Below are 143,448 nucleotides of genomic sequence, written 5' to 3' on the forward strand. Positions count from 1 at the left end.
TTAAGTCATTCTGATAAGGAGTGAAAGGCTAACAAAGTCTCTGCTGTGTCCCCTCAGGTGTCGGCATATACACAACAGGCCTCTCTCTTGGGTAGATATTAGGAGTGTGCATTGGATCTGTGCGTACCTCAAACTACAAGGCAAACAGTGCTCTGGATAGTTTTCTCGTGTTCCTGAGTTGTATCGTGCCTCAAACAAGCTCCTTTTGCTTTTGAATTGCGCTTGCGGGGTTGAGTGGCCAAAAATTGCAAGAAATGAACAAGTGGGGCCCTGCTCTACCACAGAACGCAGTAGTGGAGGCATTCCACCTCATACATCTGCAGAGTTCTTGGACTGGGAGATGCAGATTCTCGGTGGAACATGCGTATGCAAGAGGTACCGTATTTCTCGCTATATAAGACGCACTTTTCCCTCCTAAAAAGTAAGGGGAAATGTGTGTGCGTCTTATGGAGCGAATGCAGGCTGCCCAGCTATCCCAGAAGCCAGAACAGCGAAAGGGATTGCTGTGCGGCACTCCCTCTCGCTGTTCTAGCTTCTGGCTTAGCCGGGTGCAGCCTCTTCAGGCCAGTGGGGAGCCTTTATCCTGCTGCCCTGAAGAGGCTGTGCAGCTATCCCAGAAGCCAGAACAGCGAGAGGGATCGCTGCGCTCCCTCTCACTGTTCTAGCTTCTGGCTTAGTTGCACTCTGTCCCTTCCCTCACCTCCCGGAAAAGACCCCAAGAGCCGCGCGGACCATGTGTGACGGGCTGCCCTTCTCCCTCCTCGTGGAAAAGCCTGCAAGCGCCTCACACACACTCCACGCGGCTCGTGAAAGGGAGCTCTGAGCAGAGCCTGGGATGCATACAGGCTCTGGTCAGCGCTCCCTTTAAAGGTTTTTTTTTCTTGCATTCCCCCTCTAAAAACTAGGTGCGTCTTATGGTCAGGTGCGTCTTATGGAGTGAAAAATACGGTAAAACCAGGAGTGGCTCACCTGGCGGGGCAGAGACAGAACAAGGACCTCCCAGCAAGATCTCTGCTGGGCGCAAGCAGCATCTCTGTCAGGCACAAGAAGTGGTGCCGCCTAAATCTTCCACTTCCCTGTATGCAGCAGCAATGCCACTGCTGGCTTGTGATTCTTGCTGGTCTGCCCCACTGAGCAAGATGTTGGAAAGAGCCCAGGCTGGCTGAGAAAAATTGCTGCTCTTTTCTGAAACGCTCACACATTATACATGCGCTGCTGGAGTCACAAACAAAATCACTTTGCTGCTCGAGGTGTTTGCTGCATTCCGCTTAGTCCAATGATCTGGGGCTGCGGTTGCATTAAGTACATTAAGTACTCGAGCCCTGAAAGATCCTAAGGACAACATTACCTTTGCCACATTGGCAAGCATGCTATCTTACGAAGGCAAACTGTTTGGGTCTGAGTGGTCATGTACTGTTCTCACATTTCCTAGTATGGTGAGGTCATTTTGTGATTAAAGTGGCTTTGGTCACTCCATTCGTTTGTCCTGCTTCCCAGTGAAATAAAAGTCAAGCCACACTCTGAACCATTCAGAAAACAAGACCAAATGAAACTTACAAAACGGGTCTTGAGAAACGGATGTGTGTGGGTAGACGGCAAGGGATTAATAGGACATTAATAGGCTCTTTCTTAGTTCTTAGGTTCTGAAAATTTGATTACACAATTGGGAAACAATGCAGTCCAGTGAAAGAAATAAAGAATGATGACAGCCCAGCCAAGTCACAATCCCAATTTTACTCATTGAGTGGAGTAGAAACAGACGGATCTGTTAATTTCTTACTTTCCAGACTGAAGTTCAATTCTCCACATTTCAGCATCAGTTTTTAATTAGTTTATTTATTTATTACATTCATATCCACTCTTTTCTCCAAGGAGCGCAAGGTGGTGTAGATGATTCTCCCCCTCCTCATTTAATCCTCACAACAACCCGGTGAGATAGGTTAGGCAGAGAGACAGTAACTGGCCCCAAGGCTACCTGCAGAGCGTCATGGCCAAGTGGTTCCTGAGAGGGCATCCCAGGGGCAACGGGATATGATGGATCTCCCTCTTGTGGGTGGAGAAAGAGATCCATGGGAAAGCAGGAAATCTACCCATGGAGGCATCCTCTTGCCAGCTGCATGTCTGTGGTCACTGATCCTCCACAGCCAGTGCTCCGATGGAAAGGGCAGAGGCGGGCATTTTGGTGTGGGTTGGAGAAAGACTGGGGAAGACTTTTGATCTGCTGGATAACCCGTGGGATCAATGGGAGGGGAAATTGCAATACAGAACTGATGGTTAAAAAAGGGAATAATGTGCCTTCCCAAATGTCCATCCTGCTAGCACAAGCTCACCAGGACTTTAGATGATGATGATAATAATAATAATAATAATAATAATAATAATAATAATAATAAATTTTATTTATATCCCGCCCTCCCCAGCCGAAGCTGGGCTCAGGGCGGCTAACAACAATCGAAATACATTCATTATAAAATTAATTAAATCAAATGAAAATCAAATTAATGGCAACCATCAAGCAAAATTCTGAGCAGAATGCCGATTGCCAGAGGAGGGGGTCAGGCTGCACCCTGACCAAAGGCCTGGTGGAACAGCTCTGTCTTGCAGGCCCTGCGGAAGGATGTCAGGTCCTGCAGGGCCCTAGTCTCTTGTGACAGAGCGTTCCACCAGATTGGAGCCGCGGCCGAGAAGGCCCTGGCTCTAGTTGAGGCCAGCCTAACCTCTCTATGGCCTGGGATCTTCAATATGTTTTTATTTGCAGACCGTAAATTTCTCTGTGGGACATACCAGGAGAGGCGGTCCCGTAGGTACGAGGGTCCTAGGCCGTATAGGGCTTTAAAGGTTAAAACCAGCACCTTAAACCTGATCCTGTACTCCACCGGGAGCCAGTGCAGCTGGTATAGCACCGGATGGATATGATCTCGCAGCGAAGACCCCATAAGGAGTCTCGCCGCGGCACTCTGCACCCGCTGGAGTTTCTGGGTCAGTCTCAAGGGCAGCCCCACGTAGAGCGAGTTACAATAATCCAGTCTGGAGGTGACCGTCGCGTGGATCACAGTGGCTAGGTCAGGGCGAGAGAGATAAGGAGCCAACTGCTTAGCTTGGCGGAGATGAAAAAATGCCGCCTTTGTTATAGCTGTAATCTGCGCCTCCATAGAGAGGGAGGTATCGAAGATTACACCCAAACTCTTAACGGACGATGCTGGCACTAATTGCACCCCCGCAAGAGATGGGAGTTGCCCCCTCAATCCCATAGCGCTCCGTCCCAGCCAGAGGACCTCTGTCTTCGAAGGGTTTAATTTCAACCGGCTCCCACGTAACCATCCAGCCACAGCTTCCAGACATCTGGTCAGTGTATCTGGGGCCGAGTCAGGATGGCCGTCCATCAACAGATAGAGTTGGGTGTCATCGGCATACTGATGGCAGCCCAGCCCAAAACTCCGGACAAGCTGGGCGAGGGGGCGCATAAAGATGTTAAAAAGCATCGGGGAGAGAATCGCACCCTGAGGCACTCCACACACCAAGGAGTGGCGCGATGACAATTCCACCCCAAGCGCCACCCTCTGTCCCCGACCAGAGAGAAACGAGCGCAGCCATTGAAGGACTGTGCCCTGGATCCCCACGTCGGCATATACAACCCTTCATCATAAAATCTCAGGGCGGTTCACAGAATAAACTTAAGCAGGTTGTCTGCTTTCAATTCTTCCTCTCCCACCCTCTCCTTAGATTGATTTGCCCAATGCCTGAGAAGGTGTCCCCAGGTAACAGTGGTACCTCGGGTTAAGTACTTAATTTGTTCCAGAGGTCCGTACTTAACCTGAAACTGTTCTTAACCTGAAGCACCACTTTAGCTAATGGGGCCTCCTCCTGCTGCTGCTGCCGTGCTGCCGGAGCACGATTTCTGTTCTCATCCTGAAGCAAAGTTCTTAACCTGAGGTACTATTTCTGGGTTAGCGGAGTCTGTAACCTGAAGCATATGTAACCTGAAGCGTATGTAACTCGAGGTACCACTGCATTTTTTAAAAAGAGAAATTGTTTTAATGCAAACAAGTCTAAAATCTACAGATGAAAGTAGCTTCTTGCAAGAGGCATACTCCCTAATCCCTGACACAAAGAAATGTCTCCTCCAGAATATACATGTTGATCACCTAAACACAAAAATGTTGTTGGTTTTTTTGCTTCCAAACTATTGTGTTTCCCTTAACTATATGCAGATTTAATCAATCGATTAGTTAGTCCATTAAGGCTCATACAACTTGTTGATTAAAATTGCTTCCATCAGGCTACATCCGTAATTCATCTTTATTTTTACATTTTTATCCCATCTTTTATTCAAGATGCTGTGTAGGTACCCCTTGTTTTAACCCCAGAACAATATCAGGTAGGGTGGCTGAGGGAATATGATAAGTTTGGGTCATATGGTGAGCAATTAAACCCAAGTTGAATCAACTTTAGGCCAAACTAAACATGTTATTGTTCTTGACCTCTTTAGCCCTGGTGTGTGAGATATTTAAGGAGCAAGTTGGGTCAAAATTGTGATATTGGGGAAAGTGGGTTTTAATCCTTTGCCACCTACATGATCCCCACAAGATCCCACTGCGCTGGATTGGCTCTGCCACTGATACTAGCAAGCCGTTATAGCCATTCATTCTTTTTCTGCTGCTGCCAGTGCCACTGGCAAAACAAAAAGGGCTTTGAGGTCTGGATCAGGCCTTCAGGCCAGCAATTTGTCACCTGTAGAGTAGACAGTTCCCCACGAATGCATCCTATCCCACCTTCAATGCATCACCCATGAGCGGATGAAAACTGGAAATAATACTGACATTTCAATAATACTGACATTCAGCTGTAGTTTAAGCGAAAGGTCATGAGAGAAGCCATGCATATTGCAAATCCAATAATCACGATAAATTTAATATGTATGTGCTAAGCCAAGAGCCAAGGTAAACTCTTTGAACAACTGGCTCAGCTTCGAAGTCCAGCAATATAGTTTTAAAAGAATGGCAATATGGTTGTAGAACTTGTTGTGGCAAGGAAACCCTATCGATCAGAGAGGCAATTTCTTCCCCTTGAAGGAATATCAGCCAATAAGCAAATTCATTTGTTTTTGGAAAGTTAAATAGAAAGACCTCAAAGAAGCGAGCTGAAATAAGCATCTGGATCAGCTTGAGCTAAATCTATGATAGAGGCAATGGAGCATTCACTGCCTTTATGATGGGCCAGGCATTTAGTTTTGGAGGGAAAAATGAAGCTGTGGTAAGACCACCACTCTGAAAAAACACACACTGAAAAAAGCACACTCTGAAAAAAATAGCCACCCTTCTGAGGAAACGAAAGAGGGGATGTAGTGGTTAGTGTCAGATGAAGACTCGGGTTCAGATCCTCACTTGCTCATGAAGCTCGCTGGGTGGTTTGGGACCATTAAGTATCTCTCAGGCTAACCTACCTCACACGGTTCTTGTGGGAACTAAATTGGAGGACATCAGGCTAGTTTAAGGGGTTCAGAGAGGAGAGCAAAACACTGACCACTGGTAACATTTATTTATTTTATGATTTATCATTTACAATCTTCATCTTGAGAGACTACCTGCTACATGAGCCTGCTTGTACACGCAACTACAGCTTGATTGAGGATGTTGTGGTCTCCCCCAAAATGCAGATCATTATTTATACTACTGCAATTGGGTTAGCTCCTTCTCGGATAAGGAACTATTTTATTTATTAAATGGCACAAATCAAAGAGCCCACCCGGCCCCCTGACTCCTGCCTGTTTTGTTCTGCTGTAGTGTTTGATCAGGAGGCTCAAGAAAGGTTTTCCAGAGCTATGTGCTGTGAGAGAAGCAAATACACAGCAAAACAGCTTGTTAACAGCAGCCTTCAAGAACTCCTTCAAAGGGGGGCGGTGTGATGTTGGATGGGAAACAACATACAGTTCTGTATGATCAAGACAGACAGACAGCTGACCATGTCTATTATTAATAATCTCCACCCACCCATCCTGATTTCAGCGGATACAACATCGGAAGGAGATGTTTTAGCTTAGCTAGGTCTCTGCCTGAGACTTTGCAGAGTTACTACCTGCCAGAATAAACCAGGGATGGGCCACCTGTGACCCTCTAGTTGTTGCTGAACTACAACTCCCACCAGTCTCAGCCAGCATGGCCAATAGCCAAGGATAATGGAACTTGTTGTCCCTGAGGGACCAGGGACTCATGCCCCTCCAGTTGTTAGTGGAATATAACTCCCATCATCCTGGACCAGTGGGCGTGCAGGCTGTGGCCAGTGGAAGGTCACAGATTCCCCATATTTATCTGAAGCCTTTTCCATCATTGTTTCCCCTCAGAGCCATCACAACCCACCACTGCCTATTGTGTATTATTGCCATGTGTTGTCAGCCATCTTGGAAGCAGAAAGGTGGGATATTTTAAATAAACAAACACAACAAAATCACTACCATCATCTCATAGTTTATCTAGACTTTGAGAAGACTGCTTTCCATAAGCTTTTCTCTATAGTCTTTAAAATAACCCTGTAAGGCAGACCAGTATTATTATCCCCAAACCCCAGATGAATGGCATCTCAAAGACAGCCTAGCAAGTTCATTGCTTCAGCAAGATTTGAAATGGAGTTTCCTGGTTCCCGGTACCTTTGTTCTCCTTTCAGATTGGATGAGATCCTTTCCTATTTGTTGGTCATATTTATGATCCTGTAGTTGTCTGTTTTACAGAAAGAAACATGTTTGGTCTTCTCCCTCTGCCATTTTCAAGATGGCGACGGCTCATGCCACCATAGGACTATTTTCAGTGCTCATTGAATACCTTCGTTGTCCAACAAGCATCTTATGTGGAAATTTGTATCCCAGTCTGTAACTGTCCTGAAAATTAAATTCTTTCAATACATGATTTTTTAACGTTTTTATTGTTTGGTTCCTCTGAGATGCTTCATGGGAAGCGATTCATAAATGGGAAGAGATATACAAAATATTCTCTTTTAGCTTCCTTTCATAGGTTTATCTATGCAGTAACAACATTTAAAAAACAAACAAAGGGCATTAGGAAAGCCACTCTGGGGAAACTAACAAATATAAGCATGGTGATGTAGTTAACATTGGTTAATTATACATCTTCCGCTTGTCTTTGTTCTATGCATCTTTTAAGATGAGCGTTTTAATGAGTTAATGTGGCTGCTCTAGAATTAGAAGAAAAACATTGATCCCTTCCTCTCTTTCTTTTTTTAAAATTTATGTGCACTGAAGTTAGGAGATTAGTAGCAGTTGTAAAGGGATTATACAACCGTTAATCCTGTTCGGCAGTGATAAAGTTCTTTGCTTTCGAGCAAGAAGGTTTAACACTTTTCTTCGTCTGAAATTGTCAAGAGCCCAATGAAGACAAATTATTTCCCCCTTTTCGGTTTCAGAAAATAAATGAGTATATGCATTTATTTGCTGGTTTTGCTGGAAATTAACTCTCAAAACAGACACAGGTGAAATACATAGCACTACTAAACTGTCCTAGGCAGAAACTCAGCTTGTAGCATTTACAACCAGAAAGCTGATGTCATGGGTTCAATAAACCAATAACATTCTGTGCACAAACCTCAAACTTTTGACAGACTTGGTCATACCCTCCAACATTTATCCGATGAAAATAGGGATGTCCTGAGGAAAAGCAAGACATTACAGGATAATATCAGAAACAGGAATGGCTCCTGTAAAACAGGGGCGCTTGGAGGGTCTAGACTTAAGCTGCTATCCTAAAAACTACTGGCAACAAATTTGCTAAACTCAATGTGGCTTACAGCGGTACCTCAGGTTAAGTACTTAATTCGTTCCAGAGGTCTGTTCTTAACCTGAAACTGTTCTTAACCTGAAGCACCACTTTAGCTAATGGGGCCTCCCGCTGCTGCCGCGCTGCCAGAGCATGATTTCTGTTCTCATCCTGAAACAAAGTTCTTAACCTGAAGCATTATTTCTGGGTTAGCGGCGTCTGTAACCTGAAGCATATGTAACCTGAAGCGTATGTAACCTGAGGTACCACTGTACTTGTGAGCAGACATGTATAGAATTGTCTTGTCAGACTGCAATTCTATACACATTACCTGGGAGTAAGCCTCAGGAACTTAGTGGCGCTTGCTGTTGAGTAGACATGCATAGAACGGCCTCGGCCCAGTATACCTGAAGGAGCATCTCCACCCCCATCGTTCAGCCCTGACACTGAGGTCCAGCTCCGAGGGCCTTCTGGCGGTTCCCTCGCTGCGAGAAAAAGTAATTTCTTGTTCTGCATTCCAGTAAACATTTTGACCTTGGAGAAAAGTCACTTGGTTCTTGTTTACTTGCAGATTCAGTTCAAACAGAAGGACACCGGAGGAAATCATCTGGTGTGCATAAGGAGCGCTTGGCCAACATTAAAAAAAAACACAGGAACAAGAGGAGCTTGAATTATTTGTATCTATGGCAAGGCAGGACAACAGGCAAATTGCAGACAGATGCAAAGGTTTACCATAAGCAGATGCCAAGAGGAAATGTGCCCTGCGCTTGTAAGGAGCAGCGATAATTCAGTTTGCGAGAGAGCCACTTACGTGCAACAGTATTAAGTTAGTTGCAGAAAGGGAATAATTCATGCTGCTGCTAAAGTACAGTGGCCACAGGCCAGCGCATTCTTGAATTGTGGTCTCCACATGACTGTGACCTACCAGAACTGTCAGCTGAAATACTGGCGCTCAGAGCAGCAAAGAGACTCTTATCACATTCCAAATGAGAAGCTGTGCAAAGGAGCATTTGCATGACAAAGGTTTCTAATCACAAAGTCAGAAATCTCTAAAATTCTTTCATGCTTCATGTTCTAAATAATGTAATCACACAAAAGAACATTATTAGAAGAATACACGCCGCCAATCATCCGTTTGGTGGCTGCAGAAGCATTGTGTGTGTTCTCATGCATGGGCTGAATGCGGGTTTCTCTGCTTCTGCAACAATGATTGGCTCCTGCAGGTAGACATCCAGGTGAAACGCAGCACATGGAAGGTCCGTGCTGGTGTGGGACATGGGCTGAATTTTGCATAAAGTCCTGTGGGCAACAGTTACTCCAACAGAGTGTTGCATACGTCTGCCTGCTACACAATAAACCAATTAAGGAGGTTAGAAGCTGGTAAAATGTATAGAGAACCAGATTTTGGGGGGCAGAAATCTGAGGGTCCAGTTTCTGCTGATAAATTTCTAATTGGACGGACCCTGAACTTTCTATACTAGAGCTTGTACCTGTGTGGTATATGGGGGCATGTATGGGGTGTTAGAGAAGGGGTAGTACCTCTGGTGGGGGGGGCATGTTGTACTTCTTCTGGGGTCATTTGTCCACCTTTGGTCCCCATCCTGCACTCAGCTCTCACCTGTGGCTCCTAGAAGCTGTCAGCATGCGACAGAGGCCACATCCCGGGAACAGCTTTGACTGACCAGCTAAACTAGAGGAGGGTAGCCGATGGGTTAAGGACTTCCTCTGGATGCAAAAAAACGCTCCAGCAGATTGAGCAGACAGGACAGTGCTTTGGGGTCTGTGGACTAGCGGGCTAGGCTAGTCCCCTAAGTGTTCCTGGTTTTGTTGTTTAGTCGTTTAGTTGTGTCCGACTCTTCGTGAACCCCTGGACCAGAGCACGCCAGGCACTCCTGTCTTCCACTGCCTCCCACAGTTTGGTCAAACTCATGCTGGTAGCTTCAAGAACACCGTCCAACCATCTCGTCCTCTGTCGTCCCCTTCTCCTTGTGCCCTCCATCTTTCCCAACATCAGGGTCTTTTCCAGGGAGTCTTCTCTTCTCATGAGATGGCCAAAGTATTGGAGCCTCAGCTTCAGGATCTGTCCTTCCAGTGAGCACTCAGGGCTGATTTCCTTAAGAATGGATGCGTTTGATCTTCCTGCAGTCCATGGGACTCTCAAGAGTCTCCTCCAGCACCATAATTCAAAAGCATCAATTCTTCAGTGATCAGCCTTCTTTATGGTCCAGCTCTCACTTCCATACATCACTACTGGGAAAACCATAGCTTTAACTATAAAGTGTTCCTGGTAAATTAGAGCATTAAAGCCTGGCGCCTGCTTCACAAAGCCCGGGAAGCTTCTGCCCAGCTTAGGGAGGGAGGCGCAATGCTCTGTTGGGGTCCAAGAGCCCTCCTGCCTTCCTACAGCCTCCCCCTCCCCCGTCTTTAGGAAGAAGGCAGCAGGGCTCCAGTATCTTGTCAGAGGCCTGGCTCCCTAAAGCCCAGGAAACTTCTGCCTGGCTTAGGGAAGGAGGTGCAATGCTCACATAAGCTATCTTCTCAATTATGGATTTTCTCAATTGGCGCCCTCTTGGCTCGGTGCCCTGTAAGTGCCCTAAATCTGGCACTGCTGGTGGGTTGGCTGTAACCAGTGCACTGCATGCTGTGCTAGCTTGCTGAAAATCATCATTCACATTCCTTGCCTTCCATTCTCGTGTTGCCCTGGCCTGTCCTTACCCTATTCTTGCAGGCATCTAGACTGAAGATGCAACAGTTCCCTGCCCCCTGCTCTCCTAGGGCAAGGCAAGGGCTGCACCCTTGTGGGCAAATGCAAGCGACTGCATGGGAGTAGTGGGTGGGACCAGAAGCAAAAGGGGCGGGGACAGAGGAAAAAGAGGGCAGGGCAACAGGTGTGACTCCTGCATTTGTAAAGGTACAGGGACCCCTGACCATTAGGTCCAGTCGTGACCGACCCTGGGGTTGCGGTGCTCATCTCGCTTTATTGGCCGAGGGAGCCGGCGTACAGCTTCCGGGTCATGTGGCCAGCATGACTAAGCCGCTTCTGGCAAACCAGAGCAGCGCACGGAAACGCCGTTTACCTTCCCGCTGGAACGGTACCTATTTGTCTACTTGCACTTTGAAGTGCTTTTGAACTGCTAGGTGGGCAGGAGCAGAGACCGAGCAATGGGAGCTCACCCTGTTGTGGGGATTCGAACTGCCGACCTCCTGATCGGCAAGTCCTAGGCTCTGTGGTTTAACCCACAGCACCACCCCTGTCCCTAATTGGCGAGCCCGGGTTGGTTTTGGTCTGATAAATGCACGCATCCCTGGAGGTCAGTGCTCCTGCATTTGTACAGTATGCTAAAGTCCAACTGCACACAAGCCGTTCAGCCAAGCAAGAAGCACCATCAAGTTCAGTAGCACATTCCAATCCAGGAAATGCACTTGAAGAGGGCATACAGAGGAGCCAATGAGGGCGTGTGACCTGTGCAGAGTCCCAAGGGCCAAGTAAAGAAGCATCAAGGGCCACATTCAGGCCCTAGCTAGACGTTCCCCACCTTTTTCCTACAGAGCCCAATACCTCGCTCCCTGCTTCAGAATTCAAGCTGGCAATGAACTTCAAGAAAAATATTTATTAATTCTAACCGGCAGCTCATCCTCCATATGCTGTAGCTAGCGAGGGAAAGAAAGCTGATGCAACTTGACAATACAGCTGATTGTTTCTGGTACTCAATCGGATGGGCTTCTCCTTCTTCCTTCTCTCCTCCTGTGCTCATTTTCTTTTCATTGAGAGGGTAAAAATAATCTGAGATCTTGCATTCTTTGCAAGAATGGGAATCAGCTCAGTTTGGAAGCTACGGAGCTGAGAAAGAATACCCAGGAGCTCTGTTATAATCCGAAAGTGGCATACTTCTATTCCACATCAGGCTAAGGAAACTTTTCCAGCCTAAAGGCAGGGAGTACTGGGTTGCCCTCTGCCAAGATGGGAGCTGTTCCCTTTTAGCCTTACCTCCCAATGCTAGAGTCATTTCAAAGAGCCAGGCAGCACATGTACCGTACATTTAAAGTGCACACACAGAGAATCCTAGAAACTATACTTGACCCATTGCAGAACTCTAGTTCCCAGCACTCTTAACAAACTGAAGTTCCTAGGATTTCTTGGTGGGGCAGAGGTAATTGTGCTTTAAATGTATGTATGCAAATTTTGTGTGTATGACAGGAAACACTTCACAACAGGTAGCCACAGTCTTGTTGCTCAAAAAGAAAAGGAAAGTTCACCACAGCCAATCAAGGACAATCAACCACACCCTAGCCCCCCCACCTCTCTCACCACCAAAGGAATGCAAGCTAATAGTAAAGAGAACCCACACAAGTGACGCTGACACAAAACCCCACACATACACTAAGTAGAATAGAAGCATTGCCACCTGACCCCACCCCACTCACCATTCGCCCCCTCCACCTCTTTCCCCCTTTTCTTCCTAATGTCTCACAACAAATGAAACTGATCTGTAGAAAATGCAGTGCTTTTTTCTGGGGGAGACACAGGGGTACGCATACCCCTAAACATTTTGTGAATCTGAGTTCGGCCTCATTGAGGGGCAGTAAGGCTGATCGCCGAAGAATGGATGCTTTTGAATTATGGTGCTGGAGGAGACTCTTGAGAGTCCCATGGACTGCAAGAAGATCAAACCGATCCATTCTGAAGGAAATCAGCCCTGAGAGCTCACTGGAAGGACAGATCCTGAAGCTGAGGCTCCAGTACTTTGGCCACCTCATGAGAAGAGAAGACTCCCTGGAAAAGACCCTGATGTTGGGAAAGATGGAGGGCACAAGGAGAAGGGGACGGCAGAGGACGAGATGGTTGGACAGTGTTCTCAAAGCTATGAACATGAGTTTGACCAAACTGAGGGAGGCAGTGGAAGACAGGAGTGCCTGGCGTGCTCTGGTCCAGGGGGTCACGAAGAGTCGGACACGACTAAATGACTAAACAACAATAACATTTTAATATGAGTAGGAAAATGAGAGTACAGTAATACCTCTGCAAATGTCCACCTTGTCTAGCGTCTATTCCTGTGAACGTCCTCGCGCATGTGCGCAGACGAGGCACTTTGCCCTGCATCCTTTTCAGCTAGCGGCTGGGGCTCCAGAACAGATCCCAGCTGCAAAACAAGGTACAACTGTACCCCTAAACATTTTTTTTTAGGAAAAAAGCACCAAGAAAATGTAATTTGAAGAAAGGGACATCACACATACTTTTGTAAACCAAGAAATCTTTAATAAAAATATATTAAAAGAAAAAAGAAAAGGAAGAGAAAGAGAAGTGGGCACCTCAGGAAAACAAATCAGCTACCACCACCATGATAAGTATGCAACCCAGTGGCAGACTTTGGGTTCTCAAATTTCAGCTGCGCCCTGTGTGACGTTGAAATTCTGCGCCCGCCTGTCTCTCACACTCCGTTCCAAAGCATTGTTTTGGCACCCCCTGCTGTGTGGCACTCAGTGTGACCGCAAGGGTCGCGCCACCCTTAAACCACCTGTGCCCAACCCAAAGGCCCCTCCCCAGTACAGTGGACGCTCAGGTTACAAGCGTGATACGTGCAGGATGCACGTTCGCAACCCGCACCTGCGCATGCGCGGGTTGCGACTCGGCGCTTCTGCGCATAGCACGATGTAACACTTCTGCGCATGCGCGCCCACCGAAACCCGGAAGTAACCCGTTCTAGTACTTCTGGGTTTCGGCAGTCTGCAACTCGAAAAGACGCAGCCTGAAGCAGCTGTAACCCAAGGTATGACTGTATTGTAAATGGCCACTTCCAATTGGCCACAGACAAATGGCAGCTCTCAGAACCTACACAGCCTATTTGCTGTCAGACTTAGGCCCTGCTGGTTCGCCTTAGTATTAGCTCCTGTTCCTGTGTAGGCTGGGGCTAATGGGGACTGTAGTTCAAAACATCTGGAGGGTGCCAGGTTGCAGGAGGTTGGTCTAACACTAACCGGCAGCAGTTCTCCGGGATTTAGGCTGTGGTTTCTCTGTTGGGAAGTGGAGACAGGGACTGTGTGCAAACCCTGCATTTAAAGCACCCCCTCCACACACAAAGAATCCTGGGGGTTGTAGTTTGTGAAGAGTGCTGGGAATTTTAGCTCTGGGGGAGCCTAGGGAGGTCTATTAGTCCTAGCTGAGTCTTCTTTCATGTCAGCAGGGCAAGACGGAGGAGATTGGTGCAGCTGCAGCAGGGAAAACAAATCACATTAGCATTTACCTTTGGATTCTGTTTTTATGCTCTGCACGGCTTTGCGCTCATCCCAAACTTAATGCATGTTCGTTTTCAAGCCAGACCTCCAAAGCCGGCTTGCCAAATGGTGCCAGCCTATGCAACGTTATTCATCGTTTGCAGAAGTGCTTTAAGATCCTGCAGTGAAAGTGCCCAGTGAAGTGTGCTTTAAAATGTTATTTCATTATAGCACAATGGGACTGCCCAGAAAACCCACGAGATTCTAACTGGAAAGCAAGGCTCCTTTTCCCTTCATTCCAGTGTCTGGTGTGCTGATAAAATGCAGGAAATTTCAGGGTGGCTGAAATTTGCTGGAGATGCAAAAAGGACCTTATTTCAAAGACACAGGAGACAGGAAGGTTTTGTTGTTGCGCCTGCAAAGATATTTACATTTTACAAAGCTACAGTTCCCAGTGCCCTTAAACTACAGCTCCCAGGATTCTTGGTATGTATGCAGCCATAGACTGCAGCAGTGTCTGCTCTAAACCACAAAGTTACCTGGACACTTTGGACACTTTCACAGTATTTCCATTCCTTTTCCCGTCGCTCCCTTCCTTTTCCCGATACTTTAGAGAGGGGTGGGAGTGGGGATTATTGCACACGCGGTCTAAGGGAATGCGCTGGTCCCAGCACATTCCAGATGTGGCAAAACAAGCTCCGATGTGCAAGTATGAATTATGAACCTACAATGTTTCCTTCCCTGGCACATTTTCCGCACCTTCTGACGACGCCTGCTTTTACAGCACATGCAGCAGAAAGAAAACACCCAAATCATAACATAGATAGTACAAAGGGAGCATTGACGAACTTAAGGACAGTTCAAGCACAGGCCACAGTGTTCGTGCCAGATGGGGAAGTTATTGTGTGGCCTGCAGCCCTAACACCAACTAGTCCCACTGAACAGTTTTGCTACTGCAGGAAGATGCTCACAGGTGCATCTGTAATTCATAGTACACCCTTCCTGCCGTCCATTCACAGGCAAGCATGGAGCTCAGAAGACCTGTGAACTAGCAGACAGGAATTCTGGAAGCTTCTGGCTGCAGAAGAGGGTTCACAGCTGCTATTAGGCCGCATCCATACCATAAATTTATGGGACGCAGGTGGCGCTGTGGGTTAAACCACAGAGCCTAGGACTTGCAGATCAGAAGGTCGGTGGTTCGAATCCCCGTGACGGGGTGAGCTCCTGTTGTTCGGTCCCTGCTCCTGCCGACCTAGCGGTTCGAAAGCACATCAAGTGCAAGTAGATAAATAGGTACCGCTCTGGCGGGAAGGTAAACGGCGTTTCCGTGCGCTGCTCTGGTTCGCCAGAAGCAGCTTAGTCATGCTGGCCACATGACCCGGAAGCTGTACGCCGGCTCCCTCAGCCAATAAAGCAAAATGATCACCGCAACCCCAGAGTCGGTCATGACTGGACCTAGGGGTCCCTTTACCTTTACCTTTATACCATAAATTTAAAGCACTATGATACCACTTTAAAGAGCTGCGGCTCTCCTCCCGCCCCCAAGAATTCTGGGAGCTGTAGTTCGATGAGGGATGCCAGAAGTTGCTAGGATACCTTCATTCCCCTCCTGGAACTGCAATCCCCAGAGGGGTTTAACAAGCAATCCCTCTTCACAGGGAGCAGTATTTTGTATTGGATGAGAAGGGGATGTCATAAGGTGCTTTGGGCACAGTCCACTGTGGAAAAGCAGCATATAAATACAGTGGGACCTCGGGTTGCATACGCTTCAGGTTACAGACTCCGCTAACCCAGAAATAGTACCTCGGGTTAAGAACTTTGCTTCAGGGTGAGAACAGAAATTGTGCTCCGGCGGCGCAGTGGCAGCAAGAGGCCCCAGAGGCTAAAGTGGTGCTTCAGGTTAAGAACAGTTTCAGGTTAAGAACGGACCTCCAGAACGAATTAAGTACTTAACCTGAGGTACCACTGTAAACTCATAGTCTGAGGGCCACTCAGTGCACTGTAGACGTAGTTGTAACAAGAGAGTGATGGACTAAGCCCAAGATTGGACAGGTTCAACCCCTCACTAGGTGGCCTTGCACTCCTTAGACATCGTTATCTCTCGGCCTAACCTACCTAACAGGGCTGTGAAGGCAAAACAGGTGGGTGTAGGTGGGAGCAACCACACACATTTCACTTGAGTTTTTCATTTTCTTTTTCCAGTTGCCAAAGAATGCTTGCTTGACTGTTGGAGGGTGAGCAGGAATGAAATGGAGTATCCTGAAAAGGGGGGGAAGCTGACTGGCTGGTATCCTGAACAGCAGCACTCCCCACTGCAGCATTCTGTTGAGTGTCCTCTCCAGTTTCTTTATAAAAAAAGCTTGTGTGTGTGTTTTCCCACTGATCTGACTCTGATCTCTAGCCCAGCTATGGAGGAAATGCCTTCACTGACAACTTTCCCCAGGGGTTTCTTTAACTTTTATTTCTGACTGCAGTGGTACCTTCCCTTCTCTTCATTTTCCTGCATTTTATTTTTTTTTTAAGTCAGGGGGAGCTGCCAACAGTGTGTAATGTCTTTTCTTGTCAAGCAAGGTCACCAAGACATTTTGAAAAATGGGCACGATGCCACACTTACCCTTATGAGTCAGCTGTCACTGGGACAGACAATCCCAAGTGAGACTGTCAGCGCTGCAGTAGGACACCGAGTGCAGGAAAAGGTACAATAAACATTTCTGCCAGTGTTTGATGTTACTTCAGAAAATAGCAGTATCCAACTTGCTTCCCCTTCATTGCAAGTGTTTGCATTCACAGGGGTCATAGTCCAAAATATCTGGAGGGCACCGGATTGGGGAAGGGTGATAACAGAATAAGGCAAGAAAGGAGCACTCTGCAGTAGCAGGAATTAACTCACAGCCTAATGGCAGCAATTATGAGCAGCAATAGTGGGCTGTACTGTAATGTGGGCTGTACATTGCATACTTCCATACAAAATGCCTTGGAACATCTTGGATAGAGACCTTTTGTGTGCATGGAAATTTGAAGTAGCCATAATGATGGGTCTGATTCTGCACACGTGACTTAAAATCTTAACACGAGACTCCGTCCCAAACCATTCCCTCTTTAACGGGGAAGAGAGGTGGGTTTTCTGCATCTCAAAGCAGCCACCAATGAATCACTGCGTTAAAGCTGAAACTAACTCTCATGCCTGTATTGATTTCAGTTTCAACATCGTTTTAAGTCCACTCCCGACCCCAAATGCAATTTAATATTGTCAATTGAAAGAAACTGCTGGGCTAAATGATCCAGCAGGACTCTTCCTGCTTTTAGTTTCTTGTTTTTCCTCTTATTAATCCCTCCCCCCCAAAACAATAATCCAATCTCCTCTCTGTATGTACTTAATGCTGCTGTGCCTCCGTCAAGCCAATGGATTCTTGTCCAAGCAACTCAAGAACTGTTTAGTGCAGCTTGTCAGACACTTGGCTCAGTCCAAAGCCCTTCCTATTCCAAATCAGATGCTTCAGGTAATTTGCCTCCATTAACTGCGAAATCAAATGCTCATAAAAGGCAGGTATTAAAGACAAACTCACAAAGACAGTGCGACACAGAAAATGTGCAGAAAACTGCACTCCTAATGTTTTATGGTAGGAACCCATTATTGCTCCAACATTGATTTTGTATTTAAAACAAGGAGAAACAAAATCAGTTTTAAAATACTACATCCAGGAGTATTTTTCTGAATTGTATTGTCCGGTCTGCAGGCAAAGGGTTAGAACCGATCCTGTTCGGTCAAATGGACCAGACATTCTATCAAGAGACAAAACAGGAAGTGGCAGAATTCTGTTGGCAAGCAGAATCTATTTTCACAGAATTGCATGGATTAGAACACATGGATTTTATACTAAAAAACAACCAATTACAGATAGCAAGCAGTCTGTCACACAAGGATAGGGAGCCTGTGGCCCTCCAGATCTTTATGAACTACAACTCCCATCATCCTTGATCAATGGCAATGCATGCTGGGACTGATGGGAACTCGGGAGTTTGTTCCTCAAGTTTCCTTCCCATATCCAGATTTCAGGGAGACCTCTGAAACAACAATTATAGGTCTGCTACTTTTATTTTTTCTGTTCAACTATTTTGTTCTGAATAAACCTGTTTTGGTGAAAATTTAGTCTTTTTAGCCGTTCTACTCCTCAGCTACAATTCTTATTTTTTTAAAATTTCTGTCATCTCATTTAACATCATTTTCCAAATAACACCACATTAAGGGTTTTCTATGTCCCAAAAACACACACTTGAAGCTACAGAGTATCCTGCTTTCGTCTGCAATCTTATGCAAAAAAATTACTTTTCATAATGCATTAATTCCATATGAACATTGCAGTACTTGGCACTTCGATACTAGTTGATAAAAGGAATCCAGTGTTTATAATTTTCATTCCTTCCCATGCATTTGTTTTCCCAAAGTGAAAAGCTAAGGATTACAGCCTTATACCAGAACATCAATCTGATTCTTGGATACAGAATGAGCTAAAGAGCTCCCCCTTGTGTGAGCAAAACAGCCAGCGGCACCCCAAACTTCAAGAAGAAATTTGAACTAGCCAACCGTGGGAGTACATTAGAAGCAAGAAGTCTTTTTTGGGTCAAATTTTCATTTTCATCATTATCAAGCCTGCAGTACTAGAGATTCAGATTTCCTTTTTACTGCGAGGGGCACAAAGGGGTGAACCATGTCTACGTCTGGTAGGGACAATGATAATTCACACAACATAGCCTTATTATCTGCTTAAAGACTGTAGTCAGAAGAAAAACACACACAGCTTTAATTAAAAACAACACCGCCACCAAATTAATCCCAGGTATTCAGGGCTTTATTTTTCACAGGCGAGTAACCAAAAGCAGAGTTGAAACCAGATTCCATGTGTTCATTAGATACTGTCTTTTTATACATAACAGTGCTCCACCCAGGTTTAATACTGGCAGCTAGCAATAGATTTACTTTGGGTGGGTAACTTTTCTGTACTCTTGGCCTCGAGTGTGTGTGTGTATATGTATAAGCTTCTTCGCATCAGAGCTTTTTTTTGCAAATCCTATAAACCGGTTGCCACTGTTTGGGCTGTGCCACAGAAGGTTAGGGCTCCCCCATCATTGACTGATAATACAGCACAGTCTCCAGCAGAACCAGGCCAACCTTTTTTTTTCAATAAGCACACAGTAAATGATTAATTTAAAAACAGCCACCACAAACTGGAGTGTACACAACTGGGGGAGTGAACAGTGGAATGAGGGGGACATGAAGAAGGCAGAAAGCAAGTTTAAAAGCATATAAATGGGAGCAAATACATTCCTTCCAGAATTCCCAACTCAAGGGTGAGAGTGCTACAGCCCCAGGGTGGAGTTCAGTGGTTATGGGACAAAACATTCGAGTCTGACCACATCGCATATTGGGACCTGATCAAAACCCGTGTTTTTCTAGTGGTCCAGGTTCCATTTCCATAGAAATCATAGAGCACACACGTCACTCTGAACTGAGTGTGCACATGCCACTTTGAGATAGGATAAGCGGTGCCTCTACAGAAAATGCCGCATTTCACGAAGACTTCTACATTACTGATATTTATCAATATGGAAACAACATTCATATAGGATGCTTTCCTTTCTATGGGGATTAAAGACTGTCCACCTTCCGAGTTCACTCATGCAAAGTATTTTTAAATTCCTCAATGGAAAAAAGTACACAGCCCGGGATTCAAAGTGTTCTGTCTAAAGTACATCTGTGTGCACACAGATTATGTTTATGATGTTGGCTTCCCCTTCCAACAGCAGTCCAGCCTCCACGGGATGCTACTTCACAGAGTCCCTGGACTTTTCGGAGCAGCATTTGGGGAAGGGGTGTGTGTGTGCTAAGCGTGTGTCAGGGAGTTACTGCTGGAAGAGAGAGGCTGAAAAGCCCCAGTGAACACAAGGTGCATTGTCTTCCAGCCACAGTAAAATATTAACACTGATTTTTGCCAAAGATCTGCATGTGCGCTCTATCTATGGATATAATTAACTGTGCATGTGAGCACTAGTTTCAGCTGACAAACATGGCTTTTGGCAGCACTGTGTTATAACTAGGGCCGCATCTCTACCAGTGTGAGTGGGAATTTTATTACTGGCTCCAGCAGTCATATTTCTACGTGTTGCAGGCTCTGCAAAACAGGACAGGCTCTTTGGGAGAATTATTAACACTAAACAGTGTGAAATGTTCCTTCAGAAGAGCCTTAACATTTTCTGACTTTGGTCTTGAATAAATAGAAAAACACACACATACACATTGGTCTCTCTTGAGTAACTGACTCTAAAGGGATCAAGACAGAAAACTAAGTGACCTTGAGCATCAACCAAAACAAAACCAAAAAAACCAACACATTTGGAAATTATGCAGCATGCTAAGAATACACAGATGTAAAAGTACACATATTTCAAAATATGATCAAGAAACCCAACATTTGTCGATAGGGAAAGTTCCAGACATGTACATTTTCCCCAGGCCGGTAACATTTAGCACAGTTGCAGCAAATAGGATATAGCAGCTTTTGATGCAAGAGTTTGCACATTCATGATTGAAAAGAAAAACAGAGCTTTCCATGGATTAGCAGCTGCATAGTGAGCGCATTCAAAAAGCTGATCCTTTGTGGCACATAAGAAGTCATGGATTATGGTGGTCTTTTTTCTATTTACAGTCACTTTGCTTGTACGCTGAAGTTCTTGACAATGCTTCATATCTTGCAGTGCATATCCCATGACATTATCACAGCAAGCAGCTCTTCCCAGCTGAAGGGTGATGGAAAGGATGTGGGTTCTCACTTAACCGGTCACCTTAGCCATGTCTTTTGGAGTAAGTAGCCCCACAACGTGATTGGCACACACAAATAAAGACCAACTAAACACAGAAAGCAGAATCTATGCAAAACTGGCCTAATCCCAACAGTTTAAGATTTGGGGGTTCAATACTTCATTTTTATGATTATTTCATTTCTTGGGAATGATGCCGTGAGACCAATTTTCCAATGGGTGGGGGAATTAAAAAAACAACCCAGGGAACAAAAACTGCTGAAGCATTCTGTAAAACTGACCCCTGGAAGAAGTGGAGTTAGTTTGTATAAATGTGGGTTGTTTTTTTTTAATGTTACACCACAATAATACAAAGAACATTGTATCAACCATGGGTAAGCTGCTGTGTTAGGCCAGGCAGAGATTTGCAAAGCTTTAAGCATGAATTTTGGTTTATAATTTGGATCATTTTGCTGCTGTTGGGAGCTTAGGTCTTTAAAGAGAAAAGAACGCTGTAGCTGAAGTGATGATAAACATACAGGAAACAGCGGAGATGTTAGAAAATAAACAATATATAAATATATATGTGTGTGTATGTGCCAATGGCTCTGGGCCTGTCTTCTTGCCAAGGGCCGACACAGCCCTGATTGTGTAACAGAATGTCATGAACACAATGAACATTTAGCAGGGTCACAAAATTATAAAAATGACCTGAACAAAATCATGAACGTACTTTCTAATACTTAGCACCCTGCTGACTGAAATATGGAACTGTTGATTTCCTGAAAAAAATCAACAGAAAAGCTTAGGTGTCAGATTGAGAACAAAGGCAGAGCATCTTTCAGTCAAAAAGGTTCTTTTGAAAACAAACAAGAATGTAAAAAGCCCACAACTGAAAAACGAACAAAAAACAATAACTGGTTGCCAGTTAACTTGGAGTTATCGTCCTCAATTAAAGAAAGGCCTTCAGAAGGCATCCACACACTACTTGAACAAAGACTATCACAGGAACCCTTCAGGAACAAGCAACTATTTTGCCTTTAAACATATTACTACGGTTTTGAGTGTCAAGTGCAGAAGATCTGAGCCAATGGATGGCAAGTGACGGCAGCGAATGATTTGTGATACATGGATGAGCTCCATGTTAACAAGGTCCAAGGACTCTGGTTGCTGAAGATGTTGTCCCCCTGTCTCCTCCGCCTATTCTCTTGTCAACCTTCAAGCAGGGAGTTCAGAACCAGGCCCAGTTTTGCTTCTTTGCTCTCAGAGGCACACTTCTGGAACAAATCTAGAAACTGATTCTCTCTCTTTCTCCTCCTCTCTTGTCTGTCTCTCTATCTCTTGCCAATTCCATTGGTTACTTTTGTTTTCGAATGGCGATTCCTCCTCCTAGATGAATGGCTCTCGCTGTTGCTCGAGTGTTTGGGCGGACTGTCTTCCGTTCCTAACAAGCAAGTCACATACACACACACACATTTATACAAGTGACATGTGGTTATTTTAAAGAGCATCTTTTCTTACCGGCAAATGTACATCTCTGGATTTATTAACGCATACTGAGACATTTTAGTTGAAACTGGCATGCCATCTAGTGGCTTAACTTCCAAATTATGTCCCCCAAATTATATCATCTGTTAAGAAAACAGTTTACCTACAATGTAATGTAGTTGTCTCAACTCTTTCTTCAGTCTTGATATTAAGCTAGCTAGCACGTGGAAACACCAGGTGCTAGAGCAGGACTCGGGGGCAGAATAACTCTATAGACCAGTGTTTCCCAAACTTGAGTCTCCCACTTTTTTTTGGACTTCAAATCCCATTTTCCCTGCCCACTGGTCTTGCTAGCTAGGGATGGTGGGAGTTGTAGTCCAAAAACAGGTGGAGACCCAAGTTTGGGAAGCAACGATCTATAGGTTTGCAAGGTAGAAGCTGTGGGTGAGATCCTGGTCTCCATACTCTGCTTCCCAAACCCTACGAAAATCTAGTGGGTGTGCATGTGAACTCTGAGGATCCTCAAGAGTGAGGGGTAGGAGATGAGAGCAGTGCACAACTGAAAGCAGATGGGACACTGCTGTTGGTGGGATGGGGAAGAGATAAAGAGAAAGGTTGAGAAGAAAGCAAGCAGAACAAACTCTTTACTCAGCCAACCCCCAGGAACAGCAGCGAGCTTCTTTGCAGGGGCATCAAGCAGTAGTATTCTAGCTGTGTGATTCCACATTTATCCACAGCTGCAAAGGGAACCACACTAACAGGACACATTTATCATGCAGTTGACCATGCCTAGCTGGACCCCTGAATGGAGAAGTCTGGCCACCATGAGGGCACAGTTTTTTTGGCCACTTCTCCTGGGTGAGAAGTGCCTGCATGGATGTCAGATCAGGACAGGGATGACAATCAGCTGGGACCTCTTTCTCAACACATGACAGCATTCAACCTGTGTGGGTTTTTTTTGTTTGTGTTTTGTCACCCTGCAGTGTGTAGCATAAGGAGGCGGCCAGTTTTGAAGGCGAGACTTTCGCCTTGGGCTGCCAAAGCAGCCGATCAAACCCCAGGTTCCAAATTTAGAAGCTTTAACATTTAGAAGCTTTGGGAAGAATTCATCGCAGAGCTAAAATTGCTCCAGCGGCAAGAGCAATTTCCCCACTCCTCCCTGCACACTGTTCTGGAGATTCTTCTGACAGCCCCAAAGCCAATTTTTTTTTGGGGGGGGGGGTGAAGGAGAGGAAGGGGAGCCCCGCTGCACCAGCAGAATTCCTTGAGCACGCTTCTGCAAGTGGGGGTCCTTTAGTTTAATCCAACCCTTTATTAAGATTATGTAAACCACAAAGAATGGCAAAGGAAAACAAGGAAGAAGTAGATGGTGGCATTATCAGACAGGAAAGTGTAAAAGATAAAACAACACAATTTAACACAGATGATGCTGGAAAAATTGGGGAACAAGGAAAAGGAACACTGGAGCCAAAAGTGGAAAAGGAAATAAACTCCCCCAACAAAAAAACTTATCCCCAACATCCAGGCAACATGTTTAATATACCTTGGATGGGGTGTCAGAACAGTATTTGGGGCACAAATACATTTTTTTAAAATGGGGGGCAGAGAGAGAGAGAGAAGGAAAAGGAAAAGGAAAAGGAAAAAGGGAAAGGAAAAGGATTCTGTGGCCACTAAGCATGTTCAGCCTCACTGGGCTGCTTTTTGGAAAGCTTCTCCTCTTTAGAGTCCCCTCACACCTCAAAAATATTTCTTGAACTTTTGCAAACTTTGTGGTTCCCCCAAATCTGCCCCTTTTGTGTGGGTGGTGCTACTTCAGCTGCAATTCAGAGAACTGAGATGCCCGTTAGCATATACGATTCAGTTTTAGACTATTTTAATTTGATCCCCTTAACAACTAAACACAAGAAAGAAACGTGCTGGTATGTTTCAAAAACCTAAATAAAATATACAAATTACCATCATTTATTAATTTATATAACCACTTGCCAAAATGGAATATGCCACTAAAGCTGAAAAATATAAAGGAAAAAAAATGTTTTCAGCACTGTAATATTTTGTAAGAAAAGTTTATTTTGTTTAGAATTTTATAGATTTCAAGAAAGTTTTTAAAAGATGGGGGGAAAGAATTGCTAGGAAATTGTATTAAGAGATCATATTACAGAAAAATGTGTTTTCATATAACGTAGAAGAAACACATGTATATATAAAAAAGATTACATAGAGCTTTAAAAAGTATGTTGAAAATCAGAAGGAAAAATCTGTGTTAATAAAAGTTCTCTCTCTCTCTCTCTCTCTCTCTCTATATATATATATATATATAGAAACAAGTGTTTCATTTACAATAAAATTTCAATTCATGACAAAGAACAACTGCTATATAAAGTACTGTTAAAATGCTTAACAGTAATTTTGTTTCATCCCCGACTCCCTATTGACGTAAGGACGGAGGGGCCTCGATCCAAGGAAACAGACAAATGGGTCTGCACGCCAAAGAGGGCTTGAACTTGGGTTTCTCAAATGGCAGCCCTACCCTGTAGCATCCCTACTCACAAAATGGGATGAGGGCGCATTTCTTCAAAGAAGGAAGACAAACTTCCATTGGGCATGAACGTTGTAGAGCATCTGAAGTAGCTCCTCTCAATCCCAGCCAATTTTACAACTTTCATTGTCTCTCACCGTGGACCACGATGGCTGGAGCCGTCCAGCAACAAGTGGAGTCCCACAGGTACTCCATCCCTCTGATTCAGAAGAGAGAGCAAGCCTCAATGCATAAGCAGGCATTAAGAGATCAAGGCAGACTCAAGGCAAGTGTGATGTTCCCTTTGTTCATCTATTCTCTTTCGAGCCACCGTTTCCAGTGTGAATTATTTCTAATGTTAAACACAATCCTCTGCCTGCGTGTCTTTGAGGTGGCTTATAAGTGCCGGCGTTAGTATAAGGGCGCACGCCCTCAGAGCATCTCTGGCGTGTGACCCCTCCCTCGCTGCCACAGCCATCAGTGGCGCCATGGTGACGAGGCCTGTCCTTGCTGTGGTGAAGCCTCCCGTCGCAGCTCCTTGGCCCTTGTAGGCTGGAAATGCCACCTACTTACCCTGGAACCAGGGAGAAGGCTACAAAAAGCACTGAGTGCCCCAGAATCTTCAGTGCCCTAGAACTAAGTGCCCTGGAATCTTAAGGCTAACGCTAGACCTGCGAAGCCCAGTTGCTGCTTCACGCCACTTGGGGTGCCCATTTTCCTAGGCATCGTCTTTATTGTGTACTGGCATGCTGATGAAAGGTGGTCTATTAAACTAAATCAATCTATCATCTATCTATCTATCTATCTATCTATCTATCTATCTATCTATTTGAGGAGATAGAAAGCTGCTGAAAAGGAAACGATTAGGGTGGGTGGGGAGGGAGACGTTTGTATATCAGTGTGTGAGAGAGAGTGCACACCCACACCCATATATCTCCAAGGACTATTTGGCTGGGACAGAATGTACCATACAAACCACCAGTACCTCTAGTAAACTTAGAGTTAAGCCAGGAAGCATCTGGGATGTATGAGCTGTCTTCACTTTCTGACAGCGTCTGTGGAGACAAAGAGGATCATCGTGGGGTTTCCACCTTTGCAATCATCTACGCTTACTGCCTCCAAACTCTATTAAACGTGCTTTCTGAAAACTGCAGAGATGACTGGCCAAACACTATACACAGTGCATTTTTCTCGTGCCTTCTTCCTAATGTACACACCGAGCTATACAGGTCTAACAGCTAGGAGGGGAGAGAAAAAGGCTTAATCATGTCCTCTGCGCTTTGTTATGTAACCCAAACCTCCTCCTGCTGCTTGGCATTCCCATCTGCCCTTCCGCCCAGGTGCAATGACAATTTAAAAAATTGCTTTTCCAGCTGTAAGACTGGAATGATAGGGATGACTACACAGTAGGGAGTTAGTTGGGTCTGACTTCTGCTTAAGCAATGCAAGTCTTCCTGAAAAGAGTGGGCTTCTTAAATTTATACATGAACAAATGCCATGTTTTCCCCCATTTACATGGTGCTCAGTACCATGTCAAGAGGGATATGATTTCCATCCTTTTTCTTAACAGAGCACCCACATCTATGTGGCACAGGATTTATTGAGGTGCACGAAATCATGAGGTAAGAGCACCCGTTTAGTGAGGAGGGAAAGTGTTGCAAGATCAATTTACTATTCTTTGGGAGAGTAATAAGGCTGGCTAGATCTACAATTCAGAGCTCAAGAACCCTGCTGCATCAAGCCAAAAGGACCACTAAAGTTCAGCATCCTGAGTCCACTGGACCAAAAGCCTTCCAAGGACTGAAGGACTCTTTCAGTCTGCAGAAGGCAAAATCCGGACCCAACCCGTTAGAAATAACCAAAATCAATGCTCTTATAATAAAATGCTTTTTGGGGGTAATTTATTCTCTATGTCCAAGAACGGACCTTAGAATCTTAACACCTTACCCTCCCCAAGCTTCAGCAAAATAGACTTTTAACATGGCTTCCACACAAGCATCTTTCAAAATGTGCCTTGTGCCCAGTTAAGCATTACCTTTTCTCGCTGTCCGTAGTGGTCCGCATACCAAACCATTCCATATAAACAAAGGAAAGTAGTTACGGCCTACAACATTGGGAAAAGGGAGGAAAAGGAGGGAGAAGAGTCAAAACCTACCAGCTTCTACATTAATTCCTTTATTATTTCAGGGCATCACACCCCATCTTTCAACAAGTTGCCTCAGGATGACTTATAATGCATCGTTGGAGGTGAACAATGTTGATGAACACTGAGCCTCTCTTCCTAGTGTATACATAAGTACTTATTTATACTACAAACATTTTTATTTTACACTACCACTATGAACAGGGAGGGCTATCACCCAATTTAAAAAAAAAAAACCAAAACACAACTATGTATATGAATTTTAGGGTTGAATTCTACACCAGAGGCCTGCTGCTTAAGATCCGATAGCAAATATTAGGAATCTCTGGCCTGTAAGGTAAAAGAGGAACTTTTCCAGGCCTCCGTGGCTGGCCTTTGGGACACTCCTCAAGTGACACACCTCTCCCCATACCTGCTTTGTACACCACCCTTCAGTGTTTTGGCCTGGCTGGAATATGTACTCTAATCTGTGAATCCTTTTTTTCTTGTCTGGATGGAGGATAGAGAGGATAGAGCTTACTGGGTAATGGTAAAATTCACATTGAATGCTCTGTCCATTTTTCCTCTGGCCCCACACACCATTGGCGTGTGGTCCCCGAAAGGCTGCCCAGAAGAGCGTGAGACACTTGGGTTGAAATAAAAAATCCATCCCTGGCTATAGAATTTGGCAGAAGCTTCACTACGCCAGCAGAGCACCAGCCGGGGATAGATTTATTGGTGGAAGAATCCGCCACTTCAATTATTATTTTTAAGCAATTCGTCTAGGTTAAACATTGCAGCCCTGGTCACAAAGTTGTGTTAATGGGTAGATTGTGGCTTACATTTAGCCAATGACCAAAGAGAGATGGCAACTAACATGGTTGCCGTACCAAAGAGGAAGACCTAAGGAGCAAAGCATTGTGCAAAATAAAGAGCCACTTACCACACAAAGGAGCCAAAACACAACATATAATATCTGTGTTTTGGAGAAGAGGTCTTGGCCAAATTTGATGCACACAATAGCTTCCAGGAAACCAATAACTCTGAGGTAATGACAAAAGAAGTACAGGCTGTTTTTAATTTAAGAACATGCTTTAATATCTTCACTGGGGGCGGGGGTGTTTGCATGATTTTGTGAGCTAGTTTATAAATTGCTCTCATGTTATGGGGAGCTAAATAAGCTTTGAGGGCCATCCATAAAACAGCTCACTTTTGAAAGCCTTTAAAATAAATCCTCTACCTTGGGTCAGGCTCCGTCCCCCTTTAACAAAAACTCCTTCCATTTTTTTGTTACAACTTTGCTCCCCTTAATAAACAACCCCTTAGAGCATTTTTATATCTTAGTCAGAGCTGCTTTGTAATGCAAATGTAAAAAATATACATGGTAATTTGCATTACATGTGCCTCCATTTCTGTATTATCAGCAGGCGGGTGGCAACATAAATAGTATGTTGTGGATGTGTGAACATGCCATGAGAGAAGAGATTAGCTTCTGTCAGTCAATAAAAGTGGTATCTGGTGGCATCACAGTTCAGTGGTAGAGCACATGCTATGCATGCAAGGAGTCCTGGGTTTAATTCCTAGTATCCCCCATTATATGAGACGCGGGTGGCACTGTAGTCTAAACCACTGAGCCTAGGGCTTGCTGATCAGAAGGTCAGCGGTTTGAATCCCCGCGACGGGGTGAGCTCCCGTTGTTCTGTCCCTGCTCCTGCCCACCCAGCAGTTCGAAAGCACGTCCAAGTGCAAGTAGATAAATAGGTACCACTCCAGCGGGAAGGTAAACGACATTTCTGTGCGCTGCTCTGGTTTGCCAGAAGCGGCTTAGTCATGCTGGCCACATGACCCGGAAGCTATACGCCAGCTCCCTCGGCCAGTAAAGCGAGATGAGTGCCGCAATCCCAGAGTAATCCACGACTGGACCTAACGGTCAGAGGTCCCTTTACCTTTGCCTTTTATCCCCCATTATAATAGGGATGGAGAACCTGTGGCTCCAGTTAGCACGGCCAATGGCAGGGGTGTTGGGAGAACTCCGGGTACAGGGCAGTATATAAATTCAATAAATAAACAAATAAACACTTCAACAACTTCTGGAGGACCACAGATTCCCTACCCCGTTTTAATTTTTTTTAAAGAATGAACACGTTTCTAATTCTCATGTTTATGATGATTTCAAAAGCCAGAGGGGTATCTGAATAAAGTTTCTAGTGATGGAGGTCTTGTACAGATCCTTGCTTCTCTCTGTGATGATCTAGTACAAGTGACAGAATAAAATTATGCAAAACAGGAGAAATTTGCATGATTATATGGGTTTCAAAATCCAGGTTTTCTTAATGAAGAATTTAAATTATGGAATTTCATTTCTTTCTTTCTTTCTCTCTCTCTTTCCTTTTTAAGCATACTGCGTGCACACATGCATACTGGCCATTATTTCTCTTAGAGCTTTCTTTTTCTTCCTTAAGTGTATTTTACAAGGATTTCACTGGATGAGCAAGTTCATTTAACTTACAGTTTAAGATTACACTTAAGGAAGGGAGCCTAATCCTTCTGGCAAGACACTAAGCAGCTTTTGCCAGATAGATGAAAATTCAGTTTACCACATAAAAAAAACAACAACAAAACAAGTGAGATACCAGTAAGTTGTCTGTTACATTAACTGTCTCTGATTATATTTATTTGTGTCTTGAGCTCCTTGAACCAAGAGATGATCTGAACTGATGCAGGATTAAAATCCAACTCCCTGCCCCTGCTTCGTAGAGCATCAGGCAATCAAAGAACTATGGCCAAGTGTAAAAATGGGAACTCTAGTTCCATTTACTTCTACTAAGTATTGTGCAAGTATTTACGGGTGCATCTTACTTGTGCATCTTTACGTTTTCGGAAATTCAACAGCCATTATTTAGAAATAAGACAGACCTCTTAATTCAGACCTTTCTTACATTCTCTTTCCTCTTGTCTGGTTTTTTTAAAACACTTTTGCCAATTGCTTTCATTCCCTCCCCTCCCTTCGTTGTCTTCCTCACACCACTGCCAAAATTTAGGCCCTTGGGGTAGGGATCTGTCCCATTCCCACCAACCTTCTGTTAACATATCAAGGGGCACATATAGTGAAGGTGTTAAAAGTAAAAAAGAAACGGGTGGAAGACTTGCCCCCAAATCCAGGTGCCAAGTTATTTCTTCCACTTCTTCTCTAAAAGTTATGGCTGTAATCCTTATATACTACCTGAAGGTCCCATTGAATTCAACAGAACTCTGAGAGTACAACTACAACAATATACTATAAGGCTCCATTCAAATCATTCTAAAATGACAACAAAGCAAACCTTAGTCTAGATATACTACAGTCTATCTTTCAACTTAGAAATGAGTAAAAGGTAAAGGTACCCCTGCCCGTACGGGCCAGTCTTGACAGACTCTAGGGTTGTGCGCCCATCTCACTTAAGAGGCCGGGGGCCAGCGCTGTCCGGAGACACTTCCGGGTCACGTGGCCAGCGTGACAAAGCCGCATCTGGCGAGCTAGCGCAGCACACGTAAACGCCGTTTACCTTCCCGCCAGTAAGCGGTCCCTATTTATCTACTTGCACCCGGAGGTGCTTTCGAACTGCTAGGTTGGCAGGCGCTGGGACCGAGCAACGGGAGCGCACCCCGCCGCGGGGATTCGAACCGCCGACCTTTCGATCGGCAAGCCCTAGGCGCTGAGGCTTTTACCCACAGCGCCACCCGCGTCCCCTAGAAATGAGTAAGCTGGCCCAAAATAAGCACGGAATACTGCTAAGTAAAAGCAAGTTATGTAGCACAGGTGGTTCTCAGCCCTTAGCTCTGAATTTGTCTAAGGCACTTGCAGCAGAATGGATGTTTCCTGCATTTGACTTAGTCGCACCTTGCTTCAGTCCCCTGCGCGTTAGCTGTATGCAGCCTGGATTACTGTAACACACTCTACAGCCATACCTCAGGTTACAGATGCTTCAGGTTGCGTTTTTTCAGGTTATGGACCCACCAAAACCCGGAAGTACAGGAATGGGTTACTTCTGGGTTTTGGGGGTTGAACATGTGCAGAAGCACTGAATCGCAACCCGCGTGTGTGCAGACGCGCCACTGTGGGTTGCGAACGCTGCGGTTGCGAACGTGCATCCCGCACAGATCACATTCGCGACCCGAGCATCCAAAGTATGTGGGGTTTCTGCTTTACCCGGTCTGGAAGTTTCAAGTGGTGCAACATGCAGCAGCAAAAACAATTCGAGGGGCTGGACGCTTCAATTGCACCGACATTGCACTAGTAACTTTGGCTGCCTATGTATTTCCAGCTCCAATGCAAGGGGCTGGTAATAGCTCTTAATACCCTAGAGTCTGGGGCCAATAAAGACTTTTCTGTTCCGGTCAGCGTTGGGATGATTTTTTATTTTGGTGCTGAGTTTTAATAACTGTTTTATCTGCTGCTCTGATTTTGGCTTTGTTTCTTTCATGTGATTTTAGTAATATGGTTTTCGTTATTATGTTGGACTGCGTTGGAAAGGTAATGACCCTAAAAAGGTGGTTTAAATAGCTATTGAAGTAAAATAAATAAATAAACAGAAGAGAATTTGATGTCTCCACTCTGAGAGCCCACTAAACTTTGTAGAAGGCAACCCCTGCCTCCCCTTTTTTGTTTAATTTTAATGCCGGTGTTGTTGTTCAACAAACAGTACTTAGGAAAGCAGGCTTCATCGTCTTCTTTGCCAAAAGTGGAGCAAAATTACGAACGAGACTTGGAGGATGGATCTGGCATGAAGTAAGTGATGACATGGGAATGTTCCTAGGCATGGCCAAGTCAACTGATTAAATTAGCCCGTTTAAATTTGCCTAGGGCACAAAGCAGCAGTTTAGAAGTCCCTCAGGGCCTATTAGCTCAGCGTGACCTTCTTAACAAGGGCAGACTATGCTGATCTGAACGCTGCTATTTTTGTAACCTCATGAGCTGAAAACCTTCCTTTGAAAGGCTTGGATGTTCTACACCAATTTGTTTCCTTTTCTCTTATGTTGTGTGCAGGAGAGAAAACAATCGGTTCCAGAGGATCACATAAAGCTGGAAATAGCCTGGGGGTCATCTAGTTCATACCAAACCAGATTTCTTCACACGCCAATATGCTCCGCCCCATTTCCCCTCAAGAATTCATGTTACAGAGTGCCACAAACAGAACCAACCGAGTCTGTGTGCACACTGTCCATTTAAGGCACATTTAAAGCACAGGACTTCCCCCATAGAATTCTGGGAACTGTAGTTTCTTAAGGGTGCTGGGAATGGTCAGCTCTGTTAGGGCTTTGGGAATTTTAATATCTATAGAGCTTTGAGAGAGACTGCCTCCCCACCAGTGTTACGTTATGTTTTTCTATTAAATACTTATTGAAATATTACTAAAATGCTAGCATGAATGGCCAGGGTTCCTGTTCCCCGGGAGAGCCTCTACACATTTAGCTGCCTTCCTCTCTGCATTCGTGTCCCCCAACATGTGGATGATGTGCTGGCAGAGCTGCCAAGGGATGCAGCTGTGGGGCAGCAACTTGGATGAAGTCAAGCTGGCCTGGTTGGTGCCAGGATAGGAATCTGCCTTGCATCCCTATATCTGCCACCTTGAGTTACACAGAGAGCAAATAAGAACAACAAATAAATAGAAATTGAACCCCCATGGAGCATGTAATTAAAAGCTTTCGGTATCCAAAGTTGTTCTTGTCACTGAGTCAACACTACAATAGTCTCAATGTTTTCAACAGCAACAAAAACTTACCCAAACACCCAGCACTGAGTTCCTACCCTTTTGCACTGTGTGTCTGTGAGATAAGCATAGTATTGCCTGGAAGTAAAAACAGAGGAGAAAATTTCAATGAAACAGATAGTTGCACATGTAGGTTATAGTTAGCAAAAACAACTGGGGAGGGGCTGATATTCAATTTTCGGAGAAAGCAGCTCAATTACTTGGAACATGGTAAAGGCTCAGCCATATCCGAGAACTACCTCAAACTTCTCTACTGCTACTGCTATCTTGGAGATCAAGTGAATGTGACAATTGTAAACCAATGACTGAAACTTGGTCAGCGATAAAGAGGGATGTACAACTGAGGATGAGAAAGGGGGCAGAAAAGTCAGCTAGCATGTCAATGGAGTGTCTGTTTGCCTGAATGCAGCCACACAAAGGAGCACAAAGCAGCCACAGCCCTAAGCTTAGATTGACTTGTCTGCATTTTCTGCCAATTGTCTCTATTTTAATATTGTAAGTTGTTTCTTCTACTTTTTTCCTTTTGAAATTGAGCTCCTGTGAGATTTGACTGAGGAAAGAAAGAATCAGAATTTAGAAATTAAGAAGCGATTCAGGACAGAGATCTTTTGAACAATGGGAACTAAGACTTGTAATCCTTTGCACCTTTACCCAGAGTAAGCTCCACTGAATAAAAATGTGTTTTACTTCCAACAAAAAACTGCACTGCATGGAAATCTGTTGAATGGGAAACAGAATTGTGCTAAAAGCTTTTCAGGCTTGTAGCCAGGGGGGCGAGGAATTATTGAACATCTGGAATATACATTTGCCTAACACACTTGCTGTCATTTCACCTGATGTTTTACAGGTGATTTTACATTCCCTGACATGCTTGTTGTTATTTAATTGTATTAAGTGAGCAATTGGGTGGAATGCCCTATGGTCCTTTTTGGACATAGCAAGCCAGGTTTCCCTAACCAGATGCTCTCTAGGGATTTTGGACTACAAGTGCCAGCACTTCTGACCACTGCCCATTCTGACAGACTGATGGAACTCAGAGTCCAATCCCCGAGAGAGCACCAGGTTGAGGAAGGTTGCCCTAAACCTTAGCAGCAGTGAGGCTGGGGCTTGTGTGCTCTCCGCTTCTCCTTTGGCAAAGCTGTGAGAAGGAGATCAAAAGCGCTGCTTCCTGTTTCCAGACTCTGGTTAGTTTGAGCTATGGCTTTTTTCAAACAAGTCAAGATCAAGTTTGTGATTCAAGGACCCGCCACCCGCTTGGGGATAAGAAAGACACATGGAGACAGTATATTAGGTTAATGGGCTAAACAACTTTAGGCCACAACTTTATTGATTACAGCATGTGAGAGGTATTGGCTTAGGCATTGAATAAAACAACAGAGTGTGACTCCACCCCCCTCAGGGAGGGGTGACTCTAACAAGGGTTAACCACCAGTGGGAGGAGCCTGTTGATGCAAATACAACTGAAAGCTCCCCCTGATGTCACCGGGGGTCGTGCCATGGCCCTAGCCACCAGCAAGGGCGTCGGACAGGATCCACGACTGCCGGATTCCTTTACCGGAATACCCATAAAGTGGAGGGGTAGGCGATGGCCACACCCTGCCCTCCAATACACAAACATATTCCAATGCCTAACCGCCAATACCTAAAAGTTGTGACGATTTGCTACGAGGTAGGCGAAAAACCAAGTGGCCGGTGCCAATTTGCCAGTTGGATAAAAATTCCTACCAGGCCCCCTGCCAACGCGGGAAATGGCTCCTGCTCACAACTCCTCCCCTCTGTAAGGAGGAGAGGCTTTTTCAAACAGGTCAAAATCAAACAGTGGCTTGTTTTAAGCTAAGCAGAGTTCCCTGGTTTAGACATAATGGAACACCCTGGTTAGTTTAAAAGCAGAGGCAGATGTTTCCAATATCTCTTTCATTCGGGAGGGAAGACATGAACATGAGGCTTGTTGCTGCTCATGTGTGTAACACTAAATTATGGTTTAGCTTTACATCCAAACCAGGTTTTTTTAATCTCCAAAAGTAAGTGGGCTGAAGCAAAGGCAAAGAACCTGTGACCACTCAGATGTTGTTGGATTCCAACTCCGATCAACCACAGCTGGCTTGGTGAGCAACATCTGTAGGGCCACACTGGCTCCCAATTTCTGAGCTGGGCTTTTTGAGGTCCCCAGCTACTGGCCAGCAATTTTACAGTGAAGAAGATTAAACGAACAAAAAGTACCTCACAGTGGGCGCTGTGATAATTCCAATGAAGAGGATCCTACCCCAGCTTAAGGGGTGACTTGCATGGAAAACAAAGATATGTTTCAAGAAAAATGTGTTCAGCTCAGTCAACTAAAAGAAGAAGAAACAGAAAGAAGAAAATAAGCTGGGAACATTTGATATCCTAGACAAATATGACAGATGCAACTCCTTAGCAACTGCTTACGGTCTGCTCCAGGACAATAAACATATGGCACTCCTGGTGGCCTGCGGAGAATTGTTGTCCCCATTAGGAACAGTAAATTATAAACTCCACAAAAATAATTAAATTCTTTGGGAAGGTAATCAATACATTTAAATGCCTGCATTTGGGAGCTAGATAAACATACTGCTTCGTTTTTCTCTCTGTGTGTACAACTATGGAGTCAATTTACTTTTCTTTGCAAAAGCAACATTTTATTGCATCCGGCCCTACCTTTATATAGCACGAGAAGCAGATTTTGTAGTACCAATAACTTGTAAATGATTAAATTGATTTGTCTTATTTTTACCACCATGAGGACTACATCTGGATTTTCTGTGTCAGGCACCAGGCAGTTTTGTCGTATCATATAGTTTTATTACAACATTTTTAATGCTACACTCCCTCAAGGAAGCTAAGGGCAGCACAAACAGTTCTTTCCACCCATGTTATCTCCATAACAGTTCTGTGGAATGGATTGGGCTGGGAGACAGTGACTGATCCAGAGTCACCCCAGTTACAGCTGAGTGGAGGTTTGTTACTTGGTTCTCTCCAGTCTTGGTCTTACACTCTTAACACAGGTATGGGGAACTTGTGACCCTCCAAATATTGTTAGATTCCAAGTTCTATAAGCTTAAGCCAGCATGTCAACAGCTAAAATTTGGAAAGTTTTAAAAAATATTTCTGGCTTCGTTCAGTGCCTTTTTATAAACATGGGGTTTTTTTTTTAGCTTTTACTGTTTAGGTTTCATGCTGCTTTTACTTTATGTGCTACTTTTTTTGTAAGCCGTTTTGAGTTATTTTTCATAAGTAAGCAATTAATAAGTGCAATTAATGATAAAAACGAATTGTGGTGAAATAAAAATTCAAATACCTATTTTCATATGGATTTCTTTTTTAAAAAAACAACAACGCATTGCTGCAGAAAGGAGAAGGGATGGATTTGTGAATGAACACAGGTGAAACTAACGCAAAAAGGAAACAGCCTGATCCCGTCAACCCAAGCTGAGAATCCCTGGGCTTTGTTTTCAATAGGTTTGCTGTTGTTGTTTTTACCTGCCAGATAATCATGAAAAGGTATACTCCAGCCACTCTTTGAAATGAAGACTTGGGATCAAACCAGCGAACGTAGGTCCAGCTTGCTGGAGTGAACTGTAACACAGCTCTCTTTATTTTACCTGTGGTGGTGTGAATGTCCCTGAAAGCAGAGAAGGACAACAGTAAAAAAAAAAGAGAAGGAAATCAACATTGCATTGCTATGTAACAAATGATGTAAAATAACACAGCTCTATTATACTGGGGTTTGTAACAAGAAAGGTGCATTTAAGAAGCAGACCTATTGTAATTAAGCAAACAGAAGAAACCTGCCCCAAAGCAAACTTTTCCACATGCATGATTTGCTCCTTAAATGCAACAAAGCTGAAATTTGGGGGTTAGTCATAGAGTAGACCCATTTAAATTAATGGACATGGATAACTTAAGAGTCTGCTTGGAGAATAACTTAGTTGGAAACATCCCTTAATTTCCAATGCTATCAAAACACCAAGCTTTCAAAAAAGCAAAAAAAAAAACCCCAACACTTCTCTGGGGAAAAGTGTCTGAAAGATCTGAGAGTCAAGACCTCCCTATTTAATGTTAATAATTTAATTATCATGCTTCTAATTAAGGGCAAATAAGCATAAAACCACAAATTTTACTAACCAGAACCAGCCAAACAATTTTATTTTATTTTGGTATTTACAGTGCTCCTGAAGGTTGGGAGACCATCTGGGGCAGCAGCCCATGAGGTGAAAGAAGGGGTAAGGCTCTCAGAAGCACCAGATTAAGAAGCTTAGAAACACCCCTCACAGCTTCCTGAGTTGCCCCATGTCCCATGATGTTCAGAGTAAATCTCTCCCTCACAGCTAGCGCTGAACACAAATCAAATTAACAACAAAAAGAATCAGAATGTTGTACTCATTTCAAAATAATAACCGGGAAGTAACACAGAAAGTGACTTCCAATGTTCTGGTAAAATCAAAACATCATCAAATTAATTTAGATTCCTGTGTAATCTACTGTTAGCTGGATAAATGAATCCATGAGGGTGTATCAGGGATAAGAAACCTGTGGCCCTCTGTCTATTGTAGGACTCCAGTTTCCATCAGACTCAGCCAGCAAAGTCCAACAATATCTGGGTCACAGGTAGTGAGGTGAATCTGAAAAAACAGTCCTACTTTTCTTTTACTTTATGCTTTTATTTAACATTTTGGACATTATTGGCCATGGTGTGTGGCAAACAGTAAGAGGATGGGGAACAGGAAACTTAACTGTGCATGAATAGAGGTACTTTCCTTTCATTCATAGGGTTCTTTGAATGCTGGCTTCTAGCAACAAACCCAGTGGATTTAATTACCGTATTGGTCCGAATATAAGCCACACCTTTTTTTCCAAATTCCGACTCTGAAAAGTTAAAGTGCGGCTTATATTTAGAGCCGAGCACCAGCACCGGTAGTGCCAGGAGGCAGGCCGCACCCGCAAATAAGCCTTGAATTTCAAAGGTGCGGCTTATAGTCAGGCCAATATGGTACTGTCAGCAATGATAGTGGGTTTTATTTCCTTTATCTTCAGCAAAAACAGCAGCGCTAAGTATGTAAGGCATGCAGAAAGGTCAGCTTAGATTAAAGGTCCGAATCACATGGCTAAGTGCAAAGCGACAACATTCCTAATCCCCACTCCTAAGGAGTACAGGATCAAAGTTTAGAATGGAGGCTCTTTTCTCAGAGGTCTACAGAAAGAAAATCGTTTTAGGAATATGCTCTTGGCAAAAGTTTCATGAGGAAAACAAGCGGGTGAAATAGGAGGCCTTTAAATACAGTTTTCATCTACTGCATTATAAAAAGGATTATCAGGAAATGGTGTACCGTTCAGAAGTTTGGCCCTCACACTCCAATTCTGAAATATTAACTATATATTATTAAAAACCATGGGTGAGGTTTACTTGGATTTTATCAATATAGTAAGACAATAGAAGTAAGGTGTATGTTCCATACTTATATGGGTGTCGCTTTGGAGAGTTATTTTGGTTACACGAGTAACAATGCAATCCTAAAAATGCTTACTCAGAAGTAACGCCCACTGTGTTCAGTAAGGCTTATTTCCAGGTAAATGTACACAGGATCGCACCATTAGAGGTAAAATCAGAGGCTGATGGAAATCAAATGTGAGCGCAAGGGACCATGAACAATTACAGACTCTCCCCTTGCTTATTAATGGAAATAACATTGTAACACATTCATAATGTCATGATCCACCAATGTTGCCAAGGAAATGGATTTAAAAATAAATCGCAGCACCAATACCAATTTAGGAATCACCCAAGACAGTGAACATAGAACATGAAAGCAGCCTTGCCGGATGAGACCAAAGGCCTATCTAGTCCAGCTTCCTGTTCTCACAGTGGCTAACCAGAGGCCTATGCGATGCAACAGCACTCTCCACACTCAGCATGAATATATTTTAGCAGCCTGCAATGGGAAAACCTCCACAATTCACAATCTACCAAACATTACATTTTATTTCAGAGTTTTCATACTGCAGTATCGTTAATATAATGGTTATTTGCTTGTACTTGAGACCTACTTGAAGCTTGCCCAGTGATAGGTCCTCATCTCCAACCAACGACAAACTACCATGCCCAACCAGATGCCACCCCCGTTACATAGCAGGATGTCCAAAATGACTTGATCCCACCAGCATTCAGCAAAATTAGGCAGCAGGTGCATGAAGAACAGCTACAGAATACAGCAAAAAGATTCTGGGTAAGAAATTCATTCAGACAAAGGTATCTCATTAACATCAGAATGTGACTTTTACAGAAGTTACAGGTGCTGAAAATACAGGAAACATTTTTCATACGACAGGTGAATTTGACCAAAGTCTATCAACCTACAGCTTCAGCGGGCTCTAGATCAGTTTGCACTTCTTGGTGAGAAAGCATTATTACACTTTCCCTCTGTGTGTTTCCAAAAGCTTACTGAGGAGACATGCATAGGGTTGCACTGTAAAATCAGTGCTGCAAATATTGCCTTTTCACTAGAAGATTTAATATTACAGGAGACACAAATTATAGGAGGAAGTACTACACTACTGGTTTTAATTTAGGGAACATAACTGAGACAAGCTGCACATACTATATAGTAATACTGGAGTCTATATTCATCCAGTATATTTCCAAGTACCGTATTTTTTGCTCTATAAGACGCACCAGACCACAAGACGCACCTAGTTTTTGGAGGAGGAAAACAAGAAAAAAAATATTCTGAATCTCAGAAGCCAGAACAGCAAGAAGGATCGCTGCGCAGTGAAAGCAGCAATCCCTCTTGCTGTTCTGGCTTCTGGGATAGCTGCGCAGCCTGCATTCGCTCCATAAGACACACACATTTCCCCTTACTTTTTAGGAGGGGAAAAGTGAGTCTTATAGAGCAAAAAATACAGTAATTCAGTAAATAACTTACTTAGATAGGCTAACTTAAACATGAAATAAATCTGATTTGGCCATTCCAGACACTTGTGTGCAAGAGGAAAACTTCACATCTAGCATGTGTGTCAAATTTAAGGAGCAGACAATAAACTTGTGTTATGTTTGCAATGTGGACAAACTGCTAGGAGAGCCACACCAGTCATTCCCCACCCCAAGGATATAAAAAACTCCTCACTGAGAAGACGCAACCTACCTCGGTTAGCTCCCAGGTGATGCTAATAGTCCAGCACAGCCCATAGCTACGGATTAACAAAGCCTTCATTGCCCAGCCCCAGAAATGTCCAAAAGCAAATATGTCAAAATGGCTGAGGATTCGCTCCCAAGTAATAACATGGCAGTTCACAGCATATTCCTGTTGTTGATTTGGAGAAAGGGGAAGGTAGGTGTGTGTGAGAGAGAGAGAAGCAGAAGTTACAAGTCTATTCTGGAAACATTTTCGGAAGAAATAAAACTGCAGACTACAATATCACACTATCAGAGAATGTTATTTACTCGTCTTATGGTCCGCTATAGCTTAGCCTTGTATTATCATTAGTTTATATACCATTTAATGACAAAGTAGGTTTCTATGCAGGCTGCAGTATAAAAACAAATTGCACAAGCATTAAAACATAAATATCCGTTAATTAAAACACACAACTGAACAAAAGGTAAGTGCATGCTTTTATATAGCTGGATTGTAATAATGAACATGATGATCCTTCGAGAATGGCTAACAATGTAACTCTGCACATGTTTACTCAGAATTAATCCCCACTGAGTTCAACTGGACTTACTCCCAGATAAGTCTAAATAGTATTGCAGCCTAATTCTTTTTATTATTCTACTGGTCCTCATCACAGTACATGACTGAATGAAACACAATAAAAATTCTGTTTTCTACATCATTAGGGATAATTACTGCCAGATATGGAATATTCTATGTTTTAACCAAAAAGGGGGGCAAATTCTGCAACCTAAGTAAATTATACAAATAAGCATGCATTTACCTGCTCTGCTTTATTTACTCAAGGAGCAATACAGAACACCTAAAAATACCCCACTCCTGAAACATTGCCTTTGGTCTGAACAAGTTTTGTTTGCCCTCGGTGACATGGAGTGATAGTCAACTAAATTTTATTCAAAGTAAACCCTCTGAAAATAATGAACATGACTAAATTGGGTCAGAGTAGGACTTCGCTCAATACCACCCATAGTCACACAGCCAAATTGAACGGACTGCACATTGATGTCACTGTTCTCAGGAAGAAGGGCTGTTTTTCAAACAAAAAACTGCACTCAAGCTGCAGCCAAGAAGGCCGTGAAGAGACTCATAAATGAATATTCACACCACTGCGCAAAAACGGGGCAGGCAGGTTATGCCATTTCTTTGCGACTCTCTCACAATTTGGAAAGCGGGGAGAAATCCTCCTCCCCAAGAGAGATGCATTTTGCAAGGAGAAAGAAATGTCTGTAAGGTGCACCCTCTCATATGCCTCATCCCTGCTAAAAAGGCCACAAAACTTTAAACTTCCTGTTAGAGAAGATGCTTCAACCTCCCAACCATATCCAGTATCTTTTAGTGGTGCAGCAATAAAACTGCTAGCTCATTTGCAAAGCTAAGCAGAGTCCAGTATGGTTTCAAACTGGATGGGGGACGTGTTGAAATTCTTGCATTGCAGGGGATTGGACTAGATGACATTCGGGTCCCTTCCAACTCTATGATACTAGTATATTATTGCATGATATTTGAACTTTCTTACAGTGAGGATTGGAGAATTCCTATCCCTTCTCAAAGGGATAATGCATGCTATTCTAACACAGCAATATGGTAGCACTATATCCTCTCTGGAAGAAATATATTTTCTTGCAACACCATCAATACACACCATGATGTCTGCTTCCCTTGTCGCATATCGGAGATTAGGATCGAGCCAGTACATCACGGATTTCACCTGCTCAAAGTTAAGGAAGAGCAGGAATGCCAGAAACAGAAAATAGAGAACACTCAAACCTGTAGGAAAACCAAAGTCAGATGTCCAAATGTTTGTTTGAAGAGCAATAGCTAAAATCACACAAACAAACCATGTTATATCAATGCCAATGGAACAATTTAGAGCAATAAAATCAAAACAAAAGAATAATAATGAAGTATTCATAATTAAGCAGCTTCCGGAAGATTCTTCTCATACAATTCCACATGGCTAGAAATCTCCCCCGCCCCCATGAGGTACATGTGTGAAAATGTGAAATGTTGCATTCACATGTAACAGAAAAAGGAGCAAAACAAATGGAGTATTGAACCATGAGGTACAACCCAGATTCTTCATAGAACTTATCCACCATAGTTTATTCACAACCCTCCAGAATGTGGCAGTTCTTGATAAGTTGTTACTTCATTCTAACCCCACCGTCATGGTTAAACAGGTCACACTCAAAGAGGAATTTAAGCATCCCGTGGCAGCCAAGAGGTTTATTAATCCATCAGTCATAAAGCAGATGCAACCTTGGGTAGGTTTTTGAAGGGCATCCAAACTATTCATGTTGGAAATTCAGCTGTAATCATAATAGCTACAGCTGCTCCACATGCCAACAGATTATAGCTGTACAGGGTGACATTTTTGAGAATACTGCTCAGTGCCTTAGGAGGCCGAGTCCCATTTTCCAAAGCAATTCTGGAACACTTGAGAACTGTCTCCAAATCTTTCCATACATTAAATATTAACATGGTTGTGAAATGTTCATTAAGATGCTGCAAGAAGGGAGACTTGCTGTACCTTCCAACCACCCCATTCTTGAGAGCACTAGAAACTGCCATGATGATGATTTATTATTTATTATTTATACCCTGCCCGTGAGCGGAGAAGTGATTGGGTACCAACAAATATTTGCATCTTGCTCTCCCGCCGTTGTTCCGTTCTCAATTTCCCTTTTCAAAACTCCAGTGTATTTGCATGCAGATACAATTAAGTCGAAACTGAGTTTACATGACCAAGTGTCCTTTGCAATACCAATTAAATTTGCAGTCACAGGAATTCTGATCAACATCAGAGGGCTTGATCTTAGTGCCATCTCAGGAGATTTGGTGAGTAAGCACTAGAGATGGGAGCCTTCTTCTGTAGTGATTCTTTGACTTGGGAATGTTTTCCTAATTATTTATTTGTTGAGCTCACTCTTTCACCAGAAACTGAAATCACTTCTGTCGCAACAGGCATTTAATGCATACCACTTAGTTCTACTGCTGCTGGTTTTAATGTGTAACATGTTTTGTTCTTGCTGCTCTTAGGCTTTTTATTCCGTGTTAAGGACTGGTTAACATTGCAAGTTCTTTTCCTTCCTTTTTCACTGATTAAGTTATATGGTTCTATGATTATGCAGTATGTCACCCTGGGTACTTTTAGCAGAATGGCAGGAAAAATACAGTATTATTTTCAGGTAATGAATTACTATTTTTTAATGCTCTGGAATAGCGTGAAAGCACATCTTTAAAAACAACTTACCAAAAACCATACGCCATATTGCAGGGTGTGGGCGAGTGAAAGGCCCTGTAGAGAAAAAAGTTTTTCAATAACAGCAAACTGATGGATCAGAAAGAATTGCAACAGGTCATCTAAACATAATCTGAAGGAAATGCAACCATGCCAACCAAGAATCAATCCTGAGCAAGCTTTATAACAAATCAAGTTTTCTATTTAAAGCCATTAAAGGAACTACTGAGACTAATATCTGGATAAAGACACAGATCCTCAAGAACTTGTTGTTGGCAACACTGTAGAAATTACCATGGTATCCAAAAAACAAGGCTCTCTAAGTTGTGAAAACAGTAATAGAAAAGTAAGTGCCCAACTTCATACCCAAAAGCAGATGAGGATCTGCAGGAAGATCAATGCTTGCCAGCAGGAATTCCCAGGTAGTGGGAACATTAGTGCTGGCATATCAGGGAATTGGGATACATTAGCAACTGGGAAAGGCAGAAGTGAGTGTGCGGGCCTGAAAATTATGAGTTTACAAGTGAAATGTTTGTGAGTGTAATGGTTCTGTCGAGGAGGAAGGGAGATATTGTGAGGACTGTGTGCGTACAAGCACACACAAATACACACACTGCATGTCTTTGTGTACTCTATGCGCAGAGATGCATTATATACACCACTACAGAGGCCCTTGTCAAGAAAGCCAGGATTTCCAGAGTTGGGAATGTGGCCAGGGGTTGCCATCCTTTCATTTACCATACTTTCCATGTTCAGATTTTGCGTCCTTCCCATTCAAGTCGCACCCCCAGCTGTGGCCCACATTTACTTTGACCCATGGAATGAAGTACTGAGCTAGCCCCTGCCTGCCTGCCTGCATTTTCAGTGGGAGATCCATTTCTTTGTCCGATGTGAGTGTATCTAGGAAACGGTTTTTACATATACTATGGAGGCTGCTTAAGGAACACTGGGGCATTTAGTGCCATTATTTTAGGATCCAAGCCAATAACTCAATGAAGTTCGCAGAGCGGAACGAAAGCTTCCGGTCTTCCCGGTGCAGGGAGCTGCTTGGGGGAGGGAAGAATTGCCCCAAACTGGGCAGACCTGTGCATAGTCTGGATAATTCGGACCTCTCTCAGCAGACCCTGTCCCTCATCCCTCATTGTTCACGGAGGCTTCCCTTGATTGCAGCTGATTGCAGGGGAGAAAAGGAGACAGGAAACTTTCTTTCTGTGAACTTCCTTGAGTTAACTCATCTTGGGATCCAAAGCAATTATTTCCAACATCTTGAAACTTGTGGTGAAGGACTTACTGGAATCTAACCAGGAATTCATTCCATAGGGAAAGCAACTAAAAGCCATGGGCCACTCAATAAGGAGTCCCCCATCTACAACTGCTTGCTCAAAGCTTGTCCAAGGAGAACCCCTTTTTGTATCTCCAGATGTTTAACAAGCCTTGGAACTAGTTCTCCTTTTGCAACCATATTCATCAGTATGGAGTACTGCCACCTTTTTTTGTTTTGCGGCCCATGGCAGCCATTTTGTGCTGGCACCCATTACACTTGTAACAAGACTGGAGTACCTGTGTCTCCTTTTTTACCAGAAAACCCCAGTGCTTGGAACAAATCTAAGCGCAACGACTTTAATCAACCTATCAAATTTTAGGGAATTATGAAAATCAGCCAACCAACTAAGATTACTGGAATCTGCTAAGAAATGGAGAGCAGGAACAAGCATGTGTGTAGCACAAGATTGTGATAAAGACAGTTCAAAGCAGGTTACTAATCTAGGATCCCCATGAAAGCCTGGAGGCCCAATCACAGAATATATGTACTATTTCAAAGCTGCAAACCTAAACACAATTACTTAGGAGTTAAGTCCCTGTTAACACAATGAGACTTACTTATGAGTAAGTACTTGAGATTGTGCTGTAAGACTGACAGTACTTTTGTCCTGAGCCCTCAAATTTTATCTCCTCCGTTTCTGAGGTTTACTTTCAAGTCACTTTGTAAAAAGCTAGTTTTCCTATTCTGCGGTTTGTTCCAAATAGGGTACACAGGAGCTTGAATGAAAATAGTGTGAATTCATGTAGAAAAGGTACTAGGTGACTGGCAAAACTGGAGGAAGGGCATGCCAGGCAGGCCACTTAAAACTTCCAGCAAGTCAGTCATTAGATACCACAAAGGATATCAAGTGCCATGCACACAGGTTGAATTCGGGTGGAAAATCGTTCCTCTCGGCTACACCACTGAAATCAATACCTTTTAGAGACACTACTGAGATCAAATACAAATCCAGATTATATGGCTCAAAGCAGCTTAACGTGAGGTGTCCGAAGGCACACATCTGCTCAACTTTGCAGTCTTTGCATTAGAGTTATTTATGTCTGCATTTATCAGGTGCCTGGCTTTGTAACTTATAGCTCAGTGGCCTCTGTGTAAAAATGTAGCCCAGTGCAATCCCAATTATTCCTAGAGGGTATCAGACATCGTTTGATAAATCAGCAGTTCAGATGATGGAGTGGATGCTTCTCTGAAACCCCCCAGCAACAGCGCCACACTGGGAAGGTATTCTGGCTGCTGCTAAATGCTTCTCTTGTAACCTGGTTACCGAGGCAGTACTGACAATCAGGGCAAGGGAACTGGGCCAGTCTCAGAGCAGCGGGAACAAGTCCTCTTAGCAGCAGCTCCATCTCCCTGTGCAAGCGTTCCCTGGTATTCTGCCTCTTGCCAAAAATGCCCAGGACTGAATTCAGCTATAGCTTCGGTCAGAGAGCGCAATCAACTTTACTCACACCAAACAGTTACTATACACAGTTGCTTTTACTGGAACAAAGCCAGTCACCATCTGCTGCAGATAATGACCACGGTTACTATCTATTCCCATACCAGACACAATGAGATCACTCTAATGTTTCCAGTAAGAGGGGCAGGCGCAAGGTATTGAAAAAATGAGCACTGGGCTTCAGTTAAGCAAGATTTATGGGATGCCACTTCCCTTTCCTCTCTCAGCAGTTTAAAGGTAAAGGTAAAGGTACCCCTGCCCGTCAGGGCCAGTCTTGACAGACTCTGGGGTTGTGCGCCCATCTCACTCTATAGGCCGGGGGCCAGCGCTGTCCGGAGACACTTCCGGGTCACGTGGCCAGCGTGACATCACTGCTCTGGCGAGCCAGAGCCGCACACGGAAACGCCGTTTACCTTCCCGCTAGTAAGCGGTCCCTATTTATCTACTTGCACCCGGGGGTGCTTTCGAACTGCTAGGTTGGCAGGCGCTGGGACCGAACAACAGGAGCGCACCCCGCCGCGGGGATTCGAACCGCCGACCTTTCGATCGGCAAGCCCTAGGCGCTGAGGCTTTTACCCACAGCGCCACCCGCGTCCGTTACTCAGCAGTTTACCTAGGTACAAACTACCCTCTTTTAATCGAGTGTTGATAAACAGGGATAACAGTTGCAGTATGGACCTTCTGAAGTGAACCCAGGTCTCAAATTTAAAAATACAATGCTTGTGGGATGAATTGCATAGCAAGTTAGCCTAGTCCAGAGGTGGCTAACCTTTATTTGTCTAGTCCAGAGGTGGCTAACCTTTATTTGTCTAGTCCAGAGGTGGCTAAACTCTATTTGGCCCAAAGGTCACATTTGCATTTGGAGAACCTTCTGGGGCTGTATACCAGACACAGAGGTGGACAAAAGGGGGTGCGCCCAACCCCACACTTTTGCACAGGTGTTCTCTGCCCCAGCTCAGCTAATCCAGGTTATCATTCGCTGCCTGCTCTCCAAACGATTGATCCAACAACCAGGGAGGGGTGTTTTACATCCCCATTCCCCATTAGGGTCCTTTGTTGGGAAGAGAGGTGTAAACCTCTCTGCCCACCCCAGTGCTGTGTCTACTTTATTATTCCCCTCCCTTTTTTGTTTCTGCCACTAAAATAAGTGGCATCTTGAGGAATACATTTGCATGGGGGCAAGGGCTGATCAATCACTGTCCAGTAGAAAAGGGAAACGGATGAGAACATCTCAGGCTGCAGTCCTCATGGAATATAGTGGGATTCACTTCTGAGTAAGCATGCACTGAAAAATCAAGCTGTTAGTGCCTCAAGGCTAATAGGAAGCTGCCTTGAGCCTCTTCAGTTTCAACTCAGAAGTTGCCACAGCTCAACAGTAGTGTACATGCTTTGCATATAAAATGGTCCCAGTTTTAATTCCTGGCATTTCCAGCTAAAGTGCCAATGGGTGCAGAAAGGAACTCTGTTGGAAATCTTGGGAGAAATGCTGCTATTAATTTAGATGGACCATTGACCTGATTCAACATAAGGAGTAACCCCCACATTATACAAGAAAATGAAACAACACAACTGTTTTGCTTTGATCTAAACAAATTTATTTTGAGCAGGGCATATGGATTTGCAAGGAGGCTTACATCCAGGTAGGCATGTGTGCGATCACACCTTTTATTTGCATTTAACCACTCCTTATCAGAGCACCTCCTCAATTATCATGCAATTATGTGTAGCTTTTCCCCCTCTTTCTTTTTAAAATTCATTTTCTTTGCTGAAGAGGTCAAAGAAAGGGCTCACATTGTTTCACACGACTAATCATAAGAACAAAAGATTTAGAAATTTTAAACTCATTTTCTATAGCTGGAAAAAAGCTGCTTCAATTTTAAAATGCTCTAATTGCAAATCTTTTTAAGATAGCAATAAAAATGCATGTTATTTTTGTTAAATATTGTTCCAAACTGGCTTTTGCTGGGAAGTAGGGGAAAAGTTGTTAAACACCTTCCCCACCCAGAAAGCTGTTTCCTAGCACCATTCCTTCAGGAAAGCAGCACCCACAGCACAGGAAGGGAGAAAGCAAGAACATCCCTTTTGGGGAAGGGTATCAAGAGGCACTTGCATATTTATAAATTAAAGCATATAAACATAACTAAAACACATCAACAGAAGACAACAAAAAAGGCTCCATCTCAGCTTTCCCTAAACTGGGGTCATCCGAATGGGACTCCATCAGCCACAGCCAGTAAATAAATTCAGGCAGTTACCGTCCAAACCATATTGTAGAATTTGAAGAGACCACAAGGGTCACCTAGTCCAACCCCTCCTGCACTGCAGGAATCTTTTGCCCAACATGGGGTTCAAACCCACAACCCTGAAATTATGAGGCTCATGCTATACAGCAGGCACCAGGTTGGGAAAGGCTCTTCTATGGGAGCTGCCTTTTTTACCCTGAAACTGCATATGCTGTGTTCGTCAAGAGAACTCTAGCATGCAAGACTTTATTTATTTACTAACTGCAATTGCATTGTTGCCCAACAATGTATGTTCTACTAGTATCTCACGGAAATTAGACTCATCTTTCATTCCTTTTCAAGAGTATACTCTGGAGTGTATGTTACTGCCTTGTTTTGCAGCTTGGCACTGCACAAGATGCTCTTCCAGGGACCATCCCTTATCGAGGTGAAAGTCTAAGAGAGACTGGGACCATTCTCAGAGCAAACAATAGACTATTAAACTAGAGTATTCATAAAAAAGTTTGCTCCAAAAATCCCCAAGCACCTTTGTGTTTACCTTGCTCTCCTATCTGCAAAAGGAGTTGTAGGGGGAAAAAACGGCACAGAAATACTTGTGTTAGTTACTTACCATTCGGAAAGGCTAAAACACTGATGATTAGAAAGAAGAAGATCACACACAAGATGCCTTTCCAAATATTATCTTCTGGGGTTGAATCATCCCTAAAAAGAAAAAGTTGGTAATTAAAACAACAACATAGGAGATTCAGGCTGCAATTCTATGCACATTTATCTGCGAGTAAATTCCACTGAATATAGCAGGCTTGATTTAATCTTTGTATGCTCCTTTCCCAACAACTAAATTGAGCTCAAAGTTGTTCACAGCAATAAAGCATAAAATACAAACATTTTCTAATAGAGTAAGCCTGCAACTTCTGCACACTTGACTTGTGCTCATTCAGCTTTATGAGCCTGGCAAAAAATATTTATCTAAAAATATTAAAGAGGGCGGGTGTCTGGGAAAAAGATTTTGGTAATCCCACCCACTATTGTATGTAATGTGTTTTGACCATATGTGATTTGGACTTTAGGTGCAGTCCCCCCCCCCCATATGTCGCAGGCTTAAGCTGTGGAGGGGCACTGTTTTACAGCTATTCCTTTCCTACCTGAAGGCTCAGTTCCCAAGAGTAGCATTGGAGAAATGCCCTTTAGCACCCTTGCATTTGTATTATGGGGCTCCTTTGGGGCCTATTCTGTCCCCAATGCTATTTAACAGCTATATGAAGCTGCTGGGAGCATTGGGAGATTTAGATCAAAGTGTCACCAGTAAACTGATAACACATTTCTCCATTTCTCTGTAAAATCTGAATCAGGACTGGCTGGGAAACCTTTGGATCAGTGTCTGGGTACACAGGAGGGCTGGATGAGGACCAGTAAACTGAATTTAAACCCTGGAGAGACAGAGGCCCTGTTGGAAAGAGGTTCCCATGTCTGGCAGAAAGGTTAGTTACCTGTTCTGCACAGGGTTGCACTTCCTTTGAAAGAACAGATACACAGCCTGGGGGTGCTCCCAGATACGTCTTTGTCTAGGCTAAGCCTGCTTTTCACCAGCTTTGGTTGATATGACAGCTATGGCTATTCCTGGACTAAAACAGTTTGGACACTGTGGTCTTGGCACTGGTAACCTCAAGACTGGATTATGGGACTGCAGTGCACTCTATGTGGCGCCTGCCTTGGGCTGAACCCACACTGACACTGTGTAAAACCTCTGCTGAGGGAGCTGCGCTAGCTGCTAATATGCTACTAGGTTCAATTCAAGGCTTTGCTTTTAGCATTTAAAGTCCTAAACAGCTTGGGACCAGGTTACCTACTGTGTTCCTCATACAGGGCACTTCTGAGACTGAAGACATGCCACAGAGGTGCACTCAGTTTGTACTAGAAACTGGGCTCTTAGTATCACAGCTCCAGCCCTCGGGAGTCAATTACCAGCTGAAATTAGACCCAAGTGTCATAATGTTCAGGTGCCTACCAAAAGTTATTTCAGATAAGAAGGCTTTCCCTGGGGTATGACCCAGTCATTTGTGAAATATTAATAGTACATCTGTAGAAATAGCTTTATTGGTTTTTTAGATTTTTTGTGTCTATCATTTTCATCTTGTTGCACTCCGCTTCAATGTTTGTAGGCTATGGGGCAGTTCATAAATTTGTAAAATAAACAACCCCCATAATGTTTTGGACGATTTGCATCATATGTGCCAAAAAGACTGTCTACCATTGAGTTAGGCAAGGGCAATCCAGCACTTGAATTTACATTCTTCCCTAGCTCTTCTCTATAGAAAATTATTGTGGCTCCAAACAACCCCAGCTTTGCATTAAATCAGTATACAAGATATAAAATTTCTTTTTATAAATAACAAAAATGGGGACTATCTTTATGAGCTCTCACACACTTATTCAGAAAGAACTGCACTCCAAATGCCATCTTCTATGTGCTTTCTATTTAAATAAAAATAAAAAACTTTTCTCATCTGTGTTTCACACCTTGAAAGAAGGAAAAATAGAAGACGACTGCTTTCAACCTGTAGATTTATTCTATTTCGATTCCCCCCCCCCCCTTCTGTTGTTATATTTTCCCCACTAGGTTTGGCTTTGCTTTATAGTTGTTCTATGATTTTGCAAACCACCTCAAGCTGTGATAAAGGAAGAATATAGAGGGTTTCAAAGAAAGCAAAACTATTACTGTTATTAACATTAGCACTTAGTTTCGCCTTGAAAATTCTCACAGAAATGAAGGCCACCAAATGCTTATAATAGTAACCAAGGGATACAGGTTCAGGCATCTCAGCTACATTACGAGATAGAACAATGACACATATTTAAGTTCCTTGAAGCAACGTGCATAAGACATAGGCAAGATTTTAAAATATTTTTTTTAAAGAGGTCATGACCATGGCTGCATTCATCTTAAGAGCACCTCTCTGAATTTCTGCTAACACACTCACTCTGTCACGTCCTTGTTTAGCACCCAATGTAAGTAATCTGAGGCGGAAAAGGTGATACAGGGCCAAACTAGCGTTGCACGCAGGTGTTGGTTAACATTTCCCTAATGCTTTGTTTTAAAAGAAAGCAGCCTCAGGACACTCCAACCGGGAAGCAAGAAAGCCAACAGTTAGAGATGATGGGTGTAGCAGTTCAGCAACATATGCTCTAGGGCCACAGAAGCAGAGGAGACGGTGAAACAGGAACTTCAGGCTTACCAAAAAACCTGGACACGAGGCGATTTAGGAAGATGGGGAAATGCATGGAGGAACCCAGTTCAAACTGTTTCAATGCCAAATCATCATCTTAGATTATCATATTGATCTACAGTAAAACAACTCGCCCCTGCTCCCCTTCCATAACTGATGATGAATCAAAACAGAGCATAATCTTGATATGTGGTCATGCCATCACATCAAGACAGGTGTGGCTGGAAGGGTAGTCTTGTGCTATTACAATGCATAATGTAAATTAGCTTGAAATATCAGCCTAGGCACTCTCAGCCTCCAAAATTAGAGACAAATTAGATGTCAAAATTACCATGCATCTGGTAAGTTAGCAATTTGTCGTCATCGTCTTTGCTCCATATTTGCTTTATGAGGCAAACACAGGAGGGGGAACACCTTTGCTTCCTAGCTCTGCATTTGGCTAATACCCTTGTGCTTCTGGTTGTTCCTTAATCGTGCAACCTCTCTGCCAGGGATTGTGTGGTGCATGGCACAGGCTTGGAACAATAAACATCAGGGCTGGGAAATGGTTGGAACAATAAACATCAGGCAAACTTGTTGCAATGGAGCAGAATTGGCCTCTGTAGCACCAAAGCACATGACCAGAACTAGTGGGTGGAAATTGGAGAGAAACAAGATTTCGACAAAATGTCAAAAAACACCCTCACAGTACAAGCAGTTCAACAGCAGAACAGACTTGCTCAAGAGGTAATGGGCCCTGCTTCACAGAAGATGTTTAAACAGATGCTGGACAGCTGCCCATCTGGGAAGGGAAGATGATGAATCCAGCATTAAGCAGAGGGCTGGACTACATGGTCCTTTGCAAATCTAAATCTAAGCTTCTAGGGATGGCCGACTGGCAGATTTGGGCACAATTTTTAAGAAGTGTCCTACAGGGTATTACCAATGGTCCACCCAGTCCAGCACTTTAGCCAGTTGCTTCTAGGCATAGGTAGGAAACTCAGACGTCTTGTGCCACCAGATCCCTGCCCAACTTAATCAAGGTATAGCAAAATATTTTCCCACTTTCATTCATACAGAAAAGAAAAACAGACCAAAATTGGCCACCCCTATTATTAACACTAACAAGTAGTGACAACGAAGCCGTGACAGTCTCTCTGAAGGACATAGGAACCGTATATCCAAACATCAGCAATAAAGTAAAATCCAAGAAATCAAAACACACATTATCACCAGAAAGGTGAAAATCCACTAAGAGAGGATGGCCTGGAAAGTTCATTTGCATAAAAGGATATCACTAGAATTGCCTTCAACAACATTCTGAAGAAGGTTTGAATTCCCCCCTCCCTCCCAGAGAAAAGCAAGCAACAGGCATTTAAAGAAATTTCAAAAGGGAGAGGAAGGAATAAGCAAATAAATGAGGTAGTTATGTGAGGGAAGAAACCTGAACCCTTACATCTCCAGCTTGATCACTGAGATCATCTGCAGGAGCATCACTGGTCCCCCAAGTTGGCAAGATTCGTCTGACAGCAACAATAACCAAGCCGGCTAATTCCTGTGGAATCCTCTGCCAATAGAGCTTCAGCAGGTGCCTTCTGTTTTAACCTTTAAATGCCTGCTGAGAAGTTTTCTATGTCAGCAAGCTTATGCAGGCAATTAAGAAAATATATATCCCTGTAATAGTAAATAGACGGTCTCCAAATTCAAATGTTTGTGTGGTTTTATTGCGTGAAGATACTGTTGTAAACACTTTGCTATTTTTTATGATATAGCATTATATAAATAGTTTTTATAATTAAATAAATGCAGCTGGTCCCAGCCGGGCCAGTGAAGAGGGGCTCACAGTATCATCTCTTTATATGATACAGCCACATAAAATAGTTGTGGAGTTGACTGAGACATTCTAGGGCTGTATATACACCATACATTTAAAACACATTGTTTCTTCCAAAGAATCCTGGGAACTCTAGTTCATTCCTCAAATTCCCATGACCCTACAGTCCCCAGGATTTGGGGGGGGGATAATGTGCTTTAAATGTGGGTTCACAGCCCGGGACTAGAGGAGCCAATTAGCTGCTGGTCTTAGCCAGATTCATGGAAAGAGTCTCTGTATATCACCGGTACTTATAATGTACCCTGATGAGGTACTCATCTTCTTAAACTTATGCTTCATTGAAACGAACTACACCAACATAACGCAACCATGCACTGAAAGTTGTGTCTATACATCCTCCTGTGTTGTTTTCTGAAGCAGTTCAGCTCAACTATTTTCAGAAAGGTGCTATATGGGCAATGCACATCGATTAGCATTCTTAATTAGCATCTCCCATCTCTCCTGCAAACTGATGCCTACTATTTATAGTCACTTCATCACATTTTAGCATAGTATAGCAGCCCTGAAACTAGTACAAAAGGTGTACGCACAGATCACATGCATTCATGGCTTTTTCACTGCATTATGTATAGTATGAAACTGTGATTGGTGACAGTGATCCACTGGCACACAAAGCTACATAAAGAGATGGAAAACTCTTATGTGCTATGGTCTACATGCTGCAGTTTGACACTAATTCTAATATGAAAGGCAACTCCATGTAGGAACTTTGTGAAATTGAAAGGACCCTAAAACCACCTCCAATTTAATAAATGAAGAGTTATAATTTATCTAGAAAGCCCGACAGCTCAGTAAGTGACCAATAATTTTGTACAAAGTGTATCACTTGTACTTTGCCCTAGGGAAACAATTCAAAACAGCTAGTGCTGTAAGATACTTAAAAAACAAGCAAACCTTTCCCATGAGTAGCTTTATGAATTTGAGAGGGAAGTAATTGCTAGAAGCATGCTTTGACAAGAACAGGGTGGGGAATGAAAACTTCAGAAGGTTCTCTGTTTACTAAACCTATCCCAGCATATTTGCAAAGTTACATAAAGGAAGCTTACATTAAATTACCATGTCCAACAACGTATGAATCTAAATGAACTTCTAGATAGCTGGCCAGTTAGGATTTTTCTCATGCCTAGCTTGGTATTTTGATTCTGCTCCACATATTTCACTCTCAGGCCTTTCTCGCCTAGTCTACTGGAGCCATGGTTCCCAACCTGTGGGCTGCAGATCCCCAGGGACCACAGTTACCCCAATGGGTCCACAAGTAATGCTCCTCTAACCAGCGTTGATTTCCTCAGCCTCCCTCCTCTTTGCAGTGGCATCTCCACTTGTCGCTGAAGAGCTCGCACCCCATGGAAAGTGAAGGAACGTGAATCAGCTGCTTTGGCCTGTAAGCTTCCTTGCTTTCCTTCCTTAGTGCTTGGTGTATTTAGAAGAGCCCAACAGCAAGGCATAGCAATGCATTAGTTTTCTATCTTTGCCTTCCCAGCTTTGTCTGCAGAGACTCATTGTGCCGGGGTTTCATGGTCTTCTACACATAGGACTTATTGATGGGCCCTTAATTTGATTTTAACAGGCTCCATGCAGTGGACCATTAGCAGGATTTCTGCATCCTAATTCATAATTGCATTCAATTCCTTAGGTTTAGCATTATTGGAGGTGGTTTATAGTGCTTTGTTGAGATAAATTCTGTGGATTGGGGTTGCCCAATTATGTTGTGTGTGTTCTCGTCATTTGGTGTGCAGATCTTTTGGAGCTGGCTGTGGTTCTGAATAGCATTTGTTGCTCACGCTTGCTGGCTTATAAAGAAGATGAATAAATACATATAATAAATATAAATAAAAAACTGCAAACAAGTTAACTGTATACATAAAAAGCTTTACTTTTAGGGATTAGGGATTTCATTGAAGTCTGCAACTGGTAATGCTGATTCTATACATAGGAATATATTGTATTGGCAGGAATTAAAGTTTTCATTTTAATTCTGTTAGGGATTACATCAACTGAGTTTACGGGGCGGGGGAATCAATTTGTATTTCGTTCAATTTGATTGGCTGGGTTGTTGATCACTGGGTATACTGGGGAAACCAATGAATGATTTTTTATTATAAACAAATTCATCTTCCATACCTTTTTGAATCCATCAATTGGGTTGATGCATCTGCAGAAATGAACGAATTTACATCTATGAATGAATATGCTACCTATTTAAATACCTTTCGGAATTCATTACTGTTGATCAATGGGGGGAATAAGTAAGCAAATAAACACCAGGGGAATAAGGAAAACGAATTTCTGCTGCTTCCATTGATTTTGACACGTTTGCAAATTCATCCGGAAAAGGGTACTTTTTTGCGATTCTGTGTTTTCTCAGATAACGGGGGGGTGGGGGGGACTTGCCTAATTTTTTGAGGGGTTTTTAAAAAAAACCCTTAGTGGAACTTACACCTCGATAAACGTGCATAGAAAGAACCGATGGCACCCGCAGCCCATCTTTCTTCCCTGGAGGAACATAAGGACTCGTGAGGGATTTCCTCATTCGGGTGGTGAACCGGACCAAGCCCTTCTCCGCCTCAGCAGGGCTGACCGTCGCCATCCCCACCCACCGCAGCCCCTACTTCTTCTTCTCCCCCAAGCGAGCTTCTCCTCTCGGGGCAACACGGCTCCCCACAGCGCTCCCCGCCCGCCAACCCTTTTCTCCCACCTGGTGAAGGCGAAGGCCATGAGGCTGAGGATGGTGAAGCTGAGCAGGGTGATGGTGTGCGGCCGGTAGAAGAACTCCAGCGTGATGTCCTCCACTTGCTGCTCGTTGATCATGCGGAAGTGAAGCCGGTAGTTCACGTCGTCCTTGCTGAGGGTCCGGCTGCCCATGTACGACGCCATCGCCTCGCCGACCGGCGGCCGCCTCCGCCTCCTCCTCGCCTCGCCGGCGGCCACCGCGGGGGCGCCCCGCTCCCGCCGCCTCAGCCCGACCGCGGCCGAAGTAGCCGGCGCGGGGTGGAAAGACGGCAGGGAGCGCGCTGGGCGGCTGGCCAGGCTGCTGCAGCGGCGCCGCGGCGGCCCCAGGAGGGGACGCGGGGGGAGAGGAGGCGCGACGGAGGGACGGGCCTTGCTGGGCCGCCGCAGGCCGCGGGGAGGAGCCGGCTGGGGAGCCTCGCCTCCTTCCCGCGCGTCAGAGGCCTTCGCCCGAGCGGGAAGCGCGACCGCAGCAGCGAGTCCGGGGCAGGCGAGGGCCTGCATGGCTGAGGCGAGCCGGGGACTTTCCTGACAGGGGCAACCCGGTGCCGGCGGGACGCCAGGTAAACGCCTCGCTTAGCGAATACGGAGAAGGCTTTGTCAGAGCCGGGCCTCAGGGAGGGCGAGGGGCTGGACCCTGCGGACCTGGCGCCGGTCCGAGTTCATCTTCCCCTCGAGGAATCCCCTTTGGAACGGCGGCTTCTATTGTTGCGTCCCCGAAGGGCCTCTTGATTCGGTTCATCTCGATTCGGTTCTCTGCCCCGATCAGTTTGCATGCTTCGCTCGGAAGTAAAGCCCGGTCTCTGGGTTCAGTGGGGTTTGCAACCAGCTGCCCTATATAGAGTCAGGCTGCTGGGTCCATTTAGCTCAGTATTGTCTGCACCAGCCTTTCTCAACTTTGGGTTCCCAGAGGTGGTTGGACTACAACTCCTATCATCCTCTAGCAAGCAGGACCCAGGGGTCAGGGATGATGGGAATGGTATCAAGGAATTGCAGAGCTGGAAGGGACCTTGAGGGTCATCTTGTTCACACACATATCCACCCCCCCCCCCAATGCAGGAATGTTTCTCCTAGCCTGAGAGTCGAACCCACGACCCTGAGACTGAGTCTCATGATCTATCAACTGAGCTATCATATCATACAGCTTTTAGAAGACATCTGAAGGCAGCCCTGTATTGGGAAGTTTTTTTATGTTTGATGCTTTATTATGGTTTATATATTCTGTAAGCCACCCAGAATGGCTGGGGAAACCCAGCCAGATGGATGGGGTATAAATAATAAAATTGTTGCTGCTGCTGTTGCTGTTGCAATTTAGTTGGCATCCAGCTGTCTTGGTGCACTCTTCCATTGTCTCTCATCAGGGTAAAGTCAAACAGTTGGAGAGTTACAGTGCCAGACCAATATGGGAGAGACGTATTCTATTGCAGCTTGGGCAGATGAAGGCATCCGGTTTCAAATACACCATGGGGTTTCTTCTCTCTGCACTCCTCCCAGCAGTCATTTCTCCTTTGGTCACTGCTGAGGATATACAGTCCACCGATCTGTCTCTAGGCACTGTGGTCATCTGCATGAGATAATAGTCCCAACAATATCTGGGGACTCAAGGTTGAGAGCAGCTGGTCTACACTCTCCCAGCTCCACCTGGAGAATGCAGGGAATTGAACTTAGGGCCTTTTGCATGCAAGGCTCTACCATTGAGCTAAGGCCTTTCTCCAGACAAACTGCATAAGGTTATGTAGCCGTGTGCTGGGAGAATGAAGGTGGGATCCTGTGGGATCCACTGCCTTGAGAGCAAGGGCCATTGGGCACAACAGGATATGTGTAGCCCAATTCTGTCCATATTTACATAGAAGTTAAAGCTGCAATTCTGACGCAAGCAGTTATCTACGTAGATTAGTTGTGCCCCTCTTTGGAACCCCAAGAGTCACTTACAGCAGTTTACAAAAAGACACTCAAATTAATATCACAACCAAATCTAGGGATTTTTTCAGACAGCATTTTCCATGTTCTTCCCTGATACCATACCAGGGAGCAGCTCTTGGCAAAATCCTGGTGCAACTTTTCCAGTCATCTCCAGCCACTTTAACTACGGGTGGGGGATGATGGGAGTTATACCCCCACAATACTTGTGAATCCGAGGTTGTGGAGTGGGGCTGTGTAGATGGGACTTATGATGGAAGCAGTCTTCTCTTTTTGACAGTCCCCAGGCAGAAAGTCATCTTAGCCAGCCAGCCTAAATGTACCAGAGTTCATAATTTATTTGTGGCACATAAAAAAGCCAGAGAGAGAGTGTGTCTGTGTCCTTGCTTGACTACTGAAGTCAATTCTTACTCCCCACGGGGAGATATACAAACCTGAAATAATGTAAAATTGTGGTATTTTAAGCTAACATTTTCTTTTGTTTTATGTTCTATGGTATAGCAGTGTTCCAGGGGTTCTGTACGGGGAGGTTTGGGCAAGTTCTAAAGGTACTCATGTCCTCAGTGGGCACTTTTTCTTGAATGGATCCATGTCCTCCTGCCAATATCCATTTGCTTGCAGTTGTCTCCTACCTGTTGTGGAGCTGATCTGTATCACTACCCAGAGGAATGGAGGGCGAGTGAGTGGAGGCTGCTATTGCTATTCCTTTTCCTTCCTATTGTTGCTGAGAAAGGACAGGGAAATGGGTAGTGACAGCAAGTAGCTGGATAGAGTAGCACAGGCAGGAGGCTCCAGAATTGGCAGTGGGACCCCTGCTGCTGTGTAGGACTCAGAGATTGTTGGAGTATTCCAAAAACATATTCAAGAAAGTATTGCTACTCTACACTTATGCAGCATGACAGTAATATTATATTGCTTTATATCAGCTTTCTCTAGCTTGATATGTTGCAGATGTTTTAGACTACATCTCCCATCAGTCACAGGCAGTATGACTAATGCTTAGGGATGATGGAACTCGTAGTCCAACATCTGGAGGGCAGCAGTTTGGGGATGGATGCTTTAGACCTTTGCTATATGGTAAACATAGTGAAATAATACTTTTGCAAAATGGTACTGAATGCACTTCAGTTCTGCTTAAATATTAATTGAATTCATTAATCGTTCCTGTGTAAACTTTTGTGCATACAAAATTGGTTTGAATGTTCCCTTGACCATTTTCTTTCTCAATTTTGACAGAATATTGACTAAGATGGCTTCATTGACTCGACAGATATCCAGATGTTGCCCCTTGCTAAAGAAAAACAGTGTTGTGAATAGTGCAAAACAGCTAAGAAAACAAACTGTCAAAACATGGACACTTTCTCTTCAACAATCCGGATTGCCATTGTTTTGTCCTTCCAGATACTCATGTCAAGTAGCATTAAAGAACTCTAAGACTGTGCTTTTTGATAACCATGTACGATTCTGTAGTTCAAGCACTAAACTGAATCAGAGTCCAGATAATAATTCATCCTTAGTTAACAGACCAGAAACTGAAATACTATCCAGTTCATATACCGAAGCATTGCTTGAAGAAGGTATGTAACAAATAAAATAAGGATGAAAGTTGTGACCCTCCTAACACCATATCTAAAATTTAGATTTTTAACCTCATTTCTTGTGCATTGCTTGCTTGCTTGTAAAGAGGATTGGAATTATTGGATTGCGTTTCCAAATTATTGTTTGTAAGTGAACTCTTTAAGGGCTCAGTTCTTCCTGCACTGCTGGGAGTTAATCCATGGTTTGGTTTGGTTTGGCTTAGCTTTGCATCCAAATCCTGGTTTATGGCTTATGGCCTGTTTGGAGAGAGGCAAACCATGGGCCCAGGTTTGAAATGTAATGCTAAGCCAACCATGGTTTAGGTCACGGCAGCACAACAAAAGAACAGTCCCTGTGATTTTTGTCCCTTGCCCACCAGCATTCTAAATGTTCACCTTTATATTATAGTCTGCTACCCTTCTAGAATCAGGGATGGGAGGGGGCGGAATTTGATTCAATTCGCCTTTAGGTGAACATAATTAATTTGTACTTTCTGAAACAATACATGAACCGAAACGCAGTCCTTCCTCACACCGTCCTTCTCTAAATTTTGAAATGCAGTTCTCCTGTCAAATAATGTGTACAGAAGTGCATATTCTAGGGCAAATGGTGTATAAATGCTTATATAGGAGAAAATAATGATATATTAGGCAGCATTCCTTTGCAGAAACGTGTATAGTTAGGCATAATTGTATATAACAATGTGTATTATCATGAGGACTTTTTTTAAAAAAAGCAAACTGATACGGAAATACAGGGGACTTAATTAAGATTGGGAAATGAGAAACTGAGAGAACTTGAAAATGGCAGATACAGCCATCCCTGTTTGGAATACATAGGATAGGACTCCTCAATAACTATGCATTGTCTGCCTCAGGGCTCCACCTGCTGTTGTTATTCTTCTGTTGCTTTGAACAGTAATATCGCACTTACTATTGAAAGTGAGACAAACAGGAACAATAGGATCAGTGAACACTTGTGAATTGTCCACAATAATGAAATAATGTGACAGTAACTTAACCCATTCCCAGTTCAGTGTCTATTTTCTGTCCTTATGCTCATTTTTTCTCGGTAAGTGTTGCATAGCAGAAGATCTCACTGTCAGAAAGCTGATAATCACTCTAGCTCTAAATTTAAATTGTGAAATTTCCCTTCCCGGAATTAGTGGAATTGTATTCCCCCTGGCCTCTGTGAAGGTAAACGCCACACACAGAGGGAGAGAGAAAATGTTACATCTGTTGTTTTCTCAGTGGTTCTTTTTCCTTAACGACCTTCAGGATTAGAAGACACTTTGCCTTCATCCCCTTTTGAGGAAGTTTCGGAAGATGAGGCTCTTCAGATCAGGGCTGAGCCATCACTTCCTTTTGAATCGTTCACGCTTCAAGATTATGTCGATCATTCAGAAACACTGCAGAAGCTGGTGCTTTTAGGTAAGCATAGCAGGTTCTTCAAGATATGCTAAAGACTCTTCAGCCTTCTCTTCCTAGATCATGATGCTGTGCATACAAAGTCATTATTTGCTTTTGATACAGTAAAATGGCAAAAAATGGTTTTGCATGCACAGCATGATAGCAGCCGAATGTATAGAGCAGAGGTAGCCGTGCCCTTCAGATGTTGAACCTGCAGCTCCCATCATCACTGACCGTAGTGCTTGGGCAGTTGCGGTCCAAGCACCATGTTGGCTATCCCTGTATTCAAAAATATAGACCACAAAGCAAGAAGGGTATAGTGCGGATAGGAAAATGCAAAGCACTGCAAAAGCATCTTTCACGTTTTTCAAGGGCAGGAAGCAGGTCGGTGTGAACTGTGAGGAATCGGTGAAAAATGAGAACTTGCTTAGAACGGCTTCATTTTAGCCACGTGGACCTTAAGATTTGCAGCTTCGGATTTGCAAAAGTACTGTGTTGAATTGCAAGATGCCTATGACAGCATTTTTCTGAATGGCTTCATCTGGAACAGGGATGAGAAATGCATGGCTCTCCAGGCAGGGACTTCAAATCCCATCAGCTCCAGCCAGGGTGGCTAGTAGTCAAGAATGATGGAAATTATAGTCCAACAACATATGGAGAGGCACAGAGAAATGTTCTAGAGAGTGAAACCAACCCATTCAATCAGTCCACAATTATATGATTGTTTGTTGCAGATTTTAAAACCCCAGTAAGTAAAAACTTGAGGGCAGCCTTTGAGTCCATTCTGCCATTATCCTCAGTAGTACAGAGCTGCTGTATCATAGCTCCTTTTGGCAGCACTAGATAACATTGCTACATACCATAAAAAAGCATTAAAGACGCTTTGCGTGAACTTGTACATTCTTACACTATTAGAAATCCAGAATTTTTCATTAAGCATCCCACTAAATTTATGTTTGAATGTGCTACAGGAGTTGATTTGTCCAAAGTGGAAAAACGTTCAGCTGCAGGCCAGCTACTTCTCAAGTTGGACTTTGAAAAAGATATAAAAAACATCATCCTGTTTCTCAAGGATGTTGGCTTGGAAGATAAGCAGCTTGGGCCATTTATCACAAGAAATCCCTATATTTTCAGAGAAGAAGTGGAAGATCTAAAGACAAGGTAAAATGACTTCTGTATTCATCAATCTGTTATCTTGTTCTCTCTCATCTATCTATCATCTCTCATCTATCCACATGCCTGAAATATTCATATATTTCATGTGTGTGTATGCCTGAAATATGTTACTTTGCTTTAGGGAATTTGTACAGTCTGCTTAAGCTGTCCTTCTCACTCAAATGTTGTAGTAGGGGAAGGATTGCTGGTGATCCTATTCCACAATTTCAAGTGTTCAGCATCAGCAGATGCTGATTATGCTATCCAGAAGGTGGTCAGACTCCATTATTGAAAATTATTATTTCCAAATGGAGTCCCAGAATGAGCAAACCTTTTTCATACATAGGTTTTGCTTTCATTGGGACATTTTCTGAAGCTGGGCGTGGGAGATACTTGGTCTGTTTTCAACAGAAATAGCAAAGTATTTAGAATCATAACTGCAGAATTTTGTTCCAGACATTCTTCTGAACATGGCAGTTGTCAGAACAGTTTAGCTTTATGTAGACACCAGCTAAGCTAAAGGACAGCTTTCTCAAGTAAGGAGGATTAGAATTAATCTTGTGTCCTAAACATGAACCTAGGTGTAGGGGCAGCTACACAAAAAAGGGTGTTGTGGGAGTGGAATTAAAATTCAAACATTCTTTGTCATTGGAATTATTCCCAGAGGCTGTTGGGCAGGGTGGAGTGGTAGAAAATAAATGGGGAAAGTAGGAAGTTGGTTAGAAATGCATTTCTCCTGTCTCATCGTTCCTCTTGAAGGCTTGTTATTAATTGACTGTTCTGGTCAACCGTTAAGTCCAGTCGCAGACGACTCTGGGGTTGCGGCGCTCATCTCGCTTTACATGCCGAGGGAGCCGGCGTTTATCCGCAGACAGCTTCTGGGTCATGTGGCCAGCATGACTAAGCCGCTTCTGGCAAACTAGAGCAGCGCACGGAAACGCCATTTAGCTTCACGCTGGTGTAGTACCTATTTATCTACTTGCACTTTGACGTGCTTTTGAACTGCTAGGTTGGCAGGAGCTGGGACCAAGCAACGGGAGCTCACCCCGTCGCCAAGGGATTCAAACCGCCAACCTTCTGATTAGGAAGCCCTAAGCTCTGTGATTTAGACCACAGCACCTTCATCCTAAACATAATGCAGTTAAAACAGAATGAACAGGAGCATAGATCTATTTGTCTAAAGTAAAAGTGTCATTTTTGCAATTGCCAGTATCCGCTTCAGAGAGAGAATGCAAAGCTGAACAATAAAAAGCTTTATGTACCAGACAGGTTGAGTAATTGTATTGACCCAGCATAGGCCTCACACAATAACTTGCCCAGACAGTCTGGAGCAGTGAAATGATGGCTCTTAAAAATGAGGCATCAATACGATCTCTTCATAAATATGTACACTAATCATGAAACATTTTTCAAGTGTGCATCTTTATGTAGCCTAAAGGGTACCATGCCTGTGCATGACAGAAGTGTTTACAGGCTTGGGTGAACCCTAAGATCTGCAGAAGAACAAAAATTATTCAAGGGTGGGGGAAAACTGGGGTGGGAAACCCTGAATAGGCCCTACCTACTAAGGAATGAGTCTACTCTACTTAGTGGCCGTGAAATGTTAGGTGACTGTTCAAGGGAGAGGAGTCAGGGGAATATAATGGAATATCTTGAAAGAAGACAATGGTGGGTGGAACCCTGAAGAGGAGCACTCCACAATGCTCTGTTTTGTTGTAGTTCCTACATGCCTCTCCAGAACTTAGAATGCAATTACCTGTAATAGGAAAGAAGGATTCAAAATTGGCTGGGTTTAGACATTTGGGGCATCTGAGCAGGTTTAAAATCCATCATGCAGTTGTACTGGTGCTGCTGCAAATATGTTTACATCTGTTACCTACCAAATTAATTGTTAAAATTAGGATCAGAGGAATCTGCCTTATACCAGCTCATACCATTGGTCCATCTACCTCAGTATTGTCTTCATGGACTGGCAACAGCCATCCTGCCAGGGTTTCAGAAGGGGCCTTTCTTGCTCCTGTGATAACAGACCCTAAATGATGTTTGCCTAAACTCAGATAGCTTTTAAATAAGTAGATGCAGTAGTATGCAAATGTTTTGTATCTTCCTGTAGTGGCAGCATAAGCTGCTGCAATAGAAGCAGGATGTGGTATTTTGTAAACCTGGGCTGAAGCAACAGCTACACTGAAAATAATTTGTTTGGCATTGCCTAACTCAGTGTATGTCTCTAGATCCTGTGCTCCTAGTTAGATGTGCACAGGCTTCCTAGTCTTGTGACTGAGCCACCAATGAGATATTGTATGCTTTATTCTGTACTGCGTCTTTTGCAAGCTGCTAGGAGACATACGGAGAAAAGCAGGGTATAAATTTCTTAAATATGCAGCTGTGTCCTATCTGAAATAAACCCCTTAAATTAATAGGTAAAGGTACCCCTGCCCGTACGGGCCAGTCGTGTCCGACTCTGGGGTTGTGTGCCCATCTCGCTTAAGAGGCCGGGGGCCAGCGCTGTCTGAAGACACATCCGGGTCACGTGGCCAGCGTGATGAAGCTGCTCTGGCGAGCCTGCACCAGCACAGCACATGGAAACGCCGTTTACCTTCCCGCTATAAAGCGGTACCTATTTATCTACTTGCACTTAAGAGTGCTTTCAAACTGCTAGGTGGGCAGGAGCTGGGACCGAACGACGGGAGCTCACCCCGCCGCGGGGATTCGAACCACCGACCATACGATCAGCAAGTCCTAGGCGCTGAGGTTTTACCCACAGCGCCACCCGAGTCCCTCCTTAAATTAATAGGTGTTACTATATTTGATTTGGTTTGTATCCCGCTATTCCATGGGGTAAGGGTACCTAATATACATTTTGCCAATATTTCTGTCTCTGTCCATAAAGGGGTTCACAATCTGAGCATAATGTTAAGATGGTCTGAGGCGGGGGGGAGGCCCTCAGGCCTAGGGGCTGGTTGTGCCCTCCAGAGCTCTCTATATCTGGCCCTCAGGACTCTCCATAGGACACATTCCTCACTGTTTCTGCTCTTCGTGGAGTGATTTTGCCCTGCTTGGAATGTGTCTTTGAACTGGGGAATATTTCTTGCTTGCCTGAATGAAGAGGCATCAGTTGTAAATGCAAACCACTGATTTTTAGATCGCTGGAAAGTAGCCTACTATATAACCATAGAATGCTAGAATTGTAAAGACCACAAGGGTCGTCTCTTCCAACCCCCTGCAATGCAGGAATCATTTGCCCAACATGGGGTTTGAACCCACGGCCCTGAGATTAAGAGTTTCATGCTCTACCAACTGAGCTATCATGTACCCTACTATACACAAGGAAGAGTTGCATGGATTGCTGCATCCACTTTTTGCCTCTGGCCTTGCCCACCACTGATACACAGCCTGCAGAAGGTTTCCCATAAGGCAATGTGGCCCTTGGGCTGCAAAAGGTTGCCCCCTGCTGGTCGGAGGGAACAAGTCATAGGAAGCTGCCTTATAACTGAGCCAGACCATTTATCCATCTTGCTCTCAGTATTATCAGTACTGAATGGCAGCAGCTCTCCAGGGTTTCAGACAGGCAGTCTCTCCCAGCTTGACCTGGATGTACTAGGGGTTGAAATTGGGACCTTCTGTGTTCAAGGCAGATGTTCTGCCACTGAGCTCACATTATCTTGCCTCTGTGGCTCCCCTTCTCCCTGGTTACAGGGAGAATTTCACAACGCACAACTAGTTTCATTCAGCTCCCTTCACCTTCTCAGTAGAAACAAAGAGACACGGCTAAGAGGAGTATACTGTGGTAGGGAACCTAGGATTATATCCCTCCGATTAAATAGGCATATCATAGCCTTTAAGGGCCTAGTCTTTAGCAGGCAGCATTGACAGTAGTGGCATCTAACCTGATTTGCTTCCCTCCTTCACCTGTATGTCAGTGTAGGATGTAGATTTTTAGGATTGTTCCTGAGGTTACTTTTTTCTTCTTCTAAAGATGCCCTTTAGTTCATCAGATCACCTTCATTAAATTGCCAGTTTTGATTGTGAAAGTGGACATTTCTTTCAGTGCAAGCCATTTTGGATAATAAGATCATGGGCTGGTATTGACATAATTTTTGTTTAAATACAGCTGGAAATCATTAACTTAATCCAGGCGTAAAATATTTTGCACCAAGAGTGTTTATTTTCTTTGACGTTAATTGGAAATCATGGTATTTTGCTTTTGTCATACCTGCAGACTTTTCCACCCTTCTTCTTGGCAGCTTTGCTTGTTAATATTATTAAAACATCCGTCATTTTGAAACATACTGCTGAGGAACTGGCAGAGCTGGATAAATGGTGGCCTTTCTTATTTCCCTCATTTTAATTTGGATCTTTCTCTCTTCCAGGGTAGCTTATCTAACATCAAAAAAATTCAGCAAGGAAGCAATTGCACAGATGGTCTCAGGGGCTCCATATTTACTCCTCTTTTCTGTGGAAAGGCTGGATAATAGGCTGGGTTTCTTCCAAAAAGAACTTGGACTCAATTCACAAAAGGTGCCTTCTGTTTTCACTTGGGTCGTGGTGATTGGGGGAGAGGGCCTATTGTTAAAATAACTAAACAAACTCCACAAGCAGGTAGCTAATATCTCTTGCATTACAGGGACCTAAAATACTGCTTCTAAAATACTATTATCTTCTTAGATACAACCTTGTGTGGACAGTTCAAACTAGTTCATCCAGATGTTTGAGGAACACCCATTACAATTTCATTGCTAGTTATCCTGAAATACTAATTTTACATGGACTAATGCCTATGCTAACAGATAAATAATTGACTTGGAATTTCAGTCAACATGATCACAGAATGGAGGTTCAGCTACACCAGGCATGGCCAAACTTGGCCCTTCAGATGTTTTTGGGACTGCAATTCCCATCATCCCTGACCACTGGTCCTGTTAGCGAGGGATGATGGGAGTTGTAGTCCCAAAAAATCTGGAGGGCCAAGTTTGGCCATGCCTGAGCTACACAGTATGTTGAGAACTTGTCCTACGAAAGCCTTTTTGAAATTGTTTTATCAAATACACACGCTTATCATGGGTGCAGCGTATGTGGCTGGTCTGTGGTAGAACGTATCTTAAAAGTAGCCCCAGGACCCCAGAATGTTGAGAGGGTGCTGGGATCTTCTGTGGCTAAAGAGGAGAAACCTGATGTTCCCTAAAGCTGCCATACCCCACCCACAACGCAAACAGTGGAAGGCGGTCAACAGCAGCCCAAGACTGGGCAGAGCCAAAAACCATACAATCCCAAACAGAACTCCAGAAAGTAGCTTTGGAGTTTCTCCTTACAGAGCTGAGGCTTTTAGGCGAGTGGAGCCAGCCTTAGGGAAGCTGTCTGAACACACGAGCACTCCTTCCACCCCACTCAAGCCTTTCCCTGTGGTGGCTGGATCCTCAGGATACATTTTTCCAGGCAGCATGAAGGGTGAAACTCTGTGTAAAGAGTCACCCAGGCTGGATCTGTTCCTTAATTTGGGCTTCCATTAATTAGTGGCATCACTGGCTTGGGTGATCTTTCAGTTTATCCTTGGTCAGAGACCATGAAACAAAGCAAAAAGAAAGAAAGACTTCTACCAAGCACTGCAGGGCTTATCTTCTGCTCCCTCTGGCTGTGAAGTGGGCATTTTGCGACCCCTGACACATGCAGTACCCTACAGTATATACATGAAGGAAAGATATTCATATATTCATTGATCCTGAGACACAGGCTGAAATACTGTACACACCCAGGAGTATGTCCTATTGAAAAGTGGGGCTTACTTCAGCAGAGAGGTGCATAGCATTGCTCCAATAGTGACCTGCCCAAGATGGCATGTACAGTGGAACCTCTACCTGCGACCATAATCCATTCCGGAGGTCCGTCCAGAGGTCGAAACGGGTCGCTGGGAGAGGCGCCGTGGTGCACAGGTGCGGGTGGCGATTGCCCACTTCTGCACATGTGTGAACGGCGATCGCCGCTCATGCACATGCGCAAATGGCGGCAACCCCACCGGATACTTCCGGGTTTGCCGCGGACGTTGGGCAAAATGAACGCAAGCGGAGGTGGACGTAAGTAGAAGTTTGACTGTAATCTTGTTAGAATAAATAAGTCTCTTCACACATTATTGTGCAGGGAAAATGCCACATGTGCAGGGAAAATACCCCTGTGCAGGAAAAATGCCACATATTGAGGGCCTTTTGCTCACCCAGTGGAAAATGTACACCTTTTCAAATAGAATAATACAGTGCTGTTTAAAAAATGTCTGGTAAAGAAATGCAAATACAGATTGATTTTATCTTAAGCAGATATTATCTAATACACATTACTTTACTTACTATTATTTTTTCCTTCCTTGTATTTAAAATACAGACCAGAGATGTAGTAACTCGTCTTCCAAGGTTACTGACTGGCAGTCTTGAGCCTATTAAAGAAAATCTGAAGGTAAGTTAGGATAGTATCTTAAGAGTAGTTAGCCATTTAAGCCCTTAGAAAAGCTTTAAGAGATGTAACAGGAAATATAAGAAGTGCAGCAGCCTAAATAGGGTTACGCAGACGGCAGGACTACTTAACACTTGTCAGGTAGCAAAATGTAGCGTGAATAATAACTTGGTCTTATAATCTGATACTTAAAAACGTTATCAAAGTGGATGCTGGAATCCGAGAGAAGGGTTGCCGCTGGTTCCTTTGCTCAAGCACTGGAACTCTGATTCAGTTAGGGTGTCTCTTGATGACGGAAAGCATCAATCAGTGGAATGAGGAGGCATCAGTCAGTTCAGCGATACTCCTTCACCGTATGTGACATGAGATCCTAAGGGTCATCAAAGTATCCCCCAAAATTCCTTGTGCCATTTTATTTGGGTTTTTGAAGGGACAAATGACAAAATGGCATTTTAAAGACTTAGGCACAAGCAGGGATCATTAGAACTTTTTCGTGAGTAAAAATGGCAATTTTAGACTTCTAATGTAATTTAGTAGTTATGCGTGTTCCTCTAGTACAAGAGAGGACTTCAGGCTTTATGGAAAAGAATTGTGGTGGCCTCGTAAGTATGAGACTATTGACTATGCTTCATGCCTGGCAGTTTGCACAAATGTGATGGAGGCTTCGTGCTTGTGCTTCTTTTTTTATAAGCTGCCTGGGCAGCTTCCAGGTTGCTACAGAAGTGCCTCTCCTTTTTTTACCTGAAATTTTATTGCAAGTTTTCAACCTACAATACAATAAAAGGAAGTCTCTCTCCTGTGTCTCATCACTTATCAACATATTTCCCTCTTTCCCGATGTGTTTTAAGCTACATTAGCCGACTTCATCGCAATCACTCTTTTTCAGGTGTATGAGCTGGAACTTGGTTTTAGTAAGAATGAAATTCGGCATATTGCACACAGAATCCCCAAGAATTTAGGTATAAGCAAAAGGAAGCTAACAGAGATCTTTGACTACGTGCACAACGTCATGGGCATTCCCCACAGCGTGATGGTTCATTTTCCTCAGGTGAGACTCTTGGATGCTACCTAGTTAACTGCAGTCATAGGAAGAAGTTTGAAAACTGGGAACTGTATTGAAGGGAAAGTTCTGTAGTCTACAAACTGTGTGATGGAAAGGCCTAGGTTAATGTATTGTAGAATGGCATCAATTTGCAGATATGATTGTTAGCCTTAAATGCCACACAGTAAATGTGGGCAGGTTTGAGCTAACAGGTTACTCCTACTGTTTTCAGTATGTCTTACTAGCAAGTAAGTGTACATAGGAGGGCAGTCTTGGCAAATTCAGTGATTAGCATTGATCTTGTTTTCATTTCAGGTTTTTAATTCAAAGCTGCTGCGAATCAAAGAAAGACACATGTTTCTTAAATTCATTGGAAGAGCACAATATGATCCAAAACAGCCCAATTATATCTCCTTAGAAAAACTGGTATCCCTGCCAGATGATGTGTTCTGCACAAAAGTTGCAAAAGCAGAAAAAGAAGACTTCTGCATTTTCTTGAAAACACTGTAAAAGAAAAGAAAAAAAAATTGTTAATAAAATAAATCTGAAGATGTTTTTCTTAATTGCATATTTTGTGGCAAAAATGACAACTTCGTTGAGAAAACCTACATCTAATTCTACATCTTAAAAATATACAAACAGGCATATTTTGTACTGCTGACAAAATACCAAAAGAAGACCCAGAATAAAGACAATAATACTTACCGACTTGCTGGTGAGAAAGAGAGGGAGGGAATTTGTTGGAGATTTTTTCTGTTAAGTTTTGGTATATGGTTATGAAAACCAATAAAAAATCCTTTAAAAAATACAAACGTATTTAGAAGAGGGCACAACTAATATATAGGTGCACAGAGTTCAGCCCAGCACAGATATAGTACAGTGGACGCTCAGGTTGCGAACGTGATCCTTGCGGGAGGCACATTCGTAATGTGCCGCGTCTGCGCACGTGCGGGTCACGATTCAGCACTTCTGCGCATGCGCAAAGCGCAATTTCGTGCCTCTGCACATGCATGAGTGCCGAAACCCGAAGGTAACCCATTCCAGTACTTCCGGTTTTGGCGTGGTGCACAATCTGAAAACGCACAACCTGAAGCGTCTGTAACCCGAGGTGTGACTATTTGTAAAAGGTAGATATTGCCACAAACCAATCAGAAGGATAATTATAAAAGTATTTCTATTCTGCCATATGAAATGTCATGGCAGTGTGCAGTGTTAAAAACACAACACATCATTTTTTAAAAAAATACATTGACTGGCTAATTTAAAAATACATATATAATTTTGACTTGAAGGCCAATGTTCATTCTACTTGGCCATAGTAATAGTGCTGCTTAGTCTTAGAATCGTAGAGTTGTAAGGGACCTGAGGGTCATCTAGTCCAGCCCCCTGTGATGCAGGAATATGCAGCTGTCCCATACTGCAACCTTGGCAGTATCAGCGTCACACTAACCAACTGAGCTATCCAGTCCAATATGAGCTGCTCACAAAATGTTGACAGCCAAAAAAAAAAAAAAACCACCACATGAAAACCAGATCAGTGGGGAATGGAAAGGAGTGGCTGCAAAAGGGGGCCAGAGAAATAAAAACTTAATTTAAAAAGTAGAAAGCCACCTCATTGTCTGGATAGGCCATGTCCCAGTTCACACTGAGAATATATTTTTAAATGTTCCCAGTAATAGAAGTGAGAGCTGCCCATAGAAATCAAGGGGGATAAAAAGGAGTAACTGGAACCCTCACTACATTTTGTTAAGAGGCTTTTTGATTTTTGGCAGACTAATGCTAATGGGTCAGTATTAGTATTACTATGGCCCCAAATCTGTAGTTAATATCAGTAACTATGGCCATCTTAATTATAGGTCATGCCATGGCAATTGGCCAGGCTTTCTATTTATCAGCTATTTTACAAATCTTATTTCAGGGCTTTGTGTCTTTTGTGTGCCAGTAGTACTGCTGTATAACCACAAAACTGGTTGCATAGCACATTCTAAGGACCAGTACATAATTTCTGTTCCTTGCCATGCTAGTCAGTTCTGTACTTGGCAATATTCATTTAAAGGAGTGGCGGTCCAACTCAGAAAATAAGTCTTGTTTCCACACTTTTCTCGATGATGCCAAGGGTACACATGAAACACATTGAGCTATTTCCTATGTTTATATTTTTTGAGAACTGTAAGGTGGTGAGAGACATTGCATTTTACAAGTGGGTTGGGAAATGTAAGTTGAACCTAACAAGGTTCAGCAGTTCCAGTTAATAACTATTAATATGGTTGTGAAAGTTAGCTCCAAAAAAGGAAGGGAGTTAATATTCAGGTATGGAATTAATAGTCTTCTGGAATGCAACAGGAGAATTTACCAATCAAAGGCCTTACTTTTATATTAGCGATGAATAAAGGCAATGGATAAGACACAGATGAATGGCTTTTTCAGTGTGCTCATTTCCTTCATTAATTTTTACCTACTATAATTGTTAATTTTTTACCAGCATCAGCTTTTGTTATGGGTCTTCTTACTGGGTGCTTATTCTAGGAACATTTTTGGGTATGTAGCACACCACTCCTTATTTCAAGCATTCAACCCCTGGTGTTAGGAGTGCATTAATGGCACTGCAATCTCACCCCACCCTCATCATTTACTGGAGTTCCTCCAATTTTATTTAACAGCATAGGGAAATAGTAAGCTATTGGATTTCTTGATTTTTAAAATGCTACACTTTATTATCATTTTTCTCAGTGTAGCTTGATTCTTATTTGGGTTTTTTTGTTTGGTAAAAACATAGCTGCATAGTAACTACAGCTAAGAAAACAAAGCCCTATCGGAAACTCTTTATGGGGAACTCGGTGGTTCTCTTTGTAGGCAGGGCTCCAACCAGTCGTTTGCGGCGCAGTATTTGGAAGGTGATATGCAGAGTTGGCCAAATACTATACGCTGCTTCCAAAGAAGCTGTGCATGCGGTCGAACTATAGCCAGAATCAAATCGACCCCTAAGTTTCTTTCCTTCCTCCGCCATCACCTTCAGACTCCCATTGCTCCTTTCCACCTACATCTGCACCTGCCCTTGCCAGGTGTGAGGCAGGCGGCCGCCCTGAGAAGCTCCCCCACGGCTGATACTCTCCCGTTGCGACGCTTGTTTCCATGGGGTCCACGGAGCCTCTCACGTTTTCTGAACGTCAGAACGAACCAGGAAGCGCACGCTCCACGCAACAGAAAATCACATCGCACGCTTCTTTTTTTCAAGAGTCTATGGTCCAGCCGCCGAGTAGGGACGCACAGGCGCGCGCAACCCACGTGACAGAACAGGGAGCGCGGTGGGTTGGTAGGCGGGTTGCGAGCACGTGATCTGAAAGGGGGGATGTGGGCTTTTCCCGAACGCCGGCGCGCGTGCGCGTTTCCTCAGAGGTCGTCAAGATGGCGGCGAGGGCACCGGGTGAGTGAGGAGAGGGGAAGAGTCGGTGGTGAAGGGGCTGCAGCGGGGAGGGAGGCGGGCGGGAAGCTTCCCGGTGAAAGAAAATGGTCGAGGGGGGCCGCCAGCGCTTGTGTGGCAGTACACGGGAGGTTATGATTGCCTGGTGGGGACGGAGAGGACACGGGGCGCCTTCATTTAACTCTTGGCGTGCCAAGCGGTTGTGGGTTTTTCCATAGTGTAATCAGGGGTCACCAAACTTTTTCAGCAGGGGGCCGGTCCACTGTCCCTCAGACCTTGTGGGGGGGCGGACTATATTTTGAAGAAAAAAATGAATGAATTCCTATGCCCCACAAATAACCCAGAGATGCATTTTAAATAAAATCACACATTCTACTCGTGTAAAAACACCAGGCAGGCCCCACAAATAACCCAGAAATGCATTTTAAATAAAAGGACGCATTCTACTCATGTAAAAACACGCTGATTCCCAGACCATCCATGGGCCGGATTTAGAAGGTGATTGGGCTGGATCCAGCCCCTGGGCCTTAGTTTGCCTACCCATGGTGTAATCCTTTAAGGGCATACTCAGAAGTAAGCCACGTCGCGTTCAACGCAGGCAATATTAAGAGTTTCCGAAGCGAAGGGTGTTATTCTTGTGGGACCCTTATTCACGTGCTGCTTTGAGGTCCGCCTCATCACCCTCCCCCCTTCTTGCTATCCACATAACCAGCAAAAGGTTAGTAGGCGAATCTTCTTGCTGCCCGAAAAGCTTGATTTAGTTGTTTATAGTCAGGCTTCGTTCTGTGCACCAGTAGCAATTTGTAATTATCCCACGAGGACCCTCATTCTAAGTAATCAAAGGGTATGCACGAAGCAAAGAGTAGATGAATGAAAAGCTCATTTGGGAGTTTCATTTTGGCCACCCTTGTCTCTTGAAACAAACAGGTGGCAAATGGCCCTCTAGGACAGCAGCAAGTAGCACACCTGTCAGTCTCCTTTAGCTTGTGAATTGCAACACCAAATGCAGCCTTCTGAATGTGTCTCCTCCCCAGCTTGCAGTCAGTGTTAGAAAGCTAGGAGCTAAATAGCTCCTAAATGTTTCCTGCTTGGCAGGGGGTTGGACTCGATGGCCCTTGTGGTCTATTCCAACTCTATGATTCTATGAACCTAGGTTACGGGCGCCGCAATGAAGTGTCTAGGCACACTTTTTAAAATAACAATAATACAAAACTGAAAATGAATGAACTGCAGCTAAAATATTATGTTCATTTTTCACATAGTCTAGTCCTTCCCCTGCCCACCCCCCTAATATTCTTAAGAGCATCTCTTCTCCAGTCTTCAGAGAGTAGATGGAAGTGGGGAGGCAGAAAAAGGTTCTCCTTTCCTTCCACTCTGCAGTTTTAATCTGAAATCTTAGGTGCAGTACTGCACTCAGAGCTCAGAAACTGCTCACACTAATGAAATTCCCTGCCGCAAAATGCACCTAGAACAATGGGAGTTTCGAACACTGCTTGCACTGCACGTACTACAATGTTAATTATGAATCTAGCCATATACTGTCAACTATCAAAGGCAGCCTAAGGCCCGTGGGCCAGATGCGGTCCAATCGCCTTCTCAATCCGGCCCACGGACGGTCTGGGAATCAGCGTGTTTTTACATGAGTAGAATGTGTCATTTTCTTTAAAATGCATCTCTGGGTTATTTGTGGGGCCTGCCTGGTGTTTTTACATGAGTAGAATGTGTCCTTTTATTTAAAATGCATCTCTGGGTTATTTGTGGGGCATAGGAATTTGTTCATATATTTTTTTAAAAATATAGTCCGGCCCACCACATGGTCTGAGGGACGGTAGATCAGCCCACGGCTGAAAAAGGTTGCTGACCCCTGATCAAAGGGGTAGTAATTCTTGAAGGCACTAATCATGTTAAAATGCTTATTGTTTTGAGAAAAGCTATGAAGTGACACTGCTTGCAATTGAGGCTAGGTTTTACTTCATGATTTGTTTATTGTTGCATAGATGCTAATGCACAGTAGATGGTGGGTGCAGGTGGTGGGGCTGATAGCTGAGCAAACGTTCATCTCATCTGCTGTTGCATAGCTGTTTTATGGATATTTTGAGTAGCATTGTGTTTTTACATCCCGTTGACAAGTGCACAGCATCCAAACTGTTGTTCCTACTTTCTGTTTATTAAAAATGTTGCATGTTTATAAAAGCAAACTAAAATACTGTAGATTCTTTGTGTCTGAATAAATGCCTCTACCAGTTATACTCTTGAACTAACGGTGATCATTAATACTTCCAGCTGCAGCCAGCGGTCGTCTCCTTGATAGTATTCGCAAATGGTATTACAGTGCAGCTGGATTCAACAAAATTGGTAGGTGTTGGAAGCCCTTTACTGTTGAAGTTGTTTGGTTTGGAACCTGACTAAGAAGAGTCTGTTTGTTGTGGGGGGAGAATTATCTTGCATTTTGTCCACTTTCTGCTAGTATCTTTCTTTGGATTCTTCTTCTTGGTGTTGTGACTGAGTGTGTTAATTTTTATTATCCACATGGGGTTTTTTGCAGAAAAGAAATGGGACAGTTTTAAATAAATCTGGGTAAACCAGTGGCCTTTGAGAATACAGAAGTTGGCTGTCCCTGTTTTCGATCACGAACAATAGTAAAATATATATCAAAATCTAATACAGGTGTGGGTGGTTTAGGTTTGTCAGTTGACCAACCAGATGTTGTCATATGACTATGATAAAAAGTGCCAAATATTCCAGTTTATGTGGGTGGAACTTTAGCTTCTTATTTCCTTATGGCAAAATTTGTTAGCTGTTACAGGAACAAGGCTGCTTGCTTCCAAGCCCTACAGTAGCCTGGCCTAAACCTAACTTGGTAGCAAAGTTTGTCCTGCTTGCTACCTACTATAATTGTCAGTATCCCCAAAGAAGAAGAGGAGCACAAGTAAACAGTAGCAAAAGTCATTGCTTAGTACTACCCAAGACCTTAACATCTTTAGTTATCCCCTCCCTGTGAACTGATTGCCTTCTCTGTAAACTGGATTTTGATCTAACAACAACAACAACAACAACAACAACAACAATTTTATTATTTATACCCCGCCCATCTGGCTGGGTTTCCCCAGCCACTCTGGGCAACTTATAACACATGATGATAAAAATTATTATTTATACCTGATACAGGGTTGCCTAAAATCTATGAAAGTTAATTTCATTGGGTTTCAAGTATCAGCTACCTAATTTGTAACTAGCATGAGTAATAAAACTATTGATGACTGGCAAAGCACTTCTGGCAGGGGGTGGGGTGCCGCTGAAAGTGCAGCAAGGGCACATGCTACTGCCAGCAATATTCTTGCCTGCAATAGCCTATGTATGGCTTCAGGATGGTCTGGAGCAGGTTGAGCTATCATTTCTTGGTTAGTGGCCTGACTTGGGTGTATATTTACTGCTTTGGAGTCTGCAGCTTTATCAGTGGGATGTTCTGTGAGTTATGGACATTCATCTAAAATACATGTTTCCAGGCACTTGGAGCTCATAAGCTGCTAAAAATTAATTTCTAGAGCTAGTGAAGAGAGTTGTTGTTGTTTTTTAAAAAAAAAAATCTCTACTGATGTTCAGCTGTCATTTGTGTTAACATGAGAAACATCTTTCTGCTATAGGACTTATGCGAGATGATACAGTGTATGAAAACGAAGATGTGAAAGAAGCGATAAAGAGACTTCCTGAAGATGTACGTAATGAGAGATTATTTCGTATCAAGAGAGCGTTGGACTTGTCCATGAGGCAACAAATACTTCCAAAAGAACAGTGGATAAAATATGAAGAGGTATGGTTGCATACCCATATAATAAGAGTCAACCCAGTTTTCTAGGGAAGGCTGGTTGTAAGCTAACATAAATATTATGTTCAGCATAAATATTATGTTCTCCCATTAATAGGAGTTTTCTGGAAATCTTTGTATCAAATCTTCCAGTGCCCTAAAGACTCAATTAGGATGTAGCTTAGCATATTCAATAAGTATAGTTGGATTTTAATTAACACTTCGGTTTATAAGTAGGTGTGTGTGAGAGAGAGAATTATACATGCACACTTCCTGAGAATAAATGCATGAAAGGGCTAATTATAATTTGAAACTGCCCAATTTTGCTGGTATAGCCATTCATTGTAACCAACTATGAAATGATGCATTTTTTAGAAATGGAAAACTTTCCACAGAAAAAGTGTAGTAGTGGGAAATTTTTCATCCCACATCATTGTTTCCTTGTCAGACAACATAAGATACTGGATTTATCCAAACTTAGTCATGATTTAGTCCCATTGGAATCAAATAAGTTATTTATCATGGCTTAAGTCCCATTGATTTCCGTTGTATTAAAGCATGACTGACTTAAGTATGACTAAACTAAGTATGTCTGTTCATAATATTGTTTATTACTTTGATGAATTGAGTTGAGTATTGGTTAACTCTTGTGATGCTAATCTAAGGCTGTAGATTAGCTTCTGGGTGGATGGAATGTTCGTGGCTCAATTCAGAACTTTGAGGGGAATACAACTTGCAGAAAACCTACTCTGTTAACCTTCAGCAAAAACATGGCTTGGAGGAGGAGATAAGGGAACACTCACACTTTTCACTCACAGCACATGAGTGGAAATGGGCTCTGTGAGCAGTTTGCCAAAAGAACCAACAGATCTAGATCACAGCCAGAAACTTGCATGTGATTGTGATAACCGAATTCATCTTCGAACATAATGTGGTTGGGACAAATTATCTATAGAAATCAAGTCTTCCCTGCTGATCACGTCTTGCTTTGGGAGGATATATTTGTCTCCTTATTAATCTGCTGTTTGTCAGGTTTGGCGCAGTAAAACCTAATTTTATGAAACTTAATAGTGCATAAATCTTCATGTACTTTATACGTGACTTAGTACTACTATCTACCTTGAGTCTTGCAGAAGGGGGGTTATAATTCTATCTCCATATATATATTTTTTTAATGGTTCTCTGTTCTGCCATAGTTGAGCATGATCAAAATATAGAATCCAAGGGCAGTGTTGTGTAGAGAAAGTCAAGCTTTGTCATAATCTGCCCCATAGGAATCTGTAAAACAAAGTAAGATAGTTGTAATATAGATCACAGTTGTTAAGGGACAAAATCTTTTCACACCAAGCACTGGGATCACCAGGGGTAAAGGGCAGTGCTTGCCTCAGACAGTTTTTCATCCCATACCAGTGATGCCACCCATTACTTATATAAGAAAAAGTTAAAAAAAAAAAAGGCATATGGGGCAAAGTTGCAGGGTAACCAAAACCTTTAACGTCACACAGCCTAGCCACCAACAGCTTGACCTGCAGCTTGGGCATGCTTTTACAGAGGAGAAGACAGTGAAATTGAGATCATTGCTGGCTAACAACTAGTACAGTGGTACCTCGGGTTAATAACTTAATTCGTTCTGGAGGTCCGTTCTTAAACTGAAACTGTTCTTAACCTGAGGTACCACTTTAGCTAATGGGGCCTCCCACTGCCTGAGCGCCACTGCCGTTTTCTGTTCTCATCCTGAAGCAAAGTTCTTAACCCGAGGTACTATTTCTGGGTTAGCGGAGTCTGTAACCTGAAGCGTCTGTAACCCGAGGTACCACTGTACAATACAGTGGTACCTAAGGTTACATACGCTTCAGGTTACATACGCTTCAGGTTACAGACTATGGTAACCCAGAAATAATACCTCTGGTTAAGAACTTTGCTTCAGGATGAGAACAGAAATTGCACAGCAGCGGGAGGCCCCATTGGCTAAAGTGGTGCTTCAGGTTAAGAACAGTTTCAGGTTAAGAACGGACCTCCGGAACGAATTAAGTACGTAACCAGAGGTACCACTGTCTTGAGTGAAAGATGTCTAGAGGTGTATCAGTGTTATTTGCAAATCTAGCTGCAGCAAACACAAATCCAGTAGCAAGTTAAAGACTAACAAGCATTATGGCATAAGCCTTCATGAACTAGTCTTCTAGTCAATGGAAATTTGTGCTATGATAAATTTGTTAGAGTCAGTAGCACCCTCAAAGGTGAAAATTTTCTTAACAGGCACTTGACTTATTTCAGGGCTTAATTGTAAACATGTTTAAACGCAAGACTCAAAAGTTAGGCTGATTCTGTATGACAGTTTTGGTAACTGATAAGATGTTTCGTAGGGCAGATGCATATACTAATCACACAAATTTAGGGAAATGACTCTTCAAGTAATAATGTAGCAGGAAAGACCAGTTGGTGAATTATGGATTAAGCATTTTAAATTTAGGTCTGCCTGCTCTGTTCCTAAAATGGTGGTGAAGTATCAGATAATCTATGTTACTGCTCTTACAAAAAGATGCCGGTATGAAATGTCCAATATCCTTAACTTTCTTTCTTTTTTTTTCTTTTTTCTTTTTTTTCTTTTTTTTTAGGACAAACATTATCTTGAGCCATATCTGAAAGAAGTCATCCGTGAAAGACTTGAAAGAGAAGAGTGGGAAAAGAAATAGCTGCTGCTGCAATGCACTTCAGAAAAATGTTTTCTTTTAAGTTTTAAATTATTTTGTTCAGGTAGGGGTCTACTGAGAAAATCTGGGTGGGGAGAAATCTCATGTAAATCTTTCCTCACTTAATATTCATCCACCTAAAATAAACATTACCAAATCTACTTGGAATCCTTTCTCCTAAATTGCAAGGAATTGGTTCAAGTCTTTTCAGCTTCATTGCATACTAACATGGTGATCTGTGATCTTCATTCCAGCTGTTTGAGTAATTCTTTTTGTCATAATACAGATGTTTCCTGCAGCTGGATGGGTAGATAAGCAACAACCTTTGCTGTTTGTTTCTGTTCTTCTGATTCATTTCTTAAAAGGGATGCCCATCTGCAGAATGACTATATAGCCATCATCGCCTCTTGTCTCTAGAGGTGGGAATGCAGACACACTTAAGTATTCAGCAGCAGCAACACTAGATAGGGATTACGTAATCCCTATCGTGTCTACCCAAACAAATGAAACGCTGCATTAATAGATGCTTTTGGAATTTGTGTTTCTTGCCAATCTTTAAATAAAAGCAATTGCCTCATTTAACCTGAATTAGTCACTTGGATTTATTTGCTGAATTACTAAGGCATACCTAGTATACTTTAGCCATGCTGAATTACTAAAGTATACAGTCCTGAGCACACTTCTGGAGTAAAAGTTGCTTTTATACTCTACATATGGAGGCACGTATACCACCTGCTACAGATGTAGTCAGGGCCGGATTTAGGTTTGATGAGGCCCTAGGCTACTGAAGGTAATGGGGCCCTTTATATGTCCAGCTGTTTTTTGTCAACAACAAATTGCCATTGTTTTTTGTGTTGATATACGTTATATGGTAATTGCAAGTAGATAAATAGGTACCACTCCGGCGGGAAGGTAAACGGCGTTTCCGTGCGCTGCTCTGGTTCGCCAGAAGCGGCTTAGTCATGCTGGCCACATGACCCAGAAGCTGTCTGCAGACAAACACCGGCTCCCTCGGCCTATAGAGTGAGATGAGCGCCACAACCCCAGAGTCGTCCGCGACTGGACCTAATGGTCGGGGGTACCTTTACCTTTACCTAATTTATATGAACAAAACAGTGATATTTTAGGGAGCAGACTAGCAGGTGGGGCCCATTACTTACATCATAGGAGCCAACACAAAACACTGTTGCTGTATGTAGGTTTTATTTTATTTTTTTAACTTATATTTTGGAAATGTACATCCAGTGTTTTTTCCTTTAATTTTTTTTTGGGGGGGGGGCCAAGAGAGTGGGGCCCTAAGCTATAGCTTGTTTAGCTTATACGTAAATCTGGCACTGGATGTAGCCCTTGTGTTGTGGCTTCTTTACTTGATATGTACAGTGGTGCCTCGCAAGACGAAATTAATTCGTTCTGCGAGTTTTGTCGTCTTGCGATTTTTTTCGTCTTGCGAAGCACGGTGTCGGGAAAGTTTTGGAAAAGCTTCAAAAATCACCAAAGTCTTTAAAAACCTCAAAAAAGGCTACCACACCGCGTTCTATGAGTTGCTCCTCGAAGTCAAGTCGCAACTGTATTAATGGTGTTAAGAAAAAGGAAACAAACTTGCAAGACGTTTCCATCTTGTGAAGCAAGCCCATAGGGAAAATCGTCTTGTGAAGCAGCTCAAAAAACAAAAAACCCTTTCGTCTAGCGAGTTTTTTGTCTTGCGAGGCATTCGTCTTGCGAGGTACCACTGTATATAAAACTTTAGTTGTGATTGTAATGTGTTTTAAACTGTTTTAATGCGGTGTTTTATATTGCTGTAACCTGCCCTAGGACCTTCTGGTGATGGGCAGAAAATAAATAATACTGATTTGTTCTCTCATTCATATTTTATATATATACACACACAGTGCTTTTTTCTGGGGGGACACAGGAGTATGCATACCCCTAAACATTTTGTGAATTTAAGTTTGGCCTCATTGAGGAGCAGTATTTCAATATGAGAAGGAAAATGAGAGTACCCCTAAACATTTTTTTTAGAAAAAAAGCACTGTACACACACACGTCCATGTGCAATAGTTCATAAACTATGTTGTATAATATAACTCCTTTTTCTATAAACTACAGGAAAGCACTTTTATCCTTTGGAGAATCAGATTGCTAGTGTGAAATAAAGAAGTATGAGGTTTGTGATCGCTGAGCTGCAGGTGGCCCCTAGGGCTCATAGATCTGTCAAAGAGCAAGTGAACTGAGTCCTCCCTTCAGATGCTACAGCAAAAGCTGGCAAAGCAGAGGTACAAGCGACTAATGAGGCTCTCCTTGCTTCTTGATTATGCACAAATGTGCTCTGTGGTGCAAGCTGGCTGTGGTCGACATCTCCAGTTCCCCATCTGTTGATTACTTTCATAAGCTCTACATGCCTCCGTGTGCTGAATACAAAATTAATCTACCCAGATTCTCTTTTAAAAGGCATACCATTTTCCAAGACTTGAAGTACACATAATCTGGCTATGTTTTGAAACATACTTAAGAATACAGAGTAACTCATCAACATAGCAGTTACAGAGTAACTGTAGCAAAATGTTTCAAGAGTTAGAAGAAACTAATTCTGATTCACCGAATGCTCCAATTTTATGCCTTAGAAACAGGAGCATCTGAATTTGCAATTCCAAGGTAAAGTTTGTCCCCTACCAGCAGCAGGCAGTTCAAGGGCTTCCCCAATTCCAGTTCCTTTCTGTAGTGAACTATTTTTCTGTCCTCAGCACAGAAAGAGAAAACTTCTAAATGAAGAGGACAGAATTCTGTTGAATTACAAAATTGCTGTAAAATGGAAGATTTGCCCACCAGAAAGGCCCCTTAAGGGAAATCTTACTAAGTGCAGCACCATATACCCCATTGTCTTAATCTGGTGAGGCATAATGGGAGCAATTGAATAAAACTTGCAGAAGATAATTTGTGGGTTTATTTAATTCTTCCTTGAAAGACACTGGCCGAAACTGAATTCAAAGGTAGCAGCACTTTACTTTGGGTGAGGCAAATTCAGACAAAGTGTATAAAGAGATCTAGAGCAAAGAATGGTTGGGAAGAAAAAGGGGTCTCAACCCTTTCAGAATAAGGAGAGTCTGCTGGGTCAGCTCAATGACTCATCTAGTCCAGCATCTTAGTCTCTCAATGCCTGACCAGACTCTCAATCTTAGTCTCTCAATGCCTGACCAGTCTGAAAACAGGACCTGAGCTCCCTTCCCTCTGCTTCGCCACCAGTTTTCTCTCTCTTGGCAGGGGTTATTTTAGCACAGGTGTAGCCAGCCTGGTGCCATCCAGATGTTGTTTAAATCAAATTCCCATAATCCCTGACTAGTGGCCATACTGACTTGGGCTGATAGCAATCCCAATAACAACTGGAGGAGAAAAATAGGTGCGGTCAAGAAATGTAAAGGATTTGTTTCCTTCCCCCCTCCCACCAAAGAAATGTTTTATAATCCTGCATGCACATGTGTGCACATGTAGTATTCTCTAAAACTCATTGATAGCATAGTTTTTACACCCTGATCTGCCATTATCACTTGCAGTTTTAGTCCTATCAAATGCTAGTCCTTTCTACCCTAATAAAACTAAAAACTCTTTCCATAGACTGAATGGAAAGAGTTTGCCTTGGTTGTGTGGGAAAATGATCTGTAATTTGCCTCTCCTTTTTAAGTGTTCCCCAGAACCACTGCTCATACATAACTACCTACATACCTAATTTAAAAGGTAAAGGACCCCTGGACGGTTAAGTCCACTCAAAGGTGACTACAGTATTGGGTTGCGGTGCTCATCTCACTTTCAAGCTGAGGGAGCCGGTGTTTGTCCACAGCTTTCTGGGTCATGTGGCCAGCATGACTAAACCATTACTAGTGCAGGGAGGACTGTGACAAGTGCCAGAGCGTGCGGAAATGCCGTTTACCTTCCCGCCACAGTGGTACCTATTTATCTACTTGCACTGGTGTACTTTCAAACTGCTAGGTAGGCAGGAGCTGGGACAGAGCAACAGGAGCTCACTCCATTGTGCAGATTTGAACTGCCAACCTTCTGATCAGCAAGCCCAAGAGGCTCAGTGGTTTAGACCACAGCACCACCCACATCCCTTGTCTAATTGAAATATTGAACTCTTGACTGGTGGTGATTGATCTTTGATGGTAAAGTAGATTTGACGTCAGTACATCTGTGTGCTTGAACCCATATCAGTGCCAACTGCATAAAAACAGGGTCTGTAAAGGTAAGGAATGTTCTCTCCCTTGCCCTTCCACCCAAACTCCTTTTTGACAAATTGCTAGGAAGTAAGTTGTGGGAGAAAGAAGACTTGAGTTGGCCCCTCTCCCTAAAACTGACTAGTGAGAGTAGATCTGAATTCAAGCACCTAAATCTGTGCAGAGCTCAAGCATTGTGTCTTTTCGAGATAGATTTCATGAGTGTGCAGTACAGAAATGAATAATAACAAAAGTGTCCTAGCAACAATTAATAATAGGGAAGGGGCTGTAGGTCAGCAGTAGAGCCAGTTCTTTGAATATAGAAAGGTCCAGGCTCAATCCCTGGCATTTCCAGTTAGGGCTGGGGAATTCTCTGCCTGAAACCCTGGACAGCCTCTACCTGTCAATGTAAAAAATGCTAAGCTGGATGGGTCAGTGGTTTGACACTAAAGCAGCTTCCCATGTTTCTAGAAATACTGTTAACTAAAACACATCTGAAACTGCATCGAAGCTGTTTAGCTGAATACTCAATATGCAGTCACAGATTTGTATGTTCAGTTAGATTCCCATGTCAGGAAAGTAAGTGTGAGAATTTTGCTGTTGTGTTGTTGTTTTTTGAGCAGGCACCAAAATGTGCATCAGTTCAGATAAGCAGAAAGACGAAATACTGAATGTGTTGGCTTACTAGCCTTGTGACTAATCCACCATTCTAAGGTTTAGTAAGAATAAGAAATGCCATGTTTTGGAATGGAAACAATAAAATAGCTTAGAAGAATTCTTCACCCTGGCACTAGATGGAGTTGTACCATAGATCAATAAAGCACTTCTTCAATTGTTATTTTTTAAATATATATAATTTCAAGATGACAGCTTCTTAAAGGTTTATAGCCCCCAGGAGAATTTACTACTAAGTCATGTACTGATGTAATGAAACCTAATATATGCTGTGTAAAATGAATTATGAGATACTATTTAGTTTCAGGATTTTATTACTTCAATCATTTGTAGCTGTATTTCCTTTTATATTATTGCTCAGTCTTTAAACAGACCAGATGACTGTATAAAGAACACCTAATAAAATCTGGAGATGTTAAAACACAAATGTTAAATGTTCTAACATGCTTGCTGTATTATTATTTTTTTTAAAATGCTAGCTTTCCCATCACAGTGTTGGATATTTGGGAAATATAAGAAAAAAATCTCTATGTAGATAGAAATCATGGGCTGCTGCCAGTCAGTGTAGACAATATTGGACTAGATGGACTAGTGATATAACTCAGTATAATAAGGCAGCTTTCTATGTTCCTGAAGTGCTCCTTTGCTGTCGGGCTGACAAGAAATGGTTTGGGATTGTGAGAATTGATTTGCACTGTGCTTGATGGTACTAGCAATAGCAGATACAGAATTTTTAGGGGAAGGACCAACAGCTCCATGCTACTTTATATGCTCTGCAGACAGATTTAGAGGACCTGGAATGGCCAGCCAAACTAGATATCAGGTACTGGGGCTGGGGATAACTCTTTCCTGAGATGGTGGAGAACCAGTGTCATAAAATGGGGAACCTGTGGTCTTCCAGGAGTGGAATTATAACTCCATCCCAAACCATTGGCCCATGGTAGCTGGAGCTACTAGGAACTGGTATTTTTGAGCTGCTCTGGGAGCCTTTTTCTGTTTTTCTGAAAAACTGAGGGTAAAAAATAAATAATTAAATTAACTATTGGCCAGCTTTATCCTTGCACAGACCTGGGTGTTACTACTTTGCTCACTTGTAACTGTATTTCCTTGTGTGTTATTTCTCAGTCAATTTTATCTGTTTAACATCAATACAAGCAAAATGATGGTTTTGTGTTTCAAAGGCTGGCCCTTTCCAAACTTTTGCTGCAGTAGAGTAGGTGATTGGGTTTTGGACAGTGTCCCAGCCAAACACTACTGAGCTTTCTCGTCAGTTAGAATCCAACACGGGGAATAATGACTTCAGGGTGTTGTATTTTTATCACTGAATTTTGCCAGTGGACCTGCCTAAAGGAAGCAGTAACTTGAAACACTTTTTCTAGAGCCAAGACCTACAGAGGTAAAGTGGAATTTAATCTGATATTCGCTTTCTTGGAACGTATTCTTTGCTCATGTTGTTTTATAGATACTGGTTCCTCTCTCAGAACAGAATTTGGCCCTCTTGATTATCATTACAATGGAAATGGTTTGCCCACCCTGAAAACAAACAGAGCTTGCAGAGATCAGGGCAATGCCGCAAATGCAAGTATTGTTGCTTGGCGCTTATTCTAGTCATTGTTGGCTAGAGTTAATTTCGCATACTTACAGGGAAGGGAGACTTTGGCATATCACATTAGCATCTCTGTTATGGTTTAATGGCATTTCTCATTACTTGTTGTGCCCCTCTTTATTCATAGTGATTTATGGCTCTTAAATGAATGGTAATTCTAATTTTGATATCATCTTGCTCCATCCTGAAGTCTTGAGATGATGATCTAGCACTATATGAGTGAAATTCTATCAATAATGACTTTATAATCTGCCAGAGTGTGCTGCAGACAAGCACATTGTGAACAATACCAGCATGTGTATAACCCCAATTGCCAAATACCTATTTTTGCTTTTAAAGTGTACTTTGCTTCTGGAAAAGGAAAGGGCACAGATCTATTCAGGCCTCTATGGTGGCGATAGGGATGCGGGGAGAAATTTGATTATATTTGCATTTAAAGGCACCTGACCTAATCCATACCTTTCAAAACAGTATGTGAACTGAAAAACAGCCACCCTTTGACATTTGCACTCCTGATTTTGCAACACTGTTCTCCAGACAAGTAGAGAGTGCATATACTAGGCTAAAGTATGTATTTCAAATGCATATATTAGTGAAAATAACACTTTAAAATGCCTTATATAAGGGGAAATCACTTTGCGAAAATGTGTCTATCAGGGAGAATTGCTCTGCAATAATGTGCTTTTGTGGCAAAGATTTTCCTTTTGAATCTTTAATTCAAATCCATCTTTAATTCAAATCCATGTTTTAGATGTGGAGAATGCTACATGCTTTTTAAAAGCAAAATCCTTGCACTGGCTCCCTTCACCACTACACCAAATACTCTTGAATTAAATTATCCAGACAGGGGGTTAGCTAATTTGCTTGGCCTTTTCCTATCAGTTGAGGAAATGACCCCTCCAACTTATTTTGGCCACTTCCCTACATTTTTATGTATGTTACACTTGCCAAATCCTTTGGCTGAAGAAGAGTGGCTCCCCTCCTCCCCCCCAAATTTTTTTTTAATAATAATCTGTAGCTCTTTAAATGCTTGGGAAACAAATCAGGGTCTCTCTTTACGGCTTCCTTTTTACTGTGTGGTGATAACATTTTTACCAGCATACAGCTCTGTACCTACAAAACAAACTGTGGGACAAGTATTAAAATCCTGTTTATGGTGCCAAGTATTTCCCTTCAGCAACGGAGCCCCTTCCCCTTTAACTGCACTCAAAGCCTGAGATCCAAAGATGGTTTATTCATCTATGGGGTGGGGAATCAGCCTGTGGCCTTCCGAGTGTCTCTGGACACTCGCACCCATGAATCCCAGCCAAGGTGGCCAGTGGTCAGGGATGGTAAGAAATGGGAAACGTGACAGGCCTAATCTCTTTGGAAGAGGCAGCCACACCTGCAGTTTCCATCTGATTCTGGAGGAATATTTAGAAACTTAAGAAACCTTTCATCAATAATAATAATAACAATGGCTTTAAATATTTCCTGCACAGAAGCTCCTGGGTGGATATGCCTGAAATTTGGTGGGCTTAATCCACTCTGGAGAAGCACCTTTGCTTTAAGCTTTCATCCTCTTAGGTGAAAGGGGGCGAAATATAAAAGGTGCATGGAGATTTGCTATTGTAGTCAACAGGCATGAAACAAGAGCTTTGGGTTTAGCACATCACACTTGGACCCAAATAATGAATTGAACCGAAATGACAACAAGCAGATCTGAAACAGATTGGACTGCTTCCAAACACAATAGACACAGATGCAAGGCGAATCTTGTAGCCGTTGCACCCGTAGAGGTTTCCCCCCCCCCACTGTCCACAGGGTGGTGCTGTGAACCCACCAGTCTCAAATCACATCCTTCCTCTGTACAGAGACCTACTGCGTACTGCAAAATAAAAAGGGAGAAAATAGTACATACAGAGGTGACACACTTTGCACACTGTTGATCAGCAGTCGAACAGACCTGTGCAACAGGGCTCCCCGTCAAATAAATACTAAAAAAAAAGACCTGTAAAGTGAAAGTGAATCGCTATGTTTGTGTTAACATGGGACACAACTTCAAGGGCCTTGTAATGCAAAACAAGCACCGAGGTGGGAAAAGCAAAATGCTGCTCTTAGCTTTAGCTTGATTGTTGTGTTTCTGCTCAATGCAACTCTGCGACTGTGGCTCTCCGTATTGGACCATAACCACCAGTAGTGCAAGTGCTGCTGCCGCCTTCTCCAAGCTACGTGTCTGCTAGGCAATCAGACATGGGGATGGCAATGAGGGTTAGTGGTTGCAGCAGCCTCCTCCGCAACTGGCAACCTCTTACCTTTCCTTGTGTGTCCTCAGTGTCCACGGTGCAGATCCCCTGCTAAGCACTTCCATATTGTGTAGTGCTCAAGGCTGGCAGCTGGTGGTGGCAGCTGTCAGGCGCAAGCCAGCAATAAATCACACGGAGTTAACTCTTTATTAGAATAAAGCAGGTCTGCTCAGGAGCGCCAGGCCTAATGGACACAGCAACTATTCTCGGTAGGTCTTGCCTCTATGAAGCAGTCATGGAGACTGAAGGACCCTGCCTTCCCACAGCAGCCTACGTCTCCTTCTCTCCCAGGTCCTTCCAAAGCAAGCTGAGACTTCGCTAGTGCACCTGCTTCATTCCTCTACTCAACTTGGAAGACCAGGCATCAGCCTGACTCATCTCTGCCTCTTGCCTCCCTTCTCTCCTGATTCTAGACTTCTCTCTGCCACAGACTCGCCCTGCTCACTAAACCCTGGCACCTCTTCAGTTTCCGACACCTCCTCCTCCTCCCAATCTTCTCCCTCTGACCGCTCATCGTCATCCCACCCTGCATTCTGAGCCTTCTTCCCTTGGAGGTTCACCCTCCCACCACTGCTCTGTGTCCAGGAAGGCAATGGCAGTAGCTTTGGTGTTCCTCCACAGGGACCTGCATGCCAGGACCTGATAGTGCTCTGGGGCAAATTTAGTGGGTGCTTGGGTGTGCCACCAGCCCTCCTCATGTGAATGGAAATGTTAATTGGCCTTTCTTTGGGGATCCCTTGCTTCCTGGCATGACCTTTGAAATATAGTGATTTCATGCTCTTTATTGCAGCTTGTAAAACAGTGATTGAATCGCCCCCCAAACCTCAGACTTTTATATACATTATTTACAATGAGTCCCGTCTGATTGGCTGATTCTGCTTCCCTCCTGGAGCCTGATTGGTCTTTTCCTGCAGGCCAATCAGTTGTTGCATTCTACGATCCTACCAGCCTAATAGGCTGATTAACTTCCTCCTAGAGCCTGATTGGTCTTTTCCTGCAAGCCAAACAGTTGTTGCATTCTAGGATTCTCCTTGCCTATTGTTCTAGGATGCACGCTTAGTACATAACAACCTTGCTGCTAGGCTCTGTGGCAGCTGCTGGGTGCGAATGGTTTCTGGATCTCCAACATGCAGCTGCTTTTGCTTTCATGTTGTGGAAAGAAACTTCAGAGAGAGGCCTCATCACAAAGGTCTTATTTCCTTCCCAACTCTGGTGAGCGGTCCTTGAGAACTGCTGAGAATGCCTATCGTTTGTTGGTTGTGTCCTTCTAGTACCTTTTACCAGGTAACCCTGTGACCCTCTCCCAAGCACACAGTCCTTTTGCACTTTTGAGGCAGCCTGCTGTGCCACCGGATGCAAGATGTGAGGTGAGCTGCCGTGTGATTGGCCAGGGTTCAAGCCAGATCTCAAGCATGCTTTGGCCAGGGTTCAAGCCAGATCTCAAGCGAGCGGGGGGGGGGTGGCACGAGAAGGTGAGCCTTTCTGAGGATTAGGAACCTTCCCCTCCCCTCCCCATTGACTTCCATTCTGTGGTTGGACTTTCACCATCCTTTTTGCCAGCGTTAAGTTCCTCCACGTTGCCAGACCATGAGCCTGAGCTGATGTCAGGCTTCGGGGAATGGGCTTCCTCCCCCCGTGGTAGTAGATAAGAGATCAAACGAAAGGAACACCTTACCAGTTAGAATCTTTAATAATCACAGCAAGAGAACAAAAAACACATCTCCTAGAACTGGCAGTGCTCCCAATTAAAGGACACTCCCCCCCCCCCGTCCCTATTAGTCTACGTCACTCCTACGTCTTGTAATCTGAGCTTGTACCTGCTGTGCTTTCTGCTCTGACACTTTCTGAGCGCTCCGTGACTTTGGCGAAGGGGGGTGAATGCTATCCAGAGACTGTGAATCTGTTAACTCTCTCTTCTAGTGTTTCTTCTGCTGGCTGTTCCTCATCCAGTATTTCCCAGCTTCTGCCTTCTGAACTATGCCCCTCTGCAAACCACTGTTCCAAATCTATGCTGTCCTCCTGCTCCTGGGAAGATTCAGGATCAGGACCAGGGGGAGGGGGAGGGGTGGCTCCCACCATTCTTCCTCAGTGCAGTCCTCCTCAGCATGGTCCCTGACATCTGAACAGAGTTAAGATTCACCATAAGTCCTCACTGCCTGCTCCAGCCTGCACCACTCCCCTGGAATGCTCCTTATTCAGCATCAAATTTGTTGGGCTCAGCCCAGTTGCAATGGGGGAGTTAAGCCAGCATATCACTGGCTGAGGCAGGCTTGGGGGCCTATGATGGCATAGCTGGGAACCAGATGGCTGAGCCAAAGATCCAATAGATCCTAACTCATCCAGGTGGATGTAGGGTTAGGACTGTGCCTTTAGATGCCTTTACAAGAATCATGAGGTCTAGTGACCTAAGTGACATAATTTTGTCATGCACTCCACCTGTTTGGAAATGACTAATATGAAGACTCATGAACAACTATAATGCACTTGTTCTACTGGAGCCACAAGTTAGTCTATGGTTCCATCAGCCAGTGTATACCTTGTCTCCCACTGTCTATGGGATGCAATCCATGTACATTTTTAAAAATGAATATTTGTCCTATGTGTCCATGTGGTGTGTTCTCTGCATGTAGCCCATAATGCTGCTTCTTCATGAAGCCCTGCCACCACACATGGCCTTTAGTGTGGTGGCACCTGCCCTTTGGAATGTGCTCCCAATGAACATTAAGCAGGCATGTACAGTAGTGCATTGATGCATTAAACTGATGTCCTACTGGTGACACATTTTCTACTTGTTTAATGAATGCAATTTTACTGTTGATTTTATGCTGTACACTGCCATACAACATTTTTCCCCTTAATGTTGGCAATATAGTGCAGAATTTTTTTAGCAAATAAAAATAAGGTAAATCTGTACATTGCAGATCTGTTTTCTATAATGTTGATATCTTGATCTGGAGCCTGCCGTTGTCACAGTGTTTGCTTGGAGAAGAGCCCTACCCTATGGTCATGAAAGAAGCAAGTACTAATGAGACAATACTGAAGATCATTTTATTACGGCACTGGATTGAATCCTTATAACTCAGCTGTTTTTTTAAAAGGGTGGGGGAATGGAAATCCCAACAATAATACAATGGGAAATTAAACTGGCGACTGTAGAAGAGTTTGCAACTTAATCATCTTATGCATGTTAGAGAGGGCGAAAGAAAATGTCAATGTAATATGAATATAGTTGATAAGTTATTCCACTACTGGAATGGACATGAGTCAATGAAGATAAACAACCAGGCTGAAACACTGACATATACAAACCAATTTCTTATATCAGGGTTGGGAAGTCTACAGCCCTCCACCAGCCAGCATGGCCAATGGCCCAGGATGATGGGAGTTGTAGTCCAGCAACACCTGGAGGACCACAGGTTCGCCAGTACTGCTATATACTGTCTACTCAAAATTAAGTCCAGTTGAGTTCAAAGGGGCTTAATATCACATAAGCGGACTCCAACTCCCATCATCCTTGACCATTGGCCATGCATGCTGATGGTAGTGGCAGTCCAACAATCCCCATCCCTCATGAATGGGATTGCAGCCTGAGATGATGTTAAAGTAAGAGAGCAAACCGACACACACAAAGCTGGCATAAAACATGGTTGGCATCTGTCTGTTTCGGGAGATAATGGAGGAGTATGCCTTTGGGAGTGAAGGCAAACTGTTAGAAGGTCACAGTACCTGCTGTGGCTGTAGAGACCGATACAGGAGAGGCATGTTTTGTTGCAACTGGGGCAGATGAAGGTGTCCAGTTGTGCTGTTGCAGATGCACCAGGGTGTTTCTTCTCTCTGCGCTCCTCCCAGCGGTCATTCCTCCTCTGGTCACTGCTATGGAAGCATGACCTGACTGCGCTACAGTCATCTGCAAGGGGTTCGCACCTGGTGGGCAGTGTTAGAAACCGAGATATGAAAGCTAGAAGCTAAATGACACCTTAAACCTAAGTTATGGAATGTCTATGTGGGCTTTAACTATAACAAGAATACAAAGCTGAAAACGAATGAACTGCAGCTAAAATGTTACACTATGTTCATTTTTCGCATAGTCTAGTCCTTCCCCTGACCACCCCCCTAATATTCTTAAGAGGGGTCTCTTCTCCAGCCTTCAGAGAATATCTGGAAGTGTGGAGGCAGAAAAAAGGCCTCCTTTCCTTCCACTCTGCAGTTTTAATATGAAAATTTAGGTGCAGTACTGGGCTTGCGCTAATGAAATTCCCTGTCACAAAATGCACCTGGAACAATGGGAGTTTCGAACGCTGCCGATGGGGTTGATGTTGCCGGACATTTGCAGACACCTTTGTAGCGCTCAGTTGGTCTGCCATCAGGCCTGGTGTCTGAAGCCAGCTCCCCTTAAAGCACTGGCATAAAGCGAGTCGGTGTACATTAAGCTGGCATAAAGTCACACCAGATCCAAATCCCATTCAGCAGTTGGGCTGCTGCTGCTCTGCCTAAGCGTAGCAGAGGGAAAGCAAAATACAGTAATGTTCTGTGCAGGGTTGCCAGATCACATGACTGATCTGAATGGGCTTTATCCTGCCCCCACAACATCTACACCCCGCCCCTTTTCTGGAACTTACGCTGGCCTCAGCTGTGTCAGCAGAGCCCTTGCTGAGATGGGATGAACAAGTTAAAGGTAAAGGTAAAGGGACCCCTGACCATTAGGTCCAGTTGCAGATGACTCTGGGGTTATGGAGCTCATTTTGCTTTATTGGCCGAGGGAGCCGGCATACAGCTTCTGGGTCATGTGGCTAGCATGACTAAGCCGCTCCTGGCGAACCACAGCAGTGCACGGAAATGCAGTTTACCTTCCTGCCGGAGCCATACATATTTATCTACTTACACTTTGACGTGCTTTCGAACTGCTAGGTTGGCAGGAGCTGGGACTGAGCAACAGGAGCTCACCCCATCGTAGGGATTCAAACCGCCGACCTTCTGATCAGCAAGCCCTGGGCTCAGTGGTTTAACCCACAGCGCCACCCAAGTTACACTGCCATTATCTTCAGCTGAGCCAAGATTGGAGATTTGCCACCAGCGGAGCCCAGCTGACCTGGAGCTCTGCTGCATCCTAAACTGCTCACCCCAGCGACTCTTGCTCCAGAATTGGCCCCTTGGTGTCTAATTATGTCTTTATATTGTTAAAAGCAGGGCTTTTTTTCTGCTGGAACTCCGTTCCGGCACCTCTCAAGTAGGCATCATTGCCATTCTAAGAGAGGGAGGGAGGTGTTCATGGTGAGTTCCAGCACCTCTTTTTCTAGATAAAATAGCACTGGTTAAAAGCATGCACAGACCCTTTTGTCATTTTGATAATAACTAACAACTAAAATAAATAAAGAATCAAAGGCACATACGTAGATGAGTCATCTACTTCAGCAGCATGCCAAAAACCAGCGATGGACTGACTGTATATTTTCGCCCCTTTTGCAGCAGATGTACACAACAGCCTTGCCACCGACTGAAGCCGCCAGAACGGCTTGACTTTCTTCCTCTGGGCCCAAACGTTGGGGCGATTGTGAGAACAGGCTCCGAAGTTAAGCTCTAAAAGACTTACAACCCCCAAGGAATCGAGAAGCACAGGCTCAGCAACGAATTCAGGAGAAGTGATTACACCATAATTTTGGAGATAATGCCTCGTTTTGGGAATCGGCTGCAGGAGTGGGCGGCCTCTGGAGTTAGCTGAACAGCTGGGTAAATTACAAATGATAGTAAAACCAGGGGTTGAGTTTACATAGCTGGAGTCTCCAAGCAGAAATACAAATTATGACAAATTAATGGGAAGTGTGACATTCTCTGTACATGTAAATAAACACTGCAGCGGCGAACTTCTCTTGTTCCCCAAGTGCTAGTAAATAAAAGTATAAATGAGATCCCGTGCAAAGTAAGCACATGCTTATAATTTTCCAGCATTGTTGATCCCCTGTGTGAAATTTCCTATTTTTTATTGCTTCGGTGTTAAGGTTTTTGACAAAGCGGATAGCCATCTCTCACCCTGAAACCAATCAATAGGGCTATTTCTTGTATAAAATGACATTTCTATGGCAGATACAGGGAGAAGACACTGGGCTACATCCAATGCTGTGTTCCACTGATGCAACAGGAACCCCCTTTCCTCTCCTCACTCTGCAAAGCCCCCCAAATATTCTCTGGAGGGACCCCAAACCCTCTGAAGCAGGGGCTTTAGGGGAAGGAGAGAAGGGGGATGTGTCATTGCAAAAACAGAAGTCTCCTATGCGAGTGGAACAGCAGTGCCGGATTAACCCTGTAGAGGCCCTTAGGCAGGCAAAATCTCAGGGTGGGGGGCTTGCAAATTATCCCCTAATAAGTTTTTCATTTTACCAGCCAACAGTTTTAATAAACCAATTTTGAAGAAGAAGAAGAGAAGAAGAGTTTGGATTTGATATCCCGCTTTATCACTACCCGAAGGAGTCTCAAAGCGGCTAACATTCTCCTTTCCCTTCCTCCCCCACAACAAACACTCTGTGAGGTGAGTGGGGCTGAGAGACTTCAGAGAAGTGTGACTGGCCCAAGGTCACCCAGCAGCTGCAAGTGGAGGAGCGGGGAAGCGAACCCAGTTCACCAGATTACAAGTCCACCGCTCTTAACCACTACACCACACTGGCTCTCCAGTCGCGGGGCCCCTACTCTGCCTATTTGGTAATCCAGCACAGGATACAACCTACTATCCCAAACCTTTGTCTCCATGTACACTCTGCTGGACTCCAGCTCCCATGAGCCCCAGCCACCATGGCCAATGGTCAGGGATCATGGGAGTTGTAGTCCAACCACCTCTGGAGAGCCACAGTTCAACATCCCTGCTCTGTGCCAATTACATTTCACTGAACTCAATGGGCAATGCAGGTGCAGAAGAATGGCTAGCTCCAAGTTCTTGTAGGTCCCAAATGCTCGCTAAAGGGTGTATATTTGACTTCGGCTTAACTGATTTGTGGGCTGATCTAACCATCCTTTTTTAAAATGGCCTTTTTAAGAGCTCTTCCTGCTATTTAAAAACACCTGCAGCGGGACAAGAACAAAATCAGTTACTGTACGGTCAAATAAGAAAGTTTTCTTTCCCTCCCCTCTGGGAAGTAGGAACCGAAACAATGTAGTCTTGAGATCCAGTTCAGAAGTGGTCCTGACTTGCTGGGTGGAGTTCAAGAACATTGTTAGTTCACATGGCGAATAACTCTGCCAGCTGAAATTCTTGTCACCGTTTCGCTGTCCCTAGAGCTTTACATAACAATCCACTGAGTTAACTGAATGAAATAAATATGCGAAGGACAAATTTTAGAGATTTTCTGCATTGAAACGTGTTCAAGGGAAGGGTGGTGGTAGGTGAGTGGTTTTTGGAGAACTGGATTTGAAAGAATGCTCCATTTCCCCCCAATTCAGGTTTTTCAGGGATAAACTGTCGATACTTTACAGGACCGTAGTTTAAACTGTGTAAATAAATACATGTGATAAAATTGTGCAAATAGTGCATGGAAACATTTTCTCATTTTCTTCAGGGTCCCAGGGTGGGTTACAATCAATGTAAGATCTAGCAGTACAATACAACGTCCAGTGAAATGTAGCAACTGAAATATCCGTGGGCATAGCCAGGATTTCTGTTGTGGGGTGGGCAGGCCCCCCATCTGTCACCATCCTCTCTCTGATTCTGTGGAGCAGATTCAAAATGAAATGTCTCAACAACAGTTGTTTTAAATTACTTTCTTTTGACCCCCTAAGTGCTGTGAAAAATCTGTCAAAATCTTTCTACAATTTCTACTTTTAGTTAAGTCTTTTTATTTATTTACTGCCCCCCGGTCTATGCTCATGGAAACATCAATTAAATTCCCAGACTAATTTACTAACAAGTAAATTTACTAATTTTCTAACAGGTGCCTGGGGCAGCGCGCATGCCCTGCAGCTGGGGGGCGGAGCGAGCTGCCCATGGTGGCAGGGCAAGCCGCCCATGGGGGCGGGGCGAGCCAAGGCAGCTGAGGTGGTGGGCAGACACAAGCCCTTGCAGGCAGTTCACCCACTGCCTCCCCCTCATGAGAGACATGTGGCTCAGGCACACTGCAGGTGCCCAGTGCCCCCTGCCTCACCTAGCTATGCCTCTGGATTAGGCAGATGCATGGAGGAGAGAGATGGCAAAGTCTACTAGCCATAAAGGCTGCGCTCTGCCTGCAAAGTTGGAGACAGCAATGCTCCTGGTTTCTGGAAATCACTCAAGAGGAGAGTGCTTCTACAGTGGCGTAGGAAGGGGCATGCAGTGGGCGCAGGAGTTATTTTTTCAAAAACACATATTTTTGCCATTTTGTCACACACACACCCCCTCAGTGATGACACCCGGGGCCGCCTGCACCCACCGCGCACCCCCTTCCTACGCCACTACTCACCACCAAGGAAATATAACAAGCAAATAGAAAGAGAACCCACACAAGTGACACTGACACAAAACCCCACACATACACTAAGTAGAAAAATAGAAGCAGTGCCCCCCCACCCCTCTTTCCCCCTTTTCTTCCCAACCGAATACTGCATGCAATACTAATGTCTTGCAACAAATGTACAGTGGTACCTCTGGTTACAAACTTAATTCATTCCGGAGGTCCGTTCTTAACCTGAAACCGTTCTTAAGCTGAGGTACCACTTTAGCTAATGGGGCCTCCCGCTGCCGCCACGCCACCACCGCACAATTTCTGTTCTCATCCTAAGGTAAAGTTCTTACCCCGAGGTACTACTTCCGGGTTAGCGGAGTCTGTAACTTGAGGTGTTTGTAACCCGAGGTACCACTGTAACGGATCTGTAGAAAACACAACTTGGGAAAAGAGACAATGCACATATTTTTGTAAACTAAGAAATCTTTAATAACAATTTTTTTTTTTAATGCAGTATTTCATAAGAAAAAACAGGATAGATGTGGATTGTGGCTAACCTTATAGGAACATCGCTTCCCAAACCAGTGTTGGGAGTGCACTTGATGTCGAGTAAATGGGAGGGTGTCACAGCCCCAAATTCAGAGAAGCTCTGTTCTTTTGTTCTAAGTGACTTTTTCGCTTGCGATCACTGGTAGATCTGTGAGGTAGGTTAGATGCCAGGCAGGAAAATTCCTCTTCAGCCAACCCAAATTCGCTCCAATTCCGCTGTACAAATCAGATTTCCCTGGGGAGCATGGTTGGTCAAAAAAATAAAAAGCACTTGGGACACAGACCTATGTTTAGAAAACCCAGGACAAAAGAAAAGTGTGGATGAGCCTTGAGGATCAGTGACTGGCCCCAAGGTCACTCAGTGACCTTCATGGCTCAGTGGGAATTTGAACTCTGGTCTCCTAGGTCCCAGTCCAACACTCTAACCAGTACTTGTTGAAAACGTTGGCATTTGGAGTTAAAACCCTCTGCAAACGTTGAACTTACGTAAATGCTGGGTTCCTGTTGGAAGAGCACACTTTATCCTGGGTATAATCACACTGAGACTATTGACTTTCGGAAAATAAGAAAGCTATGTTTGCTGCATGAAATACATGCTTGATTGACAGGAAAGATCTCAGTTCTCTCTACCTCAGGTGGTGACGCCCTGAGCTATGCTTGCTCTTGCATTTCAGCAGGAGAGACACAAAAGGATGTCTCTTCTCCCAAGGTGAGAATAAAAAGGAAGTAAGTAGGAAATGAAGGAAGGTCAGCACAGGTTAGGTCAGAAAGGACCGTCTAGGAAACACAGCAGTTTCTCTCTCTGTCTACATCAGCCTCCAGCGCAAGGGGAGTTTCAACCCAACAAAAAATTAATGAGATCATTACTTTATAACACTGTGGGGTGCTCTACAATGAATGATAATGGACCAGATAGGTGGTATATAATTTATTATTATTATTATTATTATTATTATTATTATTATTATTATTTTGCATAAGCATTCTATATAGAGTTAAGAATCTATGCATGGCAACTGAGGAGTCATCCACTCAGTCCCAATCCATTTGAACGATTGTTTGTACTTTCTCAGCCTTGAGAACTAGAAACCTTCTCCTTTTTTCGGAAAGAAAATAAATTGGATTTTCTCCAAATGTTCAGTATCCCCTACCAAATCTCAAGCTTTCGAGGTGTCATTGCAGAAGTTCGCTATGCAGAAACAGCCTGGGACATGATAAAAGTGATTTTACTGAAATTACAGGCGGGCTGTTTCTAGAAAGCATCGTTTAGAGCTGACTTTGCTTTTTAAACTTTTGTTGGTCTACACCAAAGCCTTCAGGGATGAGAGTGGATAAAAATGTAAAAAAACTTTTTAAAAAACAACAACATGAAGCCCTGTCTTCTTCAGGGGAGATGGTTTCTCTCTGCCTAGTGAAAGGACAGTTGGTCAAGGCTGTGGTTAATGCACACACACACACACACAGAGAGAGAGAAACACACACACGGACGCTCTTACCAAACTCATTATTTGTTCTTCTAAAAATCTATAAACCCAACACTGAGGGCAGGTTAGGCAAGCAGGCCCCACCAAACTAGGCACTGACAAGTGGTCAAAGGTTGGCCGACTGCACTGGTAGGGAATAGGGAGCAATGAAAATAGATAAGAACTATCTCCCTGCTCATAGCAGAGGAATGGCATTACTTCTGAACAACAGCCCAATTCCAACATTGTTCCCCAGTGACTAGAAAGCTGCCGTTTATCCTAGAGGAAGTATAGCTTCTTGTGGTAAAGGTAAAGGGACCCCTGACCATCAGGTCCAGTCCTGGCCGACTCTGGGGTTGCGACGCTCATCTTGTTTTACTGGCCGAGGGAGCCGGTGTACAGCTTCCGGGTCATGTGGCCAGCATGACTAAGCTGCTTCTGGCAAACCAGAGCAGCGCACAGAAACGCTGTTTACCTTCCTGCCAGAGAGGTACCTATTTATCTACTTGCACTTTGACGTGCTTTCGAACTGCTAGGTTGGCAGGAGCAGGGACCGAGCAACGGGAGCTCACCCCGTCGTGGGGATTCGAACCGCCGACCTTCTGATTTAACCCACAGCGCCACCCGCGTCCCTAGCTTCTTGTGGTAGCAAGTCCCATATAACTTTGTGCAGTATGAAGAAGTACTATATTTTCTTTCTCCTGCAAATATGATTTCCCTCAAAGCTACCAAGAGAATTGAGGGCTAAACATACGGTACTTAGAACCCAGTTCCTAGAAATAGGAGGAATGGTTGATCCCTGATACAAGCCAATCCTGGCCACCCAAAGTCCACCTAGGGCACCTTTAAAAGTGCCATAGGTTTTTAAAAAATAAATAAATACACGGAAAGCACATCTTTTGCATGCAACCTATATATTTTATTTGCTGAAAACATTTTTAGCTCAGTCTTCATCACAGAGCAATTTCAGAGCAGGTTGCACTGAAAATCCTTTTTGAACTTTTACGAGTACATAAAAACAACAATTTACTAACATAAGCTAAATTACAGCCACATCAAATACTGATTTTGCAGTGATGAGGGCAGACCTGAACACTTGTCCCATGTCCTTGAGATGTGAAGTTATGGAATTCCAGGATATGTGTTGAAAAGCAAACATATATGGAGCATTGCATGTGATTATTTGCTTGAAGTGTGCAGCTATATCTGTACACACAACAAATGTTTTGCAGGCAGGAAAACATTAATGCCTAGCCAGCAAGCAGGTGGTGATTAGAGGCGGGTTTCCCAAACTATGGTCTCTGGTGTTTCCGTGGAGCACACATGCAAACTGAAGTCCATGGGATTAAAACCGCAATACAAAAACATGCAAGCAAAAGAAACAAAAGCAATAAAATGCAATTATTTTATTATATCTTACAAGGAGCAACCTGGGTTGTTCCCTGAATCGGTGACACTCATTTTACAATAACAAGAAGTCAAGGCTTCAGAGTCATTAGCCAAACTGTGCCAACAGAGATTCAGCAGACGCTGAGCTTCTGTGCCAACTTTTAAACACCTGCCAAAAACTTTTCTATTCCATCAGGCCTATCTATACAAGAATTAAGAACATACATTTCAAAAATAGCTACTCGGTTTTTGATTTCAGCTTTGTTAGGTAAAGGTAAAGGTACCCCTGCCCGTACGGGCCAGTCTTGACAGACTCTGGGGTTGTGCGCCCATCTCACTTAAGAGGCCAGGGGCCAGCGCTGTCCGGAGACACTTCCGGGTCACGTGGCCAGCGTGACAAGCTGCATCTGGTGAGCCAGCGCAGCACACGGAACGCCCTTTACCTTCCCGCTGGTAAGCGGTCCCTATTTATCTACTTGCACCTGGGGGTGCTTTCGAACTGCTAGGTTGGCAGGCGCTGGGACCGAGCAACGGGAGCGCACCCCGCCGCGGGGATTCGAACCGCCGACCTTTCTAATTTTATGGTTTTACATACCAGAAACTGCTCTAATTTTTTTTAAATGAACAGTGGTGTATAACTTTGTTACATAAATAAATCAATCATAAATAAATAAAAATTTAAAATAACAGAGCATCTAGCATAGCACATCCCAATCGCTACAGCAAGCAGAAAAATCATTAAGTGATCTGCCAAGGCCCTAAGCAATTTTAGACTAGTCTGTTGGGGGAGAGGGGAACCAGTGGGAAAGAGCATATTCAAAACGTGCTCCAGCTCAGACTTTGCCCAATGTCCAGAGGGGGCAGAAATGTATTCTGTAACTTTGGAAACCACTAAGAACAGCTCTCCTTCCATTGGCTCCTCCTTGGTTCCAGTGTGGAAGGAGGGTTTGGGGTATACTTCATAGGTGAGCCTGTCAATTGTAAAAAAAAAAATCAACTTCTTTTTTAAACGGACAGCGAAATGCCATTCTTTCAGTCCGAATTTCCACTCAAGCTCTTGTCTCAGCTGTGTAGCTGGTGGAAAAATCAATCAGAAGTTTTCTACTTCTAACCCCCGCTCCTTTCCAGGAATTCGTTTCAGCCAAAACTCACAAAGGAGAACACACAAAGCAAAAGCTGGCAAAGAAATGTCTTGGAGCATGTGCAGAGTGCCAGCTCCTTATTTCACTACAACAAATCTCCCAGCCTAACCCTTTTATGGTTTAGCAAACGCGCCTAATCGAGACGGTGAAGTGGCCAGATAATCTCCTTTCCGGCCTACTCTGGCTCCTAAAATCCGAATTGAACCCCGCCTAGCAGCCGCCCCCCAGGAGGATCACACAGTGCCAGGGGCTCAGGAGAGGCAGGAGGGCAGCTCCCCTCCTTCAATCAAATAAATCAATAAAAATAGCTAACTAATTGAGGTTCTCTCCCCCCGCGCGCAACATGAATCCCGGCTACGCCCACTGCACTCTGCACATGCTCGGAAGGCATACCTCTCCCCCGGGCTGAGTCCTGGCTGGTGGCGCAAAGGAGATTCCGGTTCTGGCAGCGTCCCGCTCCCCCCACAGTCACCCCCCCCCACAAAAACCCCTCCCGGGCGGGGGAGGAGGCGTGTCCTGCGCGGGGAGGGGCGTGTCGTGTCGCGGGGCGTGTCCGGGCCGGGCTGTGGCCTCTCTCGCAGCCAGCGCCGCGCCGCAGACGGCCAGAGGGAGCTGCGCCGGGCTGGGCTGTGCGCGCTGCGCGAGGGACTCGCCTGGGCGGAGCGGGCGCGCGCTTGGCTCCGGGGCAGCCGCTCGCTATGAATGCGGCCCGGGCTCTGCTCTCCGCCGTGTTCCTCGCCTGCTTCTTCTGGGGGGATCTGCCCTGTTGCCAGCAGGCCACCATCCCCGCCGACGACGCGCCCAGCCAGCCTCTCCGGGAGTCCGAGCAGGGCATACGGAGCCCACAGGACGGCCAAGCGCCCCGAGACGCCGCCGCCCGGAAGGGACCCTCCGCCTGGGCCCCGCCGCCGCCGCCGCGAGTGGAGCCCCACGAGTACATGCTCTCCCTCTACCGGACCTACTCCATCGCCGAGAAGCTGGGCATCAACGCCACCTTCTTCCAGTCCTCCAAAGCCGCCAACACCATCACCAGCTTCGTGGACAGGGGGCGAGGTAAGCCGACGGGGCGCAGCCGACGGGCACCTTCTTCGGGCGGGTTCTCCGGGCCTGATCCAACCTTCTGACACTTCCCCGGGCCCGATCCACCTTCTGACACTTCCCCGGGCCCGATCCACCTTCCGACACTTCCCCGGGCCCGATCCACCGTCTCCTCCTCCCTCCCCCCCGAAATATCTCTTTCCCCACCCCATCCTCTCTCCTTCCAGCCTGAAGCCCCTCCGTTCCCTCCTCCCAAAACGGGCACCGATCCGACCGCGCTCCCCTTGCTTCCCCGCCATTGCTGCAGGCTCCGGAATCTCTCTCAGCTCCTGTGCATAGCTGTCAACTTTTTCCAAGGGAAATTCCCTTATTCCGAATAGGATTCCTCGCAAGAAAAGGGAAAAGTTGACAGCTATGCTCCTGCGCGCTCTGCCACCAGCATCCTTCTGGAGTTCAGTCTGAATAGGGGGTCCCACACGCGTCTCGATTTGAACACACACACTCCGGAACACTTGCACTGGAGTAGCACGTGCCTTGCTTGGATGGGGGATCCCTCCGCCTTTCTGCGCGCTTCCTGGGGCGTCTGCCCCGTCGACTCGGGTGGGTCTCTCCGAAGAGTCCAAGGCGCGCAAGAGGCCGGGGCGCCCCTTTGAGAAAGCGGCGTCTGGTGGTCTCCACCGGGGGAATCGCCGTTGGGTTGGGGACAAATGCTCGAGTTTGGTTTCCCCGTTGCGCCGGCGTCTCAGAAATAAACGGGGAAAGGAGAGCTCGGTTTCTGGGGCAAGTTTTCTCCCGTCTCTCTGCTGTCTTGCCTCTGCCAAACTTGATCCAACCTTAAAGCGCCCGGACTTCGACGGAAGCGCCTCTCTCATCTGCCAGAAATGTTTCGCAGGCTTTTTCCCCCATCAGAATGAGCTGCAGTTCTGGGTCGCGTTTTCTTTTCGGTGCTCTGTTAGGAAGCAGTTTCTACGGGAATTATTCTGTTCGGCGGATTAAAAGCGCAGCGGAATTCGGAGTAATCCGAAGGCGGGTGGGGATGTGTCGGTGTGTTCGCGGCCACCGGTTTCCTTGTGGGAATCCAGAGCCAGGTTAATCGCGACGGGGAGCGGGGGGGGGGTTATCCTCCCACCCACCCGGCCCGATTTTGTATGACACAAATTAAGGAGCGGGGGGGTTGTTCTTTTTCGGTCAGTTTCCAATAAAACTTTGCGAGGGTCAGCGCTTGCTGGGTTCTAACCGCCAGGAAGGCGCGCCTCAGCTTCTGCCAGCTCCCACAGAATCAGAATCATTTAGCCGCAATGAATATTAAAAGCGGTGCAAAATAAAAAGGACCTTCGACCCCATCCGGCACGCGGTTACTGCTGAGCAAATCCCACCGGGTTGAATAGGGCTCCCTCCCTAATGCATGGCAGCTTCCGTGGGAATCCGCCGCCCCATACACATACTTCGTATCTTTTCCACATAAATCCGCCATCTCCTCTTTTAAAAAAACCCAAGAAAACAAATCCGGGTGCAATCGCAGCATCTTCAGGTCGAGCTAGATCTCAGGATCCCCTCAAGATCGCTTCACCACCCACCCACCTCACTCCCTTGTAGGTGATGCGCTTCTCTAAGCCTTTAATGGACGGTCCGCGTCCCACTTTCCGAAATCTCTGAGGATCCTTCGGGGGATCATAAATATAACTGTAAATTCGGTCATTCCCACACACTTCTCCCTCCTTCTCTCACCCCCCCTTCCCATTTAGCACGCTCTTTCCCCAAAGTCAGGTCTCGACCCACATCCCTGTTCAGGTCTCCCTGCCTGCCTCGTCCGGGCCTTTTGCGCGCAGGGGCTGCCCTCCTAACCGAGCCAGGGGGCTGGTTCTTGAGCTTTGGAAAGCCGTGGAGGGAGCAAACATCAAAACCGCCGGCTGCAAATGGTAGTTGATTCTCTCCCACTGAAAAAAGAGCAAAATAAAAGGAATGAACTAAAAGTTTGCTCTTCGTTTCAAAAGATCCGGGTAGCTCCCCTGTCCTTTAAAGGTCTCTGCCCCAAGGAGATGGGGACGCCAGCAATTAATGGGGGGGGGGGCTTGAAACACCCCCTCAACCCACATACCAACCCTGAGACCAGCTAATGAGGCATGGACACTTTCCAGGCATTGTTCAGCGTTTTCCTATATACTCCATGGCCATCTTTACCGTCCTGGAGTAAATTGCTTCTTCTGTTTTTGTTTTGTTTTTTTTTAAAAACGTGGCGAATTACTTTGTTCTTTTATTTATTTTCCTACTGGGGAATTTAACTTACAGTACTCCCCCCCCCCGGGTTTAAACTGTTTACCTCCCCCCTTTTTTCCTTTCTTTCCCCCCTCCCCAATCCCTGCTCCTTACCAACCGTTGAGCCCTACCTTACAGGTATCTCGCATCCTGTCTTCAGGTATAAATCTATTGCCTCCTTCCTAATCGAAAGTGAATAGGAAGGGGTTACCCCAGGCGATTCCATTCCATTCTCACGGCAAGACCGCAAGCTTAACATGAGTAAGGTAGCTTTCACTGGAGAAGGGGAGCCCAGGAGATTACTCTCACCTGCGGTTCATCGGAAGAGTTAACCGCGCTTCTCCTTGCGCCTTTACCTCCGCCGGCCCCTCACCACCATAAGGAGAGATTGATGCTAGGCATATTTGAAACACTGTTCTCGGATGGGTTATCTGTTTGCTCGTTCGTTGAGAGCGATCCTTCTAAAGGAGGCCTTAGCTGGCAGCCTCTGTTAAAAATAGCTGGTCGGTGGCACCTGAACGGCTTCTTAATTCTCCATTCTCGCTCGCCACCCCACCAAGAATGGGTTTCTAAGGAGAGGAGGGGAGAATAATATCTGATTTTAAAGGCGATTATCTCGCTTCTCAGCTAGGAAACGGGCCCCCCACCCTTCCTTGGTGTTTTTAATGTGGTTTGTTTCAAAAACCACAACCAACTTGGGACACACCTCTCCAGTTTAAATCGCTGCCTTCTAAACAAAAGGGATAGGAAGGGGGACAGATTGCAGTCTACAGAGGACCCTGAAAACTTGGCTCCAAAGATGGATCTCACTCTGTCCTCCTGGGAGATTTTTCTCCGAGGGAAGGCGGGCGATGGTGGCAGAGCAAGCGGGAGGGCGATTCCCCCAGGAGGAGCCCTGGTTTGGGGAAGGGGCGGGGGTGAGGAGGAGGAGGAGGAGAAAAGCCTTCGTTCCTCTCCCCCCCCCCCGCCGTCCCCATTGATTTTGATTTGATGTGTCACAGGCTGTGACCTCGTGCTGGACCTTCTGAGGGTTGCTTAGCATCAAGCCCCTGATTGGAGTAGTTCAACTCAGTGATCTAATTGAGTGTTCATGTCATAACATATCAAAGATTGTCTAGTCTCCCATAATGAAGGCGGGCCAGCCAATGGCGCACCCTCGACGGGGAGGACTTCAAGAGAACTTCCGTTCCTCTGAAGTGGCAGGCGACCCCCGCTTGGGCTCCCCCCTTTTTCTTTTTCAAAGCCCACCTCCCTGTGGGCTCCCCGCTCCCCCCGTCCTCCAGTTAATTGCTGAGATGGGCTTATGCAGCAGCAGGAGCAGGAGCAGCTCCGGAGCACTCCTCTCCAATGATTTGCAGGACTCCTGCCCGACGCGCAGCTACAGACTTTCCATTTCCCTAACGCGGAATAATTCTGCTCCAAGCCCTCCCTTAAGGATCGCCGCGGTATTGGCTCGCCTGGTCAATGTCACTTTAAACGAAAAGGCAGTAGAGTGGCTGGAATGGCTTCCTTTTTTATTTTTTATTTTTATAGAAATCGACGCTCCCACGAATCCCACCCACCTTTCTTCTTTCACTCTGCTGGAGACTAGGGTGATTTATTGTGGATCCGGCTAAAGAAACTGTTCTCTTTCTCCCAATTCATTATAAGTAACGCGGAGTGATGGGGTTCCTCTCTGGTTTCAGCTGAGCTTGGAGCAAAGAGAAGTGATCCTAAGTCTCGCTTCTGTCTCTCCTCCCAGCGCAGCGTCCCATCAGGGCCAGAGAGAGTCGTAGTACACACCCTCAGGAGCGCGCCCGAGCCATCCTTTCCACGGGGATAAATCCAGAGTGATTTCGGCTGCAAATCGATGGGACCTGCTTAGATCTAGGATGGCACGGTTAGGACTTCGCTGGTGGTTTTTAGAAGGGCGTCACTTAAAAAAATAACACCCCCTAAAAAAAGAAACCCTCCCCCTTCGGTGCAGAACTTTCAGAATAGCTGGCTCACATGCTTTATTCTTTTTGTTGTTACGTGTTTAGGGGGGAGAAGTGGGGGATACTTAGCATTAACTCCTCCCCACTTACCATAAAGCCCGGTTACCCCCCTCCCCTTTCACCACTCCTCCCAGTTATGGTCGCAAGATCAGACAGGACCTCGCTGAATGTAGGAAAATTACTGTTGGCGCATGAAGTAAACTCATTAAAACGCAGATGGTGCTTGGCTCGCTCCTCCGCCGCCGCCCTCCCTCTCCCCACGTTTAGAAACCCCACAATAAAGCAGAACAATTAGAAACTGCCGCTGGATTGGGGGGTGAACTGCAAAGGCGAATAATAATAATAATAATAATAATAATAATAATAATAATAATAATAATAATAATAATAATAATAATAATATTTCCTTGAGAATTTCCATTCTTGGGTGGAAAGAAATCCCATTTAGTTCAATGGGGGCTCAGAGCTCAGGCTCTGGGGTGAGAAATCGGCAAGCCTGCCTGAGAGCGAGTGATTGCTGTGATTTACTACCCGAGGAAGGTGAAAGGCAGGTGAGGCTCAGGGGTTTGAAGAAGGGCTTGGGAATCCCAGAATTTGTGGAAGGCGAGGGAAGTGCAGGCAGGCCGGCTCTCATACGCTTGGTATATTCTTGACCAGGGATATGCTAAAAACGAGCGGCAGGGCTGCAGGTTGGAAACAGTGGAAGCTCGTGGGTACTGGGAATGCTCACTGACACGACGTCCATAAGGCGTTTCTTTCCACGGAGTTCACACGTGCCTGGCGCATCAGAAAAAGGCTTGCTTGGAAGAAAGCAACCAACCGGGACTGTGACTTTAGTTTCTCACGGCGCAGTCGGAAGTCCGTGAGTTCAGTCGAACTGATTTCCTCGCAGGTGAATATAAGACTGGAAAGCACGCTGCGTGGTTTCAAAAACAAGTAAACCTGCTTACGTGTGAATTAGTCAATGCGTGTGGATTAGCAGCAACAGTTTTGTGAGTGGGTACGCTCCCTGCGTCTCTGCTTTCTGCGCTTCGTTTCATTCTGACTTCGCTGTTGCGTCTTCCTAACGCACTCCTTCCACGTGTATGTACTGTATTCCTGTAACCCAGGATAGTACGCTACACTCCGTGCATCTGGTCGAGGGCAGCCCAGCTCGCGGAAGCTTATGCCACTTCAATACATACTTGTATTTGTCTTCAAGGCGCTGTCTTGGTTACAATCGTGGATCTCCGTTTTGGAGCACGGTTCTCTCTGCCTCGCGGAGTTTGCCTTGGATGAGAGTCTTAAGAATTCACACGGGCTGCAGGGCAGGTCCATCTGCCGCGGGCACCTCCGCGTGTCTGGGATCGGGATGCCGGGCCGGGGTCAGGAAGATCTGCAGGTTTCAGCAAAGGGACCGAGAGGAGCTAACGAGGGCTGAGCGTGGCACGACCCTTTTCATAAACAGGACACTTCCGTTCCATGGACTGTGTCCAATATTCGCCCTACTCAGAGTAGACCCATTGAAGTGAATAGACCTGACCAATTTAGGTTCCTTAATTCCAGGCCTTCTCTGGGTTGGATTTGGATACAACCCTTTGTGTACCACATGCAGACCGTGTCCCTGTACAAAGCAGAAATGAAATGGACCACGTGTTTGACCATCTTTTACACCTGAGTATTTTATCCTCGGGGGTCACCAAGGTGGCGCCCCCGTGTGCTGTTAGACTCCAACTCTCATGGCCCAATGGTGAGAGTCGCAGTCCAACAGCATCTTAAGGTCGCCACCCGTGGTAACCCTGCTGTGACGCCTCTTGTAGCCTCTCCCTCTGAATCGGAGGACACCTGTGTGAAAGTTGGAGAACTGGGAAGGGAAATGGAGTTTGTCTTTTAAGGTTTAAGGAAACAGCAACAGAGGGAGACTCCTTGACTCTGCCCTTTTACCCGGAGGTAAGTCCCACTTGCCCCTCAGTAGGTGGACTGGGGCATCAAGCGTCACGTGTGAACACTGCCCACCTGCTGGCTTTGCATTGCTGCTGGTGTGGCACTTGAGGAAGACGCTGATTTTAAAGCCTTGAAGTGGGTGGGTATCTCTCTCTCTCTCTCTCTCTCTCTCTCTTTTGTGTGTGTTTCCAGATTAGTGGCGATATTTCCTGCAAAAAGAAGGAGAAGCCAGGCAAGCAGGCCGCAAAGCGCTGCTGTGCTGGAGCTGGGCATCTCCCTCCGTTCTTGGTAGACGCGTCTTTCATATCCCTCGTGGGGGTTTGCGGGTAGGCGAGAGGGAAGGGAAGTTTTTCGAGGGGCGGGGAGCGCCCGCAATTCGAAAACATCCCCTGCGGGGTGGGAAGCAGGGCTGGGCTGCGACGGCTGAGGAATGCGGGTCCCTCTGGCAGCTCCTCTCGGCCTGCGTGTTGACGGAAAGCTGCGGGTTTCTAGGTGGGTCCATCCGCCGGCCGGCCGGGGCGAGGGAAGCGCAATCCGGGCCGCGCCTTCGGGGCTGTGTTGTGGTTGGCGAAAGGCGAATGAAATACAAGCAGGGAAGTATTTTAATGGGGAAGAAGGGAATTCACCGCTTTTAATGATGGGGCGACCTTGTATTCGATTTGTTTGAGCCCCTTATAAAAAAACAAAACAAAAACAACAAACCGCTAATGCAGACCAGACGGCCGGAGCGACGGAGCCCCGCAGACGGTTCCAATCTGCGCTTCCTGGCCCAGCAAAGACGTAGAAGACCCGGGATGAAGGGAGGGGGACCAGCCTGGGGGTCCTCCCCCCCCCCGCGCCCCCCAGCAAGCCAGCACTAAACTGAGTTGGAGGCATATTGTCTGGACGCAGGAATCGCCTGGGATGAGGACAGTACCGTTGTGTCCCCCTCCTAAGCATGTTTACTCCCGAGTAATCCCTACTGAGTTCAGTGGTCCTCCCAAGAAAGCGCCTAACTTTAAGCTGCCGCCCTAGACAGACTTATTTCGGAAGAAGCTTCGCTGAACTCGGTAGGACGCTTTCCCCCCTTTCTTTGGGAAGGAAGCGCAAGCGAGCGGACACATCTGGTTAGGTGTAGGGGCGGGGAATTAAATAACTTGTTTGCAACGAATGTCTGCAGGGTTTAGAGGCGTTTGGCAGGCACCTCTGGTGAGATCGGGAGGGCTTGGATCCAAATTGCTCTGTGTTACTCTTTGACGGTATTGGTCGGGATTCACTCCAGGCCTGTTGTTCCGGGGCAGGAGATTTGTAAGTCTGAGCCCGAGGCAACCCGATTTTGTTTTGTTTTTTAATTTTATTTTAAGGGAGAAGCGCGGTAGACACGGCAGAACGGGATCATACAGTCACGTGGCTCGTGGTACTTATTTATGTATCCAAAACTTTGCCTGCCTTTCGGATCCTGCTCTGGGGATTGAATCCACCACAGTACTGGGAAGCGGGGAGACATAGAGGATAAGAGAGGCGAAAACGCAGCACTTTACGCAAGGAGGAGGTTCGTTTCTTCACTGTAACATCCGTCTGTCCAGTAGCATGGCAATAGCTGGCCTTGATTCGGATTGGCCTAGGACCTCAGTTTGGAGGATTTCTCGCTCCCGAGTTCTTATTATGATGTAAACTGGGTGTGTTGTGGAAAGGTCTTTCCACAAGGGAAGCGCAGGTACCCCAAGGAAAACAGCCCCATCCTATGAGCCCGCTGCGCGCAGAGCTTGCTGGAGGGAGGGCGCTATAGCCCCTGCGTCTCACTTGGGGGTTTCGCAGGCGCATAGGCTTGGGAACAGAATGCTGACGAGGTAGGAATTATATTGAATTATGGAATCGCAGAGTTGAAAAGCACCCCAGGGGTCATCTATTCTAGCCCAACCCCTTGCAATGCAGGAATCCCGGACAGAGGGCCATCCAGCCTCTGTTTATAAAACCTCCCACGAAGGAGAGTCCATCGCCTTGCGAGTGGTGGTTTGATATTGCAGAGGTCTTTGGACTGTCGTAGCCTGCTGCTGTTTATAGAACCGGTTTTTACACATCAGAAATCACGGGAGTAGTTTGTTGTGGAAGGAAGCGGCAAGCCAACAAGCAAATAAATATTATGATCACATGCCTTAATGTTTCAGTGTTTTTTATAATGCGCAATATAAATTATTAATAATAATAATATGGTCACGTGCATCGACGTTGAAGTGCCTTTCTATATTATGCAAACCGCCCAGAAGCCTATTTTTTTGGCATGAAGCGGTACGGTAGGGCATGAGACTCCTAATTTCGCGATCGTGGGTTGAAGCCCCACATTGGACAAAAACATTTCTGCATTCCAGGGGGTTGGACTAGATGATCCTCGGGATCCCTCCCAACTCTGTGATAATGAAATAAATGTAATAACAACAATGCGGTTTCTTGCCTCAGGCTGCAGACCTGTGCTGACTTACCTGGGAATAAGCCCCACTGCCATTAATAGAACTTCTGAGTATTATTTTTATTTTAAATTTGTACACCGCCTTTCATCCGAAGATCCCCCGGCGGTTCACAACAGGAAAAAAACCCAAACAAGCACGTATGCGGGACTGCAGTGTCATATATCCCCACTCATCCTCAGGTGAGCTTCCTGGGCTCAGCCAAGGGGAAGTGGCTGCTCAGAGTGGCTGGAATAAGCGGAATTTATCCTATCTCTCCCTTCCTCCCTTAGAGACCCTGGGAGCCCCACATTTTACGCGTGCCGGCGATAGGTGTATATCCCTCCTGAAGAAGGTCAGGACGGGAAATGCTACTTTGAGAATTCCTGGTCCAAAGCTTTAGCCACTTCCCTAGCTGTGGAAAGGCGGTGTACATTATTTTGTGCCAGACAGTTATAGCCCTCCAGATTTTGCTGGGCAACTCACATCAGCCCAAGGATAGCCAGTAGTCGGGGGAGGGGTGGTCCAATACCCACACCTTCATTTTGCACCTGTGGTGCCTATACTAGGTTCCTCCCTCCTCCCCTTTAAGCCTTACAACAACCCAGAGAGAGGAAGAAGACATGATTAACTAGTCCACGTTTGGGGTCCAAGCACGGGATTTGAACCCGGTTCTTTTCGCTCGAAGCCCAGCGCTGCATCCGAAGTTGGTGCGCTGCAGATGTCCTTGGACTCCAAGTCCCATCAGCACCAAGGAGGACGGATGATAGGAGTTAAACAACATCCGGAAGGCACCGCAGTGGCTTCCTCTCTGGACCATCCTGGCTCCAGGAATGGTGCACTTGTTCCTGTGTGCGTCAGACTCCTACCGTCCTCATCCCACTGGGGATTTCCTTAGGACGGCGAGGGGCTTCGAGGCAGACTTCTCCGCGCTGCCTACTCTCCGGGTTGCGCGTGATCCTGAGTTAGAACTCTAGCTTAGGCAGCTCCATGCAGGAGAGCAGGGAGGGCCCGTCTCTCCTTCCATCTCCAGGGCGAACCCAGGCACCTTTTCCTACCGATCACCGCCACGACAGTATGTTTGTGTCTGTTGGGAAGGATGTGGAGAGAGAGGGAGAAGTAACAAAATGGGAGAGGGGAATTATTTCACGCGCTGCTGAATCTCCTTGGTCTGTTTGCTGGGTTCAAGGGGCCTGACTCTGAGCTCTCTCACCATCCTGGGGAAACCAAAGCTGCTCCAGTGATCAGATGTGGAAGATGAGTAGACACAGCTATTCTCCCTCTCGGCCTTCCCAGCCATGGGCGTAGCTAGGATTTTTGTTGGGGGTAGGGGCTCAGAAACGCAGATTTGTATTGACCTTAACCCCCCCCCAACTACGCCCATGTTATCAGCCGTCTTTTGTTGCGCATTAATGACACTCTGCACCTGATTCTATCGGGCGGCTGCACAGGATCCCCCTCTCAATGCTATTTGCCCCTGCAAGAGTCCGAGGGGGTCATACTGCTTCATTTCCCACCAGTGCATATCCTGCAACACTTCCTGCCAGTGGCGTAGCGTGGGGGTGCAGGGGGGGGGCGGCCGCACCGGGCGCAACATCTGGGGTTAGGGCAATTCCACAGGTTAGGGGGCGCAAATCCACGGGTTAGGGGGCGCAAATCCACGGGTTAGGGGGCGCAAATTACTTGCCTTGCCCCGGGTGCTGACAACCCACGCTACGCCACTGCTTCCTGCTGTAACATTTCACACCAAAAGTCCGCTTTTCTCCTGCTGTTGATGCGCCGCAACTCCTCTGCTCCGCCCCCGGACAGCAATAAGGTGGTAGCACTGCGGAAGCACGGCAGAAAAAACGTCTTTAGCTGCATTGCAAGTATTTGGGCTAGATGAACTGTTGGGTCCCTTCCAACTCTATGATTCTGTCTAATCAAGCAGAATAAACCCACCATTAAAGGAGGATTATTGAGCCAAGAACACGTTGCAGACAATAAAACAGCAGTTTGTGGGCCATCCCTCTCTTATTTTTACTCTCAACAGCTTTTTCAGGGTTGCAGTTCTTTACACTCTTGCCTGGGAGAAAGCCCCACTGAAAATAATGGGATTTATTTCTGAGTAAAGAGCGTGCACATCCAACGGAAGCTTGCAGTCTCCTGTTCTGTTGCATTTGGGAGCTAAAGGAGTGGCGGATGCTCTCGTCAGAAAACATATTATTTATTTTAGTCACTCGAGAAGTTTTCTTTTTAATGACACGCAAGTTGACCCGTTTTATCTTGACAACCTTTCAGTTCGACAAAGTGCAACTTTACCCGCCAGAAAGTTGCGGAGACCTGGGCTCAGCAATTGTAGGGATTTCTTCACGCAATTGAAGTGAAGCAGTGGAGAAGGAGGAGCGGGAGGAAGCCGCTGGATTTCCCCGAGGGATCGCCTCTCCCCACTCAACCACCTGGATCTGCAGAAGGGGCACTATTAGAGGCGCCACATAAACGCTACTCAGTCCACACTTGGAAGAAAGCGTCCTTTTAGTGTGGGAGCACCCAAACATTGGAACTCCCTGCCTGTTGACACCAGGCAGGCGCCTTCCCTCGGCACTTCCGGGTACCTGCTTAAAACATTTTCATTTAGGCAAGCCTACCAAGGCGCAATAAAGCGAGATGAGCGCCGCAACCCCAGAGTCGGCCACGACTGGACCTAATAGTCAGGGGTCCCTTTACCTTTTTACCAGGGCGCAACACGTAGACGTGCTTTAAACTCCCCCCCCCCCCGTTAATTTGAATTGTCATTAATGCTTTTAATTACGTTAAAATTGCTTTTATTGATCATTTTAATGTAAATCCCTTAGAGGTTTTACTAAAATCAAGCTCTGTATACATTTTATTAAAATAAAAAATAAAAAAATGAAGCCCTGCTAAATGGCTGGAAAGGAGACTGCTTATCTTTAAACGCAGTGTTATGCATACTTACTAGTGAGCCAGTCCCATAATAGTTCAGGGAGTAAACAAATATAGTTTCGAACTGGCTATGGCCAGTTTCTCGTATGATCGTCCCCATTTAATACAATGGGAAAACAGTGCCAGTTGGACCTATCTAGCGCTGGGTGAGCCATTCACCTCCATAAATGGTTGGACTCCAGCTTCCGCTTCCGGCAGCCTGCATGTCCAGTGGTCAGGGATGATGGGAGTCACCATCCTTCAACATCTGGAAGGCCAGGTGTCTCGCCTGCCGTCCTTCACCCGTGTGCAGTGCAGCGCCGTCCGAAGCCCAGAAGCCCAGGGAATTCCGTAGCACCGTTTGATCGCAGCAGCCTTGACTGCCACCTCGATCGTTTTAATCTGATTTTGTAAAGCGGTTTAAACTCCCAGCCTCTCCATCTTTCTTAACCGCGCATTGGTATTTGGCAAAACACTATTCGGATTGTATACATTGCTAAGTCCAATCAGAGTAGACACATTGATATTAATGAACCCAAGCTAGTCACGTCCATTAACTTCGATTTGTCTACTCCAAGAGTGAATGCAACCCTGTTGCGGGTTGTGGTTTGAAAAATCCCAATTCTGCGTTTCTTCCTTGATTTCTTCTTGTGGCATATATATTTTCGGTCGTGGAAGATTCAGGTGCTGAAACGGTCCGAAACGGGAATAGTTTGATTATACACCCCCCCCCTCGATTACACCTGGCTGGTTAACTGAGTTTAAATTCTGGTTTTCCACGAAGACGCTGGCTTGCTGATTAGCAGTCCGGGCTAAATCTATCAAGGCTTGAAGGATTACTTGGATTGATGTTCCCTAACAGCAGTCTATGCCAGCCTCCCCAACCTGTTGCATTGCACTCCAGTTCCCATCAGCAGCCAGTACAGCAGATGGTCAGGAAGGATGGGAGTTGTAGTCTAAGTGCTTCCGGCAGAATTGGCGAAGGCTGGTGTATTTAATACAGTTAAGAGGGGGCTCCTGTTGTATGACATGGCCTTGGTTGGACTACATATCCCATCATCCTTGTCTGTTGGTGTTCCTTTCAGCTGAGGCTGATGGGAATTGGAGTCCAACAACTACTGGAGAGTCCCCATTCCGGGTGTCAAGGCTTTACAGCAGCCTCCAACCTAGTTTGGGCAACCACTTGAAACATCCGGAGGGGCCACCAAGTTGGAGAAGGTGGAGACTTCGGTTAGGAGGGCGAGGCGCCCTTCCCTTTCGACATGCGCTTTCCAAGACGGTTAAATGACCGGAGCGCACCGTTAATTAAAACCCGTCCTGGAATAATATATATTATATAACAACTCTCCCTGGGGCGGAAGACAATGCCACCCAAGGCGAAAAGGCCCGTCTCGCTCTGCCTCAGACGGGCCGAGGCGCAAGACGAGGCTGTCACGGCTGTTACTGTGCAGGCTGCGGGTGTTTCTTGACCAGCCACCAGGAGGGTCCTCGACGGGGGCTTTCAGCCGCCAACGAAGAGCGAGGCTTCCAACGGCCTCCCAAACAGCTAGGGTGCTCTCCTCGCTCCTTGCGCTTCAGCTTAGCTTGGGGACAGACGGGAGGAACGGGGCAGCCGTCCGAGTCTTCTGGTAAACTAGAGGGAGAAAAAGATAAAACCCTGAGGACTAGCGCCTTGGCGTGCCATCTCCAGGGAATACTGGTGGCTTGCACGAATCTCGGGGGAAAGACGTGGGGGGCGGAGAGACGAGCCGCTTCACACCAGATGCATCTCAGTGCACGCCTTTCGATTTTGTTTTATTTTCTTTTTAAAGAAAAACCTCCTTTCGAGGGCGAGAAATCACCTGACACGCCGAGAAGGAGGCGGTGAGGCGAAAGGGAATCGGGAAGGGGGAACCGGAACGGAAAGAGGTAGCAAGCTTAAAATGTTTAACCTGATTTAATTGTAGGGCTTCTAACCATGCAGCCAGAGGTCTGCTTACTCACAGAGAAGTCCCTCGAGGCTTCCTCGACGGCAGCTCAAGACAGCAGCTGGGCGGGCCAATGCTGCCCGCCCATAGCTCCACTAGTAAAAGGAGGCGCCGTTTTTGTTAGACTGAGAATCCAGGGAGCTGTCTAGAATTACCCCGAGGGACTTTTCCCTAGGAAGGGTCAAGATCTTCCGGGAGCTAGAAATTTGCCCCAAACTGCTCACCTCATAGTGGTAGATCCTGGGAACTTTGATTGAAATGAATGCTGCATAGAAAGAGTCCACTCAATTATAAGCCACGCAACCCTATCCTAAGCACGTTCATTCAGAAGTAAGCCCAGCCAAAGACTATGTGACTTACTCTCTCGTAAAACTGCGGTCCTACGATCCTGAAATCTACTGGCTGTAGTGGGATTTTCCTCTGATCAGAAGAGGTGAGGCTCACACGGTGTAGAAGCGTGTGTGTAGTCTTACCTACGAACAAGCGCGAAGGGAATTGGTTCAGAGCGCAAGTGCTTTGAAGCCGCAGCATCGCGTGCGTTTTTTTGGTTTTAAATCGTATTTGAAAGAGTACTTGGTTGAAACGCAGCAAGCGGGCTGACGGCCGCTTAGAATTCCGATCCCTTCCCCCTTAATTCCCAAAGGATGGCTCGCAGCTTTAACTTCATTTCTTTGAAACACGCTTACTTGGGAAGCAAGTTCTCTTGCAGCCGCCAAGCTATCTGAGCGCAGAAATGGCGGCCGCGATCCTAGGCACGCTCAGGAAGAAACCTTAGGCAGATTTAAAAAGCGCTGCTGAATCTCTGAGAAAGCTGGATAGGGATGGACAAGAAACTTTTTCTGGAATTGCTTCCGAGCAGATCTGCTGCAAATCCTCCCTCCTTCAGACGACACGCCTTTCTGAACCCACCAGAAGGAACTGCTCAGCAAATTCGAAGAGGTCTGGAGCGTCCAAAATAGTTGAACCCAGAGGGGGAAGGGATGCAGAGAGAGAATGTTAACTCGGACATCGTTGCCCATTGCAAGCGAGACTTTAGGGAAAATAACGTTGCGCAGAGAATCCACTGCAAGTTCCGTGTTCTCTCCGACTGTTGCATTCCTTCACCTGTCCTCACGCGGTTGTTTTGGGGTCCCCTCCTGGTCCCCTCCAACGCTTTCCAATATATATTTATATTTCTGCAAAGCGTTGGACTCGTCGACCCTGCTGAAAGCTCCTGCGCGCGGAGACGGTGCCGTTTGGGCTCCATAAATCAGCGGCACTCACAGCCTGAACATGCGGGAAAGAGAGGGAGTAATGAAACAGGCTGAATAGGAACCCACCCAAGAAATCTCCTCTGTTTCGGGCCGCCGCCCTTGAGTTACTTCCTTGCGTAAATCAAGCCGACTGGAATCAGTGGGGCGTAATTCAGCCTGAAACCCCCCAAGGAATCAATGACTCTGGATCCCGCCCCCCGCTTTTATTAGGGCGGACGGGGATCGTATTACGGGTCAGGACGGAGCTCTAGTTCCGTTTAGGAGTAACCGCAGCGAGCCGGCGAGAGGGCGGAGGGTTACCCCACCCTTTCCTGAAAGAAGCAACTTTTCCTTTCTAGAAACGCCCCGTCTCCAGTTTAATTTAAGGCGCTGGAATCTCGGGGAGCTGAAGAGGCGCGACTCCGGCGTTTGCTGCGGCGCCTATCCTAAGCTGGGAAGAGAGACCCGTTCCCTTCGGTAGGGCTTTCCGCCTAGGTGAGTGAGTTGGTTTGCGGCTGCAACCTCAGATTAGCTGGTTTGGAAATTGCTGAGTAAGGATCGCACGGTTTTCACTTCCAAGCAGAGATTCCCTCGGTTGAGGGTTGGAGTGTGTGGACCCACATTTCCTTCTGAAGTTTCAAACACCTCTTCCTCTTTCCCCTTCCTCGTATCAGATTGTCAATAAACCAACAGGCAGAGAAGATTTTGCTCATTCTTCTTATTTTTAAAAAATCGTTCTTATGGCGCTTTACTGCGCATCTTATATAAGCCTTGGCTCAATTGTGGATCCGCCCTGGGATAGCTCAGTTGGTAGTGCATGGGACTCTTAATCTCAGGGCTGTGGGTTCAAGCCCCACATTGGGTGAAATATTGGACTACGTGGCCCAACTCTGATTCTATGAAAAGGGAAAGGAACCGTGTTGTCTTGTGCGTCTCTGAAGCAACTCCTCCGCTGTGCGCTTTGAAATGGCTAAACCGGTTCTGGCATTCGCTACGGCCGTGTTCTATTTATTTTTCTATAAATTATTTATCTTTTTAATTGCTTACTGAGCCCTTGATGTGCCCGAGATGAGGTGTGGCCTTTGAAATCTTCCCTCACTTCCCTCACTTCCACGATGCACTTTGGCCGTCCACTGAGGAAGGGATTAATTCGGATTGAGGGATTACTAAACCGAGCCAGCCAGAAGTCAAAACGGCTAGTTTCCAGAGAGGGTGAAACGAGACATCTAACTAAACTGGAGGATGTGGGAGGACAGACCCCACCATCATTTGCATCTCATCGTGTGTATGTGAATATATATTAATTTTGGACCTTCCTTTTGCAGATTTGATGTGTTGGGGTTTTCCTTGGCCAGGTTTGAAATGATAGATAAATCCTGTCGCCTTGTTTTAATGGAAACAAACAACAGCAGAAAGCAAAGGCCTTCACGTCTGAATAAATCGAAACGCGCCTTGCCGTCTGGGTCCTAATTCTGTGCAAATTCCCTTGGACTTTGATGGCATTTATCCCCAAGAAAACGACCCCATTTTTATTCTAGAGGTTTGCGGATTATCGACTAATTTGACCGGCCAATCGATAAGCCATTAGAAAATGATGCGCCTGCAGCCCAGTTCCTCACCTCCGGTCAGTGGCAATTCAATGGAGGCGCCAAAGTGCACCTGGAGGGCGCTTGACTCGGAGGGAGCGTGTGTACGATTGTGCCCACCGTCCGGAGACTGGAAATCCGAATTCTTCTCCCTTGCTCCTGGGCCCTGGATTATTCCCACTTTCATTGATGGGGTTTAGGGAACATTTGCTGAACTCAGTCAGTGGCCCCGGGGCTCTTCCCAATCCTCGTCTGAGCGGCTTTGCTACGGAGAGGGAGAACCCAAGTAAATCTCGGATTACAGCCAGAATCTCTGCTGGCATGTATGCATGTTTGTGTAGTATTTCTACCGCACCATTTTTCTCCAAAGAGCTTGAGGCGCCTTACATGGTTCTCTTTCTTTCTCACTCCTCGTATTTAACCCCCACAACAATCCTGTGAAGTAGGTGAAGGAAAAGACAGTTGCTTTATGCAGAGTCAGACCACTGGTCGAGGTAGCTCAATACTGTCTACACGGACTGGCAGCTGCTCTCCAGGGTTTCAGACAGGGAGTCTCTCCCAGCCCTACCTGGAATGATTGAACCTGGGACCTCAGAGCGCCCTGCAGCTTGCTGGCCCCTCGCATGCTGCCAGGAAGGAAGGAAGGAAGGAAGGAAGGAAGGAAGGAAGGAAGGAAGGAAGGAAGGAAGGAAGTCTCGATCCACAGGGACATAGAAAGGTGCTTGACTCCGAGCCAGATCATCGGCCCATTGGGCTCAGCGTTGTTTACACAAGTGCTTCTCAACCTTGGGTCCCCAGCTGTTGTTGGACTACAACTCCCATCGTGCCTAGCTAGCAGGACCAGTGGTCAGGGACGATGGGAGTTGTAGTCCAACAACCACTGCTGGGGACCCAGCTGACTGCCAGCTGCCCTCCAGGCTTTTAAGACAGGAGATATTCCCACCCCTATCTGGGGACCCCTGTCCCTGTCTGGAGACAGATGCGTGGTAGATGCGGAGGGAAATGGTTGTCGGTGCAGTCGTGGGACAGGAGGAGGAGGCGTGGTGTTGCCTCCCGGGCAATGGGGCTGGTTAGGTCATTTTAGACTCTAATCTCAGTTATCATAGCCACGCTCCTCCACCCGCTGCCATTTGATCTTAATGCGCATAGCTTCACTTCAAAAGGAGGTAGAGAAGCTCAGCTGCCTTTGCGGGGGCGTGAGGGGAGGTTTATCGTTGCTAATAACAAACGCAATCCGCCTGTTGAATCAAGGCGATGACGTAATAATCGCCTAGCTGGATACCGCGATGATGCAATAATCGCTCTGATGGATCGGACTCAGGTTTATCTTGTTCGTACTAGATGCCTCTGGGGAGCCCAGAAGCAGGGCGTGTAGGTGGCGATCCCCACGCGTCTAGTGTCCCAAGGTAGACTGCGTCTGAACATGGAAGTTTTATTTAGTTGTCCCGGCTAGCGACCGTCGATAGCCCTACCCTGCATGAATTGGTCCAGTTTTTGTTATTCAAGCCAAGGAGGAGAAAGTCAGATGTCTACCGGTGAAAGAAGATTTAGAAGTGGTAAGGGATTAAGACCGTTTGCTTTGCTTTTAACTTGATACGATTTCTTATAATGATAGCGAGCGAGCAAGAGAGAGATGGCGAGTGATTTCCTTTCAGAAAGAAGAGCAAGTAATGGGGCCACTCAGTATGTGTTTCCCTTTATTAACTAAATTTCACTCCATGTCTCTTTAAGGAAGGGGCGTGGTCAAAGGGGGCGTGGCAATGATGAATGGGTGGGGCTAACGAAGACTAGAACAATAGTTACAGTAGCTACCACCCAGGTCTGCAGCTGCCTGGGTGAGTGCAGATCTCAAGAGACCTTTAAGGAACACAGCTTTATACAGGTCAGTTTACGCTATATATGACATTTTACTTTCATATTTTGAAGAATTTAATCATTTCTACAATACATCTGTTTCTGAACACTGAAGTTAACTATCAAATCCACTCTGGACTAAGAGTCAAACTTGCAACTGTGTTTATTCGAAAGTAGTTCCCATTGAACATTTCCCCAAACCAAGGGGACTTTCTAAACATTCATCCCCACCTATTCTGCATATTCCTTCATGCCCCTGCTGGCATCTTCAACTCTATTCCCATTCCTCCTACTGCCTCCTTTTTTGCACTCCCATTTCCACCTTCACAAACTTTTCTCACCCTCCTTCTTTTCTCAGCACCCCCTTGCACACAGATCACCCCCATTTTCCATGTCTTATTCTCTCTCCTATTGCATAGCCAGCCTTTGCACATATATACCATATTACTGTATCTTTAAAAAAAACCCCAATAAAAATACATACCACATTATCACCTTCACCCCTTTTTCCTTACCTCCTCATTCCTCCATTTCTCAACTCTCCCTTACAGACAGACCGCTCCTTTTTCATGCCTCCTGCTCTTTCCAGCATGCACACGCACAACCATGGTGATACATGTTAATGTAGCTTTAAGATGAATAGAATTGTATCAGCAACCTTTTTTCAGTTACAGAAGGTTAAGTTCAGTGGATGATATATGGGTGTATGCAAAATATCTCTTCTAAATTTGTGACATATTAAACTTCATGGTTGTTGTTGTTGTTTAGTCGTTTAGTCGTGTCCGAATCTTCGTGACCCCCTGGACCAGAGCACGCCAGGCACTCCTGTCTTCCACTGCCTCCCAAGTTTGGTCAAACTCATGCTGGTAGCTTCAAGAACACTGTCCAACCATCTCGTCCTCTGTCGTCCCCTTCCCCTTGTGCCCTCAATCTTTCCCAGGATCAGGGTCTTTTCCAGGGAGTCTTCTCTTCTCATGAGGTGGCCAAAGTATTGGAGCCTCAGCTTCAGGATCTGTCCTTCCAGTGAGCACTCAGGGCTGATTTCCTTCAGAATGGATAGGTTTGATCGTCTTGCAGTCCATGGGACTCTCAAGAGCACCATAATTCAAAAGCGTCAATTCTTCGGGGATCAGCCTTCTTTATGGTCCAGCACTCACTTCATGGTATCAGGAGTGAAATATCTTGTGGGGCAGTGCTGCTATGGAATATTTGAGGGCTCAGCATCCTCTGTTTCTCACATACTACGCAGCTGAAGAATAGAAAAGAATCAAGGTATTTGCAAGATATTTATATCTATCTCTGTCCAAACCCCACTATCTCCCTGCCACCCTGCCACAGTGGTGTAGTGTGGGTTGCCAGTGGCCAGAACAGGGCAAGTGTTGCACCCCCTGGTGGACTGGTCAACTGGGCATGGAGCCTATGAGGCACATGGCTGCCGGTGGCCGCGCGCCTTCTCAGCTTGACAGCTCCACCTCCCAGCTTGGCCAGCCCAAGGGTGGGCCATGTGGGTGTTGTGCCAAGTAGTGCTCCTTTCAGAATTTTGTGCTGGGGCCAAAAGGGGCTATTCTCCTGGGTATGTGCTTCATGCAAACAATTCTAAGTATGGACCCAAAATGTTCAAGTGTTCTCTTTCCTAAAAGTATCTTTTTCTTATGCTAAGTCTTCTGACCACTGAGCAATGCAGTGAGATATACTTTCCTTCCAGTGTTGCAACACCAGACTTTTTGGCCACCAACAGGGCACACCTGGCCCAAGTACATTTGAATATGACTTAGTGTGAGCATCCAATAATTTTATGGATTTCTCAGGACTAAGATGATATGAACAACGACTTCCATCCAGAACGCTGCCACAATCCTCTCCTTAGAACAATACAACTGAACACCACTGGGCTGAAATCATGTCCAAGTTACTCAGTAGTAAGGGCACTGAACTCGGTTGGACACACTGCTGAGTAAATATACACCAGGCCAGGCATGTAAAGCTAGAATAGGTGAATATGCTTTGAATCTATGCTGCTGCAAATCTTTTTGTTATCCTACGTCAAGGGTGAGGAACCTCAGGTCTAGGGCCTGCCAGACCTCAGGAGCCAGGATACTCTCCAAGCTATGCCCATCGCTGGGACACCCTCCTTTTCCCAGGTCATGTCCCTAACTAGCTGTATGGTGATCCCTCCTTAAGTGCTTTTTGCCTGATGGGAGTGCGTCCTTGAACTGTGGATCATGCCTTTTGGTTTCCTGGTTGTGGAACAGAGATATGGAGAGGGTGCAGAAGCCTCTGACCTGTGGGTGGGTGGAATGTAGCCCTCACAAAGGAAAGAGCAGGGGTCAGCAAACTTTTTCAGCCATGGGCCGGTCCACTGTCCCTCAGACCTTGTGGGGGGCTGGACTATATATATTTTTTGGGGGGGAATGAACGAATTCCTATGCCCCACAATTCCTATGCATTTTAAATAAAAGGACACATTCTACTCATGTAAAAACACGCCTGTCTGCGGGCTGGGTTTAGAAGGCAATTGGGCCAGATCCTGCCCACGGACCTTAGTTTGCCTACTCATGGGAAAGAATCACCTCTGTAGCTCCACCCACTTTTTGCCTCTAGCCCTGCCTACCACTGGTATGTGTCCCCCAAAAGCTGCCTATGAGGAAATGTGGCCCTTGGTCTAGAAAAGGTTCCCCTATTCCTCTGCTATGCAATCCCAAACAACGTATCAGCTCCTGCATAGCTCAAAGGAGCGCAGGAACCCTGAGCCAATTTTAGCTGGAAGGGTTATGGCACTCTCTTTTGGGGTGGGGGCGCCAATGTGAAATTGTTTCTTCCTGTCACTGGCAAGTTGGAAGGTCTTGATTCCCATCCATCACCCTCCTGCGCCTCCCCTCCGCCCCACCCGTCTTCCCAAGACCTTTTAACCAGGTCTTTTAGCTTGTAAAAACACACTGATTAGGAATACTAGTAGTGACCTTCGCGATCAATAAATAACCGGGTCTCTTGCAAGCCGTTTCGGCCTCCCTTTCCCAGCTTGAGCTGCAGCGCAGAGCTCACGAGAGCAGGCTCTGTGTGGTGACACTTTTACTGTTGAAATATATACTGATTTTTATTAGCTCTTGGGGGAAACCCAGAGGCTGGGGGAATTTTTTTGTATTTGCTGGCCTGTAAACCTTTTTTATTGGAAAGCAGCTAAGGCGCGCGGGGGCGGGGGGGGGGGTTGAATCTGGTTTGCTTTTCACAGCCTACACTTTGTACACAAAATGTGTCAAAAAAAGAAATCCAGGTTTGTCTCAGGATGAATGCAATCCATGTGAGCACACATATAAGCAGGTTTTGGAAAAACAAAAGAAATGCGTTTTTTAAATATATACAGTATAAAACAAAGGAAGAGGGCATCTATTTTGCATGCAGAAGATCCCAGGTTCTTAAGAGAGCAAGGCGACTACAGAGAGCAGATCCCCAGCACTACAGATCTACTCTCAATACTCCTGGTTTTGTTTTAGGGGGACAGCAGGGGATCCACTAGCAACTACTGCAGCCCACCCAGTCCATCCCAGTCTCTCTGCCCTGGGGGATCCTGCTAGCCTGGACTTTTGAGAGAAAGATAAGGGGTCCTTCTACACAGCAATTGCAATAAATGCTCAGGCCAAGTTTTTCTGCAGCATCCACAGGGCACTGTCGTCATCAAATGCCTCCTGCATTCCCACCCTCCCTAATCCAGAATAGACAGTTTTTTCCATGGAAATGGTAAATCGGGATGAAGTGGGAAAATAATACAGGGCAGCGCATGGCAATATGTGGATGCCGCAGAAAGCTTGTACCCACGAGCAGCAACCACAATAACTGGCCGTGAGGACTCACCAAAGCGCTGTGATTCGAAATGCAAGAAAGGCCACTTAAGAGCTTCCCTAATGCCTTGATATGTCAAGAGGCAACAGAAATTGTCTTCCGAAAAAGTGGAGCTAACCCTCCTCTTTGGGCTATACAGATAAATGCCATTTACAGTTGCGTTAACTGATGCGCAGCCTAGCTCAGTTGGTAGAGTGTGAGGCTCTTTAAGCTCTGGGTTGTGGGTTCAAGTCCCAGGTTGGGCAAAAGAGTCCTGCATTGCACTAGATGACACTCTTGGTCCCTTCCAATTCTACAATTCCATGATTTCCGTGGCAGTCCATTTCATCCTCCTCCTACCCCCATTAGGAAAGAAGTCCCCTGGATTCCATTAGGGACCTGTAGGCCCCGGCGTCTTTTAGCAGCGGGCAGAGGAGCAAGTCCGCGCTCCCCTTTCTCCCTCGTGCCGAGCAAGGCTGCTGGAAGAGGTCAATTCTACCTGGGCAAGGGCCGCCTCCTCCCCACCCCGCGCACGTTCCCGCTTCAGAGGTGAAACTGACTGCAATTATGCGTTTTATCTTGCAGACGATCTCTCGCCCAGCGCTTTAAGGAGACAGAAGTATTTGTTTGATGTATCGACTCTCTCCGACAAAGAGGAGCTGGTGGGAGCGGAGCTGCGGCTCTTTCGCAAAGCCCCTGGCGATCATTCCTCCAAGGCGCAGACAGGCCTGGCCCATGTGCAGGTCTCGCCCTGCCTGTCGGGCCGCCTCCTGGACTCCAGGACTTGGGGCCTGCACGAGGCGGCGTCGGCCCAGGCCGGGGGCGGCTGGGTGGTGTTTGATGTGTGGCAGGCGCTGCAGCCTCACCAGCCCTGGAAAAAGCAGCAGCAGCAGCCGCAGCAACTGTGCCTTGAGGTGCGCGCCGTCGCAGGGACTCGAACTCACGCCCAGCAGCCCCTGCTGGACCTGCGCGATCTGGGTCTGGGGCGAGGCGCTCGGGCGCAGCAGGAGAAGGCACTGCTGGTGGTTTTCACCAAGTCCCGTCGGAAGAACCTCTTCTCCGAGCTGCGCCACGAAAGGGGAGCCCAGCAGCAGAGCGCTCACGCGCCTCCCCAGGAATCGACGGCCGCCGCGCAGTTGCGCTTGCAGAGCCGTCGGATGAGGCGCACGGCTTTCCACAACCGCCACGGCAAGCGGCACGGCAAGAAAGCGCGGCTGCGGTGCAGCAAAAAGGCCCTGCACGTGAACTTCAAGGAGCTGGGCTGGGACGACTGGATTATCGCCCCTCTGGAGTACGAGGCGTACCACTGCGAGGGCGTGTGCGACTTCCCGCTGCGCTCGCACCTGGAGCCCACGAACCACGCCATCATCCAGACCCTCATGAACTCCATGGACCCCGGCTCGACGCCGCCCAGCTGCTGCGTGCCCACCAAACTGACGCCCATCAGCATCCTGTACACGGACGCGGGCAACAACGTCGTCTACAAGCAGTACGAGGATATGGTCGTCGAGTCCTGCGGGTGCAGGTAGCGCCGCGCCTCTCTGTCTCCCCCTGGAGGGAAGAAAAAGAAGCACCAGGGAACTTGGGGAGAGAGAGGGAGAGAGAGCGCGAGCGCGCCCACGAGGGACTCGCTAGGGGTAGCCCTGCGCAGGGAGGAGAAAGCAAAAGAGGCGCTAGACGGGGCGGCCGCCGCTCCAGTTGCCGCCGCCGCGCGCGTCTGGGAAGCCCTCTGGAGTGGGATTGAGGAGCGCGCCTGCGCCCTGCTAAGCCCGCTCCCCCCAAGCGCTCCGTGCACTGGTCAAGGGGTAGCCACGTCGTGGTAGAGAGGCGAAGAGGCCTGCTAGAAATTGTGCCGGCGCCCACCCCTCCCTGCTGCCCATCAGCTTTCCAAGTTCAGGATTCCCTTTTGGTTGACGGAGCAGACGGCAGTTTAAGGAGCGAGGAAAGACAAGCGCAAGAACAGCTCTCCTCTGGTTCTGAAAACACGGGGCAAAGGCTAGGAGGAGAGTAGGCGTCTTCCTGATGCTCTGTGGCTAGGAGTAGCTGGCCCCAGTCTGCTCCCCCGTATTTGATATTAGGGAGGGGTATTGGTCAGGCAGAGTTTTTCCAGAGATGGGGGTCACTTTAGTTTGATCTCCTCTTACCTACAAATCAGAGATGCTCAGAGAAGGGGGTGCAGGGAAGCAGAGGGGACCGGAAAGGAAATCCAGATCAGCAGTGCCTTGGAGATCAGTGTTGTGAGAAACGGTAATAGCCGCTTTCATGAGTGATTCTCATGGTGGCTGATATCCCCCCCATCCCAGGATACCCATGTCCCCCTTCCACTTTCCATCCTCCACAAGTAACTTAGCACATGCTTACAAATTGCCTGGATGGTTTTGTTTTCCAGTAGTTTTACCCAGGAGGGCAGGTAGGAAAGCACCTGCCTCCTGTCGAGAGATCAGCAGGCAATAAATCATTGCAGGGGGTTGGACTAGATGATCCACTGGGTCCCTTCCAGCTCTACAATTCTATGAAGGCAGGAGGCTGAGGCCTAGGGGATTGCCGTGCGGAAAGGGGCCGTGGCAACAGAAAATGCCAAATACTTCCTGTTAAGTGTCGGATTGTATTCTTAGGGTTGTCTGAAGATATAGGCTTTCTTTTATAAGAGGAGAAATGGGAAAGAGCCAGTGCAGAACAGAGCTGGCTTGATATTTCTCCAGAAACATCAGGAAGTATTCTCCTTTCTGTTGATTAGCCGGCTGAAACCGCCTTCGACACCCCTCCCCCCCCCAAAGTGCAATGCCAAACTGTAATTACCAGTGAGGTTGGGCTTTAGATCCTAGTAATGAAAAGCTGTGAAAGGAGTTTAAAGAAAGCACACACAAGATGGGCCCCCCCCCTTTTTAAAAAAAGATAGGTTGGAAACACCTTTTAGTTTCAAGGTAAGTTTCGCCAGGTAGCCGAATTAGGTTCCAGGAGAAGGCAGGCGCCTTATAGGAAGCTACAGCAGTATTACACAGTTGCGCAAAGTGATGCCAAGAGCAAGCGCGTCGCTATGAACATTTGCCTTCTTTCCCAGCCTTCCGCAAAGAATGGCTTGACGTACAAGATAATGCACTTCTGAGCATTCCTGAAGTCCATGGGGAGATTCCTTCCTCCAGTGAATTCTAGAGCGGTTAGACTATATCTTGACTTCACAGAGCTGCAAAAATGGCCGGGGGTGGGGGGTGGGGTGGGGTGGGATGGGATGGGGGAGAGAAGTACAAATGTAAAAAAAAGTAAATAAGTAAATAAATAATATAATGATGCTAATAAAGGAAAGTCTCGGCCAGGAGCAATAATTGTTCTTTAATGCACACTTTGGTTTGGATGCACTGTTGTTCGTATTGAAGCTGTAAATACTTGTTTATTTAAACAGACTGCAAAGTGCAGAAATGGCGACAAACAACATTCATTTCTCCCCCTCCCCCTAAATGTCCAAAACATGATATGCACTCAAATGTCTAATTTTTTTTGGTTTAAAAAGTTTATATTTGAGCTGTACAGAGTTGAGCATTAATCCAATATTTCAGCTGTATGTCTGTAACATTATCGTCCCCCCCCCTTCTTGAAATGTTATTGCAAGAGTTAAAATTCCGTGTTAATAATGGAGAGTTCTTTTTTTCTGTTGTCTACCTCACTACATTGCAAGAGCACAATCCACCGGGAAGGTCTACATGCCTTGCTGAGAAAGGCCTGTAGCTTAGTGGTAGAGTATCATCTTTGCCTGCAGAAGTTTCCAGGTTCGATCCCCGGGCGGAGCTGGGAGAGACTTCCTGTCCGAAACCCTGGAAAGTTGCAGCCAGTCAGCTCGAACAATACTGAACAAAATGGGCCATTGGTATTAAGCAACTTCCTTTGTTCTCATGATGCTACGCAGCTCCTATTTCAGTGAGGCTGAAGGAGGAGAACTTCCTGCTGGGTTGTGCGCCAAATAATATGCAACTCTTAAGGCTGTGTACCCATGGCATTTTATTCAAGAACCAATGGAGACAGTGCTTCCCCCTCCCATGTAGTCCGCACACAATTTAGATCTGTTGCATATTTTTTTGCCCCTGAAAAGCTTTTCTTGAGAAACTGGCTCTGTTCTGGAAATAAAAGCTCATTGCGGATGGATTCTGCATTGCCGTGCAATGTGCTCATTTGCAAATGGATGAAAGCAGCTGTAGGCAGTGCCAGCAGTGGGTGTGGATGTGTATCCCTACACCTGTTCAGTGATGCTATGGGTAGGCATATATATCAAGTTCCCAGCCACTACTTCCTGCTTTGTTCACCCAGGGCATGTGCAGGGAAGAAAAGGAGGGGTTAGCCTAAACAAGGGGAGGGGTTTCAAATGTCTTATCAGGTAACCACACCCACCCTTGCGGATAGCAGGATCTAGAATCTACAGTAGTTTGAAAGTGACATGTTGTGGACAAGAATGAACAGTTCCTGATTGAGAAAAAAATATCACTTTCGTGCTACAAATGGATTAGTGTGTATGGAGCCTAACACCCTTTAAGGTAAATTAATATTCAGAACATTTTTACTGGATGGTACTTAAACCACAACTGTATTATTAAACTCTATCCTCCCTGGAAGCCAGTTGCTTTTTCTGTTCTATTTTGATTAAATACTCGTGCATTAAAAACCAAAAAAAACCCAAATCATATCTGGATGTTGGCTACAATTCTTAAAATCTATTAGTCGATCTGAAAGAAGCACCAATTAAAAAACAAAATTCGCAGACCTTTGCGATTTAAACCCCCCTTTTAATGTCTATTCTCAAGAACTTCTTAAGGGTAACTTCTGAAAATATGGAAGGATTTCATGAAGAGTGGAAGCTACATCTGTTGGGTAATCCCAGTGAAAAGAAGGAGAAGCAGCATATAAATGGCAGCTGTGTGTGATACTTTTAAAATACATTATATTCTATGCAGCGCAAAGGGGGGGGGGGAGGTGAACATGTCTGCATACAATAGAACGGAATCATGAAATATTGCCTCACAGTGATCATTATATTAATAACAGCAGCACAACTGTCCATAACTCAGACACTGTTGATTTTGCGGTGGAAAGTTGCAGTGCTCTTCTACATACGGTTTGTGCCACAGTGCTTTAAATGGAGGGAGCACATCTTTGCACAGGTAGGAAGAACAGTATGTATCTGCTTTCTTGCTTGAAATGGATGGAACCCTCTCCCCCAACCTGGTGCCCTCTAGATACTTTGGAGTACAATTCACATACATCTCCTGGCAGTGGTACAGCTGTGTTTGGAGGTGGCTTAGTGTTGGGTCCACACCAGGGCTTCTGTAGCTGTGATGCCGTTCTGTATGGAGAAGGTAGGCCACCATTTATCCTACTTGATGCAGTAGATGTAAGTGAATATTATTTAAATCTTACTAATTTCAATGGGGTTTAAGCATTCCTAATGCTTTCTGTGTTAAACCTGCTGTGTAGAAGTAAGGCCTTTTAGATTATAAATGTGATGAGAGCAGACGTGTTTGTCTACTCTCACAAAGAAAGACAATTCGTTGTGGACCGTTCCACCTTTTGGCACAGATGGTGGATTCAGGTCTGTGGGCAGGAAAAGCTGCTTTTGAATTGTACCAAGGCGTGACAGCCTTATCTCCATCCCTTCAGCAATGCATTCTTCACAGCTCCATCTGACTAGAAGTTAAATGTTCATGCCTTCATTACATGGAGCAGGCAAGTGAATTTAAAAATGAGCGCTCCCTTTAATGCAATTTTTTGTCTTCAAGGTCTTTTCTCGCTAAATTTACTTAGGTAATTTTCTTCTGTTTCTGACGGTAGTGTTGGACCTATTGTGCAAATACCAGGCGTGCTTTGGTGGTATGCAAAAGAAGGACGTGGGTGGCACTGTGGTCTAAACTACTGAGCCTAGGCCTTGCCGATCGGAAGGTCGGCAGTTCAAATCCCCGCAACGGGGTGAGCTCCCGTTGCTCGGTCCCTGCTCCTGCCAACCTAGCAGTTCGAAAGCATGTCAAAGTGCAAGTAGATAAATAGATACCGCTCCTGCTGGAAGGTAAACGGCGTTTCCATGTGCTGCTCTGGTTCGCCAGAAGCAGCTTAGTCATGCTGGCCACATGACCCAGAAAAACTACAAACGGCTGCCTCGGCCAGTAAAGCAAGATGAGTGCCACAACCCCAAAGTCGTTCATGACTGGACTCAACTGTCAGGGGTCCTTTACCTTTTCCAAGAAGAACACCAATAAAACCACTAGGGGCTGACTCATGCCCAGTGGTCTGGATTCTCTATGCAGTGCAAGCCTAGAGTTCATGCCCTGATAAGTTAACATTTAGTATGAGCCGAAGCTGATGAACAAGCATTTATGTGAGCAGTCTTGGTCCATGGGATCTACCTACCTTTTGGTTTCACGTCAAACCTTCTATGGGATGGGGAAGCTGTGGCCCTTCATCAGATGGTTGGCCAATGGGGTGGGGTAACGCAGCTTACCTGTTCTCTCAGCCACGTTGCTGTGCTTCCTGGGAGAGAGATGGATAAGGGGGTGGGAAGGTTGGTGCAGTGAGCGTTGACCATGCTGGCTGAAGCTGGTGGGAATAACTGACCAGTAACATCAGGAAGGCCATAGGTTCCTCATCCCTGATGGGCAATTTGTGCCTGTGGGGAGGGGCCTGAACTCAGAGGCATGGCAAAATCTTGGACATCTGCCATAGTGCCTGGGAAAAGGAGCTGGGATGATTTCCACCAATTGGAGTAAAAATAAAAATAGTTCTAGGCTAGATGGGACAATCATCTGACACAGTACAAGGTGCAAGGGTTGCTTTTCATGTTCCACCTTGTGTAGAACCTGCATACTGCAGTACAGTGTAAACTCGCCTGAGCCAAAATTTAGTGGAAGTTTAGAACAACTCGTGCATTAAATCACCTGATTCCATAAGCAGGGATGGAAGGCTGATTAGACTGGGTGGATGGGAGGAGGCACAAGTTGTTCCTAATGTCTGAAATCAGCAAAGATTTGTCACCACACATCCAAACTGAGCACTTCAAAGCCCAGGTGAATTAAATTGAAACATTCTTGGTGGGAAATGGAAACATGCTTCAAATTTGCTGGATCATGACCTTCATTTCTTATTTTAAAAAATGCAATGTAGCTTTTCTTTTAAGGAAATAAATTGCATAAGTTGACATATCTGAGGGGAAAGGAGATGGCCTGCCGTGTAATTTCAAGCCTAAGTACTAACAGAGCTTCCAAGCCTATTAGTATACATTCTATGTTACAGAAACCCATTCTATGTTACAGGATAAATTAAAATAGATTTATTTAATGGAGGAACTCCCAAACAGGACCTCCCTCTTTGTCTGGGATGCAAAGCAATATGCCTTCTCTTTGAGGTTCACCGTTCAGTTCAACATTTTTGAGCATGCCGAAATAACATGTATGCAGTGCATTTGCTGGCCAGAAGAGGGCGAAAGACCTGGTACTTGCCTAATTGCATTGTGGCACATGAAGAAAAAAAAAATATGGCTGTCCTTTCATTCTTTGGTACCCAACAGGTTAAAGGAGGCACCTGTAGGACTAGGTGATGGATGGAGGGAGAGAGGGAGGTGGCTAAATATTGTCCCTGAAGGTTTCCCATCCAGCCTCTAACATTTAACTTTCAGACACTACTTTGCAGTTTGGCCATTCCATCCTCCCCACTTCAAGGTGAGATACGGGTTCCGCAATGTCAACAACAGGAGAGGCTTTTGCCAGAGTCCATCTCATAGATGCCACAGGAGGAGAGACAAAAAAAACGGGTAGGTATTTGAAAGGCATAAAGGAGGAAACTGGCACAGCCTCTGTTGTTAACCCCAAATATCCAAAGAGATGTATGTAAATACCCCCCCCCCTTGCTTCAGGTCCACCTCTCATCCTACACCTCCTTGCTGGTCTTTACCATCCTGTTGAGTTTGTTTTTTGGATGCTGCCTGCTTGCTGAGTTTCCAACTTAGTTCCCCTCTGCCCTCCTTTCTGCTTGCTGATCCCTGCAACGCTTTGGTTAGCTTTTGTGATCTGCCCCTTGCTAACCAACCTTTGAATACCTCTGTGGCTCTGAACATTTACCTAGCATTTGGCTGTTGCTCATACTCTCCGCGTCTCCCCTCCTCTGTCTGCCTTGGCCCACGTGCCTGGCATTCAGGGCTGTTCTGATTTTGTTCGGGTACACAAAAGCGTAACGTCGGAAGGATCTGTACCCATGCTTCTCCGTGAACCAGGCATTAGCTTCTGGCAGAGGTCAGGGTAAGCAAAGTGCAGCAAGCTAGGAATTCAGCAGGGGCTGCTAGCAATTCTGGGGTTTGCAGGAAGACCCTTAAAAGGCACGATAAGCAAGGTATGCATGCAATCTGCACAATAAAATTCTGTGCCAAGGAAATTCATATTCAGTGCCAAGAGAAGCTGGATGTTACCCATATTTGTTAGGCAAATTAAGCATATTTTAAAGTGATTCCCCCTGCCCCCCATATTTCATGCTATCCTTTTGCATACTTTATTCCAGTTTTGCTGGTAGTGGAGAGCTCTGGAGAGCTCTGAAACCCCATCCCCAACCAGTGGGTGTTTAGTGGTTTTGAGATTTTAGCAGAAATAGCCTACCCACTTTCAAGCACATCTGTTTATCCATAAGGGCTAAAAAACCCCCCACGCTGCCTCTCTCATATAGATTATAAACTGATAACAGAGATTATTAGGAAGCTGGATTCTACACCCTGTACCATATCCTGTAAATTGTCTGTGCCCCTGCAGAATAACATAGACACAAAACTCTGATGATGTGTCACTGGGCTAGACAGAATTGGCTAGAAAGGAGTTGCCAAGCTCTGGCACTCTGAAATACTTGGGAGGCCAGTCGGTAGAGAGACAGAATCATTTAAATGTGTCACCCAAGGTGCCCCAAGTGCAGAAGATCACTTTTTGTTTTATGCAGTGTTACGTTCCCTGCAGCCGGGCTGCGATAGGATGCAATGGAGCAGGCTTATAGAATGATTTAGAAGGAAATAACATTTTCCCTCCCCGTGCCCCCACCTCATCAAAGTGAAGGCCTGCTCTCAATTTGGAAGAGAGAGGCTTATCTGTCTGGTAAAGTGATATGACGGTGTGAGGGCAGGATCATTTCTGATATTTGAGGATCGTTTGTCCCTCAAATCCCTCTTGAAACCAAGTGTAATATTGAGGCACACCTAGAAAAGATTTAGCTGTTGACTCTGGGCACAAAAATATGTGTTCATGAGGCACTGTATACGGCACACAGAAGATACGAGACGTTGTGGTTTGGCATTCACAATTTGTTACTTGGTGTACCCCAGGTGCTGAAATGAAGGGCTTGTTACCTAACCACTGGGTGATAACTTGGGAAACTGTTTCCCCAGTGGTATAAATTGTTCTAGGGATGTAAAATATGTTCCAGAGCTGGCCCTCCCATTAGGTAAAGGGAGGAAACCATTGCACTGAATGGCCATAATGCTGGAAAGCACGATAAGTTTTAATTTACAGAGCAATTATTATGCATTGAGATGTATGAATATGAATTGAATGGCTTTGTGTTTTCAGAAACAAGGATATAAAAAGAAAAAAGTCTCTCCATAAATAGAAGGCCTAGAGACTTATTCCTACCCATTCTAATAAACTGTACCTGTATGTAGTTTAAAAACTATGCTTTATAACTGAAACTCTCCCCGCTCCTTTCCTCTTCCTTCTTATCCTGCCTTTTCCCCAAACTGAGATTGAAGGCAGCTTACACAAATTGAACAACACAGATAAAAGACATATAAAAGATATAGAAAAGATAAAAGTTTTAGAAGCAATTCAACTCTAAAATAGGGTTTGTTATTTATTTGTATACCACCCTTCATCTGAAGATCAATAAAAAAACAAATCTATGAAAATGCAAATAGTAAAGGCAGCACGGCACAATTAAAAGCTCTTCCTTTTAAAAAAGAATCCTAGCCAGTTCCCCAAAGTCTGCCAGAATAAAACTGTCTTCACCTGCTGGAGGAAGGATAATAATAATAATAATAATAATAATAATAATAATAATAATAATAATAATTTATTATTTGTACCCCGCCCATCTGGCTGGGTTTCCCCAGCCACTCTGGGCGGCTTCCATAGAAACAAAAAACCCCACTAAAATATCATACATTAAAAACTTCCCTGAACAGGGCTGCCTTAAGATGTCTTCTGAATGTCAGGTAGTTGTTTATCGTTTTGACATCTGATGGGAGGGCATTCCACAGGGCAGGCGCCACTACCGAAAAGGCCCTCTGCCTGGTTCCCTGTAGCTTTGCTTCTCGCAATGAGGGAACCGCCAGAAGGCCCTCGGCGCTGGACCTCAGCGTCCGGGCAGAACGATGGGGGTGGAGACGCTCCTTCAGGTATACTGGGCCGAGGCTGTTTAGGGCTTTAAAGGTCAACACCAGCACTTTGAATTGTGCTCGGAAACGTACTGGGAGCCAATGTAGGTCTTTCAAGACCGGTGTTATGTGGTCTCGGCGGCCGCCCCCAGTCACCAGTCTAGCTGCCGCATTCTGGATTAGCTGTAGTTTCCGAGTCACCTTCAAAGGTAGCCCCACGTAGAGCGCATTGCAGTAGTCCAAGCGGGAGATAACTAGAGCATGCACCACTCTGGCGAGACAGTCCGCGGGCAGGTAGGGTCTCAGCCTGCGTACCAGGTGGAGTTGGTAGACAGCTGCCCTGGATACAGAATTGACCTGCGCCTCCATGGACAGCTGTGAGTCCAAAATGACTCCCAGACAACAAGGAAGGAGCCAGTTTAGCCTCTCTAGGAAGAGAGTGCCAATGTATGGGGGCAGCCACCAAGAAGGCCCTCTACTTTGTCCTCACCAAGCAAACCTGTGATGGTGGGCAGGCCTGGGAGAAGGCCTGAAGATCTCAGACCCTGTGCAAGTTTGTACAGGAGAATACAGTCCTTCAGATATCCTGGGCCTAAGCCATATATAGCTTTATAGGTCATAACCAGCACTTTGACTTAGATTGTAAAGAAGTGAAAGCTGAAAATGTGCAGGGCTGTTGACATCAGGCAGGTGCCTTCACTGTACTCTTTTCAGCACTTGCTAAAAACATTTTGTTTAGACAAGCCTACTTAGATATGTGGAATGTTAATTTGTATTCTCTTTTCCGTTTATCACTGTTTTTATTTTATTTTTAAAGAAAAGCAGTTGCTTTTTGCTGTTTTTGCCAATAATTCTATTGTTTTAAAATTACAAATGTAAAACAATAAAGTAATAAATAATAAGTAATTATAAATAAAATAATTTTATGAAATAATAATAATAATAATAATAATAATAATAATAATAATAATTTTATGAAATAAATGAAAGAAGTAAGTAATTTTTAATGCACACTTTGCCCTCATTTATGCATTTGTGTATCAGGCTGGATATTATGCAGAACAGTTGTGTGTGCGTGAGAGAGAGAGAGCGCAGTTGGCTTGGTATTAATGCAGTAAATGTTTGCATTGGTAAAAAGAAATATTTTTCATTCCTTTTCATTCCTTTTTAGAAGGGATGTAGCTATGGGGCTGTCATTATGAATGCCTGCACTTCAGCATTTAACCCCCCCCTTGGGTGTTCTTGACTCTCATTTGCTTCTCTGAGGTGGGAATGGCGGTACCTGGGGTTTCCTTCTGAGGAAGGAGCATCTTGACTGCATTGTGTTGTATTGTATCAGCTCCTCAAGCAGATGCTGTTGGTGGACAGCAATTTATAGACACTGTAACAGTGCATTGAGCATTGGAGACTTTTTGCGCATACCACGGGGGCCATTACCTGACCTAGCCTGACACAACACGCACAGCGTAATTGCTCCACTCTCTTTCCTCAAAATCAAAGAGAGATTCTCCCTTTTAAGGCAGTGGAAAGCAGTGGTTTCAGAAATATGTGCGTGACCCGAGGGAAGAGACAGGTGGCTCCATATTGCATGATCTCTGAAATGAACATTGGCATGTCTCTGTCACCGATAGCATGTGTTGCATTCCAGTGTGTAAGCAATATTGCAACCAATAATGAATATTTTTAAAGGAGCTTTTACACTGGCATAAACAGTGTGGATATTATTTACACAGAGGGAAAGATTGCTTGATGGAATTCTTGGCGAATAATGCTGCACTTGTTCCACGACTGTTCATTTTAGATAGGGCCACTGGCTGCTTATTCTTTCTATTTCTTTAAAGAAAATTGTTTTCACAGTATTGAGAAAATATTTATTTTCTATCTTTATACTTTTAGCTCTTTTTAGGTTTCTTTAATTGGTTAAGTAAAAGCCTATTAATTGTGCATCAGTGCCAAGCCTTAAAAATCTCACGCAGAATAATACTCCAAACTCTGCTGAGACCCCAAAGCAGCCTTGTGTCAGCTGGGTCAATAATTCCATGGACAATTGTGCATTAGAATGGCAAAGATTTTCTTCCTCTCTAAACCTCCAGAGCCTGGATGACTGGCTCCTTCAGAGATTTGTTCCTATAGTCCTCCCTTCCCTTGCTTTTTGGTCCTTGATTAAGGTAAAGGGACCCCTGACCATTAGGTCCAGTCGTGGCTGACTCTGGGGTTGTGGCGCTCATCTCGCTTTATTGGCTGAGGGAGCCGGCGTACAGCTTCCAAGTCATGTGGCCAGCATGACTAAGCCGCTTCTGGCGAACCAGAGCAGCGCACAGAAACGCCATTTGCCTTCTCGCCGGAGCGGTACCTATTTATCTACTTGCACTTTGACGTGCTTTTGAACTGCTAGGTTGGCAGGAGCAGGGACCGAGCAACGGGAGCTCACCCCGTCGCGGGGATTCAAACCGCCGACCTTCTGATTGGCAAGTCCTAGGCTCTGTGGTTTAACCCACAGCGCCACCCGCGTGATTATTGCAGCCCAAACCACTGCTGCCTGTTCTCCCCCCTAACTGAGAACTGAGCATTTGTCCACATAAAAACAAATCCCGGACCACATGAATATTTTAAAGTAAGTTTCTAGTTATTTGGGTGGCTTGAAAGTGAGAGAGCGATAGCTGGTGAAATCTCAAAAGCTAGAAAGACTTCAGCACAGAGTACAGGCAACCCCACTTAAGTCTATGTGGTGCTTCTTTTTCCTGAGTACTCGCATGAAGGTTGTTGACGCAGGCATTTTGTTCCTGCTTATAGTTCCTTGCAGATGGGAACATAGCCATAGATCCCATGAAGAGCAATGAAGAAAAAGCTACTGTGAGGAATTTTGAAGGCTCTCAGAGCTGGAAGGAGGAGGCAGTTAATTTAGCCTTGGCTCCTCCAGATGTCCTACTTATTATGGATGCATGTTGATTTTTGATCATGTTAGTATCCGGTTGGTTATATGTGATCCTGCCAGTGGCGGATTTCACATTTCAGCGGTGCCCTGTGTGCTGCCAAAATTTGTCCCTGCCCTGCTTCTCAACTTCTGTTCTAAGTCATTGTTGTGCTGCCCCCTGCAGCGCCCTCTCGGCTCAGTGCCCAGTTTGGGCAAACCAGTCCTGCTCCCCTAAATCCACCTCTGATTCTGCTTTCAACACTGCTTGTGCCTGTGAAAATTTCAAGGTAGACATTCTGCTTCCTTTCCAATCAGTACATGTCCCGTAGCTTTCTGCTGAAATCCTATAACTTTTCATGCCACAAATGTTGTGGAGGTTTTAAAATCTTGTGGGCTTCCCCCTGCCCGACTTACAGTGCAAGAGTGCTTCTCTGGATGGCAGTTGTTATGTATTCAGTGGTCTGTGTTTGCCTGAGCTTGAGTCTGGACTAAGGATTCTGAACCCCTGTGTTCCGATTCGATGCATGATATCCAATCACAGAACCTTTCAGGATTTGGGCCTCTGCCATTGGCCCTAAAACTCTGAGTCATGACTCTCAGCTTGTGAGTTTAGACAGCCAATCACGTTCGGAGTGGGAGTGGCCCAGGCCTTCAGAAATGTATATAAGCAGTTGCTTTGCCCCTGTTGTCCAGTTCTGTTAGTTCAATAAAGGTTCTTGCTGTTATCACTGTGTCTTGCCTCGTGGGAACCTACCTACACTTCAGCAGTAATGAGGAAACATTGGGAAAGCACTGCAGAATGTTTAATAAAGCTGAATGATGTGTGGACAGTCTGGTATAAATCTACCACTGATGCACTGGCATCCAGCACTGAGGTCCAGCGCTGAGGGCCTTCTGGCGGTTCCCTCACTGCGAGAAGTGAAGTTACAGGGAACCAGGCAGAGGGCCTTCTTGGTAGTAGCACCCGCCCTGTGGAACATCCTTCTATCAGATATCAAGGAAATAAGCAACTATCTGACTTTTAGAAGACATCTGAAGACAGCCCTGTTTAGGGAAGCTTTTCAGATTTGATGAATTATTGTATTTTAATATTTTGCTGGAAGCCCCCCAGAGTGGCTGGGGAAACCCAGCCAGATGGGCAGGGTATAAATAATAAATTATATTATTATTATTATTATTATTATTATTATTATTGCATCAACGACATGTGGCAGAATATACCTGCAAAACAAAGAAATGTAAAACACCACTTGGGATGGGCCCTGGTAGTTCGAGGTACTTTCAGAATGTACTTTCTAGCTGCTCAAAACTGAAAGAAATGTAACGGAATGACAGCTAAGGAGTAAAGCTGCAATCCTAACCCCACTGACCTGGGAGTTAGCCAGACATGGATCTAGGGCAGCGTGACCATTTCCCCCGCATTAGGTGCCAAGCAGAGGGGTGCACTGTAGGGCATCACAACTATGATACAGTGCACACAAAGAACGGAAGGCAAGAAGCGACTGTGTGTGTGTGTGTGTGTGTGAATTTTGGCATTGCACAGGGCGCCGCTGAAATTTGAAAGACCAAAGTCTCTAAGTAAGCACCATTGAATTCAACAGGACTTACTTCTGGATAGGAAAGTTTAGGATTGAGTTATTACTTAAGAATGTACTGAATCTTAAAACAACAACAACAACCATAGCTTAGGAAATAAAGTGAAAATGATGAAATGAACGGAAGTTTTGAAGAATAATCATAGCATCATAGAACTGTCGAGTTGAAAGGGACAACAAGGGTCATCTAGTCAAACCCCGTGCAATGAAGGAATCTCAGCTAAAGCTTAGTGGATTCCTATAGAAACCAGCATTTGGGTGAGCTAGCCAAAATAGTCTGTTTGTTGTTGTTGCTGCATCACTTCTTCTACTTTTGTACATCGAGTTGTGGATTATCTCACTCTTTCAAAAAGGCACCTATTGAGATTTTTGCAACATGGATATTTATTTCAATGTAAATCAAATCCAGGCCATTTAAACACACCTCAGAGTTTTGCTAATTGGTTGACAGCCTTACATTTCATCTGAGTTTGTTTTAGTACAAGTTCTCATGTGGAAGAAATACTCTCTATGCTCTGCATTATTATTTTTTTACTGTCTTTTAACTCACTGCCTTTTCTCTTTTCTCGTAATGAAAAGTGCCCAGAAATTCTGTGCTGCAATTACAAAGCATTATCTGTTGTTGCGAGTTCTCAGCCGACTTTCTCAGCTGACGTTCTTCTTTCTTCTCTCCTTTATGTATCACCAGGGGCTTGATCCAATAAAAGTATCATACCTCATACATCATGCCTCTGAAGACAGAGTAAGAATACACCTCGCCGGCTTCTCCTGGTACCAAATAGCTCTTTTATCAGCTCCACAAAGTTTTCTTGCCCACTTCTGAACTCTTCTGGGGCAGGATCACGCTGAAGTTTTCGCTTAGTGACAGAAACCGAATGCTTCCTGCTTTAATGTTTATTCAGTTAAGCATTTTACATTCCTGGAGAGATACCAGGCTGTCATTAATGGATTGTTGGCTTTCTGCCAGTAGCTAATAGTTTTGGGGGTTTAAGGTGGTGGTTGGTGGGTTGGGTTCTTTGTCCCCCCCCCCCCTTTACTTTGCAGCGCAGCTGCTGGATTTGCATAAGGAGTTGAACTTTTTCTTCTTCCTCTTCAGAACTGCTGAGATGTACCGGTGCCATTGCCCAGTGTTTAAATATAGACTGCAGATCATTAAAGTAGCACCTAAAAGGACTTTAAAATATGTTCCCTATAGGGTGGGGGTGGGGTGGGGTGGGGTGAGTAAGCATCCTTTTGTCCTGACACTAATGGGTCATCTTCACTGACTTCTCTGTCTTTTAAAGGAAACAAGAACAGGCAAGAGCCAAAATTATCCAGAAGGCCAATTCAGATGAAGCTCTAAATACACATTGAGCCTATTTGCAGTAGGGGAGAGAGACTGTGCCCTTCAGATGTCAAGGAGATATAGAACTACAGTGGTACCTCGGGTTACAGACACTTCAGGTTACAGATGCTTCAGGTTACAGACTCCGCTAACCCAGAAATAGTACCTAGGGTTAAGAACTTTGCTTCAGGATGACAACAGAAATCGTGCTCTGGTGGCGCAGCGGCAGCAGGAGGCCCCATTAGCTAAAGTGGTGCTTCAGGTTAAGAACAGTTTCAGGTTAAGAACGGACCTCCAGAACGAATTAAGTTCTTAACCCGAGGTACCACTGTACATAACTTTTAGAATACATCAGAAGGCAGCTCTGTATTGGAAAGTTTTTAATGTTTGATGTTTTACTATGTTTTATATATGCTGAAGGCCACCCAGAGTGGCTGGGGAAACCCATCCAGATGGGTGGGGTATAAAGAATAAACTACTACTACTACTACTACTACTACTACTACTACTACTACTACTATCTTCTTCTTCTTCTTCTTCTTCTTCTTCTTCTTCTTCTTCTTCTTCTTCTGGATGCTACTTTCTCCTAAAGGTGTGGTTTTCTGCAAACAGAAAACTGCCAGTTTTTGCTCTACAATAAAAGCAATAAGTTTTTTCACAGCTTTTTTTCCAGCCAGAACTCAGCAGAACTCAGTTCCGGCATCTCTCAGGTGGACGGCATTGCCAAGATAAAAGAACCGTCTTAGGGACTCTACTCTGGATTTGTGTAGGGTTTACTCCTTAGCCTTTTCTTCTCCTGAAGATATCCCACAAAGCAGCAGAGGTTTAGGATCAGAATTTTCCTTCTCTTAGATGGGCTACCTTCCCAGGTTGACAAGCCTCACCTGCCCCTCACTTCGCTCCACACCACGTGCAAAAACCATTGGATCAGACATACCTATTGTAGGTTGCTAAAACCTAAAAGGTGGCAACTTTAGCATAATTTTAACAAAGTACCCAAGATTATATTTAGGAAGGGTTGCAAAAATAAGAACCATCCTATTAAATGGGATGTGGGGCTTGGTTTCCCCTCTCCGCAAGTAATTCATGATAGTCTTTACAACTCATACAGCTTCTGAGTTTAATCTCATTTTTATAAGGCCATTAAAGCTGTTAGATTCTACATTTCAGTCCCAGTTTTGCTCTGTTAGACAGGAAGCAAAGTTAATGGCCTAATTATTTCTAAAATGGTTAATTCCCCTCCTTTCAGCTATGGAAGGCACATATATATATTTATCTTCCCCTATGCATTTCAATGGTCTGATGTCACAAAAGAAAAACTAATGCTTTGGTGCTACAGGTCAAGTTTACTTAACACAGCCGTGTTTCTAAAACAGGATGATGCCATCTCAGTTAGATTTCCCAGAATAACAGAATGCTTTGGAGGGAGAATTGTTTGCAAAAGCATTCCGAGCAACCCTCCCAAACCAAGTCTTCCATAAAATATGCCGGCAATAAAATAGTATGTGCTGGAAAAGCAAAGTGGTGGGACTCGGTTAGAAATAAGGGAAACTGTAATATCCTTTTATCTGTTGCGTAGTGGCAGATTCTTACAGAAACCTGCAGTAAGAGCCCGATTCTGCTTTTGAAATATCAGCCACTCACACATGTCTTGGCATACCCTCCTCTAATAATTGGCAGAATGGAAAGAGCAAGAGCTCTCAAGTGTTTGCATTGCCAGTGAGAGCACTTGAGATTCCCTCCTTTCAGTTCCGGCCACTCTCCCCTTGTTGACTTTTCCCATTTGTTACCCATCAAATGCCTGGCCCTTCCTAAGAAATTAGACAGCACCTTTGAATGGATTGCCCTTCAAAAAGAAGGTTAGAATTTTAAGGCAGGGATTGCTCAAGGCCCACTGAAATCATTAGGAGTAGCATGAAAACACAACCTTAGGCACATCCACATCGTACGATGGAAGCACACCCAGCACACATTTAAAGCACAATATACGCCCCCCCCCCGGAATCATGGGGTTTGCTAAGGGTGCTGGGAATCATAGCTGTGAGGGGAAAACTATAGTTCCCAGAATGTCTTGGGGGATGTTATGTGTTACATCCTAAAAGATCTACATTGGTTCCCAATACGTTTCCAAACACAACTCAAAGTGTTGGTGCTGACTTTTAAAGCTCTAAATGGCCTTGGCCCTGTATACCTGAAGGAACATCTCCACTCCCATTATTCAGCCTGGACACTGAAGTCCAGCTCTGAGGGCCTCCTTGCGGTTCCCTCACAGTGAGAAATTACAGGGAACCAGGCAGAGGGCCTTCTCAGTAGTGGCGCCTGCCCTGTGGAACGCCCTCCCAATCAGATGCCAAAGAAAGAAACAATTACACTGGTACCTCGGGTTACATACGCTTCAGGTTACAGACTCTGCTAATCCAGAAATAGTACCTCGGGTTAAGAACTTTGCTTCAGGATGAGAACAGAAATTACGTGGCGGCAGCAGGAGGCCCCATTAGCTAAAGTGGTGCTTCAGGTTAAGAACAGTTTCAGGTTAAGAACGGACCTCCGGAACGAATTAAGTATGTAACCAGAGGTACCACTGTACATGACTTTCCAAAGACATCAGAAGGCAGCCCTGTATTAGGAAGTTTTTAATGTTTGATATCTCACTGTGGTTTTATATTCTGTTGAAAGCTGCCCAGAGTGGTTGGGGCGACCCCAGCCCCCAGAACAGGCTGCTATCCGCAAGCCGTGGGAGAGCTGCGCGACTTCGTGCAGCTCTCCCACGGCTAGCAGAGAGTTGCGCGAAGCCCGAAGCCTGGGGCGTGCTGAGCTCAGCGCGCCCCAGGCTTCGGGGTGCAGGCAGCTCTCCGCAACTGTGGGAGAGCTGCGCGAAGTCGGACAGCTTGCGGACAGCTTCCTGAAGCCTGGAGAGCGAGAGGGGTCGGTGCGCACTGACCCCTCTCGCTCTCCAGGCTTCAGCGAAAGCCTGCATTTGCCCCATAGGACGCACACACATTTCCCCTTCATTTTTGGAGGGGAAAAAGTGTGTCCTATAGGGCGAAAAATACGGTATATTATAAGTATCCTGAGCAGGAAGGGTAGGATAAACTGCAACGTTTTGCTTAATGTTTCACTTGTCTGCACCAATGTGCTTTTTTAAATGAAAAACTGCCTTA

General features: G+C 45.1%; 4 protein-coding genes across 5 annotated transcripts; 3 read left to right on the forward strand and 1 right to left on the reverse strand.

The window, feature by feature from the left end:
* Nucleotides 1-18,804: 18,804 nt before the first annotated feature.
* Nucleotides 18,805-56,416, reverse strand: PTDSS1 (phosphatidylserine synthase 1). Of its 2 annotated transcripts, XM_077932835.1 has the most exons (14): nt 55,881-56,018; nt 55,307-55,337; nt 48,696-48,787; nt 43,093-43,137; nt 41,482-41,606; nt 39,807-39,965; nt 38,713-38,864; nt 36,148-36,289; nt 34,870-34,982; nt 32,662-32,727; nt 27,843-27,942; nt 26,813-26,881; nt 25,763-25,832; nt 18,805-22,215 (listed from the first exon to the last, which is right to left on the reverse strand). In XM_077932835.1, the coding sequence occupies exons 2-14, from the start codon at nt 55,318-55,320 to the stop codon at nt 22,106-22,108; spliced, it is 1,257 nt and encodes a 418-aa protein (XP_077788961.1). In that variant the 5' UTR covers nt 55,321-55,337; nt 55,881-56,018; the 3' UTR covers nt 18,805-22,105. The 2 variants fall into 2 exon arrangements, with proteins under 2 accessions (XP_077788961.1, XP_028592281.2); XM_028736448.2 differs by lacking the exon at nt 55,307-55,337 and having other exon boundaries at nt 55,881-56,416.
* Nucleotides 56,335-70,005, forward strand: MTERF3 (mitochondrial transcription termination factor 3). The gene is made up of 8 exons (XM_028736449.2): nt 56,335-56,475; nt 59,069-59,409; nt 60,688-60,840; nt 61,791-61,980; nt 66,345-66,492; nt 68,344-68,415; nt 69,299-69,460; nt 69,770-70,005. Exons 2-8 carry the CDS (start codon nt 59,082-59,084, stop codon nt 69,962-69,964), a joined length of 1,248 nt encoding a protein of 415 aa, XP_028592282.2. The 5' UTR covers nt 56,335-56,475; nt 59,069-59,081; the 3' UTR covers nt 69,965-70,005.
* Nucleotides 70,006-72,787: 2,782 nt separating this feature from the next.
* On the forward strand, nt 72,788-79,952 carry UQCRB (ubiquinol-cytochrome c reductase binding protein). Its single transcript, XM_028736452.2, has 4 exons — nt 72,788-72,878; nt 75,159-75,230; nt 76,520-76,686; nt 79,296-79,952. The coding sequence occupies exons 1-4, from the start codon at nt 72,860-72,862 to the stop codon at nt 79,371-79,373; spliced, it is 336 nt and encodes a 111-aa protein (XP_028592285.1). The 5' UTR covers nt 72,788-72,859; the 3' UTR covers nt 79,374-79,952.
* A 21,706-nt stretch (nt 79,953-101,658) lies between these two features.
* On the forward strand, nt 101,659-125,748 carry GDF6 (growth differentiation factor 6). The gene is made up of 2 exons (XM_028736453.2): nt 101,659-102,139; nt 124,665-125,748. Exons 1-2 carry the CDS (start codon nt 101,785-101,787, stop codon nt 125,606-125,608), a joined length of 1,299 nt encoding a protein of 432 aa, XP_028592286.2. The 5' UTR covers nt 101,659-101,784; the 3' UTR covers nt 125,609-125,748.
* The last annotated feature ends 17,700 nt before the right edge of the window (nt 125,749-143,448 follow it).

The sequence above is a fragment of the Podarcis muralis genome, chromosome 8, assembly GCF_964188315.1.
Source record: "Podarcis muralis chromosome 8, rPodMur119.hap1.1, whole genome shotgun sequence".
Taxonomy (NCBI): Eukaryota; Metazoa; Chordata; class Lepidosauria; order Squamata; family Lacertidae; genus Podarcis; species Podarcis muralis.

What these genes read in the sequence shown, in the direction of transcription:
- UQCRB (XM_028736452.2), top strand. An exon ending in AGCTGGATTCAACAAAATTG is followed by an intron (nt 75,231 to 76,519) that starts GTAGGTGTTGGA and finishes TTTCTGCTATAG; the next exon opens with GACTTATGCGAGATGATACA. An exon ending in AGTGGATAAAATATGAAGAG is followed by an intron (nt 76,687 to 79,295) that starts GTATGGTTGCAT and finishes CTTTTTTTTTAG; the next exon opens with GACAAACATTATCTTGAGCC.
- MTERF3 (XM_028736449.2), top strand. Translation starts at nt 59,082, where the DNA reads ATGGCTTCATTGACTCGACAGATATCCAGATGTTGCCCCTTGCTAAAG. An exon ending in CGAAGCATTGCTTGAAGAAG is followed by an intron (nt 59,410 to 60,687) that starts GTATGTAACAAA and finishes AACGACCTTCAG; the next exon opens with GATTAGAAGACACTTTGCCT. An exon ending in GCAGAAGCTGGTGCTTTTAG is followed by an intron (nt 60,841 to 61,790) that starts GTAAGCATAGCA and finishes AATGTGCTACAG; the next exon opens with GAGTTGATTTGTCCAAAGTG.
- GDF6 (XM_028736453.2), top strand. Translation starts at nt 101,785, where the DNA reads ATGAATGCGGCCCGGGCTCTGCTCTCCGCCGTGTTCCTCGCCTGCTTC. An exon ending in CTTCGTGGACAGGGGGCGAG is followed by an intron (nt 102,140 to 124,664) that starts GTAAGCCGACGG and finishes TTTATCTTGCAG; the next exon opens with ACGATCTCTCGCCCAGCGCT.
- PTDSS1 (XM_028736448.2), bottom strand. Translation starts at nt 56,416, where the DNA reads ATGCAGGCCCTCGCCTGCCCCGGACTCGCTGCTGCGGTCGCGCTTCCC. An exon ending in TCACCTGGGAGCTAACCGAG is followed by an intron (nt 38,865 to 39,806) that starts GTAGGTTGCGTC and finishes TGTATTCTGTAG; the next exon opens with CTGTTCTTCATGCACCTGCT. An exon ending in ACTACGGACAGCGAGAAAAG is followed by an intron (nt 25,833 to 26,812) that starts GTAATGCTTAAC and finishes TTGTCTCCACAG; the next exon opens with ACGCTGTCAGAAAGTGAAGA.